The 143875-nt window shown below is 38.9% G+C and overlaps 8 protein-coding genes across 26 annotated transcripts; 4 read left to right on the forward strand and 4 right to left on the reverse strand.

Moving 5' to 3' along the window:
* Positions 1-394: 394 nt before the first annotated feature.
* On the forward strand, positions 395-7595 carry LOC104591825 (Glycosyltransferase family 29 (sialyltransferase) family protein). Of its 2 annotated transcripts, none has more exons than XM_010250875.3 (12): positions 395-724; positions 864-937; positions 1831-1920; positions 2220-2297; positions 2968-3068; positions 3695-3887; positions 3985-4075; positions 4149-4213; positions 4853-5007; positions 5128-5209; positions 5653-5762; positions 6779-7595. In XM_010250875.3, the coding sequence occupies exons 1-12, from the start codon at positions 637-639 to the stop codon at positions 6972-6974; spliced, it is 1323 nt and encodes a 440-aa protein (XP_010249177.1). In that variant the 5' UTR covers positions 395-636; the 3' UTR covers positions 6975-7595. The 2 variants fall into 2 exon arrangements, with proteins under 2 accessions (XP_010249177.1, XP_010249178.1); XM_010250876.2 differs by lacking the exon at positions 6779-7595 and adding an exon at positions 5927-6244.
* Positions 7596-9382: 1787 nt separating this feature from the next.
* On the reverse strand, positions 9383-17086 carry LOC104591824 (B3 domain-containing transcription factor FUS3-like). Of its 8 annotated transcripts, none has more exons than XM_010250871.3 (6): positions 16016-17086; positions 10990-11046; positions 10571-10695; positions 10112-10158; positions 9928-10004; positions 9383-9812 (listed from the first exon to the last, which is right to left on the reverse strand). In XM_010250871.3, the coding sequence occupies exons 1-6, from the start codon at positions 16298-16300 to the stop codon at positions 9510-9512; spliced, it is 894 nt and encodes a 297-aa protein (XP_010249173.1). In that variant the 5' UTR covers positions 16301-17086; the 3' UTR covers positions 9383-9509. The 8 variants fall into 8 exon arrangements, with proteins under 8 accessions (XP_010249173.1, XP_010249171.1, XP_010249174.1 ...); XM_010250869.3 differs by having other exon boundaries at positions 10957-11046; positions 16016-17085; XM_010250872.3 differs by having other exon boundaries at positions 10571-10671; positions 16016-17084.
* Positions 11794-15023, forward strand: LOC148791966 (Putative membrane lipoprotein). The gene is made up of 2 exons (XM_088902511.1): positions 11794-13719; positions 13751-15023. The coding sequence occupies exons 1-2, from the start codon at positions 13198-13200 to the stop codon at positions 13823-13825; spliced, it is 597 nt and encodes a 198-aa protein (XP_088758637.1). The 5' UTR covers positions 11794-13197; the 3' UTR covers positions 13826-15023.
* A 12766-nt stretch (positions 17087-29852) lies between the features above and the next one.
* On the forward strand, positions 29853-67637 carry LOC104591822 (Sterile alpha motif (SAM) domain-containing protein). 2 transcript variants are annotated; one of them, XR_734322.3, is made up of 2 exons: positions 29853-31329; positions 67208-67637. XR_734322.3 is itself a non-coding variant. In XM_010250868.3 (2 exons), the coding sequence occupies exon 1, from the start codon at positions 30221-30223 to the stop codon at positions 31238-31240; it is 1020 nt and encodes a 339-aa protein (XP_010249170.1). In that variant the 5' UTR covers positions 29855-30220; the 3' UTR covers positions 31241-31273; positions 67208-67637. The 2 variants fall into 2 exon arrangements, 1 of the variants encoding a protein (XP_010249170.1); XM_010250868.3 differs by having other exon boundaries at positions 29855-31273.
* Positions 56268-57730, forward strand: LOC148791967 (uncharacterized). Its single transcript, XM_088903035.1, has 2 exons — positions 56268-56962; positions 57016-57730. The coding sequence occupies exons 1-2, from the start codon at positions 56268-56270 to the stop codon at positions 57728-57730; spliced, it is 1410 nt and encodes a 469-aa protein (XP_088759161.1).
* Positions 67638-73255: 5618 nt separating the features above from the next.
* LOC104591821 (uncharacterized) lies at positions 73256-80465 on the reverse strand. 4 transcript variants are annotated; one of them, XM_088902872.1, is made up of 5 exons: positions 79260-80465; positions 79077-79127; positions 78825-78897; positions 74120-74264; positions 73256-73438 (listed from the first exon to the last, which is right to left on the reverse strand). In XM_088902872.1, the coding sequence occupies exons 1-5, from the start codon at positions 80039-80041 to the stop codon at positions 73320-73322; spliced, it is 1170 nt and encodes a 389-aa protein (XP_088758998.1). In that variant the 5' UTR covers positions 80042-80465; the 3' UTR covers positions 73256-73319. The 4 variants fall into 4 exon arrangements, with proteins under 4 accessions (XP_088758998.1, XP_088758999.1, XP_010249167.1 ...); XM_088902873.1 differs by having other exon boundaries at positions 73263-73438; positions 74120-74261; positions 79260-80460; XM_010250865.3 differs by lacking the exon at positions 73256-73438 and adding an exon at positions 73464-73721 and having other exon boundaries at positions 79260-80462.
* An 18187-nt stretch (positions 80466-98652) lies between these two features.
* LOC104591819 (Tetratricopeptide repeat (TPR)-like superfamily protein) lies at positions 98653-102554 on the reverse strand. 7 transcript variants are annotated; one of them, XM_088902567.1, is made up of 4 exons: positions 102503-102520; positions 102272-102374; positions 102083-102189; positions 98653-101989 (listed from the first exon to the last, which is right to left on the reverse strand). In XM_088902567.1, the coding sequence occupies exon 4, from the start codon at positions 101836-101838 to the stop codon at positions 99565-99567; it is 2274 nt and encodes a 757-aa protein (XP_088758693.1). In that variant the 5' UTR covers positions 101839-101989; positions 102083-102189; positions 102272-102374; positions 102503-102520; the 3' UTR covers positions 98653-99564. The 7 variants fall into 7 exon arrangements, with proteins under 7 accessions (XP_088758693.1, XP_088758692.1, XP_088758691.1 ...); XM_088902566.1 differs by having other exon boundaries at positions 98653-101992; XM_088902565.1 differs by having other exon boundaries at positions 98653-102189.
* Positions 102555-104987: 2433 nt separating this feature from the next.
* LOC104591818 (long chain base biosynthesis protein 2a) lies at positions 104988-121120 on the reverse strand. Its single transcript, XM_010250859.3, has 12 exons — positions 120514-121120; positions 120357-120422; positions 119067-119155; positions 115763-115908; positions 115570-115694; positions 115365-115458; positions 115052-115215; positions 112057-112218; positions 107706-107832; positions 107428-107594; positions 107015-107122; positions 104988-105411 (listed from the first exon to the last, which is right to left on the reverse strand). Exons 1-12 carry the CDS (start codon positions 120637-120639, stop codon positions 105316-105318), a joined length of 1470 nt encoding a protein of 489 aa, XP_010249161.1. The 5' UTR covers positions 120640-121120; the 3' UTR covers positions 104988-105315.
* Positions 121121-143875: the final 22755 nt, after the last annotated feature.

Below are 143875 nucleotides of genomic sequence, written 5' to 3' on the forward strand. Positions count from 1 at the left end.
TCACATCTGCGCCTCACAACGTTTTACAGCAGATCCCTACCATGTATTAAGAGCATCTTTCAATGATAGTATCAGAAGTGATGATATCATCAGGAGATAGTTTTTAATACACGGCGGAGATGTGCTGTGAGACGTTTGAGGCGCCCCTTACTCTACAGATCCTACTTGGGGGCCTGGGACGCAAACGCAAGCCTTTTGCGGCGGCCATTTGACGACTGCTTAATTGATTGAACTGAATTCCTTATTGGCATGTCTTTAAATGAAATATACATTATTCATTGCAAGAAAAAGAAAAAGAAAAAGAAAACTAATAAGCGGTTCAGTTCAATAAATTCAGCTGTTTCCGAGCCGCACCTCTTCATTACCTGTTTAACTGTTATTACTCGGGAGCTTTACGGAATGAAAGGCAAACAAATCTCGTCACTGTCCGGTGCGAAAGCCCAAGGTGGAATAACAGAGTGGAACTACATTTTTTGTTTCTTTTTGTGGCTGGACATCGCTTCATTTTTCATCTGCTCCGTCGTCTCTCTTCAAATCCTCGAGAGTAATTAGGGTTTGTCTCTGAAAGCCTCTCTATCGAGCGACTCCAGTGCCGGAAGCTGTTACCATCGTTCAGAAATTTTCAAAATTTCTTTGATGAGGCTCTTGCAGCTGTGTCTAGCAATTTCTTTGACATCAGGCTTCGCAGCGATCTTTATCTACATTACTGGAGTCTCGACCCTCTGTAAGCTATCGTCTTTTATGTGCACAGCTATACTGTGTTAAATTTCCGTACTTGTTTCGAAGTACACGTTTACGATCTGATTTTCTTTCTTTATTTTGTCATTCCGTTTATTCTGTTTGACTTTCTATTTGATCTATAGATGACAAATATAGTCTTACTGATGAAGATCTAAGTGCATTGCTTTCCCTGCAGAGCAATTTCAAGAAGTGCGTGGTAAGTTTTTATTTTGTTTAAAGCATTATCTATTGATAATGCTGTTCATTTTTATCAGTCTGTATGTTTCCTAGGTCGAATTTGAGTGCTCATCGAGATTTTTAGATTATTAATAATATTATGTTGTTTTATGTATTTCTTTCTTTTAACCTCTGATTCGTGTTAACCCAGTGCCTATGATGCTAATTATAATTAATGGGCTTTCTAGTAAACGTGTATTCCCAAATAGTAATATAACCAGCCATTTCAAGTGCTCACATGAGAAACATGTACATTAAGCATTTATGTAAGACACATTTTGATACAAATCTAGCATTAGGTGCGAGATGTAGGAAAATTGGAACTTAGCTTGCGAGCCTTTTGATTCACTATAAATTTTCTTGTTTCTGGCTACTTTAATGGTGCTTGCATGTTTTACTACTCAAACTCTCAACGAATCTGAACAAAAATGGAAAAATGAAAGTAGCATTTAGACTCTGATACCAAGTAATCAATAAATCAACAAAACCTTCCTAGTGACAAATTACATTCTATCATCTCACTCCCTTCTGGGAGATATAGACACCTCAAGATGAACTTGAAACAATGTTTCATAATTTATACATGTCTGTGGCTACAATAAAAGATTTTGTTCGCTGCTTGTCCAGCAAAAACTCCTTTGTGTGGTTTTCTCAGGAGAAGTGCTGTTTTGCATTATAACTTAATTTGTATGACACTATTAGACAGTTAACCTGCTATCCCTAATTCTGTAGTTTAACATGATAGTACATTCCAGAGCAACTCATTTTTATCTTGCACATAAACTTGTGATCGTTGAAGATTCTTACTGTGGTGAAACATGGTCTCTCCTCTATTGATGCCTGGATGATTTACTGCTTTATATAATGATGCAGAGTGCAAATGGGTTAGGTTTACATGCTGTGAGTGGCAGAGACTATTGCCAAGTCGCAATACAGTTTCCTAGTGACACTGTCCCCAAATGGGTGGGTATTTTTTTTTATTTGTTTAGATACCTTATTGCACTTTTCTACTTTCCCTTATACATGTATTTTCATCCGTGCAATTTGGATAGTAAATATGTAGCACTGTGTTAAACAAGCAACAGGGTGCCAAAACTGATGAGTTCAGAACTACACCCAACTAACACAATTTCACTACTATTCATCAATTTTTAGGGAATAAATCATTCTTCTTGCAACGGATTCTTTCACTTTTATCATTGGAAAGAGCCCATCTTATTTCTAATGCCTTTGTTTTGATTGAAATGCAATTATTTTCACAGAGGGATCCCAAAACAGGAGAACTTGAAGGCTTGTCATTTGATTTTAATCTCTGTGAGGCTATTTCTATATGGGAACGGGTGAGTTTGTTGTTTTCATTTTTCTGCAACTTATTAATATAATAGTTAATGACCACACTGTACTAGGAAGAAACTATACCTGTGTTTTTTGTTCGAGACCCACCCGTTATCCACCTGGTAAAATTGGTCAGTTTTTTTATTTGATTTAGGAGTTTAATTTAGGTTTAATTCATAATTAACAACCGACTTTATCTAAAAGAATGGTACCTACACCAATTTAATGTATTGAATGCCTTTGTGTTGAGTCTTTTATTTGAGTTACGAATTAGATTTGACTTCTTACAGATAGATATGAGGTAACTTTTTAATGTAAAAATTATTTACTCTGTTTTTCTGAGTAGGAGGCTGGCTACATGTTTAGAGGATAAGCCCTCATCTGAGGGATTTTATTAAATACTACCAAAATCATTAAGTGCATATAAGTTCATGCTATCCAATTGACTTTATGCTAATATGATAAGATTCACCAGTGACTTGAATGACACCATTCTTGCATACTGTTAAACTCAAATGAGCAAAACTTTTCTTTCTTTTGTTCTTTGCTTGACTGCTCTCATGTTAATTAATGATCCACTAAGAGTAGCAAAGCCTGCTGGTCTTGAGTTTTTTTTTTTCTTTTTTTTATGTTGTTTGTTTGAGTTTTGTTATTTGTCTGATCTAAATTGTTTAGGTGCGGAATAGTACCACAATACTGACCAGGGAATTCATTGATGCTCTACCAAATGGATGGGAGGAATATGCATGGCGCAGGATCAATAAGGGAATACTTCTGTAAGTACGACTATTAAGCTGCATTTAGCTTGATAGTGTGAAATTCCTTAAGAATTTCCTCGACTCTCTGTTTCTCTCTTATTTTCTATCATACTAAAAACAGCTTTAGTACCATGATGAAGAAAATAACCCATGGATATAGGTAATCTACCACAAAATGGATATAGATGATAAGTATTCAAAATGAAAGGTGGGGAGGGGGAGATACTGTACTATGCTTTCGTGTCTATTGTCTACTATGTGTGCTAAACAAAAGTAGCGCTTCTGATTTTTCTTTGACCCCCAGTTTTCCCTGCTTATTTGCTTAGTGGAAAAGAACCTCAGAAAAAGTTTGATGCCTATACCTGAAAGGGATGAACTTGTAAAAGAATACTAATTACAAAAAAAAAAATCTAAGGACTATCTGAGGTGGCAACTAGATATTTTTTCGTCAAGAAAATACTAGGGGTGCAACTTGGGTGGGATCAGGTTGGACTTTTCTCAAAATTTGAATGGGCCCAGCCTGAAGGGCAAAGCCCAAAGCACTGTAAAATGCTAACATGGGCCAACCCGAGTTTTACCCCTAGAAAATACCAAAAGAATTGACAGCCCTATCTCGCCTGACATTATTTTTTATGATACTGCAGTAACCACTGTGAGAATAAGACACTTTGCATGGAGAAACTTGCATTAGTACTGCCTGAGACTCCTCCATTCATTCCTCGGCAATTTGATCGGTGTGCTGTTATTGGAAACTCGGGAGATCTTCTCAAGACAAGATTTGGGCATGAGATAGATCATTATGATGCTGTTGTCAGAGAAAATGGTGCACCAATCCAGGTTCCCTAGCCCATTGTCTTGGACATTTTGTTCCATATTACCTTCTCTCTGATAACCATACATAGTCCTTACCCTCCTTTCTTTTGTTATATTTCAGAACTACACAGAGTATGTAGGTAGGAAAAGTACATTTCGCCTTTTAAATAGAGGATCCGCCAAGGCACTTGATAAAGTTGCTGAGCTGGATGGTATGACACTGCTCCACTTCTTTTATTGTCCTCTAACACTAGTAGAAGCACACTAAAAATATGCATTCTGCAGAAACTGAGAAGGAGGTCTTGATTATTAAGACAACAATTCATGACACCATGAGCAAAATGATCCGGGTTTGTACTTTTTCTTATAGCATCTCAATATACAGTTAATATTTTCTACAGGAGAGGGCTTATGTCAAACTACATGTGTTAAATTGTGAAAATTATCTTCTTTCATCTATTTCAAAACTCTAATGTGCATCTAATTTCTAGTTCACAGAGCATGCTTCTATTACTCGGAATAATCTAATACATATTTTCGTCCACTATTAGCTAAATTTTATATTTTCCAACATCCTTTTAGTTTGCATCATGGTTTAAGTATTTGTTAAGGTCTTATTAGTCCCCCCCCCCCCCAAGTCACTGGACTTGGGGAGTGCTACTTACTACAAAGCAAGGGCTTTTTGAGTAAATCTATAATAGTTCAGGTAGTGCCTTACCACCCAGTTGTTATTGGTCTTGGTTCTTGCATTAGCAGATCTAAGCTAAATCTTAAAAATCTTGTTCATCTAGTTCTTCATTTTGCGTTATTACACACTTCTTTTATATTTTTGTAGTAGTTTTTTTTTTTTTTTGCTGAGAAATCACAATAATAATAAATCAATTGCATTGGAAGATTTTTAGTTGTCATAAATGTGTTTTTTCCATATTGCTTTTGACACCTACGTACTATCTTTCTAGTTTACATACTTAATTTCCTGTCTTCTGTAGGAAGTCCCAATACACAATCCAGTATATCTCATGTTAGGTGCATCTTTTGGTTCAGCTGCAAAAGGAACAGGGCTCAAGGCTCTTGAATTAGCTCTCTCTGTTTGTGATTCTGTAGATATGTATGGCTTCACTGTGGATCCAGGTTATAAAGAATGGTGAGGAATCATTTTGACCTTTACATCCTGTGCCGTAAATTCTCTTGTAATTTTAACTGCTTGTGTCATCATGTGCTTCATGATCACATGTGTTTCATGTGATCTTGTTTTTACTTTCAGGACCAGATATTTCTCAGAGTCAAGACAGGGTCATACCCCATTACATGGTAGAGCATATTATCAGATGATGGAGTGTTTGGGAGTAAGTGTTATTAAGTATTTCATTTTCTTTACTGATTAGAAAAACTACCCCATTTTCTTTATTAGTATATATCAAAACTTTCTTCCTTGTGTATGCTGTACACATGTTTCATATGCTGGGCAGGAGGCACCATTTATGGATCCTAGCAAGGAGATCTTTTATGAGAATTAAGTCCATATAGTTCAGTTATTAGCCCTTGACTTTTACACCAATTATTTGTTGTCCACTTTTTTTTTTTCAAATTTTCCAAGAAAAGACTACCAAATTTTCTAATCATTTCTAGTAATTAGCTGGTAGATTCCCTAGTTTTAACCCGCTAGACACTGCTCCCATCCCTTGGCATGTAGGCTTCAACCTATTCTTCCTGACTTGGATAGATTCCTCATTTTATTTATTAGTTTCTAATTTTTAACATATGATCTTTCATTTGTGGTTTTCTTAAGCTTATCAAAATCCATTCCCCAATGCGAGCTGATCCTAACCGCATGGTGAAGTGGGTTCCCAGTCGTGATTCACTGACAGCTGCAAGAATTGCATCAGAGAAATTATTGAGGTAACTGATGCTCATTTTTCAACCTCCCCCCTCCCCACTCCACCCTTCCATTATTCAAGCATTCAATTAAGCAAAAAGAAATATTTAAGATAGGCTAGAAGTTCAGTAGCCATGGATTAGTTCTTCTATCTCTTATCTAACATACATAGCCATCTATTTCACAGTTCAAGACCACTTACTGGTACATTGCACATGATGATGAGAAATCTAGGGCAACCATTAGGAGGATCAATGTTACAGTTTTACCTACATCTTATTGGTAATTGTGGCATTCATATAGGATGTTGCTTTCTCCATTTGATGGTCCCTGCAAGGAATCTCTTATTACCTAGGAGTAAGCCGACGTGAAAATATTAACCATCCATTTGACTACTTCTTGTAAGGTGACATGAAAGCAATAGGGGGAGGGAAAAGATAAGGTGAATGGTACTGATTAAAAAAAAGAAAAGAAAAGAAAGATAAGGTGAATGGTCTACAAGGAGAACAGAATAGTTGATATTGTAGTTTAGTCATTAAGACTAATCTGGCTTCTATTGCCAGATATCTGGGAGATGAAATCCTTTTCTCCCCTCTCACAAGTTGGACATTTTTACTGATAACAATTTGTACTGTCCTTACATTCTACTTAAACCTAATAAGGTACCTGGATTTACTCATTTCTTTGAATGCACGGAAGCTGTTTTTCATGTTGTAGCATGCTCACAGCCTCACAGTGAGTAGTATTTTGTAAACTAGCTACCCTGGTACCCCAAGAAAAAAGCTAAAAAGTAAATATGTTGATCCTCTGTATTTCACTAGCCAGACCGCCAGAGGTAACTTATGCTCCAAGCTTTCTCTGTGCCATGTTACTAAATCATCTTACCATTTGCCATTTTGTATCGTTAATGGTCTTTAATCATTTATGCTTCTTAATCAGCTGGCAAATGTGAATTGTTTAAAACTTTCTTATTTTACTTTTAGTTGACAAAACACCTATTGACCATATCATGATGCCTCCCCATTTTGATGTTGAGAAGGAGGGATGGAGCAGGGACAGGAGACCCACTGGGTGTGTGTTCCATTTCGAAGAAGCGGCGGGAACAAAAGAGTATGAAGCTTTCCATTGTCAGAAGGGCTGCTATAGAGCATCAGAATAATGTGAAAGGCACAACCATGTACCCTCTGGAGCATAGTCTTGGACATGGAATGCTTTGCATAGTGCCCAAATTCTGAATTTTGGAAACAACTATACGAGTCAGAATGCACCAAACATAAGGAGAGGCTAGATTTGACCAGTGAATTGCATCTGAATTCTTCCTAACACATCGTCTAAACCCATTCAAATTCTTCATTCTTTCCAATTATCCATATCTATGTGGCCATTACTCTGAACTTCATTAAAGTGGATATCTGGATGAGAGATGGAATATTTTCCATATTTAAGCATACACCAGGTGCTGCTTGAGCCAAAATGTCCAGAGCAGTGATGCACACCCAATTTATCGTAATTGTTCTTTGATTAGCCATCTCGATCCGTCAAAAAGTTCCATATCCAGTAGTAAAGTGTTGGAGGTATGATCACTGGCCACTTGGCCAGCATCTGACTTGGTTTTGCCTCATCGGATTGTCCTATAGCATCTGCGTCAATCTTTTATAGCCTGTTAGCAGTAATTTTATTTAGCAGATCAATTATTATTAGATGTAAGTTTTGTGCCTTGGCCTTCGGAGAGCAAATAATAGGTCCAAAAATTTTTACTAGCGCATTTGTGCCTGTGACATTTGTATTTTGGTCGTATTAATTTATTTATTTGAACTGCTATTTGAATTATTATGATGGCATTCACCGAGCGAAAATTGAGGATTGGAATTCACTGATTTATGCCAACTGAATACTGTAGAACTGTGTCTATTTGTTAGGCTTTGTTTAACGTGATTCTTGTTCAAATATTGTTGGATTCGCCTTTATTGTGTCCACATAATTGACTAAACCACCGGATCAGACAGCTGTTCTATGTAAACGCCTCCGTATCCGAAGCGGGATCTGCTCCTCAAAAATAGGCGCCTCACAGGCACATCCACCGTATATTGGGAGCATCTCCCATGAATAATAACGGGAGATGTTTCCAATGCATGGTAGGGTGCGCGTGAGGCAAGCCAGGTACGAGGAGCAGATCCGGTGACAAAAAATCGCATCATATGTAGACAGCTGTTATATGTTACTGTAACAGAATGGAAGTGCACCATAAATGCAGCAGATCCCGATTCATTTGGATGTCCTATTAGTTACGTGGTGTGATCTGTGATGTTTAGAATGCTTAAAAGCAGGGTGCTATTTACTAGCAGTAGGTGCCAGAAACAAGGCTCCTGCATGCTGCAGCTTGTATTGATTTGAAGAGTTCAGAATGCCTCGTATTCGTGCGGTTGGAAATTTGTCGGCAGATTAACAAACATTTTACAGTTTTACTCGAAACGTAAGGTCAATGAGACAAAACGATAGACACATGGGCTATGGGAAAGGCTTAGCAGCATGAACATGATAGAATTATATTCATGATTTCATTCAGGTATGGTTTTACGTGTAGGAGAATGATTTCGTGGGCATGGAGTTGAGCTTTTTTTTTTCTTGATGACTATCATGGAGCTTTTCACCATTCCGCCACATTCCACATTAGGCTCAATGCCTCAATCAACCTCAACCACTCTGCTCTTATGGTGCTAGTATGCTACTAAGAGGCAATGACAGATTAGTGAACAAACTCTGTTAAGGTCCAATCCTACCAATTTTTGGTCCATTTTTCCGGCTTGTGCTTGGCTTCAGTCTTCAATGTTGAGGCCTCCTGTCATTTTTGTCTAGGGCTTAGTATCTATTCTAGTTTAGATTAGGCACAATACTATACTTCTCTCCTCACAGCCACATCCCACTGTGTTGGAAACATCTCCCTATGAATAATAAATATAAATACAGGAGATGTTCACGATATGTGGCCAGGGCATGCAGTGAGGTCAGTGTGAGGAGCAGATCCAGACTCTAGTTTTCCAGCATCTTCCCCGTGGAGCCAGAATGCTACAATGCAAAATTTATCCACCAAACCAATGGTTAGAAGCTACTGACATTTTTCCTACTACCACCCATTCAGAAGATTTCCCAATATGTTCAAAATGGGAACATGGTTTAACCACTCGATCTTTGCTTTTCCTTTTTCCTATCGCTTAAGAAGAATGGGATCTTACAGGCTGCAGCCTGGAACTTTCACTTCACTTTGCGTGGCAATTCCTTCGGCCCAATCGTCTGATGTGGCATACCCCCAAATTCACTATTTTGTTTGGAAGGGAAATGATAGCAAGCAACTTGGCTTCCGTTCACCATTGGTTCATGGAAAACTCAAAGGATTGAGCACATAGCTGCGCTAGGGGTGATAATGGGCTGGGCCATGGCGAGGCTTAGCACCTATTCTAGGAAGTAAGAATCCAGGCCAGCGTCTGACATAGAAGCCCATGCCTGGGCCAATGCGGGCTTGGTTTTGGGCCTATGGTTTTAAATAAATTAAAAAATATATGAAAAACCAATTAGATATTTAGATTATACTTTTTTTAAACGTCCCCACTCAAAGTCAAAGATTAAAATATTTGAACAACCATCATGGCAACCATGAAAAGTCCGTTATTGCACATGTGCCAACAAAATGAAAATACACAGTTCCAGTTCCGCAAAAAAAGTTACATACAACATTGGGTTTCCTATTGTGCAGTTCCATGTAAGTGCTGAACCTACAAAAAGTCATCTAGAGATAAGTTCTCAACTGACCCAAAGTTAGCAATTGGTTCAAGCCCTGGAAAGTCGACCATTGATCCACCCGAAAGGGCTATTGGAAAGGCATCTGAGAAGTCATTGTCGCATGGGAATGGCAGGCCTATATCATCCACTGTAGGGAAATTTACATGGAGGTAACTAGGTTTATTTACCTCAACTTCAGGAACATAGCAATCCTTTATGGTGCTGATACCAAAGAAGCTGTTTCTTGTGGACTCAGAAAATATGTCTTGATCCGAAGCCTTCCTAGCCCGAATGACCTGTATACAGTAGCAGTATAAAGCATAATCTATAGTCAAGATAACTTAGCTAACCTGATGGACATGAAGATTTTGTGGAAAGGAAAACTGATGTATCTAAGATAGCAAAGATTACATATTTCTGATTTTGATCGTCTCTGTAAAGCATAATGAAGTCTCCGAGTTGTAAGCCATGCATCTTAACAAACTCCCCTGAGAAAATTTAGTGCAATATGGATCATTCCAATGTATCTGGTAGATATTACTCCATAAAAGACAATTGCAATTGCTTGCAAGTTAGGAAGGAATACTGATCTCACCAATATTCTCAAGAATATACATCCGGCTGTTGTTATTAGGCCAAAACCTGAGCATAAAATGAGAGAGACACAGATAAACCATGCATCTATGAGGGGGTAAAAACTTATTACGGATCTCCAAACTATGATTCCTCCAAACACAACAAAAGCATCTTTTCACCTCTCAAAAGAAAACCTACACCTGTTGACTCAATTAAAATAAGTTGAGAGGAACGGGATTTTAAGGATATTTTGGCTGTGCATAGGATAACCAGAAATTTCTCCACGATGCAGTATCCATCACAGTAAGGAATAGGTCAGCATAGATATGGTCAAATATTTGGACATCTATGTCATATATTTCATCTATATAGTCAACAGTGTCGTTGGTGGCCCATTTGGTCACTTGAACACCAACTATCTTGGATTGGCGATGTCATTGCATACATGTGGCATAAATAGTAGAATATGAAAACAGACCTGTATTTGAAGTTCCACACTCGTAGACCATCCATGTCATCCATGTCGATAAACATTCCTTCTTTAGTGTCAAGGATGGGGAGGTGAGCTTCAGCTGCTCTCTGCAATCCAATTTCCCATGATACCTTTTGTAAAATTTCAACATGATGAAATCTAGTCATGGAACATGTGTATATAAGGTGCTGATATATTTCTAAGACAATGCATCAAGTGAGGTATGTTTGATAAATTACAACCAAAAAAAAAAGAAAAAGAAACTGCAAAGATGAGTCTGATGATGTCATGTAAAAACAGAAATACAGAGATTTTGTGGAATACCAATCATCACACCCTTGATGTTCATGGGTCAAATGATCACTTTCAAAGTAGAAAAGCTTAATGCAAACCTTTGGGAGTACCATTCTCCCGAGGGAGCTTACATCACTGTTCCTAAGTTCCTTCTGGAGAAGAAATCTCAACTTCCCAACTTCAATGTCCTACAACATGATATATACAAGTAACCATCAAAACAAAGACCTAAGAAAAGAACAAATGTAGAACTTCAAGTGATCCAAACAAATACATCTCACGTTGTTGGAACAAATGGGTAAATATCTATTGAACCCAAAATCCAACTTCAACATTATGAAACAAAATTCATAATGTATTTTAAAGAAGTAAATAATCGCAAGTCCATGCTGTTTAATTTCTTTAAAACTATTCTTTGTATCAAAAGATAATAGCTCTTTATTTGCCTTTATTATGTACCACATTCATTTAGTTACTTTTGTTATTGAAATCTAATGAATTGTTATACTAACTTCAGCAGCAACTAGTCTACCATGTATTTCCTTCACAAAGTAATAGAAAGAGAGCTCTGTCTCTGATTCATTATGATTTTAACCCAGGAGCAAATATCAAAATCTTTAGAAGGATTGCTAAGTAGGTATTTCTCCAGTAGGCAAACCCTAGTAAATTTATGATTAACAGTGGTTATTGGGCGCATGTCAATTTTGACAAAGAGGGCCCTAATTTATAGTCAAAAACAGCTGTTTAACAGATCACATTAAAGAAACAGATCATCAGATCCTTCAATTGTAGATTTGGTTCTTAACAGAATCCTCATCCATAAAGATAATTCTTGCCATTCATTGTGTCTCCACGTTGTTAGTTCCCCATTTTATCAGTTAATAAGGTCATTACCCAATGTTGGTTCCAGCTATCTGATCTCTTCAGAGGCATAGACTGGATACGGACCTAACCCTTTTTTTAAACACAAAGAGGTGATTGTCGGACTCAAATCTGCATTCTCATGCTTGTCAGCCCAAGATTTTACCACCTTTTTTTAAACACAAAGGTGGCCTCCCAAGATAATTCCACATTGTTTTGATCCTGAACCTTCCACAAGAAGTAGTGTATTACTTCTATATTATAAGCCAAAATTGGAACACACACACACACACATATATATATTCTATTCAGAAAAAAGCAACTTTCTTCTCAAAAAAGGTTATCAACAAAACCTCCTTCGAGATGGAATTATCAGCAACAATAAACCAGTCCAACCATCTACAATACCTCAAAAAAGAGTGAAAAGAAGGATAAGAAAAACATAATGATGAAAAGAGAAAAGAGAAAAAGGAAACATAATGATTATCATAGCCCCCACTAGCATATAAAGCAATCAACCAATTCCGGCAGAAATTAAGGGCCATATGACCAAATTTTAGTTTAAAACAAGATATCGTTTCTTCTTTGTTCTCAAAAGAATGCATCAATTGAACTTCCACTACCAATCTACCATACACATTTTCAACCCTCATCCACCCTATAAGTAATAAATAAAACAAAGTTCACCACTCATACACTATAACTGTTCTTTTTTTCAATACACTACAATTGTAAGATGATATAATCAAGTTCGATGTTGGATCAGTTTATCCACCAATTATGACTCTTTAACCTACATATGGTGGAAAGTAAACTCAAAAATGCCTGTAAATAGGTTTAAGTAAACCAATAACTCGTATTACAGTTAGAGTTTAAAAACAAAAGCCCCTTACCAAGTGCAAAACCAGGTCCCAGAAAAAATTGATTCATATGAATAGAGTAAATCATAAAAATATTTAAAGTTTGCTAAGCAAATTGCATTTTATCAATTGGAGGTGGAAGGCAATCTCATCTGGTCATTTCTTGGACACGATGCAGTACCCAAATCCCATGGATCTATAGACATACTTTTCAGGAAACTGAAAGTATAACAAGGGAACTAACGGTTACTTTTAAATAGGTGAGAAGAACAGAAAATGGGATGGTGGAAGGGGCTTTCAGACAACAAATGTTTTGGGCAAAGTTGTAATCCTTTGTTTGTGTGAGGTGGATAATAATCCCACCTTGATATAACCTTCAAGTTTGTCTTTAATAAAATCTATTCTTACTGATAAAAAATAACAAAGTCAACTGTAAGATGCAAATAATAGTTATAAATTTTTTTAGATGAGGATTCAACCATAAGATTTGAATTGAAACTTTAAGATTCACAATTTTAATCACCAATCATATTACAACCTGTAAATTTAAATGATTGATTGATTGACAGTCGTCTAGTACATCATCATCATTCACCAGAGAATACCCCATCCACCGAAATGGCTTCCTCCAAGCTTAGAAGTTCTTTCTCCTTTCCTAATCTCCTCCTGTCTTCCCTCAGTTTCATTCTATTCATCCTATCATCGGCCTCTTTTCCTCCCATTTTTCTGCTCAAGAATCCCCCTACTTCACTCGGTTGGGCACTCCTCGTGGTCTCCTGCCTCTCACTTCTTTCATCTCTTGTGGGCTTCTACTCTCAGCTCACTCGTTTCCGTTTCATAACCCATATTTCCCTTCTCCTCGCTTCATCTATCGGCCAAGTGCTCAGCATCCTGGCCTTGTTTACCCAAGAGAATTCAAGCCTCCAATTGCTAAGCTCTCCAAGCGATCCGAAAGAAGCTCAGTTTTTGGTCAGGGTGGAGTGTGGGACTCTAATGGCTATGCTCCTTACGGACCTGGGTGCTCTGGTCTTGGCTTGTGCGGTTCACAGCTGTTGGGTGAAGGAGTATGAGGGGTTGGAAGCTGAGAGGGAGGCGACAGCAAGGAAAATTAAGCAGGAGGATGGCTCGAGTGCAGGAGGAGTCGATGGCAAATGCAGCCAAGATTGCAGAGGTCCGTGCAAAGGAATTAGATGAGAAGATGAAGAACAAATACGGGCAGTGGGTGAAAACTGATTTTGAAGGCTAACAAAAATATATAACAAGCTGTGGTTATGTGATAAGGTATTCCTTCATTTGGGGGTCACTATGGGGTGGCCACGGGAGAAGGTTTCCAAGTTTAAGTACCTTTCGTACTTCATTTTTTTTGGTGATACTTGTATTAAGTATATGAAGGTAATGCTTTATGGCTTTCCATAGGCTAATGTAAAGCTTGAGTTGTGTGTGTGTGTGTGTGTTGATGTGTGATGAAATCTGTATCTTCGTTCTTTTTTCAACTTACTTTCGTGGGTCCCGTTATCTATAAAAAAATAAATAAATAAATAAATGATTGACAACAAAACAGATGTCTTAGTGTCAGGAAATTTTTCTTTGGCGACCTTTTAACCTCTTTAGAGGTTCATACTCACCAGAAGAGAAAAGGATAGTATTAGAAACTCAAAAACTCTAGCAATTAGATCAATAGAAGTGAATAGACGTATTAACTATACAGGGCCAACAATGTACAGAAATGGACATAACAAGGTTCAGAAAGCTTTACTAACATAAGCTGTCCTTTTGAACTACCTAATCAGTTACAATCAAGGAAAAGCTTCTTTCAGAGGTTGGCTAATAATAAGTCAATAACTACCAGTGGACTTTTCTTCAATTTTTTCAGGTAGTGGCCATATGCTCAATAAAGTTCAAATATAATTATTTGAGGCATAGGAATTTCCATCTTACAAATTTCCATATCTTAAACCTCCTATAATTGTATTATTTGTCAAGGCTATAAAGAAAGTTAAGAAAATGATAGTAGCATTGGATGGTTTCCACAGAATATGGTTTTATAATTAATTGTATGTACTACTACTGTTTACTAAATATGTATATTAAATAAATATTCCATTGGCAAAACTACTTCATTTCTGAAAGAAACTTGAAACATGTAATGGAGAGACTGCCTTGGTACATTAACAAGAAATAGGCTTGCAGGGGAACTCAGGTTGTATTCAGTTCAAGTTCAGCAAACTAAAGCATGGAAGATATTCCTTTTTCTTTTGGACAGATATTCATGGATAAGTCCATTCCTGAATACAAGTCTTTGATTCCTCCTTGTGAGAAGAACTAATATTTTTTAATGCTCAGACACATCCACAAGCAACTCATACAGGGAAAAAGACATCTCTTCTATAGCACCAAAATTGCAAAAACAGTCTAGGTAGGTAAGCTTAAGGAAGAGACAGAGCATATACCCAATTATAAGTAGAACATTCACCAAATATGCATTTCTTCATTGCAACTATATGGCATTTAACCAGAAAACTAGGCAGTGGTAAACTGCATAGCTGACATTCCACTGGAACAATTTGTTCAGAAGACGAGAACAATGATTTGGTAAATATAGTTATAGTTATGGGATTTTCAACCAACAGCATAGAGAGGTCCACCATGGGTCAACCAGTCCAACCTTTGATTATGATTGAAAGGCTTCTCCTCAGTTGACGCCTACTCTCGCATGCTTTAAAAATGACAAAAATAGGATGCAGTCTAGGTTTTTTATTCTATCTTACCTATGAAAAATTAAAAGGCCGTCTATATAATAAAATGTATGTCGCCCACGGCAATACTTTTTAAAGCAAGAAGGTCTAATCATCTTGAGAATGGCAGAAAAAAAACAATGACAGGAAACAGAGTTGAATAAGCATGAAATCTCAGTAACAGAAAATTTCAGATTATAATAATCAGACTCCATCCCCTCAATCTCTGGAATTTGCTACCACTTTCTTTGACTAGGTAAATATTGAAAAAAAAATGAAATTCAGGTTTAGTTTAATATAATATAAATTTCAGGTCACTACATTTAAAAATACATAGAAGGGTTTAGATATAATAAAATAGAATTACAGAAGAAGATGTTCACGTCATAAGGGCATTCCATTATTCCATGGGCAAGAAAAAAAAAGACGAAATCACATAAGCCCCAAAAATAAAATAAAATAAATACAGGCAAACATGTATTCTATTCTGCATCCCCAGTTGAGGCGATTAGAAAAGGATTTCGGAAAATATGAAACATGGGTTCATCATAATATAATATGTCAGAGATCGGCTCAACACAACAATCAGACTTGAGCAAAAGTTATCGTCATTAGGTCAGAGGAAGAAAGAAAGAGTAGTCATGGAGGAGCATAATTAAAAAGAAAAACGGAACCACGAAAGGGAAATAAGGAAGGCTTACACGTGCAGCGAGAGCAGAACTGCCATCGACGGGCAAAGTTTGCACGTGCGAGCTGGATGAGGCAAAAGGCAAAGGGTTGATGCTGACTCGCCTCTGCCGCGCCATACGTTTCTTCCTATTCGTTCGGAAACTTGTCTCAGCGACAAGGTCGCGAGTAGCTTCGTTCCGATCCAACTCATCGTCGGTCCTGTCTCCTCTCATCGTGACAGTGTTAGGTTTTCCGGGAGCACCTGACATTAAAACAAACGCCTCGGTTTCCTGAAACGACTGTTTTATTTCTAACATAGGGTTAGATAAGCTTTGTGTACGATTTTTCCCCTTTTTTTTTTTTTTTCTTCTTCTAAGTTTGTGTGAGTGTGCGTGTATGTGATGGAGCTGACTGACGATAGACGCTCGGCGAATACGAAATGAGAGTGAAAAAGAGAAGGGTTTTCGGATTTAGTGGAAGCTTTCTATTTTTAGAATGACTTTGGTGACCAAGGACTCCGATTTGGACGACATTTGTGCAATCTGTGTTCATTTTTTTTTTCTTTTCTGATTTGCTTTTTAGGTTATTCTACCCTTGTTTTTATTCAGAAGAAATTGTCTTTCGGTTCTGATAATGATCATAAATCACTCTGAGACCGCGATGAGGAAAATTAGGAAGGTTTAGGCTCTCGGTTTTTTTATGTATTTTTCTTGGGTTTGTAGATGGAAGATCAGGGAATAGGAGGTATTGCCAAGGAATGAGCGACGGATGGAAGAGAAGTATCTGAATTATTCTGCTTTGAAGCTCCAAGTGTAGAAAAAGTTCTGATTTCTGCAACGGAAATGAATGGCAGGGTTTCGGAGTCTTTCCGCAAATAGGACTCTCTCTTTCTCTTTCTCTTTCTCTTTCTCTGTGTGTAAAGGTTGGAGGTTGGAATAGTGTGCAGTGGTTTTTGAATTTGAAGTTTGAACCGAAAATCAGATTACTGCAGCAGGGATTCAGCAGGGATTCTCCCTCCAGCTCTCTACAGCTAGTTTGATTAGTTTGGACGACGGCTCTACTATACAATTATGCACCAGCCAGGCATTTTGTTTCGTTAGATCCGAATCTACGTAAAACCTGTTGCTAATTTGCTATGGAATTTGGTTATGTACTATTTAGCTTTGTCCGCTTATGGATGCAAGCATTTCCAAATGTTCGTAGCGCTACTGCTGGTTCAGACGTTCAGTGCATTTTTAACGGGACAATTTTGTCCTGAAAACATTTGGTGCAACACTGCAAGTCAGCAACGTATGGGGCCATTCAGCTTTGGTTTAAAATATACTGTTTCCTTGCCGAATGAGACATTTGACACCCACGCGAATCCAACTTTGCTTCGTAGCGTGTCCTTTCATTATAGTTTGTATTACCAGCAGATGCTCCGTGCTGCATACAGATAAACAATAAGCAAACTAAAATTTAGGTTACCTTTTTATCAATGTTTTGAAACACTTTTTTTTTGGGGTTTTTTTGGTGTGTGTGCGTGTGGAGGTTGGAAGGCATGTGATGATTTGGCAATTTTTTCCATTTCCCTATCGTGGGGATATGTCCTGAATGGGATGAAGATGGGAAGTTTTTCAGTTAGCGGGGACGGGGCAAGCACTCTCCACTTCGCGGGAATTCCGATCCTCGCCCCGTATGTATGTATAGTATGCTTTCTTTATGTTTTAATCTTTTCTAATAGGATTGTAAATTTTAATTATTTTAAATAAAACAAAAATAATAATAAAATGATTAACATTATAAAAAATCACGGGGAATAGGGATCCCGCGGGAACAGGAATGGGGATAACCTTGTCCCCGTTAGTGGGGGATGGGGACGGGGATGGGGAGAGGCTCCCCCTGCCCCGTTGCCATTCCTATCCACTAATTGGGCCAATTTGACCATCAAATTGAATGGGTCAACCCATCAATTGGATTGGGTCAACCAGGTCTGGGTTGAACCCAACCCATGTAGCCTTAATGGGTTAGTGGGTTAGATGGTTTAGGTTGAAGCTTAAACCAAACCCAATCCAACCCACCCAAACCTGGCAAATTGCCACCCTTAGTTCAACCCAGATAATATGAACCAAACGGTCCACACCACACTCTATGAGATGTTTCGTAATGTGGTAGTACCCTCAAACTAAAACAACGAATCAAGGCTCCACCTGGGGTTCTGCCTTAATATTTTTAAGTCCAAGAAAATGAACGTTATGTTTGGCTTAATAGAAAAATAATAGTGAAATAGAAAGTTTGGGAAGAGGTTTTAGGTTGTGTTCATTTTGAAGGGAAATAAGAGAGAAACAAAAGGTATGATTTTTGGCTCTAGCAACCCTTGAAAATTGCAAAAAAAAAAAAGCCACTTTAAACCCTAAAGAAATAGAATGGCCATTTTTTGCTTTCAAATTAATATTATTTATGATTAAATTATTACATAAACAATAACTTGTTAATTGGTTTAACTAATAGTAAATTATTAATTGATGTAATGCGATCTAGTAGCTCCCTATCAGAGGACAGTTTGGACTTGGGTTAATGATGTCGCCTGGTCAAGCTACAAAGTAAGACTGTCAGAATGTTTGAGGTGCTTTACTCGGTGTGGGCATTCCAATGCTTAAGTTAGTGATGTAGAGATTTGAGAGAGCTAATAGCTTAATTACAATAGAATTTGAGAGTTAAATCACGTGTACCTTGTGAGGCTAGAGGCAAGGCCTTTATATAGGCAAGTTGTTGTGGGCCTCACGATGCGTGTTCAATATCGTTGGCCCGTCGAGTCCGAAGTTAGTTTTGCACCCAAATATGGACTCCGTGTAAACTAATCAAGCTTATCTAGGTCCGTTTGAATCGGACGAGGGAAGATAAGATCTATTGATGTATGTTGTGATCCCGATGAGATCGGAGACAAGTGACTTGCTTCTAGAGGGAGGTTGCATGGCACCTCAGTAGGTCGGTGCATGTAGCTAAACTACTCGAGCCTCTATCTAGTTGGGTTACCCGAGGTGCCCAAGGTGATTGGAATCGCTGAGGTATTCGAGGTCGTTAAAGTGTCACCACATCATACCGTCACTCCACGTGTCATCACATCATTGGTCGGGCCAAATTATCCTTAATCCCTAATCACTTAATTTACTTTATTAACTAAGTTAACTTGATAACTCAATTTGCTTAAACTAATTTACAGAGATCCTTTAATTGCTTTATTTACATATCTTAATTTAATTAATTAACAAGTAACCTAATTTACCTTTTTACCTTAATTAGCTTTGATTATTTAATTGCTCTATTCACTTAGCTTAATTTACTTAATTGAATTAATCAATTATGTATTTCATTAGTGGACTCAGTTTATTTATATACTTTAATTAGCTTAATTTTTATTTTCTATATATACTTGACTTAATTTACTTATTTAGGTCGATTAACTTTGTTTATTTAATTAACTTAACTTCCTTAATTAGTTTAATTTACTTATTCAATTGCTTAATTTATATGGTTGACTTAATTTACTTAATTATCTTAGTTAATGTAGATCATTTAATTTAATTAATCTATCTAATTAGATTAATTTACTTAACCAAATAATTAATTCACTTAATTGACTTAATTTACTTATATAGTTTAATTTATTTAATTGCTCTATTTACTTAATTTAGTTTACTTAATCAATTAGTTAATTCATGGTTTTAAATCGTCATTGACATGGGTAGTGAAACTGTTCGACTTATAAACCAGTCAACTATTTTATTATAGTTTATACTTATCATTTTTCAAAAACCACGTTCACTTGGCCAGTAAATGAATAAAACTGCTAACACGGACAATTGAACTGCTAAATTGTTTCACCCGGTGAATGGTTTTGGGGTCAATTGTTATTTTTTACTTTTTAATTTTCAAAAATGCCGCCTAAGTGATCCATATGGACTTAGGTGATTGAACTGTTGACTTTGAAATCGGTGGCCAAATTTAGGTCGATTTTTAAAGTATTGCTTAACTGGCTTGATTTACTTATTTAGATCAATTAGCTCTATTCATTTAATTTGCTAAATTAATTTAGTTTTTCATTTATTGTCTAACAGATTTGTTTTAAAACGACTTTTTTATCATAGTTTGAGGGCAAAAATGACCATTTCAATTATTTAAGAAATAAAGTAGCAAAGTTGAATGGTTATTACAACCAAAAATCCAAATTTAAAAGGAAAATTGTCAAAAAATCACCATGACTTTTCAGCATTTCGTTTAAACTCATCACAACTTTTCAAAATGTATAAAACTCACCATGTCATTAACTTTACGTTAAAGATACTAACAGCTGTTAATATATTACCATTTTAACCTTCATAGAAAAATATAAAATATATACATATATTTTAATATTTAGACATGAAAAAAAAAGGAAAAAAGTTCAAAAAATATTTTTAAATATAAATTACATAAAAACACAAAAATTACAAAAAATATAAAAAATTATAGAAATTACACACAAAATAAAAAGTTATTTTCAAAGTATAGAAACTATAGAAAATGAAAAACAAAACCAGAAAATAAAATTTATAGAAAAAACAACAAAAGTTATAGAAAAACACAGAAATTGAAAATAAATAACAAAAAAATACAAGAATTTTTATAGATGGTAGAAAATATAAAAATGTAAAAAAAAACAGAATTTATAAAAAAATAGTAGAAATTATAACAAAACACTAAAAATGTAAAAAAAAAAAAGAAAATTGAAAAATGAAAAATGAAAAAGACCCTTTTTCCTCTAACTCGCCATTCAAGGGTGATTTGGTCATAAAAATTATTATTTACGCTGACATGGACACCTCTGTTAAGAAACATTAACGGTGCACTAACGGAAGGTGAGTTTTGATAAATAAAAATTTACTAACATGGTGAGTTTTAGATGTTTTGAAAAGTTATGGTGAGTTTAACAGAAATGGTAAAAACTCATGATCAGTTTTTGACAAATTCCCAATTTAAAATGTTTCAGTCCATAACTCAATATTAGTTCTATACTCCCATGCATAAACCATTTAAAATCATAAAATTTCATTGGAAAACTTGCCTATAAACCATAAATGAGTGGTTTATAGGCACATGGCAAGTACTTAGGCATTAACATTTCCCCTATAAACATAGGACAGCGAGCCAAACCTATGTGGCCATTTGGACTTCCGACTGAATTGCCACGTGAAAGATGATTCTTAGATCATTTAAGGAAGCTTACTAAAACTTGACCCACACCCATGCATGCCTCTCTCACATAGACTGATAAAAATATGCAACTATGCTAACAATATAACCCGAGTGACCTAAACGAAATTTGACCAAAACGATTAACCGATTAAGTTTAATTTTTTTTAACCGATTAACCAAAACGAAAATTGACCTGAACTAACCTGAGTGACCAACCCCCCCAACTTGACCAGGTCGATTTGGTTGTCCAAACAACCTACAACTAAATCAAACCAACCTAAGAAAAATAGTTTAATCCCCAATAGTTATTAAAATTTTATAGCAAAAATACACAATAAATTAAATTTACAAAGCTAAATAATAGTAGTTTAAATTCCAATAATCATTGAATATTTTCTATTAAATAACAAAAGAAAAATAGATTTATACATAATTATTGAAAATATATTTATCACAAAAAATAATGAATAATTACTAAAATACAATAAATGTTAATTTTATAATAGATAAACATATAATAAATAAAGATTAAGTTTTTAAAACTACTATTAATAAATAATATTTTTTTTAATTTCTTTTCTATAATTATTAATTGGTATAAATGAAAAGTAGTTATTTATAATATTATTTATTTATTGAAATAATATCATTATTTAGATTTTAAAATAATAATTACTTGTTGAATTTTAATAATCCATACAATTATAGTACTATTGATACATAATTTTGTTATTTTAACTATTTAAAATCTAGTTATATTAAATATTTTGTTATTTAAAATATTTAGTTATTTAACTAAATATTTAATATCTTAATCCATTTATTATAATTTAAAGTTGCTCAATAACTATTTAAAATATATTATTAATTGATTTAAAATATTAATTTTAATATTTTTTATTTAAGATATTTATTTATTGAAATATTTAAATAATATTTCATTTTTAATGTTAGATTTGTATCGTTTGAATAACATTTAGATTGAACAATCCATAAAATCATAATTTATGTTGTTTGTACATCATTTCATGATAAAATTCATAAAAATATATAATTATTAATAATATGAATATTACTAAATCAACTATAATTATTTTTGTCTTTTTTATACGTATTTTAAAGTTATTATATAATTTTATTAGAATATTTAAATAGTTCTTTAATTTTTTTAATTCAATTTTTTTTAAGATAGATGTAGATAAAAAGTGGAGGAGAAGATAAATAAGAATTAGAGATAATTTAGGAGAGAAACTCTCTACTCAATTAGAGATAACCTAAGAGAAAGTTGGGGATAGTGGAGGAGGTTGTTTAGGAGAAATTTTAGGATATTAGATTATCTAGTTTATTAGAATGTGTGGGAGAGAGAGAGAAAGAGATTTAGGAAGATTTTTTTGGGGAGAGTAGAGTTTCTAATTGGTAGTTTCGAAAATGATATGGATAAAAAAAATAAAAAATTAAAACAAAGAGAAATTTTGTAGACTTCATTGTTTTAATATATATAGTAGTGGAGACTGTGCAATGAACGAGATTTGTTAAGTTAAGGATAGACAATAGAAACATGTAAGAGTATACAATTGTTTTTATAATAATTAATAATCATTTATATTTTATATACTACTTTTAATAATTTTTTTACAAAACACAAATAACAATAATTATTTTAGATATGGTTGTTTATCAAACTTAGGGACGACAATTTTCCCCATTTCCCCGATCCCTGTAGGGATACGCCCCAAATGGGGTGGTGATGGGGATGATTTTCCCCCCGCAGGGACAGAAATGGGGAAATTTTCATCCCCATTGGCGAGGACGGTACAGGGACAGGGAGAGCATTCATTGCCCCATGGGGACCCCGATCTCCATCCCATGGGATCCTCGCTAATATATATGTATATATACGTATACATTTGTATATGTATACATGTACACATACAAATGTTAATATTTTAAAAAATATGGTTGAATACATTTGAATATTTTCTAATAAGATAGTAAAATTTAATTATTTTATTTTTATTTTTTATATAAAAAATAAAAATAATGGTTGACATTATAAAGAATCATGGGGGATGGGGATAACTTTATCCCCATTAGTGGGGACGGGGATGCGGAGAGGCTCATCGTCCTCGCCTCACCCCATTGCCATTCCTATCAAACTAATGAAATTGCCCAACCCAATTTCTAGTATTTCCACTCAGCTTTGGTTCAAGAAATTTCCAACCCGACTTGGTTGGATTAGTTTCACTTTGACCATTTGTAAACTGACTAAAATCAAATGTCCCAACCATAGATATATATTGATATTTTATATTTTTTAATACGGGATAGTGGAAAAATTCCAATATTTCTTAGGCTAAAATATTTTATATCATAAACTTATTTTATTAATAATGCCATTGTAATTTTTTTAAATTCAAACTTAATTTTTTAAGTTTAAATATTTTGAACTAACTGACCAAACCAAAAATTGATCTAAACTGATATAACCTAAGTGACCAAATCTCCACCCTAACTAGGTCGATTTGGTTAGCCAAACAATCTACAACTGAACCGAACCAACCCATGAACAATAGTTTAATCTCCAATAATTATTAAAAATTTATAGCAAAAATACACAATAAATTAAACTTTAAAAGCTAAATACATTAGTTTAAACTCCAATAGTTATTGAAAATTTTATATTAATAACAAAACAAAAATAGATTTATACATAATTATTGAAAATATATTTATCACAAAAACAACAAATAATTATTGAAATACAATAAATATTAATTTTAGTATATATAAGTATATAATAAATATAGATTAAGTTTTTAAAATCATTATTAATAAACATTATTTTTTTTGAAAGTTATTTTCTCTAATTATTAATTGGCATAAATGAAATTAGTTATTTATGGAAATAATATCATTATTTAAATTTTAGAATATTGATTACTTGTTGAATTTAATAATCCACAAAATTATAGTACTATTAATACATAATTTTGTTATTTTAACTATTTAAAATCTAGTTATGTTAAATATTTCATTGTTTAAAATATTTAGTTATTTAACTAAATATTTAAAATCTCAATATATTTATTATTATTGAAAATTATTTAGTGACTGTTTAAAATATATTATTAATTGATTTAGAATGTTAATTTTAATATTTTGTTATTTAAGATATTTAGTTATTAAAATATTGAAATATTATTTAATTATTTAATTTCATCTTTTATTTATTTGAAGAGCATTTAGATTAAATAATCCAAAAAAACATAATTTATATTGTTTGTATATAATTTCATGATGAACTTTGTAAAAATATATAATTATTAATAATATAAATATTATTAAAATGATTATAATTAGTTTTTGTATTTTTAACAAATATTGTAATGTTATTATATAATTTTGTTAGAATACTTAAATAAATATTAAAATTTTTAATTCATACTTTATTTAGATAGATGTAGATAAAAAGTGGGGGAGAAGATAAATAATAATTTTAGATGATTTAGGAGAGAAACTCTCTACTAAATTAGAGATAACTTAAGAGAAAGTTGGGGATAGTGGGGGAGGTTGTTTAGGATATATAGCCCTATAGATTGAGTCCGGATATGTTCCTCAAAACCGGATTGGATCAGAAAAATAGGGAATTGGTCACCTTACCGGTTTTAATTTACCCCAAAACCGTTTTTTGGCAAAAAAATATTGATTTGGTCAGTGAACCGTCGACCCAGAAAATGGTTTTGGGCCTTTTTTTATTTTTTTTATGTCAGAACAGGCCATCCGTTTGGACCAAACGGTCGGACCATTCAATACAGGAACCGGACTAGAAAGGTTCTTGGTCTGGTTTAAAAACCTTGCTTTCAAGCATGTTTCGTAACACACCCTGCCTCGTTCTATGATACAAGAATAGTAATAAACTAATAACAAGAACACTTACAAGTGGATGGGGGCCCATTTTGAGAGGGTTTGACTACTTGACACCCAACAACAAGGAAGATCAGTCAATTCATCTCAACATATCACTTTATAATAGCTTAGATTTGTTAATCTCAACGATTCAAACAAAGTTACTAACAATGTACTGAGATTTCAACTAATATTGGTCACTCAAGAGTCAAGATTTCGTGTTAGAAAATATGCAAAAGATCTTAATCATCAAAATGTCCTCTTGGGTTTAGACATCATCCAAATGATGTTACAAATCAACATATCCAAGTCATTAGAGTTGTCACCTAAGATCCATGAATCAAACGAAAACTTGGTACTTCATTTTTATTTGGTTTGGATTTTTATTTTTTATAAAATACTAGCAAACATGTACATGCATTTTCACGTGACAGCATGGTTCAAAGTAGCGATACGATACGCCCTATATCAAATGTATTGTATCGTATCTTTTGAAAATGATACAATCCGAAATGCCTGTTTCCAGGAGTTTCGGACCCCCAATTTTTTTTAATAATAAAAAACAAGTTATAAGCTTTCCAAAAAACAAGCTTTGATAAAAAAAAACTAAAAAAAAAGAGTTTTGACTGTTTCTAAGTGCTAATATGGTACGGCCAAAACTCATTTCGTATCGATACTTTGAACCTTGCATGACAGTATCTTTAAGACAAAACTACTTATAATTTATGGACCATTATAAGTGAACAGTTTGTGGACAGTTTCTAAAATGAGAGTAAATGACATATATGCCCTCTTTATGCCCATTGTATGTTTAGATAAGGAATATAGAAAACATATAGGCCCTATTTGCTTTTCGGTAAATTATTTACTCAGGTAAATGTAGTTACCCAGGTAAGTGTTTCCTAGAAAATACTTATCCAAGTAAGTGCATTTACCGATGTTCTTTTATTTCCCATATAAATAAGGCAATGACTATTTTAACCATAAAAATCCATTATTAAAATGAGCATTTTTGTCCCATTCAAGTGTTGCCAATTTTCTCCCCAGGTGGAAAAGTTATTTATCCACCTAAGAGATGGGTGATACCTAGGAAAATAAACTTTCCCTGGTCCCCACATAAATATAAAAAAAGAACATGGGATTTTTGGTCAATGGGAATCAAAATCCCATTTACCAACCTTCCCCCCTCTCAAAATCCATAAAAAGAATGCCCCTCTAATGAAAATTCCAAAAAGAAAGGACATTCGCTCTTTTTATAGATAATATAGATGTGATCGATGCTTTAGTAAAATGGCTGATATTAAGGCCCCATTCGCTTTTCGGTAAGTTACTTACCCGGATTAATGTACTTACCCGGATAAGTGTTTCACAGGAAAGACTTACCTAGGTAAGTGCATTTACCCATGTTCTTTTATTTCCCATGTAAAAAAGGCAATGACCATTTTAGCCATAAAAACCTATTATTAAAGGGGCATTTTTGTCCCATTCAAGTGTTAGCAATTTCCTCCAAAGTGGAAAAGTTATTTACCCACCTAGGAAATGGGTATCACTTAAGAAAATAAACTTTTCCTTGTTCCCACATAAATCTCAAAAAAAATAACATGGGATTCTTGGTCAATGGGAATCAAAATCCCATTGACCAACTTTCCCCCTCTCAAAATCCAAAAAAAAAGAACGCCCCCTAATTGAAATTATAGTGTGGTGCTCAGACATTTAATGTCAACGTTTTGCTCTTAGGAGACCATCTTTATAGCTTAGATTGATGTGTGAAATTGGTACAATTTTTAGATGGTAGTATATATTAATTGAATCTAGCATTTCGTTTGGGTGGTTGAGATTAATGCTGCCCGTATATTTGGGTTAATTTATGCACCATTTACTATACCACTGTCATGGCTTAGATTACTTGAAACCATTATACATTACTTTGAATTTTTAAGATTGGTTAACGGATCTTAAGGCATGAGTTCAATGGTCTAGATATTTAGTTACAAAGTCATTATTGAAAACTTTTGTTCTGGTGACGTTATATGGATAGAGAGCAAGTTTGTCTTATAAAGTGAGACAGTAAAATTTTAGGGTTCTAGAAATATCAGACTATGCACATGATGACATGGACATGGGTAGAGACTAGCTAGAGAGCAAGTTTGACATGGACTAAGGTAAAAAGAGGTTAAGTGCCACACACACAAAAATGGGGAGGGGGAGGGTTTAAGTGTCACACCTCTTTTGTATGGAGCCCATTTGCATAGCTAGAGCCTCTGTGTGAAAGCTATACCAAGCAGGCATATAATTTTGATGCTTGATGACGAATTAGGATCTACTCCTCACACAGAGTGCCTCACAACAACTTCACAGGTGTATCCCACTGTGTATTGGGAATATCTCTCGTACTTATGTGTTATTATTTACAGGAGATATTCCCAAGGCACGGTGGGATGTGCTTGTGAGATTGGTCTGAAGTGCCATATGTGAGTAGATCCGGTCCCGTTAGGGAATGGGATATGCTCCTCACACATGGGTGCCTCACATGCACATCTACCTGCATTGAGGGACATCTCTCGTGAATAATAACTTATAAGTACGGGACATGTTCCCAATGCATGATAGGATGTGCGTGTGAGGTCGATGTGAAGCGCCCTGTGTGAGGAGCAGATCCGGTCTCGGGAGTTAGTCCCCGCATCAAAACCCCCAACCCTAGTACTGATCTAAAGTCTCCGCTACAACTAAACATAAAATTTGCCGAATCACCCATCAGTTGGTGGAATGTAATGCATTTGAATATCAATGTAACACATACTAGTTCAGTGACACGTGTAAATGTATGCATAGAATGAGAGAAAAGAAGAGAGATGAATTAGAGGTGTAAATTTGGTCGTGCCACGGCCCGACACGATTTGTATGCTGACGGCCTGCCCGTGGCACAACATATTATATATAAATATATATAATATATTATCTAAATTATAATTATGTAATAATATATAGTATATAATATATTAACAAAATAAACAATTTTTTCAATTTTATTATACTGTTTTATTTAATTATTGTATATATAAGCAATTGTATACATCAAAATTCATATGAAATCAAGATTTAAATAAATGATTTTGGCCCGATCCATGGCTCGGCCTAGCCCACGGACCAACTCGGTCTGTGGCCCGATGTAGGCCCACGTGGGCCATGCCAGGCCGACCCCAAAATATCCTAGGGGAGGGAGGCATGACCCGAGACAACCTCGTTTTACACCTCTAGGATGAATAAAATGTAAAGACTAATGAGTGGAGGTCACGGATTAGGAATGGCAACGGGGCAGGGATCATATTCCCCGTCCCCTAACCCCAATTTTGAAATTAATCCCCATCCCCGTCCCCGATCTCCGTCGGTGATAAAATTTGTCCTCCATCTCGATCCTTGACGGGGATGGGTTCTTCGCGGGGACCCGAATCCCCGAAATGTTTTCAAATAACAATATTGTTTTTAAATAAATTTACTTAAAATTAATAAAAAATTTAAATATATTTTGATATATATAATATAAATAATATAATAGTATATTTAATATAAATAACATTTAATATATATATAATCGGGGTCGGGGTGGAGCAGGGACCTCAAGCCCCATCCCCAACCCCAATCCTGATTGGGGATTCCTATTAATCCCTGCCCCCCATCCCCACCCTGCCAAAACAATCCCCATCCTTGGTCCCATCAGGTCAGGGAAGTTGGATCTGAGTCGGGGATGGGGAAAATTGTTATCCCTATGGAGGATATGAATGAAAAAAAAAAGAGAATGACGAGGAAAAAGAAGTACATGGATAAAAAAATTGGTCCGGACATGAATCCAAGGCAAGTATTTGCATAATAGGTTTCATAAAAAAAATCACAAAAGGCACGTGCATCTCATGGGACATTAATAATAAAAGAAAAATACAAAGAAGCCCATTTTATTTACAAGTCTTTTGTGTGTGTGCTTTTTATATAGGGTAAAATACAAAAACTTCCCCTGAAGTTTCTGACAATCATAAAAACCTTCACTATAGTTTTATTTTAATAAATACCTCTCTTGAATTTTATAAAATTTCGACAAAAGCCTATTTTCCGTCACTGTCCTAGATAGAAAACGTTAGACTGATGCACCCATTTTTTCTAAATACCTATAATACCCTTTTATAAATTATTTCACATACAAAATTACTGAAGCAATTATATTTTAACTCAACAAAAATACACGTTTCAGTAATTTTGTATGTAAAATTATTGAGATGATCGTTAAAGGAGGTTTTTGTTGAGTTAAAAATAAGGTTATTTTAATAATTTTGTATATAAAAGGGCAAAATAAGAATTAAAAAAAAACTAGCGCATCAATTTAACATTTTCCGTCTAGAAAGGTGATGAAAGGGAGGTTTTTATTAAGTTTTTCAAAGGTTCAAAGTACGTATTTATTAAAATAAAAGTATAAGAGAGATTTTTATGATTGCATACGGCCTACTAAAAATTTATTCCATTGATATTTCTCTTCCCTTCGTCGCTCACCTTTCACGTGCAACTAACTAACTTAAAATTTCCTTTTTTTACGTGCATACAAAAATTTGTCATAAAAAATATGTAATTATATAAATTCGAAATAAATATTTGTAGCCCAGTGTAGTCCAGCCCGGCCCGGCCCGGGCCGTCCCTACAAATGACCATCCATTCTCATTTGTCACTTCGTTTGTACTCTTATTGTTCTTCTTTCCCAAACTGGGTGGAGCTTTTTATTTGGGTATAGACGTATAGTAACTGGAGCTTGATGCAACCCCTTTTTTTGTAAATGATCAGATCAGATAATTAACTGGATTGATGGAAATTGAGGATAGCAAATGGGTAAAGGCCCAGTATTTTAGTTCAGAAGGGAAATAAAAAAGCCCAGTGTCTCAACGCACTATCAAGTATTATCATCCCGACAGGCCACAGAGAGTAATTGAAGAAGATAGAAAATCGGTTCGACGACGTTCTTCCACATTCGAACAGATTCCAAAGGCCAAAGTTACTTTCCATAGCCACTGTCATTTGCCCATTATCGTCACTCCACTGTCCTACTCGACCTTCACTTGCTACGACTCTCCACCGGGATGGCAGAGCTACAGCCGCCGGAAGGACCGATTAACGGTGGAACAGTCGGAGCTTCATCTGAGAATCTCGTCCCATGCTTGGGTTCGAAGCGACAACGTCGACCAAGCGTCAGATTAGGCGACATAGGAGATCAACCAGCCACGCTCTCTTACGATTCACATGTCAGGCGAAGCAAGCAATGGAAACTCCCCATCGACAACGACTCCAAGTATCGACATCCATCTCAAAAGGACACAGGCGCAGCTGGTAAAGCTTCAAAGACCCGACCTTTAATGAATTTGGGGAACGGCGGCGATTGTCATGAAACCCTAGAAACCGAGGATAAGAACCTATCCGGCGATGCCAATTTGGACACGATAGCAGTAGGTAACCGAAAGGGCAAGGATTCCAAGACGAAGAGAGGAGGGGGAGGTGGTGGAGGAGGAGGAGGAGGAGGGACAAAAAGGGTGAGATCGAATTGGGTTTCCAAAGTAGATGAAGGGGCGGAAGGAGATGAGAAGTTTAGTGGTGGAGAAGACGTGGATGAAGGGTACAGGGATTTCGATCCCGAGGGTTCAGAAAGCCCTTTGAGGGAACAGAGTCCCATTCATTCTCTTGAAAACACCGCTGTTGATTTGCGCCAGACCTCGGACAGGGGACATGGAAATGAGAGAGAGGGACTTTTTCCCGTGCAAAGAAGACCACTTAGGGCTAGGGTTTCGGACAGTAGAGATCATGATGCAGTCGAATTGGATGGGCCTTCGGACACTGATGCCAGGGATTGGAAATGCGGAACGAGTGCAGATAGGAATGGCATTAGTGAGAGGGGGAGGTGCCGGTCTCTTGAAGATGGGGTGCGGATGTGGCTTAATGGCTTAGGACTAGGTCGTTATGCACCGGTTTTCGAGATACATGAGGTGGATGACGAAGTGTTGCCGCTGCTGACTTTGGAAGATCTCAAGGACATGGGGATAAATGCCGTCGGTTCAAGGCGGAAAATGTATTGTGCAATCCAAAAGCTTGCCAAGGGCTTCTCGTGAGTTCGTGAGTTTCAGTATTGGAGTATGGCGGATGTAAGTGCAAACCTTCAGTCATCGCATAAGTGAAAATATATGCCATGTCCGATATGGTTCAAACTCTTTCTTTCTCTTCTAAATTTTACTTAGTAATTTGGAATCATATGCTCTCTCTCTCTCTCTCTCTACATTGCCCTCTGTACATTTTATTGGGTGCAATTATGTGTTAGAAATATGTCCATATTGTAGCATTGCTCAAATGTTTTTCATCTAGTATTTGATGATAGTCAGTTTACAATCAGCACCCGCAAAATAGATTTTGGATTGCACAACCTAGAGGTGGAAGGGTGAGATCCTGAGGCGTGCCTTTTTAAATCACTGGTTAGTCTACTGTAGGGATTAAGGCTTGTGAAACAACTGGGCTTCCACAACCTAGAGGTGGAAAGGGATTCCCAAGTAGTCATCTCATGGACCAGAAATAGCTCCCAGATTCCTTGCGTATTCAGGCATAAATTCAGGGAGGTTGTAAGCCTAACAAGGGAACTAAATGCTTCCTTTAAGTGGGTAAGAAGAATAGCAAACGGAATGGCAGATTCTCTGGCCAAACAAGGGGCTGTGAGAAGGCAAATGTTTTGGGAAAATCTGTAATCTTTGTCGATTTTGGGTGGAAATCACACCCAGACCTTGTAACTCCTAATCTTTCATTAATAAAATTCCTTTTCTGCTGATAAAAAAAGAGTACCCAATCTGCAAACCATTTGGCTGATTTTGTAGTAAGAGGGGGGGGGGGGGTGGTTTGAGAATAGAGTTAATGATGGATATGACACTGAACAGAACAGAATGGTGAAATGGGATTCATGTAGCCGACCCCATAGAATTGAGACAAGATGATGATGATGACACTGTCCATAGCCAATAACCACAAGAAAGCTTCCACCCTAGGTGGGATAGGATTACCCCAAGTGCATTTGATATCGGATCTTGCCACCTGATTACTAATAAGTACATTGTAAAAAGGGTCCATTGCAAATTGTCCATTTACATACTCCTACCATCTTGCATCTACTTCTCTTGGAGATATAACCCCTTTCTCAAGCTTATTAAGCAAAGCCAAATACTCCTTAGCTTCATTGTCCAATAAAGATCTTCTAAATTTTAGATTTGGTGCCAACAGCTGTTTTTTTTTGAAACATTTGGAATGGGGGAACTCAAAGAGTTTTCAATAAAAAACTTGCAAATGTACGAGATAACGAGGGTGCTGGAATCGCACTCATGGTTAAGAGTGCACAAGGACTTCAAAAGCACTGTTTTTGGGGATATCTTGAATGTGCATTCTATGTGAGCTTGTATTGGGGCCCAATAGAATGCCTTTTGTTTTCTTTTTTTGCTTCTCTTTTCGGTTTCTGGTTGGACAGTCCCTCACTGTAAAGCTTTGGTGATGTATACTTTGGGGTTATATCCCCCCTTATAGTGAAAGTTTATACTTCACCTCTTCTCAAAAAACCACTTTGCAAAGTTGGCTCTCTCCCCACAAAATATTTGGGGTTGCCTTTCGGTGTCAAATGTACATCCAAAGCCATCTAGAATCCAATTTTAGAAAGGATGGATCAAAAGCTGGCCACTTGGAAAGCAAGATATCTCTCTAAAGGTGGGAAGGTAACACTAATAAAGAGTGTGTTAGCCAGCCTTCCGACCTACTTCATGGCCCTCTTTCCGATCCTATCAGAGGTGGCAGAGAAATTGGAAAAGAAGATGAGGGTCTTTTTGTGGATGGGTTGGAAAGATTCTCACAAATATCACCTTGTGAATTGGAACCAGGTTTGTAAACCCCATTCCCAAGGTGGTTTGGGGATAAGACATAAAAAGACCTTCAATTTAGCATTACTGGGTAGCTGGCTTTGGAGGTTTTCTACTGAGCAGGATAACCTATGGAGAAAGATAATAGCACAAAAATATGGGCTGAATAGGAATGGGTGGGATACTGGCTCACCACATTCGACATATGGCTGTGGTTTATGGAAAGGAATATGTAAAGCTGCTACACTTTTCAGAAGATGTATCAGATATAAAATTGGAGATGGCAGAAGGATTGGATTCTGGTTAGACCCCTGGATTGGTGAAAGCACACTTAAAGAGCTGTTTCCTGATCTGTTCAATATGGCTACTGATAAGGAGGCACTGGTAGCTGACTCTTATGTGAGCGAGGAAAAACAACATTTGCTGGATTCCATCCTTTAGAATGGATTTCAATGACTGGGAGATCCAGATGGCTGAAAATCTGCTCACTACTCTCCAAAACCAGGCTTTAAACCTTCAAACTCAAGATTCAAGAGTATGGACGTGGAATAAGGCAGGAGAGTTCTCAGTCAAATCTTTTTACAACTTTCTGGTGGGAGAAGGTGAAGTTTTTCCGAGTCAGGCTATTTGGGGGACAGTGGCACCCTCAAAACTCAAGTTTTTTCTTTGGGTAACAGCTTTAGAAAAGTGCCTCTCCAAAGAAATGTTGCTGAAGAAAGGTTTCATCTGCAATGACTTGAGATGCTGTTGTTGTAATGTGGAACAGGAATCAGATAGACACTTGTTTCTGCATTGCAAGTTTGCTTCAGAAATTTGGAGCTATTTTCTGGAGGAATGGCACATATCCGGGTTGACTAAGAAAGGGAAAGTCTGCTGGTCTTCCATCTCTTTGGAAATTCTGTGGGTGGTATGGAAAGAATTAACAGAACATTTGAACACAAAGCTTCTTCTGAAGCCGAGGTCATCAATATGGCTATAGGGTTTATTAGGAGTTGGTTGTCTATTCATACTGTGCATAGTTTTCAAGGCACCAAGGCGAGGCTGGGCATTAGGGGGGCGCCTTGTTGCCTAGGCGATGGATTTTTTTATATAGAAAACATAGATCCTAGGGTAGTTCCCTAGGTACCATAGCCATATTTCCTTAATAATTTTATTCATAATTTTCATAAGAAAAGTATAGAGTTCATGTTAAAGTATAGAAAATGTATTGATTAGACAATTTTACGTTCTTCCTTACTTATTGGTTCAGGTTTTAAAGTCTTTGAGGGTTCAATACAGCATTTAGCAATGTTTGTATTGATTAAATCCTAACAAATAAGAAAATAATAAAAATAAATTAGTATATAAACACAAAAAATGAATATTTTATTTTAATAGTGCCTATTTTATAATTATAATGTCAAAAGATAAAGAATAAAAAAGTATTTAACAATACATAGTACAAAACTGCTTGGCGATTAGGCGAGCCGAGCCTCAAAGGGCGCCTTGTTGCCTAGGTGTCACCTAGGCATCGCCTTGACAACTATGATACTGTGTTTAAATATGACATGTCAGATGGTATTTTGTTGAGGATGGTCTTTTTTTGAGGTCCAACTTGTCAGCTATTTGTTCAGATTCTCATTGTACAAAGGACCTTTCACTTTGATACAATCATACTTTATCGTTTCTCAAAAAAAAAAAAAACCACTCTCTTTTCTGATTTGAATACATTAATTTATTGTATTGTCTTTCTCAGCCTGTATAATCCAGGACACAACTTGTACTGTCTTCTAACTCCACTCTAGTCATCTTCCCAAGAGCGGATTTTGAATCCCTCTCCTAAGTCCTACCTTAAACTTTGTTAAATTTAGAAATACTTTCTCAATGCACAATATGGTATTCCAAACACACACACACGCACTCCATATGTGGAAGTTACCTTTCTAGTATCCCAATCAAATCTGGCAATCTGTAACTGCATGCTATAACCCTTCTCCATGATGCTTCCTTTTAAATATCAAACCTCCATAGCAATTCCCCAAACTATGTTTTATTCATTTCTCTAATTTCTCTAAGCCCCATTCCTCCAAACTTCTTAGGCCTGCATCGTGATTTTCTCTTCCAGCCTATCATTCCATAAGAAGTCCTTTAGGAGTTTTTCAATGATTTCTGTTACATTTAACAGGAATCTTCATCAGAGAGAAATAATATATGGGCGGATTTGCTAATATAGTGCACTCTTAATAAAAGTAATTTGGCCTCCTAGATATGGATTCTTACCCTTCCAACCTGCCAGTCAATTCAATTCTTTCACCGGTTGCCATGTAGATGCTGCTGATGCTTTTGCCCTAATTCGCAAGTATGTGAAATGGAACTGGCCAATCTTGCAATCTATTGCTACTGCACATTCTTCTAACAACTCTTGTCAAATGACCCCAACCACAATCATTACACTTTTGGACAAATTTACTTTCATCCCTGGATAACATAGCAAAGTTTTTCCATATGGATCTTAATTGAAGCACCCATTCCACTGTGACTTTCAAAAAGATCAGTGTGCCATCTACATTTTGTAAATGTGTGATTATTGGCTCCTCACCTTTCCGGTTGGAAACTGTTATGATCCATTTGTCCCATGTTGGTAGTATGGGATGCTGTTGTGGGGTATATATGTGTTTGGGTTCCCTCCCTCTAATAGCTAGCTTTCAGGGGTGAGTTCTCCTAAAACACATAACAAATGGTATCAGAGCCTATACTATGCCTCCCAGTTGCAATTGTGCGGCGCAGGTGGTGACGTCAGTATTGCAGTGTTTGGCCAGGACTATGTGGACTAGTGCAAAGCCAGCCTGCGTGAGCGCCGGGACTGTAGAGCGTGGTGGAATGTTACGATCCATTTGTCCCATGTTGGTAGTATGGGATGCTGTTGTGGGGTATATATGTGTTTGGGTTCCCTCCCTCTAACAGGTAGCTTTTAGGGGTGAGTTCTCCTAAAACACATGCACAGGTCTTGGTTTGCCACAACTCTTATCAATACCCCTCTGGTTAAGCTGGACCTTGCCCTCAAGGTCAATATGGGGGAACTGTTGTTGCAGTTGTAGATAGGGTTCCCATGTTGCATCCTCTTCCGACAGCTGTGACCACACGACTAAAGCTTCTGGAACAATGTGGGAGCCTTTCTTGACCCATCTGAAATTAGTGATACGCACCGGCTCTGTTTCTAGGTTCATATCACTTGAGAATTTTGGAAGATGTGGTTGAGTTATAGCCTCTAGTTTCAAGCATGCTTTAAGAACTGAGACATGGAAGATTGGGTGCACTCTTGAATCTGGTCGGAGATCCAATCTGTATGCAAGAGGTCCAATTTTCTCCAAGATGTTGAAGGGTCCAAAGTAGCGAGGTGCCAGTTTGTTCCATTTCTGTTTTTGTACAGAAAGCAACTTGTAGGGGAGCAATTTCAAGTAAACCATATCACCAACTTGATAGTGTACTTCCCTATGATGTTTATCATATGATCGTTTCATCCATTGTTGGGCCCGGAGTAGGTTCTGTTTAAGTTCCTGTAGAATGTTGTCTCGATCTAGCAGGTGTTCTAGTGAAGCTACTGCTGTCGAACCCTTTTCATAGGGAATCAGTGTGGGTGGATCACGACCATATAATGCCCTAAAAGGGGTCATTCTTACCGATATTTGATAGGTAGTGTTGTACCACCATTCAGCCCAATGCAGCCAGCTGAACCATTGTCTCGACTTTGTTCCGGTGAAACATCGAAAATATGTTTCTAAGCAGCGATTGACCACCTCTGTTTGCCTCTGACTGTGGATGGTAGCTTGTGGATTTGCTGAGCTGTACACCTTGGAGGCAAAAAAGTTCTTTCCAAAAGAGGATGATGAAGATTGGATCTTTGTTAGAAACAATAGATTTTGGGAACCCGTGAAGCCGAGCTATTTCCCGCACAAAAGTGTCAGCTACTGTAGTTGCAGTAAATGGATGTGACAGTGCTAAGAAGTGGCTGTATTTTGTAAGGCGATCAACCACCACTAATATGACTGGTTTACCAGCAGAGGTCGGTAGGTCTGTTATAAAATCCATAGAAATATCTTCCCAAACTTGGGTGGGTATGGGTAATGGTTTTAGTAGGCCAGCTGGGGATTGGGCCTCATACTTGCATTGTTGACATACCTGACATGTAGATATGTATTTCCTTATGGATTTTAGCATACCCTTCCAATAAAATTGGGACAACACTCTCTTATATGTGCGTAGGACTCCTGAGTGTCCACCCATCGGTGTCGCATGGAAGTAATTTATTGTTGGTCCAAAAGTGCTGAGTCTGCTGGTAACACCATTCTACTTTTATAGTACAACATTGACCCTTGGATAGAATACCCTGGTTTGTCCCCTGTTTGCTGCAACAACTGTGCCTTTATTGCTTGGAGTTCCTTATTACTGTCGGCTTCCTCCCTTAATTAGAGGTGTAAAGTGGGGGCCGGCACGGCATGGCCCGTGGGCGGCCCGCACCGTGTCGTGCTGGCCTGCAGGTCATCACGGGTCATGCCGCCCTCCCTGGTGAAAAATTTGGGGGTCGGCCTGGCACGGCCCACAGCCCGGGCCCATGTGGGCCCATGCCATGCCGTGCCGTGCCATGGGCCAGGCTGGCCCGTGGGCTGAGCCATGCATCGGGCTAAAGCTATTTATTTAAAAAATTGACAAAAAAACTTAAAATTTTAATTTTATATGAAATTTGTGTATAAAATTGCTTATATATGCAATAATTAAATAAGTTAGTATAATAAAATTTAAAAAATATTTATTTTATTAATATATTATATATTATATAATTATAATATATAAATATATATAAAATATATATGGGCCGTGCTGGGCTGGTCTACGGGCGACGCGGCCCGCTCGGTCGTGTCGTGCCGTGCCGGCTCGTGGATCTAAAATCCCAGGCCTAGCACGACCCGCATGGTCGTGCCGGGCCTAGCACGGCCCGCAGACCGTCGTGCCGGGCCGTGGGCAGCATGGCCCGATTTACTCCTCTACCCTTAATTGGTCCCATAGTGCTGTCGTGGGTTGTTGGAACACATGCAATTGGAGTATGCTCTCCACTACATGTTTGGATTGGTGTGACAGTGCATCATCGACCCTATTTGTTGCTCTCGGTTTGTATTCAATAGTATAATCAAAGCCCATTAACTTTGAGACCCACCACTGCTGATCTGGAGAAAGGACCCGTTGTTCCAATAAGAATTTGAGACTTTGGTGATCAGTCTTAATTACAAACTTATGGCCTAGCAGGTAGGAGCGCCAATGCTGAACTGCCAATACATCTGCCATCAATTCCTGGTTGTAGACTGAGGAGTGGTTTTCTGTGGTGGATGATGCCTTACTGAAGAAGGCAAGGGGCTGACCATCTTGCATCAGCACTGCTCCCACGCCCAGTCCTGATGCATCGCACTCAACCACAAACGGTTTGTTGAAATCTGGTAAGACCAGAGCTGGTGGGGATGACACCGCTGCTCTTAAGGCTTCAAATGCTACTTGGGCTTTATTGTTCCAGCTGAAAGAGTCCTTCTTTAGAAGGGCTGTCAGTGGTGCTGCAATTATCCCATAGCTTTTAATGAAGTGTCGGTAGTACCCTGTGAGTCCTAGAAATGCCCGGAGTTCCTTGGTGTTACGTGGCGTTGGCCATTGTTGGATGGCAGCTATCTTGTCCGGATCTGCTGAGACCCTTCCGTCTTCCACCACATGGCCCAAATAGTGTACACGGGCCTGCCCAAAGGTGCACTTCGGTTCTTTGGCATACAATTGATTTTGTAAGAGAATGTCTAGAGTAATATGCAAATCCACTAAATGTTGGGCTCATGTAGGGCTGTACACCAAAATGTCATAAAAAAAGACTAATATGAAACGACGTAAATGTGGCCTAAACAAGTCGTTCATTAAGGCTTGGAAGGTTGCTGGGGCATTGGTGAGACCAAATGGCATAACCCAGAACTCATAGTGGCCATCATGAGTCCGGAAGGCCGTTTTTGGAATGTCACCTTCATGGATTCTAATCTGATGGTATCCAGCCTGTAAATCCAACTTTGAAAAAAATCTTGCAGTCTTGAGTTCATCTAGTAGCTCATCTATTAACCGGAATTGGGAAGCGGTCCTTAACCATAATATTATTAAGTGCCCTATAATCCACACAAAATCGCCATGTCCCGTCTTTCTTTTTGACAAGAAGAACGGGTGAAGAAAATGGGCTGTGGCTGGGTTGAATAAAATTTTTATCCAATAGTTCTTGAACCTGCCTTTCAATTTCTTGTTTTTGAAAATAGGGGTAACGGTAGGGCCTTACATTGGTAGGAGACGCATCTGGCAATAGTGGGATTCTGTGGTCATGATTCCTTGTTGGAGGTTGGTTCGTTGGCTCCTTGAAAACTGCAGCATATTGTTGGAGGGTGTTGCGGAGCTGTTGTTTGTATTCGGCTTGAGTTGCTGTATCCTAGGCCTGAGATAACGTTGGGCCTGTATGATTTGATCCTCAGATGATGAGCTGATTTGGGTCTCGTGCTTCTTTCAACATGGATGCCAAGCTTACTGGGCTGGCTCGGCTAGCTGAGTGGCCTTGCAAATGTACTCTTGTTCCTTCTATCATGAAATCCATAGACAAACGGGCCCAGTCGCATAGAACAGGCCCAAGTTGCTGCAACCATTGAATTCCCAATACAATGTCGGCCCCACTTAGCTCCAGTGGGTAAAGATCAACTAGAAATTGTTGATCTTGGATGCGTAACCCAATGTCCATGCAAATTTCATCGCATTGGAGTGAGGTCCCATTTGCCACGTGGACCTTAAATGAGGCTGTGGGCTGAAGTGCTGAACTGGCAATCCCAATTGTGTGACTAGCACAGTGGTTACAAAGTTTAGAGTGCTACCACTGTCGATCAGGATAGACACCTGGCGACCCCGAACTAGACCCGTCACCCTCATGGTTTGGGGCGATGAAAATCCTTCTAAGACCTGTAGCGATATTTCTGGTTGTATGGTCTCAACCCAGTGTTTATTAGTTGACGATCTTTCTTCTGGTTGCTGATCCTCTTCTTCCTCAGTCTGTAATAGAAAGGCTTGTTGAGTTTTGCATCTATGACCGGGGACAAACTTTTCTTCACAGTTGTAGCAGAGGCCTTTGTTTTGGCGATTTTGCATTTCTGCCCACATTAATTTCTTGAATGGAATAACGGGACTCGGACCCAAGTTACCTGGTGGTTTGCCTAATATGATGCTGTCTTTACTGGACCCCGTCCCTTCCGGTCTTGGTGCAGTAAACGATTTGTTCGTCTGCTGCCACGGCCTGTTTAGACATCGGGCTCGAGCTATCTTTTCTTCTTGGGTTCTGGCTGGGGCTGCTGCGGCCATTACATTTGCTGGGTGCATTGCCTTGACCTCCAACCAAATTTCTTCCTTGAGTTCTACCACAAAAGCTCCGACCAGAGCCTTCTCCGGCCACCCTTGGACTCTTAACGATAGACGTTCAAACTTCAATTGGTAGTCACAAACACTTCCTACTTGTTTTATCTTCACAAGACTCTTGTCAAAATCTTCATAACCGGAAGCCCCAAATCGGACATGCATTGCTGCCAATGCAACCCTGTCTGGTCTGGACGTTTCGTTGTATTTCAAAAAATCTTTTCGCCCTGTATATCCATGGGATGGGGTCTCCACCTGAGAAAACTGGGAAGCTTAGTTTGGTGTTTCTTTCCAGGGTGGAGCTACTTCTTTGGTTGCTTCCTTGGCTAACTTGATCCTGGTCGACTTCTCTATCTTCAGCCGGCGGGCTCTGCTCCAATCTTTGCAGGATTTCCGTTAAGGTATCCTTGATACCTCACATCTTGCCTGAAACTCTATGGAGCTCGATTTCCACCTGATCAACTCGTGCCTCCATGGCTGTAGATCGCGTATTGGTTATGCTCTGTTACCAATCTGTTAGGTGCTGCCTAACTCAGGGTTTGTAAGTGAACTGGGTTCTTGAGGAGAGAGGAAAACTGAAGGGAAACAGAGAGAGAGAGAGAGAGAGAGAGAGAAAAGGATTCAGAGAGAGAGAGAGAGAGGGAGTTGTTCAAATGGAATTCCTGCCTCTTCATTTCTTCTTCTGGTTTTTATAGACAGGTAAGCTATTTACAGTTGCAGTTTGTTACAAGATGGTTACAGCTTGTTGTAGGACTGTTATTCTGTTCTACAGTCAGCCACTTGGACTACTTCTTGCTGATGTGGCTTCTTCCTTTTCTTGTAAACTTGGTATGCAGGCTGGCTATTCCCATGCACAGGTCTTGGTTTGCCGCAGCCCTTATCAGAAACCCTCTATCAGCCTTGCTTTTTTTGATGGATATCTGAAAAAGAATAAATATGTATAGATGATGGGGGGGGTCAAGATAATAGATTTTAGGGATGATGTATCATCGGTCCTGATTAACCCCTTGCCATTTAGCAGAAAAGGAGAAGAAAATTTGGTCAAGTGGCTGCCAGCCAGCCACTCCTAAGTAGAACTTTGATGGTGCCAAAGAAGTCCAACCCAAAAAGTTGTGAACTATCATTCACTTTCAAGAAGGTTTGATGAAAAATCCAGTTCTCAAAAGACTAAATCAGTTATAAGACGCAATCTTTTTTCATGGGCTTCAAGTGAAAGTCTTGAGAGGAAGAAAAGACATGATCTTTAAAAAGTAACACTTGAGAAGTGGTGCGACTATGAGAGCAAGGAAGAATGATAAATGGGAATAGGTGGTTACTAGATTCATGCAAGATGATGTGGCGAAGTCATTGGCTGGTGGTTTGTGTCAGAAGGAGGATGAAATGAGGGTATTGGTGAACACTAGAGGTAGTGAGATTGATGTGCTGGGGGTTGGAATTGTTTGGGAGCAAGTCCTAGGGTGGCCTGCGTCAAAGAACCCCACAGTGAGGGAGGCTGACCTCAACATAACAATTGGAGTACAGCAACTCTGACCTGTTGAACAGGGGGCAGTTTTGATTTCCATGGTTCAGTTAAGTGGTATCATAGATGAGGTAGGGGAAGGTAGTTCTTTTGAAAATTCTCAAGTGGCTTGAAAATGGTGGTGCTGAGAGTACTTCTATTTAGAAGGAGGTTATCTGTGTTTCTGTTTTGGAGAATGGATGTAGTGCGCTGTTTGGGGAAAGAGAAGGATTTGAGAGCTTCAAGAAATCTGAAAATTCATGTAATGATGCTGAGATGTTGGATCCCGTTATCTGTTACCCAAGTGTTTTTTGGAAAGTTGGGGTTGGATTTAGGGAGGAAAAGGGATTCAAATTTATTTGAACTAGAAAAGATGATATTGCTTTGGTAACTTAAAATAAAACCCAAAGGTTCAAATAATGGTCAATAAGTCAATTAGTTTACGTTGCCAAAGTTTTCCATCGGTTGAAGGGAGGTCTTTTTGGGGTTGGTCCTTGTAGTAAGTTCAAGAGGGAAGGGGGTGAAGGCCAAAATTAGAAATCCTATGCTAGAGGCAGTAGTAATCAGGAGTCTAGACCTGTCAAAGAAAGAAGTGCAGAAGAAGTTGGGCCCAATTTCTGATGCTCAAAAAGAAGATGTAATGTTAAGAGAGGAGTTGTGGGGGGGTTGGGGATGAAATAGAAGAAAAGAATGCAAAAGGGGAAGATGAGGTGATTGATCAAAGTCAGAAAATTAGAAAAAAAATGTGGATTTGGAAAAGATGGACACTGAAGTTCAAGTAAGCAAATTGTTAGGATTGTCTTTTATAGGAGGGGGGATTTTTCAAGAAAAACTTTTTGGGAGTTGGAAAAGAAGTATGTTTTAAGCGTGGGAAGTTCTAACGTGGAGATCTGAGTTGAAGGTGTAGGGGGAGAGCCTTGGGTTCCTTGAGGGTTTTGGGTCTTGGCAGAGAGGTTGTTTGATGGTTTAAGGCCTTAAGGGATGGGAAGGGGAAAAAAGATTGTTTTTAAGTGGTCTAGAGGGGTTTGGTGCTTGGGTTTTGAGTTTTTTCCCCTTTTGTGGGTGATATCTGATGTAGGGTGATTTGGCCCGACCTAATAATAGAGGGACACGTGGACATGACCTAGCTGATAGAACGACCGCTCATCTCAACGTACCCAAGTCTGCGACAGACCGAGCTCGGATAACCGAACCACCTCGGGGCAGGTTCACCTCGGAAGCAAATCCACCTCGGGACAAGTCCGCTTCGGGGCACGATCGCATCAAGGTCACCTCGGCGTTCGTAACAGGCCGGACACGGGGGGCATTAGTTCGGGTAATATTGACTGACCTCCACTGGCTGACCCCGAAGGTCTTGTCACCGGATTCCACGTTTCACGGGATCACGCTTCGTAACGGCTAGCCTTATCTCCTCCACCGATTCGGACGACAACGATATGCCTTATTGGCCGGCGACGTCATCTCCTATTAATCCGGTAACAGGCCACATCACGGCGTGAATCCCGGAACCACTCCAAAAAACCCGCGAGGACTCCAGTATATAAAGACCCCAACCCTTTGGGGGCAAAGGTACGCGCAATTACTGCTTACTAGCTCTCTTGCTTTCTGATCACTTTCAGCTCGCACATACTGACTTAAGCATCGGAGCGACCTCGCCGGGTAAGCACCCCCGGGTTCTCTGATTCTCTCTGTGCAGATCCGTCTAGTTCGTCGTCTGCTGGAAGCCGAGTCATCTCCAGCCAGGAGCAGCTAGATTGCGCAACATCAATATCTATCACCTTTTTTTATACTCATAAAAAATATCTCACCTTTTTTTGTAAATTTTTTAAATAAAATTTTCTTTTTTATTTATTACCATAAAATATGCACACAAAATGCGGCACCTCCATTTCTCATGAAAATCCATTAACATAAGCACCTCCTCCAGAATTCCGTACTCCACATCATCATCTCAAGGTTAACTTTACAAATTAATTCAGCTTCCCCACTTTTAATTCTGGAGTATACACACTCACAACTAGCATGCCTTCCAAAATCTGCATTTCCTCAATAAACACTATTTGAGTAGGTCCCATACGATGAAACACCATTTTGAATTTCCTAGACATTACCTTCATCATAATCTTGCAAGTATTGGGAATAAGATTGATAGGCCTGAAATCCTTCACTTCTATTGCACCCTCAACCTTATGAATCAATGAGATAAATGTTGCTTTTGCACTTTTCTCCACTATATGATGAGTTGATAATTCACCACTAACCAACATGTTCTATACAAAACCATGATAAAACCATTTGGCTTAGATGCTTTATATCCATCCATTGGCCTCATTGCTTCCCAATTCTCTTCTATGAAGTCCCTTTCCAACCAAGATACCCTGCTGTCTGCGTACTTGCTTAATTCTAATTCTCCAACAATGCACTTTTTATTTGACATAGCCGAATATGATCTAGCAAAATGTTTGCTTAATATATCTTTGATCTCCCTTGGATACTCAACTATCTTTTCACCCTTTAGCGTCACAATACAATTCCTTCTCTTTCTGGACTAGGTATATGCATGAAAGACTGATTTATTTTTATGACCAGCCTTCAACCATAAAGGTCTGGATTTCTGTCTTCTGCGTATCTCTTCAGTATAAATAATTCTTTAGAATTCATTTCTCACCCATTCTTTCTCGGTTTCTCCATGGTCAGACATGCCTTCTAGATGGTTCTTCCTCCTCCTCCTCCTCCATCCTGTCTTGCAACATCACCTTCTCCGATACTTCCTTTTTGCATCACTCCACATTCCTAAACACATTAGCATTCCAATATTCCGGTCCTTTTAGATTTTGTAGTTTTTTCATCAAATCAATTCAGCTCTTCCTTGCACCTGGAAGCTTATCTATTGCTGCTCAACAAATTCCATGAAATTCAGATGCTCAAATTATAGATTTTCAAATCTATATGTTTTACCTTAGGCCCTTTCAAGTTGGAAAACTCTCGCAACAAGATTGATTTATCATTGGATAAAACATTTAGTAAAGCTTTTTGAATCAGATCTGGCAGATCTATTTCCCAATCTCCATTGAATAAGAATCTCTCCAGTGTCCCAAGGATAGGTGGAGAATCTGGAGATTGGCCAGGTGAAGCGCCCGCCCACCAAAGGAGGATCTAAAATCCACTCTCAAGCACCATGGAACATTCCAAAGGTGATGCACCTCTAATTCCATTGGAAATTCCTTTGTTTCACCCTCCTCATTAGGCCCATACTTTTGTCATTTTGGAGAGAGAACTCAGATTTCAAATTGTCACATGTCCCCTGTCAGACTTCTGCTTGAACTTCCACGGTTCCACCTACTCCCCAAAACCTCCTCCCCAAATAACCTTTTTTATTCTCCAATCAAGCTCCCATAATCTTGTTTCTTTTAGTACAAAATCTTCAACCTGTTTCTTTGCACCACATTCCCAATCTTCTCCCACACTTTGCCCACCAATACTTATCAACTACCTTATCCATGTAATTCCTTTTATTAATCAGGCCTATAGATTCCTTTCCCCTAATTCAGATGAACTCGATGCTTCTTGTTTTCCACCATCCTTGTGCAGTTGGGATTTCCAAATGAGAATCTCCTTAGTAATCCTTGCTTACTCTCATAAATATTCTTTATCATTATTCCTCCAAATGCTATCACTCTCTCTAGTAACTCTTTTAAAATATTATTTCATTGGTTGCTACCTAGTTAGTTTGGTAGGTCATTTGGGGGTTGGGGGGGGGTGGAGGATATGGAACTAAACTGAATGGGATGTAAAGCAGGACTTCATATGGTTGGGACAAGGCATAGATGATGATGATGATTTTTTTTTTTTTGTTGGGGGGGGGATCAGGTGGAGATAGTTTTTTTTTTTTTTGTTTTTTTTTGTAGTGAACTCTGTTTTTCTTGAATCATTTTTTTTGATAGATAATCCAGAATTTTATTAATAATAACAAGAGTAAGTAGACAAATTCATACAAAACTGATATATATCAGGAGGCGCTAGTTGCTGCCTCAAAAACAAAGTAAAATTACAAATGAGCCCAGAATAATTGATCCCTGTTCACCCCTTCCTTAGCTAGTAGGTCAGCCATCCTGTTTGCTGACCTCCTCTCCCACTGAACTCTAACTGTGAGATTAGAGGTAAGCCATTTGAATCTTTTCAATTCTCCCCTAAAAGACCATGCTACTGTCTCTGGTTCTTTCAGCCACCCAGTTACCACTCTAGAGTCACCTTCAATGATCAACCTCCTAAAGTTCAGTTCTTTAGCAATCTGTGCTCCCTGTAGAGCAGCTTGTACCTCTGCACTAATTGCATCCCCCACACCAATTGGGCCCGAGAATAAGGCCACAACCTGTCTCCTCTTCATTCCTAAAGACACCCCCAATGCCAGAGGGTCCAGGATTGCCAATGCTGCTGCCATCAAAATTCAACTTTATGAAACCTTTCTTCTGGTGGCTTCCAATCTACAACAGGTTTATCCTTAACCGAAGAAGAATGTGCAACAGATACCCAGTTTCTCTGTATGTCATCAAGGGAGTAAAGTGAGAATAAATCTAAAGATTTGGCCCAGCTTATAGCCCTCACTAGCAGACATTCCCAAACAGTCTCTACATCCCTTTATTTATCATTAAAAATTCTGTTATTTCTTTCCTCCCAAACTGTCCATACTAGAGCAGCCGTAACACATCTCCATAGAATTCTACATCTTCTCTTAGGCCACCTAAAAGTTGTAGGGTCGAAAAGGCCCCCAGTTTGTAGAGGCCTCACCCACCTACCCCCAAAAAGATCAAAAACTTTTTCCCAAAGGTTTACAACAAATGGGCAAGAAATTAAAAGATGGTAACAACTCTCTCCATTTGCTTTGCAAAGGAAACACCAGCTTGGGGAGATGCAGAGGTTAGGTCTTTTCTTTTGCAATGTATCCAGTGTGTTTAATTTACCAAGGGAGGCTTCCCAACATAGGGCTAGAAGGGTCCAAGCATAACATTGTCTAGGGTCTTGATCAACGAAGCAGCTTGGTCAATTTCAGAATCTCTTAGTTCTCTTCTGAAACCCAAATTCCAACTGAATCTAGAGGATTGGGAGAAAGAAACAAATCTAAGAATGGGTTGACTTTTAAAAAGGGAGAGGGAAAACAAAGATGGATAGAGATCCTTAAGGGTGGAATTACCAATCCAGGTGTCTTCCCAAAAGAGAATCTTGTCACCAGTACACACATCATACCTGATAAGACTGAGGAATTGGGGAAGAATACTGTGAATAGCCTTCCACAGAGAGTTTAGAGTAGCCCGCCGAGACACTCCAACATCCCAACCATTTTTTGCATAACCATGAATACTTCCCAGCACCTTATGCCAACGCCTCTCTCTAATGGCCATCTCCAAAGCCATTTGCCAATAAAGCTTCATTCTTCTTCCCTATATTGCCTAACCCTAAGCCCCCTTGCTCTTTACTTCTACCAGGCTCCCACAAGAAGTCCCTCATGATCTTCTCAACTTTCATTACCTCTCCTTGTGGCATTTTGAATACTTAGAGAAAGAGCACTGGAAGGTTAGTTAAAGGAGATTTAATCAGAGTGATATGACCCCTTAGAGACACATGATTCCTCTTCCAAGCTAACAATTTCTTAGTGCATCTTTCAAGAATTGGACTCCAAAAGCTTCCTTCCCGAGGGTTGTCTCCTAATGGCATACCTAGATATTTCAAAGGCTTCTGCTACCCCAGTCTTCACCTCCTCTACCAAGTTTAGTCGCACTACGCAATTCTTTTCAAAGTTAATCTTCAAATTAGAGACAAATTCAAACAGTTTGATCACCTGCTTCAAATTACTTGCCCTTTGAGGATCAGCACTTTCACAAAATATAATTGTATCATCAGCAAATTGCAAGTGTGTGACAACTATGCTCTCTCTTCCAACCCTCCTGCCTTTAACCAGTCCCAAGTAATCAGCTCTTACAATAAGACTACTGAACACCTCAGCTACCAAGGTAAATAGGAAAGGAGAAAGGGGATCCCCTTGCCTCAAACCTCTTGTTGTTGGGAAAAAGTCTCTAACCACTCCATTAACAAGGACTGAATAGTGACAAGTCCTCAAGCAACCCTTGATTCAACCATACCATCTCTCCCCAAACCCAAATTTTTTCAAGGTGTCCAAGAGGAAAGACCAGTCAACCATATCATAAGCTTCCTCCAAGTCCAATTTACACACAAAACCTTTCTTTTCCCTTTTCTTAAAATACTCTACGCATTCATTATCTATCAAAACTTGATCTGTGATCTGTCTACCTTGAATGAACGTGCCTTGGGAGTGGCTTATCAAACCAGGAAGGACTTGCTTTAATCTTAAGGACAACACTTTGGCCAAGATTTTATTGATGCTTGTTACCGGGCTGATTGGTCTGAAATCTCTCGGCTGATTGGCCCCTCCCTTAGGAATCAAGGCTAAGAAAGTTGAATTTTTCCCGGACTAATAAAGTGTTCCCTAGCGAACTCCTCAAAGATAGCCAAAAGGTCCACTTTAATTATCTCCCAACAGTCCTGATAAACGGCCATAGTGAAACCATCCGGTCCCAGAGCTTTAGATCTGTTCATTGAAAACACAGCTCCCCTTATCTCCTCCAAGTCAAAATCCCTTTCCAACACTCTTGCCAAATCCAGACTCAATCTTGGCCAATCCAGTCCCTTCCAGAGTAGCACTCACACCTTTGTCTTTTACAAACTGATTTGAAATGAGCCACAGAACAATTAGCAATTTCTTCTTGATCAACCAAAGTTTCTCTGTTTACTTCTAATTTCTCTACAATTTTTTTCTTTCTTTTTCCATTAGCAAGTGCATGGAAAAATTTTGTATTCCCATCCCTCTCTTTGATCCAAAGGTGCCTAGATTTCTGCCTCCAGATTTCTTCCCTCAACAAAATTTCTTCCAAATATTTTTTAAACGACCATCTGACACTCTTATCTTCTTCATTTATTGATCCTTGGCTTTCTTTAGCATCCAAAAGCTCAATTTGAGAAGTTACCAATAATTTCCTCTTCTCTACTCTTCCAAAATGGTCTCTGTTCCACTCTTTGATTTCACATTTAAGCCTTTGTAGCTTCCTATGAAAAAGTGCACCTTTCCACCTAGCTATCTGGGGTCTTAGGAGGGGTGGACTGGATACAGACCTAACCTTTGGCATTGTTTAGCACAAAGTGGCCGTTCACAGACTTGAACCTATATTTCTGAACTCTTAAATCCTCAATTCTATGATGAATCACAGGTATAGTTGTGCAGAGCTGGGGACCAAGTGTAGTACGCCCTTTTTCGTTTTCTCTTATTTTTCATCAGTTTGGCCACTTGGTGGACAATCCTGCATCAGTTTGATCTCTTAAGGTGGGCATTACTGTTAACACATCCAATTGAAGGCAATGAAGAAAATATAGATAGGTCTTTTGGAGGAGCAGTCATGTGGAGATTGTCCATCTCCACCATTTCTTGGATATCTTTGGTTTTCTGAGTTCGAGCAAATATGATCTTGGTTATTTGGTATACAGAATTAAGAGAGGTAAAGTCCTTGGCTTATAGAGGCCCTAGGATGGGAAGGAGTGAAAAAGGGAGTCTTTTTTAGGAGGTCAGAGGTCCTGGCTGATTGTACTGGTTCTATCCATTTTATATGCTTCCTCTTTTTCTTTGTTTTGGTCATTGTTTTTTGCATCGTTCCTCTCTCATTACTCAAATAGAAAGCAGTCCATTTACTTCATATCATAAATAAAATTCCTTTGATATGTTGCTGATAAAACATGTTGGTTATTTTGTTCTATTGCTAAGCTGTTTGGTTCATTGGAAGCATGGTTTGAAATATTGATACGATACACCCGATATGGGGTGTATTGTATTGTTATCAGAAGGCACTGATATGGGATATGCTACAGCTAGAGGATAATCAGTCGTATGTATCAGTCCGATACACCACCACATCGATGTGCATCGTATAGTATTGGCCAATGCGGTGTGATATGCATCGATATGGAGGCGTATCGAACAAGAAGCATTTTTGACTCCCTATCTGAGAAAAGAGGCACTGGCGTGATTTGAACCCAAGTTACCCAATGCTCAACACTATTCGTCCTTAACCACTAAGGCACCTTTCATAATGAATGAAATAAATTAACTTTTATTAAGTTTAATGTCCACATGTAATCCAAATAAATGACATTTTATTCAACAACTCCAACTTCATATACTAATAGAATAAATAATCTTTCAAATCCACATAATCAAAAAATGATTTTTAATCTCAAGAAATTTATACAAAAAAATGTTAATAATTATTTTACTAAAAATTTTATAAATTTGCACATGATATGTACTTTAAAAGTTTTATAAATTATTTATTAATATTTTAATTTGCATTAATTAACAATGCTTATTATTTACAAAATATTTGAGAATATAATATAAATTGAATCTATCAAATCTACTAATCTACATTTATTATATCAAAAAATTGATTTTATATTTTAGAGAATTAAAGAAATAAAGATATATTAATAATGGAATAATTATTTTAGTAATTAAAAATTATGAATTTTCATATGGTATGTATCTTTGAAGTTTTGATAGATTTGATATATTTTAAGTTAAGATTATATATTTTTTGTAAATTATTAATTGATACAAAAAAAAAATATTGTTTACCAAACATTTGAGAACTAAATTTTTAGTTGACCTTTTTGTTGATGTTAAAAATAAAAAATAGCGAAACATAAAATAATTGATATAATAATTCAAATATAATAGTTGTATGTGTTTTGTGCCTAGGACTTTAGTAGAAAATAAAATAACGGCTTTGTGCATGCATTAATTTGTAAAAATCTATATAATGTGTTTTGGACTCTTGATTGATTATCATCAATAAAATTGTATGATATCTATGCATCACACTATATTAATTGTAACATATTTCTTCATATATATCGTTAAAGTATACATTTCCTACGTGTTTATACATTATTTGTGGCTATTTTGACATTAAATTTAGTGTTATTAATATATTTATGGAATTTGTATGCATTTTCCTAGCGTATCCAAGCATTTCCATTTTTTTTGTTTGTATCCATGTGTTTTCAAAGTGCATCCGTTTTCGTATCCAAGTTGTTTGATATGATACCCGATACTGATACTTTGATCTTTGGTTGGAAGACAACCATTTTGGAAGTGGGATAAGTGCTTCTGAGTTCATGATTTCCTTTTGCCCACAAATCTCTGGGTTTCTTGCAAGATCTTTTTATCATTGTGTTTTCTTGTAGGATTTTGGTGTTTCTATCTCAATTTGTTGGTTCTATGCAATATATCTTGGATTTATTCCTGTTCTTGTGGATTCTGTCCTCTCTGAATTTTTCATTTAATTTATTAATTGTTTCTTCCCAGATATGCACAGAATTCCAAAAATAAGAAATTTATTTTATTTAACTTGTTTTCCTGGTGACATTCTGCCCTTCTTTTCATGACATGTTCCTATAACTTCTTACTTGATCTTTATGTTTCTATTCATGACATTTTTTTCTCCCTTCTTGTTCAAATAATGTAACTGAAGGTATTTACTGTATTGAATAACTGAAACCATTTGGATTGAGGTAAGGACCCAATAAGATTATAAGAATTGCTGAATAAATTATTTTGTTCTGCAGTGCAAGTAATGGTATTTTTCTAACGAAGTTATAGGTTTAGCCCTGGAGTCTAGAACCTAAAAATGCAGGAATAAGGATTGAATTACCATAATGGATGGATTGGTCTTTAAGTCTACATGACTGCATCATTGAAATGTGACCGGTATTGTAGCAATTACAAATGTGATGCCTTTTGAACTGGCCAACTGGGGGTCATGAAATGGAGCAGGTTGTTATGAGATCCAGACCTGCTTGATACCTGCCCTGAACCGCACCAGTGAATCCGTTAAAATTTATGCTGGGTATGAATTCCATCTTGTATCCATTATATGTAGGATCCATTCTGAATGCATTATGGATCCATTATACTTAAACCAATATTAAGATACAGCTTGAAGGTGCGCCAACAGGCTCAGTTGGTAAGTTCTGTGGCTAGTTTAACGGAGACTTTGGGGTTGAATCCTGTGTTCACTAGGGTTGGATGGTTCTGGGTATGACTATATGGGTGACTGGATACCCCCGTCATATAGCCTAATGAAGTAAAAAAAAAAAAGAGAATAATCCTGCTGAGAGCAGATCCATATTCATTTCTGTTTCTCATGTTGACATGAATAATATGATTTTATGGTTGACTCCATCCTAGATTGGACTCGTTTCATGCCATAATCTGTATGTACTTGAAAGGATCTCATAGCACAACTATACGTGGCCTATCTAGTGTTTACTATGTGCTATTGACTTGGATATGGATTGTCAGATCATTCAATTGATCACTTAGAGAACACAAATTGGCCTATCAAACTGTCAAATTGCAAATTCATTCGAATTGTTCACTTGGTCAATTGGTCAAGGCTTGATTAACCATTGTTTTTATTATTAAAATTTGAAATCATAAAAGACTTATAGGTATGTATTGCAATGCCCTAATGGCCCACCAACTACAGACCAAATTTCATTGGAAGTCTCTGGTTTAATAGATGTGCAGGAAAAGAAATGGAATTGGCAGGCTTCAGAGGTAATTTTTTATATTCTGTAATTTAAAAGATATCAATTAAATCATATTTTTAAAGGAAAAGTGATGGACCCTCAGGTATTTGAACAATTTATAAAGAACAGAAGGGAAGAAATTTCTATTACTCGAAGAAGGAAGAGTGGGAGAACAAATTTGGTCAAGGCTTGATTAACCATTGTTTTTATTATTAAAATTTGAAATCATAAAAGACTTATAGGTATGTATTGCAATGCCCTAATGGCCCACCAACTACAGACCAAATTTCATTGGAAGTCTCTGGTTTAATAGATGTGCAGGAAAAGAAATGGAATTGGCAGGCTTCAGAGGTAATTTTTTATATTCTGTAATTTAAAAGATATCAATCAAATCATATTTTTAAAGGAAAAGTGATGGACCCTCAGGTATTTGAACAATTTATAAAGAACAGAAGGGAAGAAATTTCTATTACTCGAAGAAGGAAGAGTGGGAGAACAAATTTATAGTAGAGGCAGGGACGAAGAATGTTGAATGGAGGAGAGTTGCAGATTATTTAATATTGAACCTGAAACTGAAGCATGAGTTTATTGTGACTCCCTTTGATAAATGTAAAGCTGTAGTTGGTTTTGGGGAGAACAGAGTAGACCTCTCGGCTGTCAATTTCCAGACTGATCTAGGGACTGCCACAGCATTCAAATGGAATCCCCTCTCTAATGCCAAGAACTTCTCGATTGAAGATGGGGTTCTGATAAGGATAATAGGGCTGCCATTCCATCTGTGGAGGCAAAAAGTTGCAGAGGCCATTGCAGTGATGTGTGAAGGGAGATTGGATGGTGCTTACTGGGGGGACCTCCACTCTGCGGCTATTCTTCTCAGTGGAGTGAGGCCTGAAGATATACCAAGAAAGGTGGAGATTAAGGAATCCTGGGCCTTCTGGGACTGGGGGAGTTTTCGGAAATGAGGCTGGGATTATTTTTGCTATGTTCTTTGGCCCTATTGGTGAGGGTGACTCTCTTAGGGCAGAGATTTTAGCAGCTTTGGAAGGAATCAAAAGAGCAAGAGAATTAAACATTCGGTGCTTGATCATTGAAGGGGACTCAGAGGTGGTAATTAGGTGGTTGAAGGAAGACAACGATGGTTTGTGGAGCTACAGAAATGAAAAGAAAAAAATTAAATGGCTGAGTAGGGATATTGAGGCGAAGTATAGTTGGATGAAGAGAAGTGCTAATTCCATGGCTGATGGGTTAGCCAAGCAAGGGGTGCTTAAGGATTCTTTGTTTTGGGCCACTTTTTAGCTTTCCTTCTTGTTCCTTGTTGTGGGGGAGTTGAGATATTTTACCTCCCCTCTCTTGTACTCAAAGTTTCACAATTTTTATAATCTAATAAAACATTCTGTTATTGATAAAAAAAAAGATTAGAGTGGAGGGAGTTTTCGTGTCAGTCTGGTTGGCTTCCTCCATTGAAGCAAGCTTGTGGAAGGAAGCAAGAATGGAGGGAGGAGAACAGGTGGAGGAAGCAGTTGTACGTGGAGGAAGCAGATTGGAAGTCTCAAAAAAATCTGAGTCTTACACTAAAATGGGCCAACAACTTTTGGGGAGTCATAAAAACAAGGGTTTTTTGGAAAGTCAGAGGCTTAAAACACAAGTAACCCCTCTGACATGCAGCATGTCTTTTTCACAGGTGGTTGGGAACAATGCCATGAAAAGTTTTAAGGTTGGGGAGGGGAGTAAAGAAGAGGCGAGTTTTAAGAAGCCAGCTTTTGGGCCAACAAAGAAACTGGGTGAACTGGGGGTGAGTCAAAATGGTGGGCCTAATATTCAGGTGGGGTCAGACAAGAATGTTGAGCCTGTGGACCCTCTTATTTCTCCTGGGCCAAGGGAGAGAAAATCTTATTCAGTTGGGCCCAATTTTGAGGCCATTTCTAAGAAGCCAAGGTCACATGATCACTTAAGTCCACACGTGACCATAGGGAGGTCACATGGTCACCTAAGTCCACACGTGACCACAGGCAGGTCACATGGTTACTTAAGTCCACATGTGACATGGAGGTCACATGATCACTTAATGCAACACATGAACAGTGGGAGGGAACCTCTGATAGACGATGTTAGCCGTCTATCATCTTCATCATCGAGTTCTTCTGCTCGTTCTCGAAAGGGAGGGTAGAGTCAACACTCAAGCTGCTCCCTGCAGTGGATTCTAGTGAAGAACTTGAATCAGCTATCGCCTGAGAGGCGGAATCCAAGAAGCATTAAGCGGTCTGTGTTAGAAAGGCTAGAATCTGGCGTTTGGCCTGGAGAAGAAAGTAGTAGTGATGAGGACTTTGAGTCAGATGGAGCCTCGAGTCTAGGTAGTCTCGATCCATGCACAAGACAGAACTTGATAGAAATAGGAAGCTTGAATACAAAGGTTTTTTTCTTAGAAGAAGAGGGGGCTGTTGCAGACTATTCCAAGGAAGAAAGAAGTACAGGAGGCGCTGCAAATGCTAGACAACTCCGTCTATCTCAAGCTAAGGAAGTCAACGTAATCTCTCAGGGCTCTTGGGATTTAAATGGAAAAACTCAACCCTCTCTATTGAACTTGGATAAGGATGAACCAGAAAGGGGAGTATTGGAGTCGGGTCTTCAAGGGAGTAAGTTAGATGTTGCTGTTAACTTTACCATGAACACTTTACAAAAGTTCCCTTGTAAGGAAATGACGCCAGACTCGGTCGTCTTTGGCAAACAGTCCAGTCCTAGCTTCTCGAATGCTCTCCCTAACCAATCAGGTATGATTGTCAGTTTATTTGTGGATACTAACCAGTGCGATATGCCTGAAACAGATGTACCAGCATCCCATCCAGAATGTACGACAAAAGTATGCTTAGAGATGGAAGAAGGGAGAGTTGGGGAAGGCAATCTTGAAGAAAAGAGTAAAGAATTAGATGAAGCTTGGAAACTGATTCGCACAGAGTTTGAGTTAAACAAAATGAAGAATATATGGATGGGTTCAATGAAGTGGTCATGGGTAGGGGAAAGGAAGGGGATGACCCTGTTAGAGGAGAACTTCAGACCTCATTAGTGGAGGTTTTTGGTGAGGGAGATCAGGCTGATGCAAGGGCTGAAAGGAGTGAACAGGTGGAAACATTCAATAAGAGGAGGGAGGAAAAAGAGAAAAAAGAAAAGAAAAAAAGGTCAGAGGTGGAAAGATTAATTTGTGACATAGAAGGGAACTTAGAGTTTAGTGGTAGAGGAGATAGGAGAAAGGGATTGAAATAAGGAGTTGTGGTTTAAGGTTGAGGGTGTTCTATTGGTTTGTGCCTATGAGGATAGTTAGCTGGAATGTTAGGGGTTTAGGGAGTGCAAGGAAAAGGAGGGTGATTAAGGACTTACTTAAAGGGAAAGGCCTGACATTGTTATGTTGCAAGAAACAAAGTTGTCAGGGCTGGATAGAAGATGGGTGAGGAGTGTGTGGAGGTCTAGAGGAGTAGGATGGATTTCAGCCCCATCTTGGGGAGCCTCAGGGGGGGATTGTCACACTTTGGAAAGATGATGATGTAGAGGTAGTGGAGGAAAATAGGGAGATTCTCAGTTTCCATCAAATTTAAGAATGTAGAGGATGACTTCACTTGGGTGTTAACTAATGTCTACGGTCCCAATAATTATAGAGAAAGGAATGACATGTGGGAGGAACTGTATGCAATTCAAGGTTTATGGGAAGGTCCATGGTGTTTGGGAGGGGATTTTAATGTGATAAGATTTTCTGAAGAAACTAATAACTCCCAACAAACTATCACAACTAGCATGAGAAAGTTTAATAGCTTTATTGCTGATTGTGAGTTAAAGGAGATCCCACTAGTGCAAGCTCGATTTACTTGGTCTAACTTACAGGAAGTGCCCTTGTGGTCGAAGTTGGATAGATTTATCTTTAATGTTGACTGGGAGAACTATTGGGGAAACTTGGTGTCTAGAGCTTTGCCTAGGGTGACCCTGGATGATTGTCCTATAAGAATAGGTGTGGAAGATTTTATCAGTGGACCTAGACCCTTTAGGTTTGAAAACATGTGGCTAACCCACCCGGATTTTGTGAATAAAGTAAAATTTTGGTGGAATGAGGAATTGAGGGGGACAAAATGGAAAGGGGTAAGATTTCACAAGAAACTACAGAGGATAAGAGCCAAAATAAAGGTTTGGAATAAGGAACATTTTGGAAGACTTGAGGAGCAAAAAGTGAATCTAATCTCTAGGATAGAAGAGTTGGATGAAAGAGAGGCTCAATCTAGAATGGAGGAGGGGGAGAGAGTTCCGAGGGGACAGTTGAAGGACCTAGAAGAGGTCCTACTGAGGGAAGAAATAAGTTGGAGGCAGAAATCGAGGCATAGATGGATTAAGGAAGGTGATGGGAATACTAAGTTTTTTCATGATGTAGCAAATGGGAGGAGGAGAAAAAAATTGTGTCTAAGTTAAGAGGTAGGGGGGAGGAATTCACTAACCGGGATGATATTGCTAGGAAGTTTGTGGAACATTTCAAATCGATTTATAGAAGACCCTTGGAAGGGAGGAGGGAAATTGAAGGGATTGATTGGTCAAGGTTGGAGGAAGATCAGGTTAGGTGGTTGGAAAGAAACTTTGAGGAAGAAGAGATTAGGAAGGCGGTGTTTTTGATGGACAGGTCCAAAGCTCTAGGACCAGATGGTTTTACAATGGCTTTTTACCAGGATTGTTGGGAGGTGATAAAAGATGATCTTTGTGGGGTTTTTAATGAGTTTGCAGAGAAGCATATAGTCAATCGAGGCATTAGTTCCACATTCTTGGCCCTAGTTCCAAAGAAAGCTGATGCTCTCCATCCTAAAGATTTTAGGCCAATTATTTTGGTGACTAGTATTTATAAAATTCTGTTCAAGGTCTTGTCTTTAAGGATTAAAGAAATCCTCCCCTCCATTATTAGTCAGGCTCAAGGGACTTTTATCCAAGGGCGTCAAATAATTGATCAGATTTTGATTGCCAATGAATGTGTGGAAGAGATGAAGAGGTCCAAGCAGAGAGGCTTTGTTTGTAAGCTTGATATGGAGAAAGCCTATGATTTGGTGGACTGGCAGTTCCTACTAGAGGTTTTGAGGAAGTGTGGGTTTGGGGAAAGATAGTGTAGTTGGATGACTGGTTGTGTTAGCTCTTGTCACTATTCCATCCTAGTAAACGGGGTGGTGAGGGATTTTTTTCCAGCTAGTAGGGGAATCAGACAAGGGGACCCACTTTCACCCTTCCTCTGTACCTTGGTAGCTGATGTGTTTAGTCGAATTATCACTAGGGCTGATAGGGAAAATGTGATAAGGGGTTGGAGAGTAGGCACAAACCGAATTCTAGTCACTCACCTTCAGTTTGCAGATGACTTGATGATCTTCTGTGAGGGAGGTTTCAGTGAGAAGGTGGAAAATTTGAAAGAATTGATTACAGTTTTTGAAGGAGGTTGAGGCGATTGCGGGCTGTCTTGAGTGCTCCATTCCTTCCTGGCCTTTGTCTTAGGGCTTCCGTTGGGAGCAAACCCTAGGGAGAATAGGTTTTGGACCCCGGTCTTGGAGAAGATAGAAAAGAGACTAGCCGTTTGGAAGAAAAATTATCTCTTTGGGTGGGGGGATCACTTTGATAAAAGCTACCCTCATGAATCTACCTACCTATTATCTCTCTATCTTTAGGATACCGTCTAGGGAAGCGAAGAAGTTGGAAAAATTGATGAGAGATTTTCTGTGGGAACTGAGAGAAGGTAAAAAAGACCATTTAATTAAGTGGGGGGTTGTGGGTAGAAGCAAAGAGGAGGGAGGATTAGGGCTCGGGAATGAACTCAGCTCTGTTAGGGAAGTGGTTGTGGAGATGGCCTTTGGAGCAGGATTGACTCTGGCACGAAGTAGTGAAGAGTATTCATGGATGTTCAGAGAGTGGTTGGGATGCTGGTGCATCAAGGAGGGCTAACCTAGCCACACCTTGGAAAGCAATTCACAAAGTTCTTCCACAGTTCCAAAGGGTCTTTTTCTTGTGGTTCCTTTTTCTAAGTTCCTCTGCCAATCTCCCTCTCATCAGAGTTTCCCTTTCAAAGAAGTCTGGTGTAGGCTGGTCCCCCCCAAGGTTATGGCTTTGTGTTGGGAAGTGTGGCATGGTAAAGTAAACATGATGGACAACCTACAAAAGAAAGTACCCGTCCTTTGTATTTCACCAAACTGGTGCATTCTTTGCAGATCTCATGGTGAGGATTGTAATCATCTATTTTTATCTTGTAGTGTCACTACAGAGCTCTGGGCTTGGCTTCTATCTTTGTTTGGGTCTAGTTGGGATATGCTAGTAGAAGTAAGCACAATCTTTAACCCTTCTTTCTTCTCTTGGCCCCATAAAAGAGGAAGGAAAATGTGGAGATGCTCACGAGCAGCATTGTTATGGACAGTATGGGAAGAAAGGAATGCCAGAATCTTCCAAGAAAAAGGAAGTAGTCAAACCTTAAAGGACTGCATTTTGTCCAGGTCTTTACATTGGTTAAAGACTCTAGAATTATTTAACCATTTTACTTTTACTGATTGTTGGAAGGATTGGAAGTTGGTAGCAAGCTGTTCCTCCTACAAGGGAAGGGCAGTGACTAGCTGGGTCCCCCCTCCTCTTGGTTCTTTGAAGCTGAATTTTGATGGGAGTAGCTAGGGTAACCCGGGTCCCTCTGGGATGGGAGGTGATGGAGGATGATTTGACCCGACCTCTTGAGACAATGACACGTGGACCTGACTCGGCACGAGCAAACGACTCAGCACTGTAGCCTGACTGCGACTAAGTAACGAGCTTGCAGGATAGCTCGCTACGTCATAGCTCGCTAAAGGGGCAACTCGCTACATCATAGCTCGCTAAAGGGGCAACTCGCTACATCATAGCTCGCTATAAGGGGAGCTCGCTACAACGCGAGCTCGAGGTCCCCCGAGCTACTGAAAGGGAATACTCAAAGACAAGTCTATCCCAGCTAGCGAGCTAGAATAACCAGCTCGCTCCAACACTTAGACGGGAAAACTGCCCCAAAGACAACCTTGAGAAGGGTCACCTCGAAGTACTCCTAGGAGCTTGTGACAGGATAGCTCGCTACGCGACAGGATATCTCGCGGCTAAGCGACGCAGTGCTTTCAAGAAGCTTCTATCTGACAAGACCGTACCTGTCAGACTACGCCACGTCTCCTGATCGACGGCGCAGTCCCTGCCAGTTCAACAGACTGCACCCACGTCTCTCGACAGATGGTGGCGTGCCTGTCCTCCCGTGATGTGTCACTCACCCGATTGGGTAGTACCCTGCAACGGTCACCTGCACAGCCCTGGCAGGTAACGGCTGCGACAGAAGCCCAGTGGCGGTTACGCCCGATTTGACAAGAACGCCTATATAAGAGTTCCCTAGTTAAAGGGAATCTCTCTCTCGAACATCAGAGATCCTATCTGAAAACTTACTTGCTCTCGAGCTAATCTTGAGAACTTAGTGATCCAGCGTGACCTACGCTCTTAGCCTCTTTACACTCTTTGCTTTCTCCCCCAGCGTTCTAACTTAAGCTTCGGAGTATTCCCGCCGGGCAAATCCCGGGAATCCTTCATCTTCTTCCTCTCAGGTGCCATCCGTTGCCAGGTAGGAGCCAGTCAGCAGCCAGCTAGGAGTGCCCGGATCGTGCCGCATCATTTGGCGCCGTCTGTGGGAAACGCTTCAAAAAGCCTTCCTCTAAGCTTTTACAGTTTCCTTTTCTGAAAACTCAGCATTCATGGCTTCCTCTAGCAACGCCGGACGTGGTGCCAGCCAGAACGCTTCTGGGGAGCAGCCCCAACTTCCTACTGTCTGTATTGGGCAATTCACCGTCCCCCTCTCCGTGGACGGAGTCCCTAGTTTGAACGTGCCCCTCACTGTGGCACCCGCGGTTGCTCCACTCCCTTCCACAGTTGGAGCAACCTTTGCTGAACCCTCGGTTGTGCCGCCAGCGGCCAACCCGAACCAGTTGGAGGACTTAATGCAGTGCATGCGAGCCATGCAAGCTCAAATGCAACAATTTCAACAATTCCGACTCTATCAACAAGTGCTGCACCAGGTTTCCCAATACCAGTATCAGTAGCAGTTTCTTTCTTTGCCTCAGGCCCAACCGTCGCTTCCCCCTCTGCATCCGGCCACGAAGCAGACCAAGCCCTCCCGTCGGAGCGAACGACCTCACCGGGGAGAGGCCTCCCAGGCCCAGGATCCCGCCAAGAGTCAAGCCTCTTCCCATAGCCAGAAGGAGAGGCCAGCCACCCCCGCCTCACAGTCTGAGGGCAGGTCGGGGGCCTCCCAGCCAACCAAGCCCGTATCGCCCCGGCCTTCGCGGTTCGAGCTCCCACTCTCAGAGAATCTGTTCGAGGTTCTGGCCGCAGATTGTAGGCAGGGGCCCTTCAGTTTAGAGCCGCCACCAGCAGTCTAAGCCCGTCGAGCTTGGCAACACTGAAGCATCAATTACCAACGCCGAGCCAGCGAAGCAGCAGCGAAGACGCCGGCGAGCTCGCCGAACATCTACCCGAGTCTCTCCCAAGCTCAAAGGAAAAGAGGAGGTATGCTCAGGTGAAGTGAAAGCTACCCCTCTCCTCAGTTTCTTTCTCATTGTCTCCAGAACTCCTTGCTGTCCCCATGCCAAGGGACTTCAAGCTCCCTCCACTAGACAAGTATGACGGATCCTTCGATCTAAATGATTACGTGGATGCCTTCCAGTCCCAGATGCACCTGGCAAGAGCCAGTGAATCCTGCATGTGCGTGGCCTTTTCCACCACCTTTAAAGGGGTAGCCCGCACATGGTACCGTAACCTCGCGCCTGGTTCGATAAGAAGCTGGGCGCAGTTCGTGCAAGTTTTCACTTCCCACTTCGTCACCAGCAAAAGGTGCCCGAGAACTCAGGAAAGCCTCCTCGACATGGTTCAAAAGGAAGGGGAGTCCATTTGGAGTTACATCAAGCGGTTCAACGACGCTTGTTTACAGATACCCGACCTGGATCCCGCAGTTCACCTCACCGCAGCCAAGTGAGGTATCACCCACAAAGAGTTCAAGTGGCATGTAGTTGTCAATCAACCCAAGACCGTGACCGAGTTCCTTAAGCTCGCAGATCGGTTCATAGGGACGGAGGAGGAAATCTACCAGAAGGGCGAGCAAGCCCTTGAGAAAAGGAAGAGGGAACCAAAGCCCCCATCTCAGGGAGACAGCAGGAAGAAGGACCAAGCTCGGGGGCCAAAGCCAAATCAGCCTTTCCGAGCTCCAGCAGTAGAAAGGGACTATACACCCCTCAACGCGAAGCGGGCCGAGATCCTCATGGCGATCAAGGATGCTCCGTACGTGAAGTGACCACCTCGACTGAAGGCGGACCCTAATGTTAGAAATAAAAATATGTACTATAGCTTTCATAAAGATCACGGTCATAGCACCGAAAGTTGTAAAAATCTCCGCGATGAGATAGAAGCTCATCCGTCGCGGATATTTGCGAAATTTTGTACAAAGTAATAATAATAAAATAATAAAGTAGGTCGGTAAGGAGAGTAGAGTAGAGATGCTCCCGAGTCCAGCAGACAAGCGGAACAGCCGCAAAAGTAGCCTCCGAAGAGAGACCAGTTCGGGGGACCATCCACGTCATAGTTGGAGGCTCGATTGTGGCGGGCTGTACCTCAGCTGGAGCTCGCGCATCAGCTCGCGAAGCCGCCAGGGAAGAGCAGAACCTCCCAAAGCGGCCAAGGTTGGAAGACCCTTTCTTAACATAAGATGACGCGCGCGGGGTCCACTACCCCCATGATGACGCGCTCGTCATAAAGGTGAAGATCAACGACTTCAAAGTCAGACGCGTCCTTGTCGACTCAGGCAGCTCGACGGACATCCTCTTCAAAGCAGCCTTCGACCAACTGCATCTCCAGGAGAGCGACCTAAAGCCCGTGAGCACTCTCCTGGTAGGAGCCAGTCAGGGCTTCGCGGTATACCATAGAGATGCCTTAAACGCTAAGGGATAGCCCGGGATAACGATTACCGAAAAATCCTACTTCAGGTATGCAGCTCTAATAGCTCGAGTGATGAGATCGCTTTGGCAAAAAATAAAAGAGCACACCATACTTAGAAGAAAAAGAGAAATTTCATTGCCATTCCAAAAAAAAAAAACCGAGCTAAACAGCTCGAGAAAGTTCAACAAGGGATAAAAAAGGGCACAACCGCCCAAGAAGATCTTTGAAGACCGGGTTCTGGCACTTGGGAACCACCAGTGATAAGTCAAAAGAACAGAAAAACAGAGCCGCCAGCCTTAGGGGTCCACCTCGTCCTCATCCTCCGGGGAGTCAGGCTCTTCCTCCTCCGCCTGGTCTGCCGTCTCGGGAGCCAGGCCTTTCATGGTGATGCCGTCAAGGTTGAGCCTAGAGAACTTCTTTCGGACCAACCAGCGACAAAGCTTGAATCCGGAGCGGTACGAGCTCGAGCCATACTCCACTTGGAGGTCGTGATACTCCTGGGAGTCCTTGAAGTCCCAAACTGCCTTCCCCCGCTCGGCCTCCACCATGGTGTCGAAGTTTCGAGTTCGGTCCAGAAGTGTAGACTCCAAGTCTCGAACTTGTTGGCGAAGGAGCTCCCTCTCCGCTGCCACCCTCGACGACTCCTCCCTGTAGTGCGCGCTCTCCTCGGAAAGCCTGGCGATCGGCTCTTCCGCCCAGCCACGATGTAGTCATTGACCCCCTCCCAGTTCCCTTCCGGGAACTGCGAGTAGGGGAATGAGCGGGAAGGACCAGGAGGAATTACCCCCTTGCCTTGGGAGCTCGCCCTCCTCGAGGCCACCCTCTCCGGCGCCTCCTTCAGATGGGGCCGATGGAACTTCAGGCAGTGGAGAAACAAGGTCTGGCTCAGTAGACTCGAACTCAGTGCCCCCAGAAGTGGGAGTTTGGTCGGGACGCGACCTCTTCTTCTTACGCTTCTAGTTGCTGGAGAGAAGGCGGCGCACGTCAACACTAGACATGATGGCTGCCAAAAAACCACAAGGTATTAGTCCAGTAAAAAAGGAAATATATGTATACACATGATATATTTACAGGGCACTACGCGACCTAAAAGGCAACCTACCCGGACTCAGGCCAGCTTGCGCGAGCTTCTCCTCGGTAAAGTAATCTGAACAGAGAAGGCCTACAGCTGCCTAGGACAGCAGCGTTTTCCGAGTTTCAGAGTCCAACTCAGCCCCGGGGTCCTGGATGGTGCCCCTCCAAGAAGTTGGGAAGGGCCACCCACCCCTCGGGGTTACGGACCACAAAATAGTCCCACTTCCAGGCGGGAACCCTGTTCGGCAGGCCGTGCAAAAGCTTAAAGCCGCGGCGGGGAGAAAAGTAATAAGAACGCCTTTCCGGAGGTGCTCTGGGAGTGGCATTCTTAATACAGAGAATGGAAGAAAAAAATATCAAGGTCAAGGGGGAGGCAATACTCATAGCACAAGGAAATGGTCCCAACCACATTCCGGATGGCGTTGGGATGGAGCTGGTCAATGGTGACGTTAAAATAATTCAACACCTCCACTATTAGGGGGTGTGGGGGAAAACGCAGGCCAACCTCGAGTTATTCTTGGAAAATCACTATATCATTGGGACCATGCTCCCAAGGAAAGTTACCAGAGGGGAGACCGTTGATAAGGTCCCCGGGAAGGTGAAAATGGCAGGCTAGAGATCTGAGCCTCCCCATCGTCATAGAGGAGGGACCGAAGGTGTCGGGCTCTCTGCCCCGAGAGGTAGAAGCCACATCGCCGGAGGTCTCCCCAGCCTCCAGAGCCTGCTCCCAAGCTCCCCTCGAGCTCGAGGGGGTGTCGTCGTCCTGGTCACCGTCCCGGGGATAAACGTGGTACGAATACCTAGACATGATTGACAGAATGAATGACTCACAGGAAAGATGAAACGGTGTGAATAGAAGAGCTCAGGCAGACTAGATGGATGTGCGACCTTAGAATCCGAAGACAACAAGTTAGCGTGAAAGAAAATGAGGCCTGGGGGCCCTCCTATTTATAGCCACTGTGCCCCTAGACCAACGGCCCAGATTGAGGCAAATCTAACGGTTCGTAGTCAAGTTGAGCGCACGTCTTCTGAAACCGAAATGTGACTAGCTGCACGTCTCCCATGATTGAGGTAATGACGGCTGCACGACATCCAGAGTTAAGAGCCGCTTCGGCACATTTCTCGGCATTCGAAGTGTCAGAATCTCTTGACTTTTGCGCACGCATTTAATGCGAATAGTCAATCAAATTTGAACTTCGGTCAAATCCACCTGTCCCACTTCATGAACTCCTCACGCTAAGGTAGCACTCTTAGCCCGAGGAGTGGGGGGCAATTGATGGAGGATGATTTGGCCCGACCCCTTGAGACAATGACACGTGGACCTGACTCGGCACGAGCAAACAACTCAGCACCGTAGCCTGACTACGACTAAGTAACGAGCCTGCAGGACAGCTCGCTACGTCATAGCTCGCTGTAGGGGCAGCTCGCTACACCATAGCTCGCTATAAGGGGAGCTCGCTACAACGCGAGCTCGAGGTCCCCCGAGCTACTGAAAGGGAACACTCCAAGACAAGTCTATCCTAGCTCGCGAGCTAGGATAACCAGCTCGCTCCAACACTTGGGCAAGAAAACTGCCCCAAAGACAACCTTGAGAAGGGTCACCTCGAAGTACTCCTAGGAGCTCGCTACAAAGTAGATCGTGACAGGATAGCTCGCTACGCGACAGGATAGCTCACGGCTAAGCGACGCGATGCTTTCAGGAAGCTTCTATCTGACAAGACCGTACCTGTCAGACTGCGCCACGTCTCCTGATCGACGGCGCAGTCCCTGCCAGTTCAACAGACTGCACCCACGTCTCTCGACAGATGGTGGCATGCCTGTCCTCCCGGGATGTGTCACTCACCCGATTGGGTAGTACCCTGCAGCAGTCACCTACACAGCTCTGGCAGGTAACGACTGCGACAGAAGTCCAGTGGCGTTTACGCCCGATTTGACAAGAATGCCTATATAAGAGCTCCCTAGTTAAAGGGAAACTCTCTCTCGAACATCAGAGATCCTATCTGAAAACTTACTTGTTCTCGAGCTAATCTTGAGAACTTAGTGATCCAGCGCGACCTACGCTCTTAGCCTCTTCACACTCTTTGCTTTCTCCCCCAGCATTCTAACTTAAGCTTCGGAGTATTCCCGCCAGGCAAATCCCCCGGGAATCCTTCATCTTCTTCCTCTCAGGTGTCGTCCGTTGCCAGCTAGGAGCCAGTCAGCAGCTAGCTAGGAGTGCCCGGATCGTGCCGCATCAGGAGGTGTACTGAGGAATGAGGCTGGAGAGGTTGTCTTAATCTACTCTTGCCCTTCAGGAGTTGGGAACTCTATCTGGGTAGAACTGCTAGCTGCAATACAAGGAATACTTCTTGCAAAAGAAGTGGGCGTGGAGGAGCTTCTGATTGAAGGAGACTCTAAGACAGTGGTGGACTGGTTAAATAATCCGGAGGATGTCACTTGGGGCTACAAAATAGAGTTAAAAAGAAATTCAAATGGCTGACAAGAAATATGTCTATAACAGTACAATGGGTTGGGAGATCAGCTAATGCTTTTGCTGGTGTCTTGGCAAAGCAAGGGATAAATAGGGAAACATTGTTCTGGGCACAATTGTAACTTTTGTTTTAATTTCAACATTCATGTTTTCTCTGTTGTAGTTTGTGTATTTGCTGTTTGGAGAGGCTGCTCCTCGCGCCTCTAAGGGGATCTTCTTGTATCTATTCATTATTTTAATGGATTTGCTTGGTTAGGGAGTCCTAATGGGAAATTTTCTCTGAAGTGTTTTATTTTTAATCAATGGTGATGTAGAAGGGCTTCAATACATTGTATTATCAAGGGTTAGAGATTGAAAATACCTCCTTTTCTCTGATAGGTTTTATTTTTAATCAATGGTGATGTAGAAGGGCTTCAATACATTGTATTATCAAGGGTTAGAGATTGAAAATACCTCCTTTTCTCTGATAGGTTTTATTTTTAATCAATGGTGATGTAGAAGGGCTTCAATACATTGTATTATCAAGGGATGTGCTTAATGGTGTGGACATCAGGGTAGATAGGATCTGTGTCAAGAAGCAAGGGAAACTTTTGGATCATATTTTATTTGACTGTCATTTTATTAGAGCCGTCCTGTTTGCTTTCCCTTGGGGAATTAGAGTTCACCAATGTTTTATTTGGTAACTGATTTTGTTAAGATTAGTCTAGATTTGCTAGCCAATGGATTGGATAAAGAGGAGCTTCTTGCATGGTTAGCTTGTCTTATAATACATTTGGGAAGCTCGCAATGTTATTATTTTTCAGGGTACTAAAAGAAATCCAGACTGGATTCTTCGTCGTCACACTCTGAGTGTTTTTAAGGGCTTCTCAGGAGTTAGGAAGACTAAATGTTACAGTTAATGAGAATATTAGCAAGTCTTCTATTCCTCAAAAATATTTTTGTTTGCTTAGTTAGAATGTGACAATAGTAAGGAATATATAAAATATTATTCAATATAATGCAGGTATATGTAATCATACTTCAGGATCACATGGTTTTATTTGGTTTACTAATTCTGGTGTCTTCACTGTGGCTGCAGGGGAATTTGTTTCGTATTTCTCAAGGTATAATTCAGTTGGAGCTGTTGGCTATGGTTAATGCCTTGTCTTTTTCAAAGGAGCAGGAATGGGAAAGGCTTGAGATTCAATCAGACTCCCTGTTACCTATTAAAGCAATTGCTGGAGAAACTGGTTGCATTCCATGGGGATGTTTAGATATTGTTGATGGTATCAAGTTTTTTTAGCACAATTTTTGGATATAGTTAGTTTTGTGCATATATCCAGATTGTCTAACTAAGTAGTTCATTTTGTTGCTCAGAAGGCAAAATCTTTTACTGTTAAACAGTTGTGGCAAGGTAATCAATCCTTCACCCTGGTTAATGGACAAATTATGTAATATTTCTTTGACTGGTAACCTAGTTAATATGAAGTTCTATCTATCTATAAAAAATATATATAGGTGTTTATGCACACATGCCTATATATATAAACCTGAAAGCTATGTATGTATGCACACATTAATAAAACTGAAATCTATACTACCCACTTTTTTTTCATAAGTGTGAATAAGGTGGTGGAAGTCGCGTTCCCAATTTGAAGAATTTTACACCCTCTTAGAGTTTGAAGTTTCTCACAGATGCTCAACCTGAACGGCTGAACCCGCCCAAATTGCAGCCCTAACCGCTAATTAATTTTTTATTTTCTTAATTAAAGATTTATTTTTTATGGGCTACGAGATCTGTAGCACACAAATTGCGCACATAACAGGTCAAGCTACCCGATCACAAGTATACATGGCAACAGAATTCTGTTGCAACCAAGGTTCAAAATATCGATACGCCCAATATGCCAGCGGGGATGTATTGGGCGATATCGATAATTTTTTTTTTAATTTTTTTTTCAAAGCTGGTTCAGAGGGGCCGGTTTAAGGCTCTTTCACCCCCTGAACCGGTCAGAATCCTGATACACCCTTTGTAGGATTGTGTCAGAGAGCTCCCGGAATGATACGTATCATCCGATACGGGCTGATAAGTGTCGATACTTTGAACCTTGGTTGCAACTCTCTGTACGCTACAAATATGATGTATCAGACTCAGACTAGGCGTGATCCTATTCAATTTCAGACTGGGTTTGGCCTGGCCCATCATCACCTCTACATCAGAAATCCTACTTCAACCATTACCAAAAGAATAAAAAAAAGACATGCAAAGTTACTGCTGGTGATGCCAATCAATTGACCCTAAAGCTCAGTTTGGAAGGAGTACAAGTACAAATATGCAGAATGAGAAACACTGTATTTTCTATTATTTTGCATGTATTTGTACTCTTTCCAAACTGAGACTAAAGAAAAGAAAAAGACATGCAAGGTCGCTGTTGGTGATGCCAATCTTTTGGTGAAGTGTTCGTCAAAGTAGGTTCAAAGGATAAAAAATGTAATTTTAAGAAATGTATCAGGGTAAGCTTTGGATATGCATGGATAGTGAGAAAAAAAAGGATATGATACATGGATATAATGAGAAAACTTTTTTAAAGTCCCAAAAGTTGCATCGATGACATGGAATTTAGGTTTTAGATAACTATGAATGAGGTATATGAATTTATAACAGAATGTATATACTTAAATAATTTTTGTTAGTATGAATTACCAAGAAATAATTGGGAAATGTTGAATCATGATAGAAACCAAGATATGCATGTAAACCTGATTGAGTTGATCCTTTGAAAATTAATATAAATATTATTAACATTTCTAATTATATAAATTTTAATAATTAATTGTTTCTTAAAATTTGTTTATAGGCATGCATTAAGAAGAAAAATATTTTAAATTAAAATCTCGAACTAATATTGTTCCAGTCTTTATGGTAGTAGTGAAGTGTGCATGGTGCTAAATTTGTTGTTTCTCAACTTATATATATCAAAGTTCAAATCTCCCTTTTGCTTAGATTATTGGATATAATATAAGAATTGAATAAGGAATTTAAGTACCCATTTGGGAGGGTTTTCATGCAGTGGCTTTTGGCATTGCAAGGTGGGCCTCATAGAGAGCCTAGAAATTATGTTTGGTGAAAAACCTTGAAAACTCCAATATGCTTTGGTTTAGGGGTGTCAACTATATCCGAAAATCCAATTTCGAATTCAAGATTTGATATAATCGAATTGAATTCGGATAATCCGAATATGTAACCGGTCGAATAACCTGATTTGATTCGATAAATATTCAAATTCGACCTATTATTTAATTCTTATATATAACATATGAAATATTTTAATGTTTTATATAATTTATATATGTAATAATTAAATTACACAACTAATTTATATATTTATATAAATAAAATATTTATTTTATATATTTATTAATTACTTAAAATAATTAATTGGTTCAAATTAAATCAGATCAAATATTTGAATATTAATTTTTAATATCCATCAGATGTTAAATCGAATTTGGGTATTAGAATTTTCTAATCGGATTCGAATTCGAATATTATCTGGTTTGATTTGAACTTGATCTGTTTACACTCCTACTTTGGTTTAGTCATCAAATGGACTTCCTGGTGAAGCTAGTGGCTTTAGTAGCTTCTTCAATTCAAATCTAGTTTGAGAAACCCGGTGAAAGTAGCTCAATCTAAGCTGAACCCCTCCCAAATGAACTGTAAGAGTAGTTGAGAAGAGAGATAATGAGAAAGGAGGTAATAGGAAAGAGTTGGGGTTAATGAGAGAATATGAGTGAATTAGGTAAACAAATTTGAATTTAATAGTCCTAAAAATGGGGACGTATCGGCTGATAGCTTAAAAAACCGATACATATCGGTTGATACCTTAAACCTCAGTTTAATCATAGAAAAGAATGATAATATTGATTTCCACTTCTGTGTGACAGTCAATTGGAGACAGCAGCCGGTCTTGTGTAGATACCGGATCAAGTTGGTACAACTTTTGTTTTTTTTTTTTTTATCAGTGAAGTTGGTACAACTTTTTGTTGTGAGCAGATCCGAGTCATTGAATAAGCACGCAACGCAGGGGATGTTTGGATCATCTCGAACACATTGGCAGCATGTGCTGATGTTTGGTAATTGGCACAAGAGAGGATCCAAACCCCAAGTAAGCATATAATCATTTTTCGCTGACAAGTGACACCTGTGACCCGTCCAACAGATTTGCAGGCAGGCAGGCCCAGGCATTTGGAAATCTTGACCAGCTACTGCATTAGATTTAGATTGCAGATTTGCAGACTACCCCTTTCCAGTATTAAAATTTAAAAATACAAAGTTAAAGTTGTTTGTACAGCAACTACAAAGAGCACTCGATCTGTTAAAATTCAATTTACCCAATATGTCTGAAACATGGATAGAATTTATGATTAGGATTATGAGCGCTCCAGCACTCCGCGCGCGTGGTTTTCCCAGAAATGTTCTTTCACTTTGGACCCTTGTTACCATTTCCACCTTGTCGCCGCCTGTGTCTAACACTAATTTCTTTAAAAATTTGGTGTTCATAAGCGCATTTTAACAGAAATGTCAAATGCAGCTTCGTACTAATTGAGGTATAATAGGCTCGAATCGAGCTGATCGAGTTCGAAAAACTCTCGAGTATAATTAAGTCAAATTGAAATTCGAGCTAGCTCTGTGTTTTTGACTTGGCTCCACTTTATGATCTCTTCCTAAGTCCTCCTATCTATGATCTCTTCCTAAGTCCTAACAAAACAACCACAGGCCATTTAATTACATGATTTCAGATCCAACTCACACGTGCCAATCATTTCCATGAATACCTTCCCACCTTTGTTAAATTGTTAGCTCTCTCTCTCTCAAGTATTCTGGCATCTTTCAACCACTCATGCTTGTAGTTGCATAGGCATTATCAATTCTCCATTTAAATAATGCACGATATTTTTTACGACTTAATTAGTAACATTCCTGCGCCCATATACTGTTAGAATTAAAGAAAGAAAGAAACGCTCAGAACGTTTCTTTTTGTTTTAATGGCCTTGCAAAGGACTGTTTAGTAACGGCTAGCTCCATTCATTGATCATTCAAAGCCATCTTGATGGGAAGGTAACTGTTCTTCAAGATGACTATAAAATGGAGGGTTCTTAAAACCACTAGACAAAATTTGTTTCACAGCTGATTTCACTTTGAAAAACAATAAATACACTGCACAAGCAAGTCTTACATGGTTTTGTTTTAATAATCAGTTTTTTTTTTTTTTAATTTTTTAAAGATGAGGTTTGGGGTTCTATTTCATAAAATTAGTTATGAAAAACAATATTCAACTTTTATTTGTTATACTAATAAGATAAATAAGATGGGATTCTATTTAGTTGGAATGATAAAATTAGAATACTCTTGAATTGAATAGGAGAAACTGTCCTTGAGAAACCAGGAGGTCCAGGACACAACTAATTAGGGTCCAGATGTAGTAGGCACGTTAGGAAAGCACATTAAGTAAGCACCTAATAGTTGTGTGACACATGTTCCAGCTATTAGGTGCCTTACGTCCAAACGTTTTTGTTCCGTTAGGTGTTTATCTATTATTTTATTATTTGTATAAAAATAAAATAAAAAAGAAAACCTATCCCAGTTAATGCATATTTCTCTCCATCTCCAACCTTGCTGAGAGAAAGGCGCATTAACTGAAATAGGTTTTTTTATTTTTTTATTTTTTTATTTTTTTACATAAATAATGCTTACTTAATGTTCTTTCCTAACGCGCCTACTACATCCAGACCCAACTAATTATCCCATGCTTGGTTTTTAATTAAGATTATTATAAAATAGGCAGTTAAACTTAAGGGGGGTGTTCTTTTTTCGGATTCTGAGAGGGGGGAAAGTTGGTCAATGGGATTTTGGTTTCTATGACCAAGAATCCCATGTTCTTTTTTCAGATATGTAGGGATCAGGAAAAGTTTATTTTCTTGGTATTACTTACCCGGGTAAGTGATACCCATCTTCTAGGTGGGTAAATAACTTTCCCACCTAGGGGGAAAGTTTTCAACACTTGAATGGGACAAAAATGCCCAATGGTTTTTTTATGGCTAAAATGGTCATTGCCTTATTTACATGAGAAATAAAAGAACATGGATAAATGCACTTACCCGGGTAAATGTTTCCCAGATAAGTAACTTACCGAAAAATGAACGGGGCCTAAGGGTGAAAACGGGTTCAGACTTGAGAATTCCATAGATATTAATTCCGAAAAAAGAGCTTGTTGCTAATTGTTAGTTGCTTATTTTTCATAACCCTTTTCTTGATTTAATTCATTGGGCTAATTTTTCCAATGAGCATCTGAAGATTGTCAAAGTAGGATGATGTGGTAAAAATTCGAAATGCTTTCAATTAATACTAAAAATAAAATTATTGTAATAATCAATGTTAGGCCACCATTCTACAGTACTGCACACCATGAATGATAGTGTGTAGGAGCCACCTGAGTGATACAATGTTGCATAAAGGGTGCATTTGTAATGCAAACAAGAGAACAATTTGCTTAGAATTGCTTTAGGATTTCTGTGATTCCCATGAAAAGTATAAAGAAATGGGGATTGATCTTCAGATGAGCAGTTAAGTGTAGGTCATCAGGAAACGAAGCAGGGTGGGATTGGGTTTTGCATGATCCATCCCTGACCCCGAACTTAAATACCCCATCTCATTCTTGTCTCGAATTTCACTGGGGCTACAAATCCCAACCCCATCCTTTTTCCTGCAAGGAAATGCGATTTCTGAATTTCACCTACTCTACCTTGATCATTCATTCCTACTTGCAAATTACGAATGGCAATGGGGTGGGGTAGGGCCGGATTTTTCCTGTCCCGTACCCGACCCAAATTAAAATTTGTCACCTCGACTCTGCCCAGAACCCCGGTGGGGCTAAAAATCTTAACCCCATCCCCGTCTCCGCAGGAAATGGGGATCCTCAACTTTGCCTTGCCCCACCCTGTCATACATACATACATACTCCCGCCTTGTCCCTGGTCAAATTGCCATTTAGGTCAAATAGCACTGATTTTCTATTTAATTTGGTGGTATATATTGATACCTGATGAGCACAACTGCAAGCATTTCATCATTTTAACTCATTGAGACAATCTAGTCTACAGTTAAAAGGCACTAGGATCCCATATGGTTATTATCTATATTCTGCCATGAATCATATCGCATATAATATAAAAAAATTACCTGGTCCAAAATCCAAATCCAAATCCAAATCCCAATCCACAAGTGTGCCCGTTACTGTGGATGAAAATGTCCATTGATCATCCTCTAAACCTGCAATCTACGGCATGTATAAACTGACCCAAATCGAGCCTTTAAAGTAATTAATGAAAGCAAAAGTCCTTTTAAATACAACACAGAAAATTATGAAATAGCAAAGGCAAAAATTGTGGATTCTAACTCTATTGATACGAGTTATCGCTGAGAACTCAGAACACTACTTTTACATGATATATTTTCATTTCATCAATTTCTTTATACAGATCATCGTGTTTCCTTCCTTATTTTTTGGCATATTTCTATTTAATAGCAGATCCTGTTTTCACGATAAATAACACTGAAAAAGAGAGAACAGAATACGTAGTATGAGCACAGTAACCGAAATTGGAATTAGTAGATAAAAAAATAAACGAAATATCAAGCCGTGATGACTTGGAAATACATTTTGAGGTGGTTTTGTCTTATAAATTAATTTACGTCTAGCTAAGAGGCTCCCTGATATATAATCTTGGTGTATTTCCAAGCAAATTCCTCCTCAATAAATTAGAGAAGCCAATGAAAAAAAAAAATAAGAAAATACAAACGAAAACACCAAAAAAAAGAAAGAAAAAAAGGAAGAAAATAAATAGAGAAGAAGAGGGCTCTACAATATTTTTTTTTAATACAACATGTGTTGGGGAGCAGTTGGGATAAAAAAGAAATAAAATATAGGAATTTAAGCACTGCTAGTCCTACCGTAGTGTAGGATCATGACATGATCTGTAGTTGAGGAATCTGAAAGCAAAGTGAAGGCATCCCTGGAACTCCATATGTTATCTCGTACATGTTGCAATGTCAAGGAAGGTAGAAGCTGTTGCCCTCTACATGTTATCTCTACCTGCTTCAGTTCATATTTCAGAATTATCAAATAAATAAATAAATAAGGCCACATAAAGAATTAACTTAAAGCAACATACAATTATGATGTATCAAGAAAGAAAGGGAAATTTAATTAATAGCCATTTTCATCATAAATAAATCGGACGGTAGTGAAAGCCTAAGTGATCAAACAACGATTTGAGAGCTTTAGATACAGAAGACATACATCACGGAGAAGATGGAGGTGTAGGAATAAAGTCAGCAGCGTGGAGTGTCAGGGTCGTCGAAATAATTAAACACAAATTTCGCCTTAACCTAAAAATATTAATGAGGTCATGGGTTGTGACAATCTTACGTAGTCCAGTTTGGTACGTGGCGTGTGCTTTACCCCGTTATCAAAATGGAAATGGACAAATGGGGACTCATCTCTCTCTCTCCAACTTTTTATATCTGTGTTTACTCCAATCCAATCCAATCCAATCCAAGGAGATTCTTTCCCCAGTCGTAATCTTTTGGTCAGGCGGTCAGCGATGGATGGAAACCGACCATTCGAGGCCTGCCCGTTCCACGATCTCAAACTGCCCGGGTGTAATCATTATAGGACCCACCCAGACTTTGCTCGTAAGCCAGAATTATGATTTATGAACAACGCCCCCCTCCCCTACACTTTTCTTTTTTAATATTATATAATAATAATAATGCCATACCTTCTTTTCTTCTTTTTTATTGTGCTTAATCTAACGATTCTAAAATTAAAATAAAAATAAATAAATGACGGATCCAAAAAGCACGGCGGGGAATCGGCACGGTTTATCTTGTTGTGATGTGTTTTCATTTCATACACCTCTCTCATGCACGTCTCCTTCACGTTGCTCTCTCAGAGAGAGAGAGACGCGTCTGGTGTATTCTTTTTTTTTTTTTTTCTAATTTGTTAACGAAGATAGAAAGGAGGTCAATAATCCTGCTTGAATCAACCTGTCTTTTCTTATATTTTCAACTATAAAAACACCCCCCAGAAGAAAGATAGAAGCTTGGGAAAACAACTTTGCTTTATTGGTCACTAAAGAACAAACACCATATATCTCCTCCATCTCCAGTCATCTTCCTTACCAACTTGGAATGATTCTGATGTGTTGTATCCTTCATTCATGCATTGCTTTCTTCCAACGTAAAATTTTCACTTGTTTTATATATATGTACATATTTAATTTCCTCTTTAATTAATTATTCTTGGGCGAGGGTGTTGAGTTGTGAGTGGTGGGGATGAGATGATGGTCGTCTTTAATTAATATTCGAACAAAGTGCAGCACTTAGGGTTTGGATGGGGCCTTGTATTTTAAGAAGCACAATATCTTCTTGGTCTTTGGGAGGGTTGGTAGTAGCTAGGGACAACGTTGGCTGTCCCGAAAGGTAGCTAAAGTTGAATTGGGCGCAAGCGTGACGGAAGGAAGGTGCTGTAAGTATTAAGGCAAGCAGATGGTATGTTAACAAGAATACAAGCTCCACGTGTGACATTCTTGTCCGTAGGATAATCACATTTCCGTAAAAACAAAACAAAAAAAAAAAAACCAAACTTTTGCTTTCTTCTATATGAACGTTAATGTGTTGTCAACTCACAACTGGGCCACCCTAATCAAAGGCACTGCGTGTCTGTGTTTTCTAGAGCCCAAAGTCAATGCATTCCATGTATATATATATGCATGTGAAAATAAAATACCAATAAATAAATTATAAAAATAAAGAATGATTTCATAGTCGGGAAAACTAATTCACAACCAAATTAATGTATTGAACACTAATCCCTATGTTTATTTTGGGTTAATTAGTATTGATTTATTTTCATATGTAGTGCTCTTAATATCCATAGAAGATTGTTTTTTGGGAGACTAATGACAGCTACTATGAATTATCAAATTTCATTTACTAAACCATGAAGCTGTAAAACTAGAATGACAGAAATTAGCCACAAAGATTGTCCCAACTACAACTAGAAGAGATCATAGAAAGAGAGAGGGGGCGATTGACAAGCAAATTAGGAGACTAAAATTGGTTGGTTTCATGGATGGATGTCATGTTTGAAATGCACTTATAAATCTAATGATTGGGCACTTAGTTGCATGCCAGATGTGAAAGGTACAAACTTATTTATTTTTTAGCGGCCCTACAAACATGGCAACATATACAACCTACTATGTTCAAAATTCATGTCCCCATGCATTCATGAGTCATGATTCATGTCGAGAGAAGGAGAGGGAGAGGGAGAGGGAGAGAGAAGAGATCACCAAATTCATTGCTTAAGGAAGAGTTGACCTTAATAACAAATTGTACCAAATTCATGCTTTAAGATGATATTATATGTAATAAAATAAACAGAAAGACAAAACTGGAATGTTGAGTGTATGTGCACAACATTACATCCTAACCTGCAGTTAAACCACTTTTATTCTCATCAACTATTGAAAAATTGCAACCCTATCACTCGTAAATAAAATATACATTTATAATAATTTAGGTGTGAGAGGAATGCTTCCTGAATATGCCCATTTTCATTCTATTCTTTAATTTCCCTTGCTTATTCCTAGGTATATTAATGTAACTTAATTCTCTTTAACAACTCCATCGTAGAAATTATTATTATAGGATTCTTCTCTCTTGACAAACTTATGGGGTTGGATATGTAGCTCTGAGAGAGAGAGAGAGAGAGAGAGATGTTTATCTATCTGTTTCACAAGGAAAGTTCCTTGTGTTGAGGAAAAGGAAGTTAACGTGAGTCCTGGCTCACGTGTTTGTGATGGAAACAATACCTAACAGCAAGAAGATTCCTAAAGGGGCAATCAAACTCTTTCTAACTCATTTCAATTCCCTTCAATATGTAACTACTTGTACACGGATGGATGCTACCTTCTATTCAAATTTCTCCTTGTAAGGGGTGGTTTGGTGAAGCCAGAAATAAAAAATAAAGAAATTCTACACAAGATTGTAACTAATCATCTAAACCTTGTTTACATGTTTTAGGTTTTACTGCTTGATTACTATTGTTTAAATACTCTACTCTAAATACGTTTGTATATCAAAAAAAAAAAAAACTCTAGATACATTTGAATGAATGGAGATTTCACATCATATATGCATTCTTAGATTCGGCTTTTAACTTCTTCTCAATTTTTTTTTTCTTCTCTTCTAATTTCCTTATCCGAACATGCATCAATCTTCACTTAAATGTTGCATTTATGCAGTTTCCACTGAGCGTGAACTGCTGAAGAGTACTCATAAACCAACAAATAATACAGGATTTGCTAAGGTTGATCTTTTCCCATCTGGACTGTTAGAGAAATGATACCAATAGTAGGAAAATAAAAGAAGAGGGGTAGGCTAAGCTAAGGACATAGAAATGTAGTAGAATTTCTACTAAATAGTAAGAAGGAAAAGTTAAGCTCCTTAATGTGGTCGCAGTGTAGAGCTAGAACATGTAGTACGTACCTGGCTGTGATGAACTACACAAACTAATTGATTCACAGTGTCCATATACCCCTAAAACTGTAAAGTTGCCACTAGGTAAAAGAAACCCCAATCCTATATATCACAGCACAGTTGAGTTAAATCTTCTTATCTTTCAACCGACAGCCATCTTGATATGAGGCTTCTCATGTAATACAGGTTTTGTAATTTCCAAGAATTCACAGGTAAACGATTTTTTTTTTTTAATATTCTCATGAATTTTAAACTTCTATTTATGAGGTTGGTGTTGGTCTGGGGGTTACTAATTAGCCGTAAATATGGCTATGGCCTGCCAATGTACGTATGTGCCATGATTTAACTGGATTTCTTAGGAGCTCTACTGCTAGATACCCAATGCTTAATTAATTGTGTTCTTTGTTTTCCCTACTTTTTGCTTTATCTACTTTCTTTGTGTATTCAATTTCCAAATATATTGTGGAAGTGTTCTTTGATGTATTCTGTCTACTAATCAACGAAACATTGTTGATAAAAATAATTCTGTAGTATTAATTCCTCCTTAGTCCTCGCTCTTCTTCCAGTTAATAAGAAAAAAATTACTTTCCTGTATATAATGGACTGATGAAAACAGTAAAAGCTCACACTACTTCTCCCACTGAACCCCTTATACCTAAACAATATCGGTATATCGAAGGAAAATCAGTTTTCTTCATTACTCAATCATCACCTACTTCAAGGCCGAATAAAACAGACTGAAGCTCACTTAGAAATTTACATGCCACCTAAAATTGATGTTTTCGGAACAAATAATCAGTAATATTGTCACCGGAGAAAACCTCCTTTTAGTTTTGAAGTTTCTTTCATGTCCGGCCACCATGTTAGATTAATTCAATATGCAAGGAACATGTAACTATTAGTTGAAGTGATGGTTTGTTTTGTCACTACTTTTGTGCTCTCCTCTCCTGTAAGGGTAACTAATGTTTTGTCAATTTTGCATTCGTGAGTTGTGATTTTAATATGCAAATAGCTAAAAGTAAATAAAAAAATATGGCGACATGGTACCAAACCAACCATTAATTCTATAAGCATTTAGAAGTAAAACAGATGCAAAGATGGTTTTAAGTACCTCTGATTCGTTTTCTAGTTTGAGCTTGTTAACCAGATATTTCATCAACAACCGAACTGTCATTCTCCCATCTCTGTAGAAGACAAGATTTAGGGGGGGGGGGGGGGGGGGGGGGGGGGAAGGATAAATGCTGTTGATTAGACGAGGAGTTGTTTTAACCAATAACCACGGTTTTCCTTTCAGGAAATTAACATAAAGCACAGACATACAGATAAGGAGGGAAAAGAAAGAAAGAAAAAGTAACAGACTTACTTGATTCTTAGGTAGCTCTTGGGTATCTGAGGCAAGAAGGGTTCTCTTGCTCTGCATTGAGTAGCAAGGTGCAATAGATTAATTAGAAACGACACTAAATAAAAAAACGAATGAGAGAATAGGGTCTTGGGTTTCTTCCATTATTTCTTCATGATCTGATTCTTCCATCTACTTAGTACTTACTGATTTTGTGATGCTTGGAGAATAAACCAAACACCGGATTGCGTTCTCGGAGGAGCCTCGACGACTCTAACATCTGAGCTCGGACCGGCAACGTCTAAAGCCGGTTGTTGAAACTGTCGGGCGTAATAAGTTGCAGGCAACAGCATCGGAGAACAAGAAGAGGATGAAGCTGTTGGATTCCATCGGTTAGGCCTATATCCCCATGGGACCTCAGGTTGAGGAAAACTCAAACTGGTCCTCGGGTGCGGCAAGAACAAAGGCGTACCGATGATACTGGTACCACCACTAGAACTGCTTGGACGATGACCTCTAAACTCGTTCATATGGAAGAAAGGATTTAATAATGGTTTAACTTGTTGTGTGCTGCTGCTAATACTACTGCCGCCGCCGCTGCCGCTGGGTGGTAATAGATCGAGCTCCACCAATCTGACTGTTGGAGTGGTTGGTTCCATCTGATTATGCTTAAACTCGGTTCGTCCCGTCACGTAATCACCGATTCCCAGCTGAAGCCAACCTTCGTCTCTCTGATCTTGTTGGAAATCCTTGGAGCTGGAGCCGGCTTCGTTGAGGCTACTGGTTCTGGAGTCGTCTTCGGCCATTTGACCGACCACCAGATCGGATTCGGATCCTAAGCACGCTTGGTTACAAGGGTCATACCCTGATATTCGGCTCATAAGACCAACGCAACTCCCCGTATAACAATTTTCTCTGCAACCACCCCCACCACCATAACCGTCGTAGTGTTGATGATTAAAAAGGGTTTGAGAAGGAATCATGGTCATTTCGGAGTACCGAGCAAACAAAATAGCCGGCGTCGATTTCTCTCTTGTGTTTTGTCTTCAATCCCATCGATGGGAACTTTCAGGAAGGATTTTTCAGACGAGGAAAGGGGATTTCTCGTTGCCATGGTGATTATCACGTCGCGAATAATTTGAACCGGGAACAAGGGCTACAGAGAAGTAGGTATCCATGAACGAAACATGCATCGGGCATCGTTATTTCATCTCTCATTTATCTGATGAAGATAACAGACGAGAAGAAGAAAAAACCGTGCAATTCTCAGCTTTCAATTAATTCTGTTTGTATGGAAACTCTGTAGGAGAGATGAAATAGTTCTATTCAGTATTCACAGAGAGAGAGAGAGAGAGAGTGGTCATCGGCTATGTTCATTTTAATACAAGTAATTATTAATATTACTAAGGGTGTTCTGTTCAATAGTACTCCTACTGCCTGCTATTTTGTTCCTTTTTATTTAATTAATAAAATAGAAAATAGGAATATACAAAAGAAAATACACTTGTAGTAAAAGAAAATACACTTGTTGTTAAAGAAAACGAGGCATATATATAACCAGGTCCAGGTGTCAAGGACAAAATTACTGTAAAAGCTCTTACTTTTAAGAATTTCACCAAAAGGTCCTTTTAAAAGTTGAAAAGGGCTGAAGCTGGACGAACAACTTATATAAACCCGGAAAGACAGAATAAAGCTCGATTATGTAAAGGCAGAAAAACGAAGCAAACGCTTAGAAGTTAGAGCAGCAGCACGTCTGAGCTCTCTCTCTCTGTGCGTGTCTGTCTGGTTTTGGCCTCTGGGGGAGAGTAGGGATCCCATTTTCTTTTAATTTTGAAATTTCAACGTAACTGGCTAGGCGTGGTAATGACCATAAGGTCCCATCAATTAATAAAGATGGAAGAAAGTCAAAGTCTGCCGTTTTGTAGACAGTAGGAAGTAGGAACTATTTGTGTTTGATCAGAATCAATCAAATACCGCATATATTTGGAGTGCTTGTTTTCTGCTTTTCTCAGATATACAAAGCTAGAATTCGGTGCACAACGCAACACAGGTTGGCTTCATTCATGGCTTGGCTATAACTAACTACAAAGCATCTTTGCTCCGTCCTCCACTCCTCCTACCGTGCTAATACTCTATTGTTGGGTACAAATCAGACTTCAACTCTTGAATGAATTGAATTCAGTCGTATTGGAATCTTCTAAAAATACGTAGGATATCATATAATAAATTTAAAACTTAAAAGAGGAAGCGAGCGAAATAGTAATAATATATAGGGATAAATAGACTGCACTCCATCAGAATTTTGAATTCAATTGTAGACCTACAACAATTCAAAATTTTAAACAACTAACACAGATACCCGCCTTTGGTAGTTATAAACAAATAAAGCCCAGACCGGGGAATCGAAACACACCGACGTGGCCGTGTTTTGTAAGGCATGTGCTCTCTCCCACCCATTCCTGAAAAACTGTACGGCTTCGGAATTGTCAAAACTCTCTCGCTCTGTTTCTCTGTTGAGTTTTCGAGCAGTCGTGCCGTGACTGAGCTTTTTAATTAATTTTATAAAAAATTGTTATTGTAAACAAGAAAGGGACTGTTGTATAACAGTGTTCAAAGGAATCATATTTAATGGCGAAGCGCTGCATCTTCTCCCTGAAAAGCTGATTGCCTTCTTTCCAGCCCATCAAACGTGCTTGCTAGTTGCTCTCTCTCTCTCTCTCTCTCTCTCTCTGCAATGCGTAGTTTTTCAAGAAACGAGGGGTCTTTATCCATTTATTAATTCGTCTATCGTCGATCATGCTTTAACTGGAAACTTTGCAATGAATGAAAATGATAGTTTAATTAAAAAAATTCATCCTTCCTCGTCCCCCTCTTCCTTTTCAGTTGAGTGTCGAAGAGAGAAAAATAATTAAAAAGGAAGGAGCACAGAGCCACAGACATTGGCGGTGCAGACTGCAGAGCGTCGTGGAGAGGTCTCTGCATGGGCATGGGAGGAAGGAAGAAGCGAGGTTTGACGGAGATATGTTTGCTGCCCGCCCCCTCCCGGCCGAAGAAATAAACAAATAAAGGAAATCAAAAAGGCCGCCGGTTTAAAACGAAAGAAAAAGTCACCCCGAACCCCGAAGGAAGGATATATCAAGCTCAAGATTGTAGTTGTAGATATCTCTTCCCTCCCTCTTAAGTCCTTAACTCTGTAATTGTAATTGTTAATGTAAGCATTCCAACAAACCCCAACTGGCATCTCAGCTGGGTATATAATAAGGAGAGTGGTCGCGCAAGGCGGGATGTTGTTTCGTGGTTGTATTGTACCAGCTGCGGTGCGGAATTTAGCTTTTTGGCTGAAAAAAAAATTGTATCGGACGTACGCCTATTGATCTGCGCATTCATTCAAATCTTCAGAAAGCAGAGAAAACGCTGGAGGGCAATAAAAAACTTGTAGGGTAACTAGCTAGGACACAACTTCACTAACTAAAAATGGACCCATCATCCATGTTATATGCATGTGTCCTGTTTGCACACAAGGAGAGGGACTAGTTCATTTAATTCTTCAACAGTTTCCCCTTTTTTAATTTTCACTTTTGTTATTTAATTTACACATTAATAACTATAGGCAAATTAATTTATATGAAACAATCAACATCTAAATTGATGAGTCCAGACCCAGTACGTGTGATCTGACTGGAAGTAACCCATTTAAATTGAGATGGATGGGCCTTTTATGTATGTAGACTATGCATGCTAGCAGCTAGGTGAGGTCTACTGCATTTGCGAGTATATCGTTTAATTCTGTCCACAGTCGATCGCACACTCCACAGATAGCCGAGGGCGGGCGGGGTGCCTTGGATTTGCTGAAATAACTACTCTTCAATCCTGTATCCGCCCAGATGACAATACCCTTTGATTTTGCCATTTTGGAGTAGAAAAAGGGGAAGCAGCTAATTAAGCCTAGCCGATCGGTGATAATTATTTAAAGGTAATACTACTTATTGGGAGGTCACTTGTCAATGGCACTGGCAATAGCGAGTAAAAGCCAACAACCAGTCCCCCTGGAAAAAAGGAAGGAAGAAGATGGGAGCATGTACACACGTAATGCATGGCATGGGTCAAATAAGGGAGTGAGAGAGAGAGAGAGAGAGAAGGGGGGGGGGGGCATTGATTGGATGTATCACAGTCCACGCAATATAAATAGGACCGTACAGATTAAAGGGGACCCATTTATATATATGTGTCTGTGCTTTAAATTTCTAATGTCATGTCCCCACCCACCATATATGGTTACACACAAAAATGGTTTTGGTTTTAGTGTGGTGTTGGCCTCTCCCTCTCCCAGTCCCCACCCACCATATATATGCTATTACATCGAAAGCAACAACTAAGTAGAGGATATAAAGAAGTTGTCCTCTCAAACTGGGTCGTCATCATCCCATCATCAATTACATCATCATCACCCTCCATAAATAACACTGTTGTGTGATTAAACATTTAACTCCATTCGTCCCTCTCCTCACTCCTCTTCCTCCTCCTGGTGTGGAGTGTAGAGTCTGTAGACTACTAGAAAGAGAGAGACAGAGAGACGTAGTAGTGGAGGGGGGTACTGGCTATACCGTAGTGTATTTGCATGAGCATGTGATCTAATGAGTGGATGTGTCAGTCCATGCATGTGAGTGTGGGGTTTTTGTGTTGAATGCATGCATGGTGCGTGTGAAGGAATGTGTCAGGTTTATATGCACGCTACTTGAGTTTTGAATGCATTTTTGTACTTCCCCTTCCCCTTCCACTTCCACCCTTTCAATCTCTCTCTCTCTACTCTGTTAATATTTATTTGAGTATACAAATACAATACAAACACGGATTCCATAAATACTACTTTAAACCAAATCTGAATCTTTTAGTTCCAGGAGGCAACACACACTTCTTTTGGTGTCCTAATGCTCACTCCACCTTTCATCAAAACAAATGTTTCCTAAATTTCAGTCTCAACAACTTTTCCCTCAGTAACACCCCTCCTCCTTTGTGACTTCTCTTTTCCTATCTATATTAAAATTCTGAAGGTCAGAACGACTATTATGATCACAGAAAGAAAAAAAAAAAAAAAAAAACTAATGCGAAGGGGGAGGGGTATTAACAGTGAACATGTAGCCAATCCAGAGAGGGTCTTCTACAAGAACAATTTGGATTGATTTAGGGATTAAACGGCTGAAGTGTTCCTGCTGAGTTGATTTATAATTTTATATGTTAGAAGAAAAGCCCTTAATTAGGTAGGCTAGGCTAAATTCATTCAACTTCAAAGATCAGATTACAAATGCGAATGCGAGACATGAAGATCATCGTCCACACTCCATACTTTGATGAATATATGCAAAAAGTGGAAGCACATTTAAATTATTAAGGTTCAGTTTGGAAAGAGTACAAATATACAAATATTAACAATATAAATATATATAAAATAATACAAAATATAAGGTTGTACATTTTACATATGTGTATTTAAGACTCAGTTTAGAAGGAATATAAATACAAATTTATAAAGTGCAAAACCTTTATTTTGTATGTTGTACAGTATATATTTGTATTTGTACTCTTTCCCTAAATATAATGTATTTGTATATATTCATCAATGTATTTGTGGAGTGCAAAACCTTATATTACACAACAGATCAAATCCAGATATATACTGTGCAAAACCTTATATTTGTATTTGATCTGTAGAGTCGGCCACTAATACTATAATATGCTTAATTTAATAATTTAACTTGCAATTCCATGCATGCATGGACCCTTCCTTCAACGATTCTTACCACTGTGAGTGAGTCTCCTTGACTTCAAAAAGCAGCCAGTTGCGAGTGAGACAGTCTCCACTGACTATTCTTTTTTTTTTTCTATTGATGAATTTATTAATTGTTTCTTTTGTGATTCTAAGCTAATGCAGTTTTCTATTTGATTTATCAAAATTCAATAAAATTTGTGGCTGCAGATTATCCTGCGACTGGGAAGGGTTGAGGTACACAAAGGTTGGTGGTATAGGGTTGGGAATCCCAATCACCAACAGTTCTACTTGTCTTAATATATGTTGATGAGACGTGATCAGTCATATCTGATGGACGTACTATCTTCTCTAAGGATGTAACCATCCCCCCCCCCCCCCCCCCCCCCCCCCCCCCCCCCCTTTTTTTATTCATAGTTATCAAATAAGCTAATTTGGAGTAAATGAACGATACAAGTAATTAGTAAATAAAAGGAAAAGAGAAGAAAAGAAAAAGCTGATAGGCATGATGGTGATGGTTCTGATATTTGTGCTATTGGCACCTGGATGCATGCATGTATGCCCATCTATGATCTATCCTACAACCTAATACAGGTTGATTGCGCAGCACATTCCTCAACACTCACCTGCATTAGGTCCGTTTGCTAGGTTTGGATTTAGGTGCAGCAAAGTACAACATAGCTGAGTCCGTTTGCTACGCTACATTTTGGTTTTGCTTTAAATTAAACCGATTCATGTTTTGGAAAAATAATCAAAACGATGGTTTTTTAAACAAAAAAAAAAAAAACAAATGGTGGAATAAATTAAGATTTTAAACAAGAAAAACATGTTTTTCAAATTAGAAATTCAAGAAAGCCAAAGGATTGTGTGTCTATTATATTTATGGTTTCAGTTTTTGAAAAAAAAAAAACAGAATTACAATTAAGAACATGTTTCCCATCTTTTTGTTTAAGTAACAAGTTGTTTTCAAACGGGATGGCTTTAGTTTGTTTTTGGAACTCATAAAAACAAGGAAAGCAATTTACATTAACACCCCCTAAATGGGTAAGGCATAGGATAGCACAGGAAAATAGAAACATCAGCTTGTGTCTGTCTGTGTGTGTTGTTGTTGATTTAATTTATATACCATGTTTCCGCTTTCGTTTTCGTTGTTGTAGTTATTTAATTATTCCATACACAAGTCCATTTCTTCCAGTTAAACAAAGACCATATATATTCGAGTAATGGTCGAACGAATGATTCAAAGGGATCAGAACAGGTAGTTATATGGTTGTAAAGATATTAACTTAAATGGAAATCTACTCTATGACTAGCATATATAGTATCTAGCTAGACAAGGAGCTAGCCCTCATCAGTACTCTCTATTTTTGAATAACACAAAGCAGCGAAACGATCGGGTGAAGCTCAGGGAAACTGAATTCATTCAAAGATTAATACTCAGTACTCTCACTTTCTCATCCCTTAATTTTTTTTTCCGATCCTTTGAATTGATTTCCTTGATTGGTTGTATCTTTGATACTGAGAACCTCAGAAAGTAGTAACCTACCAAAAATAGATTTTGGATATGGGAGAAGAAAGCAATCCAACTGCAACTCAAAAGCCGTATATGAAGGCCACCCCAAAGAAGGAAAAAAAAAGAAGGGGAAAAGCTTGGCTAAGATCCAGTGAAGAATTGACTCTCCTGCTTGTATCTTGTCCTATCAGTCCAGTCCATGCATGTAACTAGCTTGAGAAAGCGAAAAGCAAAAAAGCCCAAACCCTAATATAAGCAAAAAAGTTAACTGCCTTTCCTTTGTCGTTATTAACTTAGTTGCTTTGAGCAATTAATCATGTTCATACACTTTTTTAAGCAGGCAAAATCTTTTCAATGCTCCTTGGCATGGATGAAAACAACTGTGAACTCACTGTGTTCTTCCTCATCAAATCAGTCCTGATGCTCATGCAGTGAAGATAATACAACCTGCTGGTCGGTGTCAGTTCAATTCCCATCCTACACACAAGGGGGAGAGGGTGTTTCCATTCAATTTCCAGCCTAAGCTGCCTACCTATATAGGAGTGCATAAACCGTAAATTGTTAATTTAAGGGTACAAAATGGAAAAGCTAAAGGGAAGAACATGTGTTAGAAATATGATCAGTAAGGAGTACTCAGGACTTTGGGCTTCACCACTTAAAGATAAAATAATATAGTTGATTTGTCCTTTTAAGAGTAGCAGCCCAGGCCCCAGAGATATATTAAGAGTTATTGGGTCAATAGAGTATTCCTAATTAAACTTTAAGATTGGACTTAGAGAAGATAATTTATGGAGCATATTTAAAAATATTATGAGTACTCTTAATTCCTTGAAAAGTACTATTACTATATATATATATATGTATATGTATATAAGAATAACATATTATTATTGTAATCACACATGGTCCATTAGTTTCTCTTTTCCCTCTTAGCTAGCTTTGATCTTTGTAAGCAAAAACTGGTTCAGATTTGATTTTGCTCATCTGAAAATACTACCCAATAAATCAAAGGCCACAATTAGCTAATTAAGTAATGAATGGATGGGAAAATTAAAACAAACATAGTGATCGAGGGTAAGCTTTGATTAATTGCTTCAAATAGTCGTTGGTTGTGATTTAGAACCATTAATCTTGCAGGTAATTAGCATGCATGATAGTTCAACATTCAATAGTTTTATTTAGATGATCATGTGGAGTAGTTTCAACTTTCAATCATTGATCTTGCTTTATAAGTGAAGTACGAAGTAAGAGCTACTCTCGGAATATCTCTGGTAGAGTTTGAAAATTAATTAATGATTGATCTTGCTTTGCAGGTAATTAGCATGCATGTTGTTGTTGTTGTTATTTACTTACCTCTTCTCTCTATTCTTCTTTCTCCTTCTTCTATCTTCTTCTCCTTTTCATATTCCATACTTTTCTCTCTAGTTTGATTGATGGTATTGGAAGGATAGAAGCGAAAATTTAAGGACAAGATACAACTAGCTAAGAAATACTTTTCAAAGAAATTCAAGAGTCGTGACCTCAGGATTACGACATAACGCATCAGCCCTTCATTTTACCCATTCAATCTTGCTAACGTAGGCTTTAATACGATAAGGCAAAAATGTGGAATGGCTTTAAATTTTCAATCTTCTCTCTGCCTGTCTGTCTCACACACGTTCACACATTTGAAATATATATACACAAACAGAACATGGTGTTTGCTTTGAAATCTTTTTGATAGAGACTAGTCTTTGAGAGAAAGGTAGGTTCCCTCAACTTTAATGTAAGAGGATAGTGGATAATTAAAAGTAGGAAGAGATTCGTTTTGTAGGTTTGTTGTATAGTTTTGGAATGGCTTTGGGCTTAGTGGGGTGTGGGGTGTGGGGATGTTGTGATCATTCCAAAGTGAAAAGGGATCCTACTTTTCCATTACGCCCCATCTCTCCCTTTCGGCTTTGCATTGCATGTTCCGTGATTCACAAAAGGGCTCTCTAGCTACTTTGATGATGATATCACCTCCATTACGCCCCATCTCTCTCTCTCCTCCTACATGCGAAGAGAACACAGAGGAGGAGGAACCATACAGAAACATTAACCTCTCCTCTCTTACAGTATCATGTCTTTCCTCCTACTAACAAATAATGTTATAATTCAGAAGAATTTAAACCAACTTCTTGTGTCGACTTCTGTAATGAGAATTGAGAATAATCGGTTTCTGACTGGTGGAGGAAGACTAATGAACAAGAAAAGTGTCAATTTTCCACTCGGCTGATGAGCAGTGTAAAACCAGACCAAACTGTTGTTAAATTGGATCTCTCCCTCTATGATACACAACCATTGCAACAAAAGTTCGGGTGGGCAGACTTGAAATTTCAGTAGTCGTACAACTCTCCATATAAACTAGCATATATCAAGGTGTGCCTAACGACTCACAAAACTTTCTCTGCTAACCAATGGCGCCCAAAGTATAACCACTATACCACTTTGAAAGGAGATAATGATGAGAACAACCAGTTTCTGATCTGTGGAGGAAGACAAATGAACAGCACATATGTCAATGTATCAAATAGGCTGAGGAGTCATGCTGAGATATATATGAGGTGATGACATGGCCCCTGCCTTGGGCCATGTCATGCTGCACCTTGACTTGGTACGGGTGTGTGTGAAAAGAGACCCCAAATCCAGCCTTGATGTATATATACCTAAAACCTTTATGACTTTATCTTTTTATCAAACCCCTAACCTCCTTAGTCCTTATGTAGTTCAACCCCACAAAGAGAAAAGGGTTAAAAAGTTGGAAACAAAAAGCAGTTTTGGAGGGAAAGGCGAAATTTCAAATTAAGACAAACATTCCAAAAGTAAGTCAAGGTAAAAGTGTAGATTAGCTGCCAGGTAATGAGGTAAAGCTAAAAGGATAAAAGGTTAAAACTTAAAACATTGAATATCATATTAAAATAAATAAATAAAGACAACAAAAACAATATAAAGGGAAAATGAATTTAGAAACAATAATCACATGCCTTAAACTAATGTCCTTGCCCCTAATAAGTATCTGTGTTCCATTCTCCTCTTTTATTCTTTTTGGAACTGTCCTCTAGCTACCTCCCCAACCCCATCAACCCAACTTGCTCATTTCTAACTTTACATTTAATTTTGTTTTTTACTAGGATTTTCTTTTTGGCTGTCTCGTTGGCTTCTAAGAAATGCTTCTTTTGTACACCATCTTCCTTTGCTTTTCTCCCCGTATCATCATTCACATTTTAATTATTTGATTTTTAATCTCAAGTATACTTGCAATTACACTCAAATTGCACTTACCATCTTGTTTGGTTTTATGGGCGTCTATAGATGAAAAATGCTACTTTAAATGTTTATTGTTTTTTGTTGTTTGGTTGGACGTTTCAAGTAACACCCTATAAAGCTATCTTCCACTTAAGCTTACAATGCTCCAAGTAAACATTTCATTTCAATAAACCATTTTCAAGATTGTCGAATAAATAAGTTATTCTGAATACCACGACACTCAACCATCTCCTCCACTTCTCTGAAGCGCAAAACCCTCCCAAACGGGTTCTTAAGGTGATAAATGATAACTTGAGCTGTAGTTGTAGTGTAAAGACCATATGCATGTAGGGTACGAGGAGTCGCCCAATATCATAATTGTAGATGATAACATAGGTGGTGTGGCTATGTTTTCCACCGTTGGATGGTCCTAGTAAAGCTAATCTACGAGATGCTCTAATATAAGAAGGTGTCGGATTTGCTACCAACGAAACGCTCTCAACACATACTGGTTGGGACGTTTATGGGACTGAGTGTTGGTAGCTGATCTGAACTCGGATAAAACTCCAACCATTGATCATGTGGTATTCCCTTGGTGTTGATTACCAGTTAAACAGGCTGTAGGGCCCCATTAAATGAGAGGCATGCATGTATGATGATGATTTAGATGGAATACATTGGGATTATAGTACAATTAACCTTGGGGATTTCATGATAAAACCATGATGGTTTAGAATTAATTATACTTTTGGATTAATCATTCACGTCCTTTTATGATTTTCAGAGCCCCCCGAGAGAATACAGACGTACTTTGTTGTAATATAAATGCTAAAAATTACTTGATCTGATCTGGGACTGAGAATGTTGTGTTATGTTTACTTGATTCCAAACTAAAATGAATTACACTTTTTCCTAGGACCCAAAAGCGCTCCAAATTGGGGGAGAGAGAGTCCGGACAGTGGAGGAGGAGGAGGATAATTTTGAGTGGAAACAGCAACAGGCAGCGCTCCCCACGCGTAGGATAGAAAACAGGAAGGGGGGGGGGGGGGGGGGGGGGGGTCCGTTCACGATAACGGCGTACGCCCGTAAAATTTCCGACAAACCTGACCATGAAATTCCACGCTTGCATGGGCATTCGTGGAATTTTTTGGTGGGGCCCACCTCCCTGACTGCGCGTGCAAAGCCGGGGTTCATGGGGGGTTTTCTATGGTGGACCCTACCTCCCCCACCCCTCCCTCCTTTCTCTTCACTTCACACGTAATTTCCACTGTTTTCTGTTGCCACCATCATTATTCTCCTCCACCCCCCTCCCATCCTTTCTTTTTAGTTTCTTTCTTATTCTATAATAATATAAATAAATACTATATATTTAACATTTTTTCCTTTTTCTTTTGTTTTAATTTTTAAACATGAATAGTTTTTTTTTTTTTTTACCGAAAACACAAACATGAGTAGAAATCTAATAATTTTGGTAGCAGAAAAAAGATATGCGTTCTCATTTCTCATTTCTCAACAATAAGAAATATGACCCTCTCCCAGTCTCAGTCTCCCTACTTCTGTAACCGACTCGAATAATATCGTTTTAGTTTCTATTCTGTTGATCTGGTTCTCCCTTAGGCACAGTTTTCTCTTCTGTTGTTCTTTTTTTTCTTCTTTGCTTTTCTAATATAACTATTCTCTATATTTTGATTTAGTTTGTTGGGTGCTTGTTCATCATCAAAACATCAGGCTTTTAACGTATCGTTGAGTCACATCGATCTTCTTGGCCATCTTTTGCTTAATTAGGTCCCTCCTCCGAACCAGTTGAGTAATTAAGCTCCTCCATTCGTTGGTGGGTCACGCATATCTATGTAATGTCAATTTTTTTAACCTTTGATAAAACGCACATGAAAGACTTTTTTTTTCTTAACTTTGTTGGGGATTAGAGTTGGAGAACAACACCTAAGGCTGTGTTTGGTTGCTATATAAATATATTTTTACACCGATGGATTAGAGTAAGGATAGTTTATTGAGAGTGTACATTGCAGATCAATATAAAAACTTTTTTGAATGGAAACACCCTACCAAACAAATGCAGCCTAAATAAGTGGTTATCATATTGATAGATATCTTGGTTCACATTGTCATCACAACATTACTAACACTAGTCTCCATATCATCCCAAAAGTAACAAGGAAGGGATCTTTAGTTCTTAGAACTAGTTTCAGTCAATTAAGTACACTCGGTTGGGGTTGATCCCACTCCCAATCCATAACTCCACCAACCCTGGAGACAACGGGATTTGATTTCAAGTCTCCAGTATAACCGGGGCCTCAGCCAATTGGCACCATCCACTTATATTATATGGAAAAATCTATGATACCAGAAAGACATGGTACCCAAAGAATTTTGACCAATCAAAGTACCCCATGAATTTTTATGAGTATCACCTGATTGGCATCTGTTTTATGATACCAGTTAATTGACTGTAAATTTTCCGGTATCATAATCAAACTCATAAATTATATTACATGCATTTAATATTTGCAAATTGCAACCCCTTGACCCATTTCCTGGAAACAATGATGTGTCCTGTCCATTTACCCCAAACCCAGTAAATATGAAAAACCAGTTGCAGTTGACTCGGTCAAGAAATCATTGACCCAGATGTTAAACGGTTTAACGATTCATAGGTCAGTTTGAACCGACCAAGTCTTTCTTTTTCGAAAATGATAATGTACTATTATTTTTATAAGGAAAAGCAAAAAGAATACAAACGGTCTAGTTCCAGTTCCAGTTGCAGAGGAAGAAACCAGGCCTATTTAGCAAAGAGACCAAATGCCATGCTGGGCCGACAAAGACACCGACCCATCACAACATGACCAAAACAAAATGCCCACCAACAGATCACCCTAAAATGGTTTGGACCAGAGGATAAATCCAAGCCCGGGCCCAGAAAAAAAAAAAAAAAAAAAAAAAAAAAAAAAAAACATAAATACAGCAGCCCTCAAGACTGGACTATTTGTTCAAGTACAGATATGCCTTGTCTTTGATGGCGAGGAATTTGAATCTAAGTCCCTAACACATGGTTCCAATAGCCATTGCAGCTATACATTGGAAACATCTCCCAAGACATTGGAACATCTTGCAAATCTTGCAATGAATGACAAGGAAGATGTTTCCGAAGTACATCTGCAATGACTATCGGATCATGTGTTGGGACCAGATCAGGACTAGGCCTCTCAACGATACCGAAAATCCATGGCCCAACCTGGCATCCCATTCGATTACCTTAGATTTGGATGATGTGTTTATATAATCAGAACGGATTTGAATTTGACCCATCCGATTTGATTAAAATCCAAATCTGATTATATTAAAATATTTATTGCTTTTATATTAAACTTATAAAAAATATATTATATATAATAAATTCAGTATGTTATAAAAAATTAAAAAGTAATTAACTTTTTAAATTCTTTTGTATTCTAAAAATAGAGCTTAGTCGGATTAACTCCAAATCCAATCCGAGTCCAAATATTCAAATTCGAATCAAGTCTTCAAATTTGATTGGATTCGGATTTTGCTGAATCCGATCCGATTACGGCCCTAATCCAGACTCTGTTTCCCCTTCTGCCCCTTTCCCTACAACGAGTGCTAGACCTACTATATGACTGGAGGCTTCAGAATCACATCATCATATAGCTCTAACAACTTCTTGGTTCTACATCATGGTAGACTATCCAACCAACCAAGTCTTTCGGAAGTAAATTATATTATGTATACAAATATATTAACCAATAAAAAGATAGTGAATGAGAAACAGAGAAAGAGATGAGAAAAGAGAAGCTAAGAGAAGGGATGAGAGAGAGAGAGAGAGAGAGAGAGAGATGGGGGTGCACTTACCAGCGACAATGACTGCTGGGGCTCTCTGTTCCTTATCCCCTCCTCTTCTTCATCATAACATATATTAAATGAGAAGATGCCCTAATATTCAGATCCAAGGGCTATGATCTCTTGATGGTCTGACCCTGGGTGGTCGTATAAGTAACCCATCACCAGAAAAAAGAAAGTTGGATTGGTCACCGCTTTGGTTTTTAAAACACCACCACATATCACGATTTAAGAGAGTAACCAAGTCTAGATCATTAGTTCCTTATGATTGTCCTAGAAAGAGGGAGATATGGTAACTCCTTGTGTTACGAGACTAATAAGAACCAGAACCATGATCAACTGGTACAGATATCCCTGACATAACTATTTGAAAAGATGTTTTACAATGATCACATCTAGAAGTTAAAAGGAGTGCAGTATCAAAATTATTTTTAATAATAATAATAATAATAAAGAACTTTCAAAGATTAAACTGTGTATCTGTACATATAGCAGTTGTGTTACTGTAGCCAAGATGACACAGATCTTGTTCTTGGACTATCAAATCTCATTGAGCCCGTGAATCAAGGGTTAGGCTATTGCTGGGCATATCACTGTTGTAGCTCTAGCTGAGCAAACACAAAAGGTTTTATCTATCACAAAGGCCAAACTTTGGCCTGGTCATTGAAACCAAAGGTGGACACGGGTAGGATTAATCCAAATGATATAGATTGATGAAGTAACAATGGAAATTCATAGTTAGCCTGTCAATTTCTTTCTTGGGATTGACTGTGACAATTAACCAAAGCTATTTGTTCTGTAAGATAAGCTATTATTTTCTTAAGATCAAAGTTCCCAAAGGTTATAATTATAACTTTTCCAAAGGTTTCTGTATGTAATACTACTTTATCAAATTATTACCGATCAATATCCTCTGTGCTGTTGCAAAATATGACTGAACATCACAGGAATCTTATATACCTCCATATTCGTAAGTCGTAACTTAACATGTCATGTAGAAGGATGTGTCTTACATGCTTGTTCTTGCGGCACCAATTTTAGGATGAGTAGACGTCTTTTGGTTAAATGAATATTACCTACCAAAAGCGAATAAAAGATAAGAAGTCAGCAAAAATATTTAGAGGTAGCAGTATTTATCGGTCTACAAGGCACCTCAGAAATAACATTTTGAATTCATTCAAGGAAGAAAGTGGGGTTGTAAAGTGGAATTGAGTAACCTGGGGGTTCAGTGGTTGTAAAGCAATGATTATGCCCTGTCACCCTCCCTTGAAATCTCTATGCTTAAGAGTAAAAACTGGTGAACTGGTTCAGAACCATGCTGATATATGTTTTACAGTAGCATCAGAGTTTTATACATGCAGCCAAATAAATATTTACTGGGCATTCATTTCCACAACGTAATAAACTTAGCAGTTGTCAATCTAAATAAATAAAATTTAATGGTCAAGGAATGAGACTTCAAAAACCTTCCTACATCCCTCCACTGTAAAGAAAGTAAGGAGTTTGTCTTACCTCACTTCTCTTTTCTCTAAGGTCTAATCATTTGCAAATATATTTTGGACTTTTCTGATCATGTATATAACTCATACCTATATTATGTAACATCCAAGATAGTTGATGGCAAGATAAATGCGAATAGTTTTCTATCACGCGGTTCTAATTGCTAACAAGTTTTCATTCCAACATCTTATTGTGATTGACAACAAAACTTGGCAGGTTACAGATAAAGCTTTACTTTCTTTAAATGCAGAAAATAGGAATCAGTAGCATAGAAATCACCAATTTAGCAGAAAGATGAAGATGGTTATATGATTTTCAACTTTCAAGTCTTCCCCAAACAACATGAATTAATGCAATCATTCTCAACCAAAGCTTATCTGTCAAGAAAAAGGGAAACAACTGAAAATATTAAAATATTCCACTTTTTAGCCATCTCAAATACCTTTTTCAGTAAATCAGCATCATCATCATCTAAGCCTTGTCCCGATTATACAGGGTTGGCTGATGAATCTTGTTCTGCCATTCCATTCTTGTTCAGTGTCATATCCATTATTAAATTATGAGCCCTTAAATCATCTCTTGCTACTTCAACCCATGTCCTTTTTGGTCTGTCCGTAGCTCTTTTTATCCCCTTCAACTTGTAACAGATCACTCGTTCTTACTAGTACTGTAGATGGCTTCTCTGTGTAACCAAACCATCTTAGTCTATTTTTTGTCATTGTATCACCTATTGGAGTCAATCCTAGGTTCCTTTGAGTAAGTTCATTTCTAGTCCTACCCTTTCTAGTTTTTCCACTCGTTCATCTTGACATTTATATTTCTGCCACACTATTTTTTTTTTGGATATTTCGTTTTTTAACTGTCCAACACTCAATTTTTTCTTTTAGCTTAAGTGGTATTCTCCTATTACGTAAGACTCCAGATACACCCCCTCCATTTTGCCCATCCTGTTCTAATTTTATGTGTGGCATCCTACTCGATCTCTCCCTTGTTATGGATCATTGAACGAAGGTAATGGAAGAGATATCACTTTGAGCTATCTCTGGGTCTCCAATCCAAAGTGTACCCTGATTTCTATTCTTATTATCATCAAATTTGCATTGCATACATTCTGTTTAATCACTTTAAAACCTCTTGTTTCTAATCAGTACATGTACTTCATGAGAAGTCCTCGTGTGTCTGCAACCTCCTTTCTTTCCCTGAAGGAATTCTGTATAATCTCAAATACATGAGAAGAAAGTGAAAAGTGAAATACAGCTACTACAGAGCTCATAAAATAGCGTTGGAAACGACCAAACATAACCACTTATTACTATGCATTATAAGGCATTGAACATGTGCATCCAAAGGCACAACACTTAAATTCCGGATTGAAGTTTCTAAATCTAGTTCAGAAATGAAGTTTGAAAATCTCGTCTTCAGAGGGTGCTTCCTGATCTACGAGGTGTTGTAAGATGATATGAATGTCAAGGAAGGAATCATCCATATTATTATACTTCTATACCATGTCAAGTTATTTTGGTTTTTTTCTTAATTACAGTTCCAGGAAAATACTTTAATAAACCACAATAGTATTCTTGGAAAGGTTTATCCACTCCCCATTCTTCTAACTGAAAAGTGTCCTTGGATGTAGTTCTGTGTCTTGCTCTGTCCTTATTCATTACATATTGGAAGTTGTATACATTCAAGAAATAAGAAAACTTGAGTTTCATGTGGCAAGGTCATGTAACAGGACATTCAAAGGCAATAATGCATATGATGACTCGATTACTTTTTGATAGCTAAATTAAGGAAGCTAATAAATAAGACGGCATACTATAGGAATACAGAATATCATAAGGCAAATGAAATCAGCATTACAACAAAATAAATTAAGAAAACACTTATTCTTTTTTCTTTTGGTGGACAGAAAATACATTCAGTATTACATAATAACACTGCGAATTGTGTAACACCAATTTGCATATACATTATGGTATATTATAAGTATAGAAGAGAAGCTGTCTAGGAAGCAAAGTGTTCAGTGCTCCATACTGTCCTTTTGGCACATGAAGGAAAGGTCTATCCAAAATGTTAGGTTGAGAAAATACTTTTTTCAGCCTGCATGTACATTAAACATTAATTCCTGTGCTCTCTGTTTATGGCAGTGCTAAAAATCATTATTCTAACAACATAACTGAGATATCATCAAGTCAGAGGTTCTAATTTGAAATATGATTTCACATTTTCGATGATTTGCTCTCAAATCATTTACTCTTTTTTTTTTCTTTTTAATTTTTTCCTGGTTTATAAGCAACAGTATACGAAATAATGCAAACCAGCTACCCTTTAATACAATTTATTCAGGATCAAACTGGTATACATGGTATGCATGCAAGACAAAAATAATACACACATACAATTGATCCAACTAGGAGACCATGCCAAATTCTGAAGCAAGGAAATTGCCATATGTAGTGTGCATGCAGATGAAAATAAGATTCACATACAGTTTGTCCAACTCGGATGCTTATACAAAATTCTAAAGCAGGTGAGGGAAAATTATTTGCCAACACCATTAGCTATGTGAAGCCAGAACACTGAGGTTGGTAGGTGATTCCCTACCATACAGTTTTAAAGGGAGGAAAGCTTAGATTTAGGTTAGAACTTGTAAACTATAGAAAATGACCTGCTTTTATAGAAGATTAATTGAGTCTTATTGGTATCTCCATGTTAAATATTTAGGAAATGGCATCTCTTCAATTTGTTTTTCTCTTACATACAGAATTACAGGCGTTTATTAAGCCTAGGCTTGTGGCAACTCTATTTTGGGAACCCACATGCTTGGTCAGAGCAATTTCCCAGTTGTGCATAAGAGATCCATCTGTTAATATTACTCCAATCGTCCAAGCAAATTGAAGTAGAAGGGGACTCCAGGTTGGTGGTAGGGTGGATGAAAACAAATAGTTTGTGAATTTCTCATAGACAGGTCATGAGGGAGGTCTCATGTCTAGCAAGGGAGATTGGTGTCGTCTTTAAATGGGTTAGAAGATCAGTTAATGGTTTGGATGACACTTTAGCCAAACAAGGAACAAGTAGGGAACAATTAATATGGGCTGCTTTGTAAGAGTAACTTCCAATTGGGGCTAAAACCCTTAATTTGGGTGCTGTGATTGTTGTACTTAATATTTTTAAGTTACTGAATGCATGCTACTGTTTCCAATCAAAAAAGTATATATTACTCCAATTGTAAATCAGCTTCATCATCACCTTCAGAAATTCAATGGGGGATCCCTCTATTTCAGGCTACCACACAGAGTAATTCCACAATTTCAACGCTATTCTGAATAATCTTTCCCTTTGAGAAGAGCAAAATAATTTGTAAAATTGATTGTGCAGAAGATGGAAACTGGATGTGAAACAATTCACTTAGAGCCGGTCTCCCAATCTGGCTAAATAAATTACAAGGACTATGCTTGAGTCTCACCAAGCCGAAGAATATTTTATTTGCACAAGGACCAAGCACTGCAATTGTGTTGGATGCCACAACCGAAGTTTGACATCTAAAATTGAAAGAAAAATTAACAAGTGATAGCCATAACTTGAAACTGAAAGCTAAGAGTACAAAGTTCTAGAAGAAGCAAATTGTTAAGTTACAATGAAGTTCAGAATGAAGCCCGAATAATAATCATCTTAAGACCATGAGGTGTCTATGAATCTGCCAAGTTTATTATACAAATTTTAAAATAACATAAGAAAAAAGAAGGAAAACCTCAATTTTAGATGGTTTGGTCAAGTGGATTAAAGACCAATGACTTAATTACCAAGATTGTAAGAACAGATGTGGTGTCTGATAGCTTACTTGTTGAAAAGAAAATATAGCCTAGATGGAGTGGCTTTAGAGGGAAAGAATTCATGTACCATTTCAAAACCAACAAAACTTTTTCTTGGTAAAAAAAGGTACTCCACCAACGCACAGAACACAAGTTGATCAAATAGGAAATAAAAAACAAACTTTATGTTTTTCTCTCTCTTACTTTTGACACGATTTTAACCTGAGGAAACATGTGATGTTTTTTCTAAAGTATTAGACTAAAATTATCTATCATCCATATGGGGGATTTTATAGGTTATCAATATACCAGCAGAGTAGACATCTTTCACCAAAAGTTGATTTGACTCAACTGTAAATATGATGCGATTTACTCCACTCCATTCTTTTTCTTTTTCTTTTTAATGTATATGATCTGTGCAACTCTTTTGGACAGACTGAAACAAAGCAAGGCAGAAGGGGGTACAGGGTGGATATTAGAATTATCCAACCAGGATAGAGCAGGAAATTGTAGCAAATCTCATCAAATGTGAGATTGGGATGCACAGACTATCAACCTGCATGTGAATGATCTATACGGTTTTGGTAGTTTGGTACAATATCCTTATGGTCAAAGAGACTTCTGACTTATCACTGTAGATGGTTATGCATTATCACTGTATGATGGCTGTGCATGAAAGTGCATGAATCTTGACTTTTGACTTATGACAGAGAACCAAGCAACCCTGCCTGCTATTAACTAAAATCTGGTAACACAATCATTCACAGGACTCCTGGTTCACAACCATCACCAATAATCACCACATGAGCAAATACCATTGTTGAAATGATGAAAGCGGTTCATATCTCTCACAATTATTTCACGCTGGACTACCTTGGACACAAACTTGATTGCAGCATGGCAATCGATACATATGCGGAGATTCTTGATGATACGAATTGGACTTCCGGGTGGTGTGCTAACAAGCCCAAAAGCCAAGGCTAATCTCTCACTGTGAACCCACAAGAGGCGTTCTTTTTCGTCCTCTTCCACATCAAGCAAAACAACATTACAGTTGGGTACATAACCAGCGTTTTTAATTTTCATCTTCAACCATTCCAGCATCCCATTGATTGCCCGTATGTCAGGGTGTGATCTATCACCTACAGTGAAATAATGAACGCCACTTTGATTTTCAATCCAGCTAAGACCAGGTTCTTTCTTTACTCCTTTCCTTTTCATGTATTTTCTGATGGAAGCTACATTATCCCATCTTCTGGCGGTGGCATACATATTGGAGAGTAACACATGGGCGGCCTCATCATGGGGTTCCATATCAAGCACATGTTGTGCGGAAACTCTTCCAAGCTCAATATCATTGTGAATTACAGAGGCACCAAGTAAAGCACGCCACACCATAACACTTGGCTCAAAAGGAATTTCCTCAATGAATTTCACAGCTTCATTAAGACGACCAGCACGCCCTAAAAGCCATACCATGCATGTATAGTGCTCTATGCATGGTTCAATGCCATATTCCTGAACCATAGAATTGAAATAAGATTGACCTTGATACACCAAACCAGTGTTGCTACATGCTGATAATACACCAACAAAGGTTATCTTGTTTGGTTTGATATCTTCTTCTCTCATCCGTTCAAAAATTCTTAAAGCATCATCACTCAAGCCATGAAGAGAATACCCAGATATCATAGAATTATATGAAACTTCATCTCGGTCATGCATTGTATCAAAGACAAGACGGGCATCTTTAATACTTCCACACTTGGCATACATGTCAATCAGAGCATTGTCAACTACCATATCTTTGTCAAAAAATGTTCTGACAATTAAAGAATGAATCTGAACTCCTGGCTCTAATGCTGTTAAATTTGCACAAGCACGAAGAACACTGGAATATGTAACCTGAGTTGACTGTATTTGGTCATTGTGCATCTCAGAGAAGAGTCTCAGTGCTTCCTCACCATACCCTAATTGCACGTACCCAACAATCACTGTATTCCAGGTGACATCATTTCTAAGATGCGACTTACCAAACAGTTCCATTGCATCCTCCATCCTTCCACATTTAGCATAGACATCCATAAGGGCGTTTTTGACAAAAATATCTGAGTCAAGTCCTACCTTCCTAACATGGCCATGTATTTGCTTACCGAGTTCGAGATCCTCCATGGTAGCACAGGCCTGTAAAACACTGGCAAATGTATACTGATTGGGTACCACAAAGGCTTGCTTCATCTGACAAAATAGCTTCATAGCCTCTTCACTTCGATTGCTCTGACTATAACGCGCAATCATGAAACTCCAAAGAATCACATCCTTGTGCGGCATCTCTTCAAAAACCATCTGAGCATCATCAACGTCTCCACATTTTGTATACAACTCTAGCAAAGAAACACCCACGTAAGGATCCAGCTCATATCGAGTTTTTAACGCACACCCATGAAGGCTCTTACCCAAGTCAAGAGATGCCAGGCCAGCGCAGGCTTTAAGTGAACTAGCAAAAGTAAAGTTATTTGGCTTCAAGCCAACTTTCCTCATTTGATGGAAGACTTCTAGAGCCTCCTCGAAGTAATCATTTTCAGCATAGCATGCTATCATTCCAGACCAAGAAATCATGTCCTTCTCGACGATGTTATCGAATACCTCCCTAGCACCATGGACAAGCCCGCAAACAGAATAGGCATCAATCAGAGCCGTCGCAACAAATGCATTGGAGTCATGACCAAGCTTTAAAATGGAGGCGTGGACCTGCCAACCAAGCTCTGCAAGTTCCATACTCACAAGCAGTTTTAGTATAGTTGTGAAGACAAATGGGTTAAGTTCGTTACCTTCTCTATGAAGTCTGCGAAATAACTCCATTGCCTCAGTGAACTGGTGGGATTGCGCATAACCATGAATTAAGGTAACAAACGAAACCGTATTTCTCTCCCTCAATTCATCAAACAATCTGCGTGCCTCCAGCAAGAGATCTGATTTGACATACATATTAAGAAGAATGTTCCAAGCAAACAGATCCAAACAGCCACCCCTCTTCAGGATGTCACAGTGAACACCCATCCCTCTTCTTGATGCCTCACCGTTGCAATCACAGTCCTGAAGCAGGCGGGCATACGCATGAGAGTTGAACTCTGGACCTGCTGGGAGCACATCATTCTCACGTTCGTAGGCCACTTGAGCGCACTGAACTGAGAAGCTACATTGTTGGAATCTGCTGCAAGAAACGGGTGTACGATAAGCTACAAAATTCATCCATAGCCGTCGTACTTTATAACGAGATAGTCTAACCATTTGCCCTTTATACCAGAAATCATAAGACAAGGATTTTCAAAATTCATCCATATTGGTTTCTTTCATTCTTTTCTTCTTGTGAATAATCTTCCTGGTAGAAGGTAGACGCAGAATTAAACACTAAAAATAAAAAGAAGTCGTTAGTCACAGGAAGTCAGCAGCTGCCGGTCTCCCCCCACCAAGTAAGTTGTAAGATGCCTACTTGACTAAAAAATTGACCCAGTAAGCTTCCTGGATTCTGATCGGTCGAAGTCCGACAACACAGATACCAGAACTCATGGCATGCACCAGCCACCAAACGAGAACTGAAAAAAAAAAAAAAAAAGCTACTCAGAAGATTGAAAAGGGAAGAGATATAATTTGGGAGTGCGACCAACATGGCAAGGTGGATCTTATATTTTATTTGTGGGAAAAATAGGTTGTTACAACTTACAATGGCAGCACGATGGTTGATGTATCGATTGTTGGTGGAGTGTCAATTTTGTGGCTAAGTAATTCGTCATTTGGTCTGCTTTCAAATAGTCGATAAGTCAGACCGAAGTGGAGAACTTTGGCTGCCGAGCTGAGTCGAGCTGGGTAGGGTAGGTGGCGAGCTGACTATAGTGTCGAGCTGCCTATGAGGTATCGGGCTGACTAGGTGTCGAGCTGCCTGTGACGTGCCGGGCTGACCAGGTGCCGAGTTGCCTGGCGGCGAGCTGGATTGATGAGCTCCGTTGCTCTTTTAGAGACCTACAAGGAACCAAATGTCAGAGGACCCGGGGTGGCTAACTCGGCGAGGTCACTCCGATGCTTAAGTCAGTACTCTCATAATAGACTGCGAGTTAAAAATCACAAAGTATGAGAGCTAGAATTTGCTTACTTGCTTACTTGCCCATGGGGTTGGTGCCTTTATATAGGCATTGTTTGGCGTGGGCTTCACGCACCATATCCGAGATTTCTGCGAGGTCGTCTAAGTGGTTCGAGATTTCTGGAGGTAACCGCCATGCACGTTGACTACCCTCCGAATCGTTCGGCACGTGGGCCAACTTCCAAGGATCGTGGGAGTGTTAAAATATGCATGTCGAATTTGTTGGTGAGCACGTCACACAGGTTGCCAGGTCGTGCCTGTGCCAAGCTACCAGCTCGCGCCAAGGCCAGGCCACCAAGTTGTGCCAGTGCCAGGCTGCCAGGTCGCGCCAAGGCCAGGTCGCGCCTGTGCCAGGCCGCCAGGTGGGACACCATCAACTTGGCTAAGGCAAGTTGTTGCCAAAGTGGTTCTGGGTGTCACCTAGTTGTTCTAAGGTGCCATGTGTCACAATATCATTGGAGGGCCAAATACACCCTCATCAATGGTAATACAAATACAAGAGCATGGCAGCAGAACAGCTAGCTCAACTGCTAAAATCAGTGGTTATTCCCGTCTAGGCGTTGTTGACCTGGAATGGAAATCATGGTTTTTAAAACCGAACCGATTAGTGCACCGCTTTCCAGTTTTGCAGTTCAACTGTTCGGGTCGAACAATTCAACTCGTGATGTTATAAATAAATAAAAAAACAAAAAAAATACTTATATATAATAAAAAATACTATAGAAATTTAAATAAAATACAGAAAAAATTTCCAAAAAATATAGAAAATTTTCCAAAAATTATAGAAAAAAATATGTAAGCAAGAATATGTAATGAGCACCTGTTTTTTTAGAAGAAAAAAAAAAGCATATTAGTTCAAAAAAAAATTATCTGAACATATCTTCATAAGAAAGCATAAATTTCATATCAAAACATATTTTGAGAAGGAAAAAAAAAAGAAAGAAAATTCTGAAAAATATAGGATGAGACCCTGTTTTTTTCATAGGAAACGAAGAATAAAAATGATAGAAGAAGAAGAATGTGTTGATTTGATAAAATTTAAGATATTCCTTGCTTATCCTAACTAACGAGAGTTTTATCCTAACAAATGAGCCAAAAGAATTCAAAAAATCAATTAAATCACAAAAAAACCAGAAAAAAATTATACCTTTAGGGATTCACCGCCGTGGGCTCAGGTAGTCTGTCGTTGCAAGTGCTTGGGTGACTCTTTTTGCCGTTGCAAGTTCGCCAGGTGGTAGGGTGTGAGGGTTGAGACTTGAGAGGATTGAGAAGTGAAGAGGGAACTCGGGAACCTTAAAGGCTAAACCGAATAAGGGACTAGGATTAGGATTCGAAAATCAAACTGATTGGGATACAATTGGCATTTTATTTTTTATTTAAAACATTAAAAATAAAATAAATATTAACCTGCAAACTGCTGTTTGGGTCAAAACGTTTAGCGGTCCAACCACCCAAGTCAGCGGTTTTCTTTTCAAATTTCTGGTTTTTAGTAAAGCCGGACCTGGATGGCTGACCGATTACCGGTTTTTCCAGTCCGACCGTCCGGTCCGATCCAGTTTCGAAAACCATGATGGAAATGGACCAGGCTCCAAGTTGAGCCTGTGCAAATGGACTAAAATTAGAGAGCATTGTACGATACGTATCGATTTTTGGCATGGCCGAAACGTCTAATACTTTTTTATGGGAATTAAAGTTGGCTTTAATTTTTTTTTTTTGGTAATAGGAATATCATTACTAAAAAGATTAATATCATTTGAGTATCAATTTTTGGAACAGACTGCAACGTATAAGAAAAAATAATTGCCGATGCTTTGAATCGTTCAATATGTGAAAAATCAGTATTGAGAGCATCAATACTCTGATCCTTGCTTGAAACAGACCAGTCACAATTTGCATTTAGTTGCATTGAAGTTCCAACAAGCAAAAAAAAAAAAAAACTTCTAAACTGCCAGTAGGTAAAATTGAATGTGCAAATGGTCTAGCAATTTGTTTACTTTCTGCACACCTTGGAGTTCTTTCATAATTTAAAAAAAAAAAAAAAACTGCAATAAATGAGGCTACTAGTAATATACATATACAAGGAATTCCCTATCAAAGCAGAATCCAACTTGGAAACCAAAGCATGTAGCAATTACACATGGCATAAACAGGAAAAAAAGAAAAACACTAGAGGGAGATTATATAAATACTAGTTCGAACCAGTAATAAGTTTTGTCTGGTTGGTGTATGTATGGACGAGGATCCGTCTCTTACAGAAACTACACAAGATGCTTGCCTGATTTTCAGAACAGTACAAAAGAACAAGGTTGTTGGTAGGTATTAGCAAAGTCGTGACAAAAGCTAACAAATCTAAATCACATCCTGGTCCTCAAGAATATTTAACAACCCAAGCACATCTCTTAGTCCAACTTCAGCCTGCCATCCTCCTCTTGCTGCTTCTTGGGTTCGGCAGGGAAATATTTTATGCCCACAAGATCACCAACTTGGCTGATAACCTGGCAAATAGCATCCCCAACAAGAAAGTTGTTATGGATGGGCTGTCACAAAAGTTAAGGACAAGATCATACTTTCAAAATTACAAGATTTTGTATGGTAGACATGGTTAACCAGATCATATACCAAATGCAGCCAATTGTGAGTACACATCAAGGAAATCCTAGAAAAAAAAATCAGTAAGCAAAAGCCAACAAACGGATAGTTAGGGTGACAGATGAATAAAATCCTTTTTAGAGTGCATCTTAAATGAGGTCCCAGGAGGCAATCAAGTCTAGACTAATATTTCCATGGTTTTTAAAACCGACCCGGTGACTGAACTGGTCAGGGGTCCGGTTACCGGGTTGAACGGTCCAACTGTTCAAACCGAACGCTCGGCCCGTTCTGACAAAAAATAAAAAATTCAAAAAAATAAAAACCGGTCAAAACCGTTCGAACGGTTAACCGTCCGGTTCAGCGGTTCGCTGACCAAAATCAACGGTTTTGGGGGAAATCCGGTTTTGGGGGGAAATGGAGGTTCCCTTTTCTGGTCCGACCGTCCGGTCCAGTCCAGTTTTGAAAACCATGAATAATATTTCCACAATATACAGTGGATACTCAATGGTACTACTGCATCTGAAGATTCTAAACATCATTAAGGTGGAGGGTTGTGGCATCCTTAGGCAGAAAGCAATGGCCTTTGAAGGGTGAAATGGCTAAATTTTAGGGGTTAACCAAACCGTGGGCTCTTTTTTGAAATCGAACCGGTACCACCAGTTGACTGGTTTTGATTTTATATTTATAATATATCATAAATAAATAATATAAATATATTATATATTATATTATAAAAAACAAATAACATATTTATAATATATTATATATAATAAGCAGATAACTGTAAATGTATATATACATAATGCATATATATTAATATAATAGATACTATTATATTATTAAGATATATAATATAATATACATATATATATACCAGTCAGTTTGGATAAATGCTGGTTTTTTCTAGGTTAACTGAAAACCGAACCAGTCCTTCGGTTTTTCAAGAAATACTGAACCGATCAGTTTGGTTTGGTTTTTCGGTTTTTTTATGAGCACCCCTACTAAATTGGGACCTTCAAATTAGGAATTGATAGCATGGCATACAATGCTTTCATGTCAAGGATTACAGGAACATTTGTGAACACTATTTGTATTGAAAACCTTTATTTCATTTTATAAGGGCTACAATCCAGGTGGTGGAACCTTAAAATGTCCCCTGTCAATTCTAGAACGCCAATAGAAGTAATCTCAACCAGATGGTTTTAGCTTAAGGACAGCCTTGGTTATCCATCTAAAGGAAACACCACAACAACCCTATTAGAAACCATCACTCCCTTCTCCTTAGATGGTCATAATACATGATGATTATCAAGGAAGTGGTGAGAATCTAACTCAGGCTAAAATAAATGACATTCAAAAATGTTACCAAATCAAGTGGTAAGGACGGCCATACCTAATCATAGTTTTACTAAACTATAACCAGTTTGAGGAAAAACACAGATCTTCGATCAACTACTTGTGATGAGGACAAATGCAGGGAGAATGTATATTTCTTTACAGGAAAATTACCTCCAAGGCTTTAATGAGATCTTCCTTGGTATGAGCAGCAGATATACATATACGTGCCCGGGCCAACAGTAGTGGGGTTGCTGGGAATGCAACTGTCACAATAGCCACCTGTAACAACAAAGCTTTGATGTTGAGCCACATAAAATGTGATTTTATGCTGCCACTAAACAAGTACTAAATAATATTGGAAATTTAAGGTCTGAGTCTATAGACAAGAATTTATGGTCCATGGCTCCATGCACCACTTAAAAGGAAGCAAGCAAAGAAAGGACCCAACATTCGATGGTTCTCTTGAGGAAACATCCGACAGGATATATTCCAAAATAAAAGCTTCCTCATTGGATAACTGTTTCAGCTCAGATCTATTGCATGTAAGACCGCTAATCTGGAAATGCAAGTGAAGACCCACTCACATTTTGCTTAAGGCACTCCCGAGAAAAGGCAGGGATTTTAGCTGGATTGTAAAGCATTATAGGCATTATTGGAGAGTCATTATCGCCAAGAACCTCAAATCCCATTTTCTGAAGTTCTGACCTGAAAAAGTTGCTGTTCTCACGTATTCGTGCTAGCTTCTGAGCCCCTACAAAAAAAAAAAGGTTGCTCAAGAAATCATCAAATAAAACACATTAAGGAGTCAGCATTGCAAACCACATCATAGTCAAATAAATAGAAATCCGATAAGTTCTTTAACCTCTACTGGAACCATCCTCCCCAAGAATAACTTTTATGGCAGATATGATCTGTTGGGCGGCAGGTGGTGAGATTGATGTTGCATATAGATGAGCAGGACAAGTGTACTTTAGGTATTGAATAAGCTCCTGAAAATGAGAAGAAAGGCTTAACCACAGAAAGTGCAGATCCAAGTTCAGGGATTGCTTTATCCATCCAAATGCTAATGCTATACAACTAAAGTAATGCCAATGACAAGCCTCAACAGCAAGCTACAGGCATGTTATCAACATCATCCAAGCCTTTTCCAATCATATGGGGTCAACTAAACCATAGGCATGGTATGCAGAACATTATTCCACCATTTAAAATGCACCTATAAAGGGAAATACCATTACCTGGCATTTCTTTAGGAACAATTAAGTGCAGCAAATCAAAAGCCCAAAATCCAATCTGATTATCTATTTACATAATTGGATTTGGGTTTTATAACCTACATCCAATTAATAATCATATTGGATGTGGATTTAATCCCTTCCCATCTAAACCGAATAATCAGTTCGTGCAAGGCTTGGATGATCATGATGATAATATAGATAAAATTTATAGTAATAAATATAAGCTAAAAAGTAATTAACCTTTTTTTTAGTTTTTCTTTACTTTAAATAAATATAAAGACTGTTCAGATCAAGTCAAAATCCAATCCAAGACCCCTTAGATCAGATCGGATTTCAGATCATGCTTGCATTTCAATTTACAGTAATCAGATTGGTTTCTGATGTTGTTGGATCCAACCCAATTACAACCCTACATACCTATCGACTAATCCATTCAATCCATCATTTATCAGGTAAATGATTTGAATTAAACAAGTCCCCACTGGATGTAGCAGACAACTGTTGCAGTAATAAACTACAAAAGCTGTCAATAGTACATATTTCTCATTGATTATTTTTTTGATAGGCAAGGAAAATTTTATTAAGAATTAACTAAAATGTGTACAGACAGGCATCCCAAAAGGAGGTGTGAGATGCAGCCTCAGGTACAGATCAGCTTACAAGTAAGCCCCAAAGATAGATTCCCTAAAAACCCCTTGCTTAGCTAAAGAATCTGCTAAGCCTTTAGCCGACCTTCTTTGCCACTAAATTCTTACAACCATATTAGAGGTTAACCATTTGAATTTCTTTGCAGCTTCCTTGTAGGTCCAAATAACAGAGTCTGGAACTATTAGCCACCCAACTACCAGTTTGGTATCCCCCTCAATTATCAATCTGTCCATATTTAGCTGTTTTGCAAGCTGGCTGCACCCCCTGCAGAACTACTTGGACCCCCTATACCAACCGGGTCTGAAAACAATGCAATTATATTCCCACCTTCATCCATTGTAACACCCTCTATACCTGATGGCCTGGATTACCAAGACAGGCACGACTGCTGCCATCAAAGTTAAGTTTTAGGTACCCTTCTTCCAGTGGAACCCATTCTGGATCAGGCTTGTCTTTAGTGTCTGAGGAGAGTACCACTGCTTTCCCAATTCCTCCATATATCACCAAAGGAGAATGGAGAGAACAGCTTTAAGGTTTTAACCCAGTCTATAGCCCTTGTTTTTTATCAGCTAGTTTATAGCCCTTGTTTTTTTATCAGCCAGTGTATAGCCCTTGTTTTGATGCACCCCCCTAGATCCCTCCAGGTGTCTTTCTTTGTCATTGAAAACTCTAGCATTTCTTTCTTCCCAAATGGTCCAAATCAACACAAACCTTGTACACCTCCGCAATATTCTACCCCTCCGCTTAGACCAGCTCAAGGAAGAAGGTCAAATAGGCCACAAACATCTGGGTGTTGACCACCTACACCCAAAAAGTACAAGTAACTTTTCCTAGACTTTCAACCACCGGGCAAGAGACAAACAAATAATAGCAGCTCTCTCCACTAGCTTTACAAAGAAAACACCAGTTAGGGGACAAGCAAAGGTTAGGTCTTCTAATTTGCAAGGCATCCAAAGTGTCTAACTTTACATGGTAGACTTCCCAACAAAGAGCACTAACCTTAGGTGGCATAGGTTTGGCTTAGACTTCTTTGGAGAGAAAAGAGGGGATTGAAGAGTCTGAACACAAGGAGGAAAAGAAAGAGGCACAACTGAAAACACCTTTAGTGTGGGGTCCAAATTCTAGAATCCAGCAAAGAAGGGTCCAAGTAAATAGTTCAAGTATTTTCAAAAGCAAAGCAACCTGGTCAAACTCATGGTCAGTAATTTAAAAGGCATGCCTGAGGCGCATTCCAGACTAGGCACCTCGCATGAGTCAAGGCGGCCAGACTTTAGAAAGGTGCTCTCCTCTGTACCTAAGGCATGCGCCTCGGACCAGGCGCCAGGAAGCCCAGGCAAGCACTTTTTAGGTTGCCCATTGATTTTTTATTTGTTTTTAAATTTAAGTTTATACATGATTATTGATGAAGGGTGATTTGGCCCGACCTAGCAAGAAGGGGACACGTGGACACGACCTGACTAAGGGATGACAGCTCAGCCTGGCAAGCCTAGTTCGCAACGTTTGAGCTCGGGTATTCAGCCACCTCGGCCCAAAACTCACCTCGGCGTCGGGGCACCTCAGCATCCAATCCAGTTCGGAACTAAAGAATCGAAGTATCAGCTCGGGGCTAACAACCCGAATCGCCACGTAACCAACTCCAGAGGTCTCTCCAACGGATCCCAAGTTATTCAAGATCACGATGAGCTAACAGATCCCGAATTTCTTGAGATCACGATGAGCTAACAAATCCTGACTTTTCCGAGATCACGATGAGGACTCATCCTACTTCCGTCAAAGTCGGAAGTGAAACGATAAGCCTTATCTACGTACTACTCCTTCGGAAGCAGAACAAGCCCTATCTCCACACCCCGAAGATCCCGGAGCTCTTTCGTGAAACCCACGACTACTCCAGTATATAAAGACGGGAACCTCAAGGCAAAGGTATGCGTGATTACTCTACTCTCTAGCTCTCTAGCTCTCAAGCTCTCAAACTCTCAAGCATTCAGCTCGCATTATAGCGTACTAACTTAAGCATCGGAGCAACCTCGCCGGGTTAGCCACCCCGGGTTCTCCGATCCACTGTCTTGCAGATAGATCCAGCTCGCTACTCGATTGGAAGCCAGATCGCCCTCCAACTGGGAGTAGTTAGATCGCGCAACAACAATTATAATTGTATATAAATTGTTTATTTCCTTTATGGCAAATTTAAAAGAGAGAATACACGACCCATATCGAGAGAGCCAAAAACTTGCTATACAAGGCTTTCACCCAAATTGTCTCAGACTCTCAAACTCTCCCAGTCTCAGTCAAAGTGTTGAACGGCAAGTTCAGAGCTCCTCAGCCCCCAGATTCCTTCGAAGTTTGATCATCAGGAAGCCATCTCTCAGTCTCAGTCGTCTCTTAGTTGAATGGCAGCTGCAGCGTCTCGAAGTTTGATCATCAAGCGCATTTAGAATTTGTCGCTTTTTGTGCGCCTTTCGCTTTTAAAACACTGCTCATGGTCCCTTACGTGTCTTCTAAAACCCAAGTCCCAACTAATACTAGAGGAGGGAGACAAAAGAAGCAAACCTTTGAATAGGTTCATTTTTAAACAGTGACAAGGAATACAAAGGAGAAAGGTCCTTATGGGTAGAATTACCAATCCAGAAGTCTTCCCAAAATAAAACTTTATCTCCAGTGTAGACATTATACCTAGTAAGGCTTAAAAACGGAGGAAGAATGCCATGAATGGCTTTCCATGGTGAAGATAAAGTTGTTCTCTGAAATAGACCAGCATCCCATCCATTGCCTGCTCACCCATGTACGCTTTCCACCACTTCATGCCAAAGCCTCTCTCTCTCCATCGGCCATCTCCACAACCATTTACCCAACAGTGTCAAATTCTTCTTCCCTGTACTACCTAATCCCAAGCCTCCTTGCTCTTTACCTTTACGCACAGTTTTCCAATTTATCAAATGATCCCTCCTACCTTCCCCCCACTCCCACAAAAAAAAAGTAAAATAAAATAAATCCCTAATAGCCTTCTCTAATTTCAACACCTCCCTTTGCGGTATCCTAAAGACTGAAGGGTATTTTTCTCATTGATATTTAAATTATAGGCTCCAAACCATCACCATGGTTCAAACTTTCTAAACTTTAGTTAAGGTTAGTGATCATGAAAAGGTTACATGTTGCAGAGTTATGATGGCTTGCAAACAGTACAATAGGTAGGATTTGTTGAGGACAGTAAACTTCAGTAGTGTCATGTGACTTCTGGATGATATGGTAAATCCATGTCAAAAGATGCATCATGCTCTAATTCCTTGAATTCAAACAGAGTACTAAGATGATGTGCAAAAGAAATAAAACCTTAGATCCTGCAATATAGCCACCACATGATCCGAATGACTTGGTAAAAGTTCCCATCATGATATCCACGTCAGCAGTATCCACACCTAAGAGCTCACAAACACCTCTTCCTGTTTTCCCAACTGCTCCAATGCTGTGGGCCTCATCCAAATATGTGTATGCCTACAACAAGATTAAAAAGAACATAAACAAATAAAATAAATAAAAATTGTAAACCTGGAACAAGATTGAAGTAAAAACAAGAATGGCATGCTAATGTGCATGGATGCGCAAATGCATGTGCATGCCTGCATCTGTGTCACTGTGTGTGTGTGTGAGAGAGAGAGAGAGAGTCGAATGCCTTCTACGTTATTTTATGGAGAACAGTTGAATTTTATTAATTACGGGAAAAGAATAATATTTACAACAAGTGATAAGCACCCAAAAGTATAGGCCAGCAAGGCCGACTAAACCACATCTTTTAATTTCATCTTTGCCCTGTCTAGGTTATGTTACAGACGCCATCTGTTCCCCAAAAAAGCTGCTGTCTATTCACTCCTTACTTTGCCACACCTGCCAACTGCCATTGTGTTAGCAGTTTTTGGTGCCACTGAAAGCTTATGATAGTATTATTTCCCAAGCCTCTTAACTCCATCACAATAAATTGGAACTGCAATATGACAAGGCTGCCATTCATTAGCCAAATGCAAGTTTCTTGAAAAACCTATCAAGGATCAGGTTCCAGAAGTTAATAGCTCTAGGGTTGCCTCCTAAAGGTAATCAATCCTAAGTCAACTCTTTCCAAATTCCCTATCAAGTTTGAGATATTTTCAAGTTTCAAAAAGGTTTATTAAAGTCTGTAGGTTTTTTAATCCTTCCACCCTCCGTCCTTAGAGAATAATAATAGCATCTGCAAATTGCAAGCAAGAAATAAAGGCAAGAAATCAAAACCTCATCCCTCCCCACTCTCATTCCTTTTATTAAGTGAAAATTATCCATTCTAGAGATGATCTTATTAAAAAATCTATAATTAAGGTAAATAGGAAAGGAGATAAAGAGTTCCCTTGACTAAATCTTCTTTCTGCATAGAAAATCTTTTTTTAGCCATTAACTAAAATGGAGTAATGACATGATTGTAAAAAACCTTTTATCCATATCCTGTCTTCCCCAAACCCACACTTTTCCATCACCAGATTCAAGAAAGACCAATCCTCATCCCCCTAGATCATAACCATTTTCTTGATCTAACTAATACACCCAGCTGCAAAAGATTCAGACATTGATCCAATTAGATTCAAGCCTAATCCATTTGAGTCAAATCTGGAAATATGATTTGTTTATCAATAAGATCAAATTTAGATAAACTCCGATTCAATCTGATATGGCCAGACAAGTACATCACATAAAACATTTTAATATTATATATACCCCCTCTTATATGCTTAAACATGTTTAGAGTTTTAAAGGGATTTGAAAAAGTCAAACCTATTTTCATCTTTTAAAAAACACTTCTCCTAAGGCAAGGAAAATCCTCTTCGCCTCATTTCTTTCTAGTATTCACTTTCATGAGAAGAGGGTTTGATAGACACCACTGCTTACTGGTTAAGTTGAGAACTGGAGAGTTGAGAAGAAGAAAACATGCCTGAATAAGGCTAGGCATCATCTATTCTTGACTTTATTCACCTTCTTTTGTTGAAAAGAGGCTGACAACTTTGAACATACTGCCACCTGCACCTGCCAATTGAGAAGCTGAGAAAAGTTTGGAAGTTTCTGGAGTTGGAAGTCAGAACAGCCACCACCCAATTGTCCACTGTGGAGCTTGGAAGATTTTCTCTCAACATGTTGATGTTTTAGTTGAAATGTTGGATTTCCTAGAAGCAAAGGACTTCTCAGCAGAGTAGAATACTGGTTTTGTAGCGATCTATAATCCTTCAATCTTAGAAGTTTTCTCTAAGCATGTCATTGGTTTCATCACTGAATAAGTGTAGTTCAAACTTCTAACTTCTTTGGGTCAGGGGAGATCTGAGATGGGTTTAGGGTTTTGACTGAAAAAGTGAAAATTCACGACTTTTTGTTGTGGAATTGTAGTAGCTGAGGATTATATATGGCTTCTTTTATGGTCTTCAGTTCACTGTAGGAAATCTGAGAATGTTATCCTTGACCTGGAATACCTTTACTTACATCAAAACATCCCTTAGCTAATTTCTATTTTGTCTCATGATTTTTAAGGATTTTTTTAGGTTTGTTTGCTCTTGAATCTTTTGAAGTATGTATCAATAACTAACCGCATCAGATTAATTCAGAAATCCAATTACTATTAATCTATTATCAAATCGAATTCAAATTCTTGTTTTGATAGATATCAAATTGAATCTGGATATGAAGTATTCCTTGTATAGATATACCTGAATTTGACTCAATCCATTTGCAGCTCTTGAACACACTCCCTTTAGTAGCTACCACGATTTGATCTGTTATCTGTCTCCCACTCTCCCTTTAATGAAAGCTCTTAGAAACTAAGAGGTGATAGTGGTAAACATCTTTTGAGAACCTTGGCAATAAACTGTACACCAAACTGACCATTACATCTTAAGCTTATTTTTATCAGTATATCATCATTTTTATATCTTTATCATTTATGGGAAGACCTCATTGTGTTATTATTCCCATTTTTCCACTTCAAGCAGTCCAAAACTGTAATTGAAAACCTTAATGTGGTTAAGTGTGGAAAAATGAAGTCATTATCTAGATTTCCTCTTTGTAGGTGTCCCACTCAGTTGTACTTACACGCATTTCCCTTTGACTTCCTTCACCACCATTTGCTCATGTTTAGCACATGTGATTATGTATGTTCTGCTGGCAATCATTAACACCATTTCACAGAACAATTATGTCTACTTTTCATAAGCGTCATAATGTTTATATGTCATGAACTCAGAATCCGCACATAGTCAATGCGAAAAAGTACCAACTCAAAAAGGAAAATAGAAAAGTTACCATCTTATAGAAGCACAACCTTATATTTCTTGCAGACTGCTATGATCTCAGGAAGTTTGCAGAGCTCCCCTTCCATGCTATATATTCCCTCTACAACAACAATGATCTTTTTCCAAGGTCTATGTGTCCGCGGCTGTCCCTCAGCAATTTGTTCTCTCAGAACTTCCTCCAGGTGAGATGGTGCTAAAAAGCAACAAAGTAATATGACAGGTAAATATTTCTGTTTTCATCAGTAAGGCAGGTAAAGAAGTGACATGAACAAAAATACTATTAGGGTTACATTTTTGCAGCGCTGAGGTTGGAGGCAACAATGTATCATGCTAAAAACTTACTATTATGTAAGAAAACACGAATAGTGGCTCCTGATCCTCGAGCACCATTGACAATTGAATTGTGATTCAAAGAATCACTAATTATCAACCCTCCCTGTAGATGATCAGCATGAGTAAAGGCGTAATTTCTAACTACCAGAGCATAATGCCCAGGGGATAATGAACCTAAAGTACAACTTTATATAAAGTAAGCAATTCTGCAAACCTTTCCAATCAGAACTGGGAGGATGGCGGAGTTTGTGACGTAGCCCATACCAAATACTACAGCAGCTGGCTTTCCAACAAATTTTGCAACACACTCTTCCAGCTCATTGTGCAATACAGTAGTGCCTGATGGAATACTTGCATTAGCTAGAATACAGAAACACAAAGAACAGGATCCTGTAATATATACATACCACCATCTACACAAGTACTACAGGTACTTGCTGAAAACGTCTCCAGTGACCGGAATACACGGGGAGTGCAATATTCATCTGATGCAGCAAACCCAAGGTAATTGTATGATCCCAAGTTTAGACATCTATTTATATTCGTTGTCCGTCTGTAATAAAAGCAATTATTAGAATATATCCTAAACACATTTCAGATTTTATTTACATGTAAGGAACTTTCTACATATGAATATTAAGATCTTTAATGAGAAGTGGTTCAATGCTCTTTCAGTGTTTTAAAAGCGCAAGGCGCAGGGGTCAATTTGCGCTTGAGGCGCAAGGCGCAAGGCAAGGCGTGCACCTTTGTAAAGCAAGGGAAAAATTATAAAAAATGCTAAAAATAAAAAAAAATGTCAGAAATTTCAAAAAAATGCCAAAATTTAAAAAAAAATATTAAACATAATATTAATAAAAAATATAAACTTAAATTTTAAAATAATGTTTTAAAAACCTATTATCTAAAATTAAAATACATAAACATAAGTTGTAAAGCGTATTCAAATGAGAATTTAAAAATAAAATCACACATATAAAACATTTTCAAGCATTTAAAACCTCTAATCTCTTTTTTCACTCAATTGCATTACTTCACGTAGCTAATGTAATGTAAAATATATTACATTCCTAATTCTATGTGCCGCCTTTGTGCCATGCCCCTCGAGGCAAGCCCAAACAAGTCCACGTTTTTTTATCAATAACAGTAATTTTATTAGAAGAGATATAGAAATTACAACTAGAAGAGAGGGGTAAAAAGTCTTAACCCTCCCTAACAAAACTGAAAACACATGTTACAATATAGCCCAAAAGAGATTTGTTCTTCCCACTCCCTGTTTAGCCAAGGTATCATCCATGGAGTTAGTACACCTCTTGGCCCATTGAACCTTACAATCATACTCTGAGTTAACTGAATAATTTTCTTTCTTTCATTAGAGAACTTCCACAAGCTGGACACTTCTGCAACCATCTAATAGTCAACTGAGAGTCACCTTCCACCAACAACTTACTAATATTCAGCTGCTTAGCTCTCTTAAATCCTTCTAGAGCTGCCAAGATTTCAACTCTCAGTGAGTCCCCCCAACCTATAGGTCCTGAGAACATAGCAATGATTCAACCTTCCTCATCCCTGAAGATACCACCTATACCTGAATGGCCTGGATTTCCTTCACTGCTACCATCGAAGTTCAATTTGATGAAACCCGAATCTGGTGGAGTCCAAACAGGTCCAAGAGCAGTGGACATGGGAGCTGACTGAGCCACTTCTTCCCACTTTCTAATGATGTCTCCTACTGAATAATCTTCAAAGAGCTTTAAAGGCTTCCCAATGAGCCACCCTAACATATATAAGTTCTATGATGGATTCCTTACTTTTTTCTTTTTCATGAAATACTCTTCGATTTCTTTCTTCCCATACCGTCCAACAAACAGCAGCTCTAGCACAACTCCACAATATTTTCCCTTTCTTTTTTAAACCCCTCACTGATGTGGAGCTAAACAAGCTTTGCACACTAGAAGGGGAGGTCCACCTGCAACCAAATAGAGAAATAAACCAACACCAAATATCTGAAACAAAAGGGCAAGAAACAAACAAGTGATAACAATTTTCACCATTCTTCTTGCATAAGATGCACTAGTGCGGGGATAAACACCAATTAGGCCTTTTCTTTTGAAGCAGGTCACAAGTGTTACACTTTTCTAGGAATGCTTCCCAGCAAAATGCGCCTTCCCTAGGAGGGATTGGATTACCCCAAATTTCTTGGACTGGAAAAGAAGACCCCAGAACCGGACTAGGCTGTGTCAGTGCTTTGGAAAAGGAGGAGCAAGAAAAGATACCCAAAGGGACAAGAGACCAGACCCTAGAGTCCCCAATGGAAGGTTCAAGGACTACCTCATCCAAGATCATAAGCAAATTCGAAATGGGTTCCAATTCGGGATCTCTAAGCGCCCTTCTAAAACCCAAGTTTCAATCAATAGCAGAATTAGACAAGGTAGCAAAGGTAGCTACAGGTTCATTTTTAAACCTAGCCAAAGCAAACAAAGAGGGAAACTGCTCTTTCAAGGGGGAATCCCCCACCCAAATGTGTTCCCAAAAATTTACTAACAAGCCAGAGCCAAGATTATACCTGATGAAGGGAAAAAAAAGATTAAAGGATGGCGTGGATCAACTTCCACGGAGAAGCTCTTGAAGCCCTAGATGAGAGTCCTGGATCCCAACCAGTTGCCTCTTGCCCATGAATACTTAGGATTATTTTGGCCCACAAGTTCTTCCTTTCTTTAGACCACCTCCATAACCATTTCCCTAAAAGAGCTTCATTCTTCTTCTGCAGGTTTCCCAACCCCAGACCCCCTTCACTTTTAGATCTTGTAACTAGATCCCACCTAACTCTATGGTCCCTTTTCTCTTCCCGGGTTCCCATAAGAAATCCCTCATCAGTTTTTCCAACACCCTATAGACTCCTTTAGGCATTTTGAACACAGACATGAAATAGACTAGAAGGTTTGCCAATCTTGACTTAATCAGTGTAATTCTACCCCCCAGAGACAAATAGTTCTTCATCCAGGAACCTAGCCTTTTAGTGAATCTGTCAATCATCGGATTCCAAAAGCTCCTTTTCCTAGGATTATCCTCTAAAGGAAGCCCTAGATATTTCAGTGGCCAATGAGCTATCTCACAACCTAACACTCGAGCCCTTTCCTCCACCTCTCCCTCGCTCATATTAATACCAATCACACAACTCTTACCAAGGTTAACTTTGAGGTTGGTCATTAGTTCAAACACCTTAATCACCTTCTTCAACAAGTTACTCACCCAACTAATCTCCTCTCCATCACAAAACAGAATAGTGTCATCTACAAATTGTAGGTGAGTGACCGGAACCCTATTCCTGCCCACTCTCCATCCACTAATCAAGCTTCTTGGATCTGCCCTCTCAATCAACCTCCCTAACACTTCAGCAATTAGGGTAAAGAGGAAGGGGGAGAGAGGGTCCCCTTGCCTAATACCCCAAACAGCTGGAAAGTGATCCACCACTTTCCAGTTGTCAACAGAATCATTAAATGATTTTATAGTTTTCACACAAAAAATAATGATTTTATAGTTTACAGTAACAAGCATTACAAGTTGTCAACAGAATCATTAATAAATGTATCTGTGCAACAGAAGTCGATAAAAATTACCAAAAGAAAACAAACAGAAGTGTACATACAGGAAAAGCTAAAATACTATTGAAAGGGGGGAAAGTCCAAAATAAAATAGGAATCAAAAACTCACTTTAATGTCTTGTTGTTGTCATTGGAATAACGCTCAACCACATCAATCCAAGCATCAGGAGCACTTGCTATTGGCCGTCCAAAACAGTCCTGACCACAGGAGTAAAAGAGAGAGAATTTCATTTCCTATTTTACAAATAGAACTTGAGAGATTGCTATGTAGTAACATATAATAATCTTCTACATATTTTTGATTGGTTACTGACAATTTTATTAGAATAACAAAACTAATGTTATTTACAACCTGCCATGCATCCCACAACATAGGCTAGGGACTCACTTAACCCTTCTAGCAATGCTTCATGGATTGCAGCATGTGAGAGAACTGAATATTACAAATTTAATCATTGAAGGTGATTCTAAAGACTAAACTTCTCGCATTCTTATTCACACCTATAAGTTGTCTTTCTTTCATGCCTAGATGCTACATGCAGATGGACTGCTATGAGGTTTAGTTGGGTGGTATGCAGTCCTGAGTCCTGACATTAAAACATCAAACTTCTCACATGCTTGTTCACAACTATAAGTTGTATTTCTTTCATGTTTAGATGCTAGATGCAGATGGACTGCTATGAGGTTTAGCCAAGTGGTATGCAATCCCGAGTCTTGACATTAAAACACCAAACTTCTCCCATTCTTGTTCACAACTATAAGTTGTCCTTCTTTCATGTTTAGATGCTAGATGCAGATAGACTGCTATGAGGTTTAGCAGAGTGGTATGCAATCCTGAGTCCTGACATTAAAACACCAAACTTCTCCCATTCTTGTTCACAACTATAAGTTGTCTTTCTTTCATGCTTAAATGCTACATGCTGCGAGGTTTAGCTGGGTGGTATGCAATCCTGAGTCCTGACATTTGAAACACTATCAGATCATTCCTAAAGAATGAAATAGAGAAGAAACTTATTTTATCAGGCGTTCAAATGATGACCTGCCAAATCCATTTACAGTTCAATTATAGTTAATCAATAACATCAAGGACTATCTATTTTTCTTCACACATTGACATAATCGTGTTTCTGTTTTTGAGGTTTTTAAACTTGGTCTTATGCCAAGAATTATCAAGTCAAGTAAATAGGCATGTGAAATATGCCTACTAAAATATGTCAGAACAAAATAATCTGCAATATCGAGACAAAATCCAATAAAAAGTAACTACGATGAAAGAACAAAGTTAACTCTGTCAGGACGAATTACCATGAACTGAAAAAAAGTGATTATCTTTTTTTTTCTGAGAAAAATGATTATCAATAGATGGCACAAAACGCAACGAACAAAATAAAGTATATACCTGAATACGAAGATACAAACGCCGGATATAGAAATCCTCCAGCCCTAAGCAGATCGGCGCATAACCCTGTTCCATAGAGAGACGCCGTTACCGAACATAAAAACATTCAATGAGAATGACACCTCCAACAGAACCTTAGAGTGATAGACAGACAGACCTGAAGGTTGTCGGCACTCCACCAATCGAGAATTTTTCTGAAAAGATCTCTGATTTGCCCGAATGCGAATAGCAACCCATAGCTGAAGTACGTGGTTAGGGCAGTCAAGTAGGGAATGGTAATCATTTCGATCTGTAACCGAAACCTAGAAAATTTGCTATGAAATTGAACCTGCGATCATTCGAGCATGGAAGACCAGATCTGCAAACTAGAATAATACGAGTCAGTTCTGATTTTAAGGTGAATCTTTGCAGGTCAGTGTTCGTCGGTCGGGAGAGGTCGAGTGTCGAAGATCCGAGATGCTCAAACTGCCATTCAAGACTTCTTCTTCCACGATAGGAGAGAGAGAGAGAGAGGAATGGTGGAATAACCAGACTAGCAACTCGTTATCTTGATGGATTCGCGGAAATTGCCGAGGAGAGATTTTCAAACGAAAAATCTTGATGGATGGGCCCAACCAAAACCAAGGAAGCGACCTATTCTGAGCTGGGCTGATTTGTACTACTTCTCCCTTCTTTTTTCCGTTGCTACTACAAGTGAATAGTGTCAATTGTTCAGTCCTGTTGGCTTCCGACTGCACACAGGCTGTTACCATCAGTGGCTCGCTGTAAGTTCTCCCTGATAGATAACGTAGCATAAAAATAAAAATAAAAAACTATGCGGCAATGGTACACTCAATCTGCCAATCCGGTCGGATACAGGGGTGCAATTCGGGCCGGTTGGGCCGCGTTGAAGTCAATCCAAACCCAACCTGATGAAAAGATTGGATACTTGGATTCTTTAACCCTGACCCCTCGACCTGATGAGCCAAAGCCTACCTTGGCCCTAAAATGACTTTTTCTGGATGTCGTTAAAAACTAAAATTACTAAAAGATATTTACAGGGGGTATAATAATAGTTCATACATGTTAATGTTATATTGACATAAAAGAAATATAAGGAATCAGATTAAAAAGTTGGCAAAGACTCAACCTTTGACCTTGTCCTAACTCCTAACCAAATCGAAATCGGGTTGGGTTGAAACTGATTTTTGGCCAACCTGAGTTCTGAAAAGTGAAAACCTCAACTCAATTGGAACCCAAACCGATTTAAGCCAACTAGGTTTTAGGTTGATTTGTGCGCTGCGAAGTTGTACTCCTAGTCGCTTCAACGAAACAAAAACATACCCACGGTCGACCTGGACGGACATGCGTATGTTCGTTCAACTTTGACCATGGAATTAATTTTGTTCAAAGTCATAGATAGGGAGTAGCTCTACTCATGCAGCCTGTCACGCTTCGAGCGTGGCTGCTAGCTGGATGTTTCAAACAATTATTGAAGGTGATGTGAAGACCATCGTTGATCTTCTGTTTAAGGGTGGCTGTAGCCGGGTCAGGCTCGATTTGGATTGGAATGACTTCTGGGTCATGTTGAGGGTTGAACCAATCCTATGCCCTCTCTGGAGTTCTGACCCGGTGTCATTCTTGGTTATGCATCATCCTGTCTGGTCTCCGATGTTGGACAGGGCCAGATTGAGAAAGACTTAAAGAGGGTATATTACGGACTGACGACCGACTGAGTACTACGTGATTGCGGGCTTTGACGGCTCTTAGAAATCAGAATCCCTATGCCTATGTTTGATTTGAAGGAAAAAGAAGGGAAATGCGAGTAACCTATATAAGATTTGTAAAGGTTTCACTTCTTTTCTTTTTTTTTTCTTTACTCTTTCCTTCAAACCAAACATAGCTTATATGATGAGTCTTATTAAAACTAATTATTGAACCGGGACAATAGGGGCCCAATAATACTTGAGATCTATAATTACATATCATTAATAATAATTAAAAAAATATTTTTGATAATATTAATAAAATAGTAATTATTTATATGTTGATAAAACAATATTTTTAACCAAAATTGTCTTATATTATATACTATATATAAACTTTACCCTTTTGTACATAAAATCAGTCTCTCCATGTCAGCATGTTTCTCCTTTGAGAGAAGCTATTTATCTATTTTCTCCATTTTTGTATTTTTTTCTTATTTTCTTTTGTTTTAAAAATATAAAACAGTAATCATTACTTATCTTGATTAGATTAATAAAACTGCACACTATTAAAGAAAAAGACCTTTAGGTTTTACAAGGCCTCGCATGCTATTATTACATTTAAAAAAGACATTTAAGAGAGAGAGAGACAGAGAGAATAGTAATAATATAAATCAAATAATATAAATAGGTTAAGGTTAAACAATCAAAAATTATTAATTCAAAAATCCACTAAACATAAATATTAAAAATGTGTTTCAATTCCACTTAAAAATCAAATTTAATAAACACTAATAAAAATAATAAATTTAAATATAAAAATATTAATGGATAGTTTTAAACTTTTAATAATATTATTAGATAACTTATGAGTTGAGACCTTTATTGTGCATAATGAACTCATTAAAAATGATAAAAATTAATGAAAATTGAAAATGTAGAACCCATTTTATTAATAATGAAAAAATACCAACAATTAATTAAAAAATAAATTTAAATATAAAAATATTAATTGATAGTTTTAATAATATTATTATTGTATTAATGCATTTTTAATTAATTAATAATTTTTATGAGTTGAGACCTTTATTGTGCATAATGAAAATTTAAAATGTAGAACATGTTTTATTTTAAAATTTACTCATAAGCAATAATTTAGTATGTGTTTGGTTCCGTTTATGTTTATTGGGTGGGCGTTTATCTGATAAATGCCCACTTTAAACATTTTTCCATTTCACGCTATTTGGTGGCGCGCTTCAAGAAATAGTCATATGGATGTTTCAATGTGACATTTTCATTGTGGTGTATAGGATACATTAGTTAATCCAACAATCCAAATTACATGTGCTTGAATTTGAAGACCGATTTTCAATGTGTTTTTCCATTTCGATCTTGAAAAGAACTACCATGAATTCAAAGCATAGCACAAGCATAATAACGGACAAAAATAGAAAATAACCCTAGATCTCAGAGATTAAAATATACCCTCTATTTTCGCCTTTGATTGAGATACGAGAAACTCTCTCCCTATGATCATAGAAAATAGAGAGAAAAATCAAAGACCTTACCGAAAGTTGGGGAAAAACAAATGTTAAGAGAAAACAAAAACCTTGCTGGCGGCAACTACTCCTCCCTCCAACGAAGACTCTTCTCTCCAATCATTGCTTGGGTGTTCTCCTCTACGGGTAGCGAAGAATCCTCTCTTTGGTGCGTGCTTTAGGACTTAAGTCATCGATGAGAGAAACATAACATATTGGGATGGTAGATATGGGTTGCACCAAATCACCACCATTAGGTGCCACGTTAGCTGACACGTAGGATCCATGTCAACACAACATTTCATGAAATGCACAGGCGTTGGAGGACCCAATGGCTACTTTCACGAAAATCTATAAAAATAAATGCACAAGTGTTTTTTAATAAACGCGCATACCAAATAGTGGTTTTGAAGCCAATAAATGTTTCTTGTGCCAAATGCTGATATGGCATTGAGGTGGCACCGTTTTTTCAATAAACGCAAACGAAACCAAACATCCCCTTAAGCTATAAATAGTATAAATTATTAAAAATACTCATATGCAATAATTTTTAGTAATCATTGCTTATCTTGCATGGTGTTTGGAAGTGTTGGCGCTTTTTGGGACCGATTCTCAAGAAAAAATGCCCATGCTTCCAAGACCCATTTTTCACAAAAAAAATGCTTCTGCCACATAGGCAGTGAGCACCGTTTTTCATCACCGTTTGGTAAGGTGATTTTCATTGCCACGTAAACAGTAATCATTGACACGTAGGCAATGAGCACAAGATAAATGCCTATGCTGTTTGGTAAGGTGATTTTCATCACCGTTTTTCATGTATGTGCTGACAGGTAAACACCACATAGGATACACATCAGTTAATCGTTGGGGGAAACGGTTCACCGATGCATAAAATGCCAAATTTAGCGTTTCATGCATCGATGGGGTCCCGATTTTCAAGGCATGCCCAATTTTTTAATAATCGGCTGAACCAAACAATGAGATACATGAGCGTTTATTGAAACGCCTATGTGGATCCGACATGTCACCGATTATTTATTTATTTATTTATTTTGAAAAATGGCTACAATTCCAAACATCCCCTTGATTAGTCACTCATGCAATAATTTAACAATAATTATTTTTAAACTGTAATTAACAATAATTATAATTTAAGCTATAAATAGTAGAAAATTACATTTTATTAGTTTTATCCAAGAAATTAGCAATATTTTTTGAAAATATGATAATTTCCATAAATTATTGTATTTTAAATAAATATAGTAATTTAAGAATTACAATATTTTAATAGCTAACAATATTTAACAAATCGTTTATAACTTAAGTAACTATTAGATCTATAAATTTGCAGGCTAAAGCAACAATTTTCTTTTGAGTTAGGTCTAGCTGAGATATGCACCATTCCCACACATTATCAGGGATAATCATATTTGAAGTCTAATTGGGTATCAAACTTTTGAAGTCCAATGATGGATTTAGCGCATAGGGCCCAAGCTAAATAACCCTGAATAAGCTCAACTTGGAAGTTATATCCATATATGGTAAATATTATTATATAATATTTAAATAACAAATTTTATATTAATATATATATATAAATGTTATGTATTTTTTTATACTATACTATTCTATACTATAATTAAATAAAAATTTTAACTTGTAAAAAATCATAGTTTTATAATCAATTGTATACATAAAAAATCATATGAAATAAAAAAATTAAACATCTTTTTCAATTTTTTTTAAAAATGGACCTCTCATAGGTTGGTCTAGTCCATAGCCTGGCCTGGCCCAAGGCTCAACCCATGGACCATCTCGGCCCATGGTATGGCATGGCCCCATGCGTGCTCGGGCCTAGAGGTGTAAATCGGGATGGACCGTCCACGGGCCGGCACGACACAACACGATGAAGTGGGCTGTGTCGCCTGCAGCCCACGACACGACCCATATATACTATTATATATATTTTATATGTTTATATATACAATATATTATATAAATTATAATTATATAATAATATATAATATATTAATAAAGTTAACATTTTTTTTCAATTTTATTATACTAATTTATTTAATTATTGTATATATAAGCAGTTGTATACTTCAAAATTCATATAAAATTAAAATTTTAAGTTTTTTTCAAATTTTTTAAATAAATAGGCAAAAATAGCTTTGGTCCGGTTCATTGCTCGACTTGGGCCAAGGCTTGGCCCATGGGCCAGCCCGGCCCGCGGCACGGCACAAGCCCACGCGGGCCTGGGTCGTGGGCTGTGCCAGGTCGACTCCCAAAATTTTCAGCAGGTAGGGCGACGCGATTTGCACTTTGTGCGGGCCGCATGCGGGCCATGCCGTGCCAGCCCGACACGGTCCACTTTACACCTCTACTCAGGCCATGGGTTGTGCTGAAGTGACCCCCAAATTATCCCAGGGGAGGGAGGCATGGCCCAGGACGCCCCGTGGGCCAGCACGACACGGCCCACACTTTGTGCAGGCCACATGTTGGTCGTGCCATGTCGGCCCAACACGACCCGAGTTACACCTCTACTTGAACCTGCCCAATATGGGGGACGGGACGGGGAAATTCGAGAATTCCCCATCCTTAATGAGGAGTTTGGTGCATTGCCCTTAAACTCACCCAACATTGGGGAGTCGTTGCCTTGCCCTGAACCGGCCTAACATATGGGGATGGGGCGGAGATGGAGTGGAGTGTCTTGACTATGGGGCAGGGACAATGATGGGGTGCCCCACCCTGAACCCACTCCGTTGTCATTCCTATATAATTGTTAATTATTAGTGAAATTAATAAAAAATGTTATTTTAATTATTTAAAGTTAATCAAAATTTTATTTAAAAATAATAACAATTATTAAAATTACTACAAATTATTAATAAAATTAAATTTATTAAAAATATTTATTCATATTAAATTAACAATAATTATTTTATGTAAATCAACATTAAATGAAAAATACAATTATTAAAATTTTAAATATTAACAATAACTTTGAAAACTTTTAGTTAATTAACAACAAATTTTGATTATTAATTTAATATTAATTAATAGTAAAAAAATTATTAAATCTTTCAATTTTACCGTGCATCGCACGGGTCCCCGCTAGTATAAAAAAATTACAAAGAAAATAGGCATTTATATATTGTTAACCACAGAATCAGTTTGGATCTAAATTGGTTCAGAACAACAACAACAACAACAACCAACTCTGATCCAATTATTAACCGGGACAAACCCATATAACCAGAATTGACTTAATCAATTCTGCCGATTTGATTCTATCCCATAGACCCTGATTCACTGGCAATCCTAATCTAGGCAGTGAGCAACACTATGCTGTTTGGTAAGATGATTTTCATCACCGTTTTTCATGTATGTAATGACAGCTAGTAAGCACCACATAGGATACACATTAGTCAATTATGGGCGTTTCATGTATCGGTGAGGTCCCGATTTTCGAGGCATGCCCGATTTTTTAATAATCGGCTGAACCAAACAATGAGATACATGGACATTTGTTGAAACACCTATGTGATCCGACGTGACACCATTTTTTTTTGAAAAACGGCCACGGTTTCAAATATGCCCCTATATATTACATACGCTATTTATTTGGTCTGGTATTAGCCAATCCATTAAAGATTGAGATAGGTTTTAAAAAATTAAAGACTAAGATTGACTTATTGAAGTGGTATATATATATTATATATATCCATTTATTTCTTAAATATTTTTTGTAATCGTATATTGCAAGTGAATGTGGACGGTATGTTTGGATTTTTTTTTCTTCCTTTTTTTTTTTTATCTCGGGTGAGAAACATCAAAAGATTCAGTAGGGGTAACCACATCAGACCAATTACTTGGTCTTACAAGATAAAGTCAAATGCGCTATGCGCAGTCCTCCTAACCAGAGTATCAAGATATAGCTTTTGCAATCAGTAATTATAGAGCTGATTTGCCACGGTGGTTGTATTGTGTCCTCCAACAAAAGCTGAACTATAACTAAAGCATCACCTTCTATAACCACTTGATGAAGATTCAATTCCAGTGCAAACTCTAGTTCATAGAGAAAAGCAAGAGTTTCCGCTTTAGGTGATGTGCAAGGAAAAAGAGGATTGCTCATGAAAATAAATGGGAACCATTATGATCACGGAGCATAATACCAACACCAGCAGCCTCCGTGCTAGTAACTCCATCAGCATTAATTTTTATACAGTTTTAGGGAGGCTTAATCCATCGACTTGAAACATGTCCAGGCAACTCCTGTTCAACCAGTGGAAAAGAAATATTTTTGGCTTGACTGAAACACAAAGTTGATATAGGCTTGTGCTCTTAAAAGAACTGAGAAGGGAATAAAAAGGTTGATGTTCAAAATACCTTCTTGTTCCAATGCCACCAGATGAACCACATCAATCAGCACCACTCAAGAGGGCATGTCTTTCCTTCCACCATTCAATTAGCCACTCTCCTACACTTTTACTTGAAAACATAGTCTATATGCAAACATGGAGTGGAAACAAACCAGATTGGCTTAACCACAGGACAGTAGAACAAAACATGTTCCGATGAGGGGTGATAGTCTATATGCAAACAAGGAATAATAAGAGTATGTTTCCAGTACAGGTCTCCATCAATCACACCCATTCTTGAGGTTTCTAGACTATCAGCTTCTAGCTACTTTAAGCATGAGGAAGTTTGCAAAATCTCTATGAGGGGTGACAGTCTAAACTTAGGGTATCATGAGCTACACAACGACTGGTTTACAGAGCCAAATTCCAACAATACTCCTAACCGAAGGTTTTTTAAAACTGACCCGGAGACTGAATCGGTCAGGGGTCCATTCCCCGGGTGGAAGGTTCGACCGTCCAAATTAAACAGTCGGCCCATTCTGACAAAAAAAATAAAAACAGTCAAAACTGTTGAACGATTCAAATGCCTCAATCAACAATTTGTTGATCAAATCAACGATTTTTTTACAAAAATCCAATTTTAGAAAAAAACAGAATCAGTCACCTGACTGGTTCCCAGTTTTTCCGGTGCAACCATCCGGTCTGGTTTTAAAAACCATGCTCCTAACCATTTCATCATAAAAAATTGACTAACTCTTCTCTTTACCATACCATTGAGGAATGATGGAATAGATTTGCCACTGGACCAAGTCCAAGTCTCAAATCCATGCTCATAAGACCACTAGACAAAGAAACGTGTCAAACAATGATACATATTTTCATATTAAAAATTGATATAATAGGGGCTTGAAATACATTACACGTGAGAGGATACCGAACCTAGCTCAAGGCATTCACCGAAAAAAAAAAAAAAAAATCAGAGGCGAGGCTGTTCAAAAGGGCTCGACTCTGATACTGGAAAGACAAAATGACATGATATTCCAAACATTTGTGATCAATCAACAGTTATCATAAACATGTTAATTAGTCAGTGGAATTTATCAAAAGTTTCTGGATGGGTCTTGACTGGTCAAAAATCTTCTGATGCCTTTCCAACACCATAAATTTCGCCATTCAAAATTTCAAACATTAATTAGTTTGTATGTGAGAAAAAATTGTACCCTGAGACTGAATTAGGATTTGTTCCTCATTGAGGGCATCTCACACTGGCTTTACAACCCCATCCCACCATGTATTAGAAACATCTTCGATGAATAATAATACAAAGTATGGGAGATGTTTTCAATATGCGGTTGGGGTTGGGACACATTGTGAGATTGGTGTGAGGAGCAGATCCCAACTCCTTAAGACCAGCCAAATGGTAAGGTATGGGAATTTGGATTTGGTCCTTATAAGATCATCCTCACTTCATATTCACAACCCCTTGTAGCTATTAGACCTGTTCATGGGTCGGGTCGGGCCGGGCCGGGCTCGGGCTAGGCTTTTAATCTTCATTAACGGAAAAATGATAGGCCCGAGCCCGGCCCTGACAAAAAGCCGGAAGCCCGAGCCCGAGCCCGAAGCCCGACGTTTCTGAGTCTCCTAACGTTTCTGCTTCAAGCACTAACAAGTTCTCAGTTCTCACCCCATACCTCTTTTATGGCTTACAAGTTACAACATTTTTCTTATTTTGTTGTTTAATATTATTTGATTATTTCTGTATATTAATTGTTCCTAGACAGAGAGAAGAAACAAGCCACTTCTGCGGTTCTGCCTTGTTCTTTTCAGCAGGACCAATAGTTATAAAAACAGTAAACACTAAAGATTGTTATAGAATAAAATGGTAAAGAGGACTCATCGCCGCCACCGGTGATTGTATTAGCTGGAGAGTTCGCGGTGAATCGGTGACTGTGGTCTGTTAGCTGCGAGCTTGACCTGCGATTTTGACAATGATCACTTGATTAGTTCGCATCTGAGAGAGAGAGAGAGAGCTCACCGCCGCTGCCAGAGTTGTTGTGCCGGTGAACGCTCGCCGCCTCGCCGGTTGTGGCTGCCTGAGAGTGTGAGGATGAGAACTATGCAGTGTGGAGGATGTGGAGAACTGGAGATTGGAGATGAAGGGTCGGCTGAAAAAAAGAATGGGAAGAGACATAGATGTCTCGACTAGGGATTTTATTTAGGTTTAAGTATAGGTCGGGCCGGGCTATTTTGGAAATCCCGAGCCCGGCTCGAATTTATTGCGGGCCAGGCTTTTTGGCTCGAGGTTAAGCCCACGGGCCCATATACTTGTTCAAGCCCGTCCGGGGGCCGGGCCGAGCGGCCCACCCGGCCCATGAATAGGTCTAGTAGCTATGCTTTGGAAATATCTCCCCCAATCAAAATATAAATAGGAAAATATTCCCAATCCAAAACTGAAAAAAAGCTGTGGCAACAATTTCGTGAGGACGAAATCTGCCCTCGAGAAACGGGCTTGGTAAGCGTCAGGTCATCCATGTATAAAAAATTCAGCTGTCAAAGTGTCAACTTTACACAGCATAGGGCTGTCAATAAGACCTAGCAGCCCTACTGTACACTATAAAGCCTTGTGGCCTTATCAAAATAAATTGCCTACTGTGCCCAAAGCATTTTTTTTTTGTATCAAAAGTGTAGATACGCAGATACGACAGTGTTGCATGGTAACAAGATGGAATTTGTGGGAGCAATTAATGAAGTATAAACATGCTACCTGTGTTTTTAATGATTTTCCATATTTTAAAATCTAATATACTTTAAAAAAGGCGGCATTGATTGATTGACTGTCCAGTCGATAGAAACTGAGATAGAGTTTAAAGAAGTTACGAATGATCATGGGTAGGGATGGTAATTTTCTCCGTCCCCGACGGGTATCCGGGCTCTCCGACCCGATAGGGTCGGGGATGGAGATGGGAAATGCAATTCCCGCCCCAATTCGTTTTCGATTAATATATATAATTATATATTATATATATAATATAATATAATATTATATTATAATAATTATTATTCATTTTTTAAAATATTAAAACTTGAAAAACACTTAGATAGTAAAAGGCTTACCAATTCATCTTCGTCTTCGTCTTCGATAGAACCCTAGGTTTCTCTTCCTTCGTCAGTTCGTCTTCATCGCCGATTGTCGACCGTCGTCGTTGACTATCGCCACTTGCCCATCGCTTCAGACATTAGACAAAGGACAGAGATACTTGAGTCTTAACAAAGGACAGAGAAGAGATACTCAAAAAAGAGTTTCAGTTCTTTAATCTTCCTTCAACCTTCATCGTCGTCGCCAACCACTGTCACCATCGCCTCGCCCTTCAGATTCTCTCTCATCGCCGACCTCAGCTCTTAAAACGGTCCTCTCTCTCTCTCTCTCTCTCATTCTCAGTATCTCAGAGACTCAAACTCAGTCTCCAATTCATCGGAGATTCGAATCTCCGACGGGGATGAATTCCCTGTCGGAGTCGAGAATGGATGGGGAATTCCTTTCCCTGCCGAGGATCGAAGACAGGGATGGAAGGTGATTTGGGGGTTGGGGTCGGGGACGGGGAATATAGTCCCCGCCCCGAACCCACCCCGTTCCTAATCATGGGTTGCGCTTTCACAAAAAAAAAAAAAAAAAAAAAAGATAATGGGTTGCGCCGGGCCAGGCCCAAGCCAGGTTTTGGCCTTGTTGTTTATGTGGACCCATCCCATCCCGAGCCTGATAATATATGTCTGGGCCCGGGCTGGCATACAGCTGGCTTGCATGAATTAATAGTATTTATATATGTTACAAAATTATATTTAATTTTATAATAAAAATACAGAAATATATATATCTAAAAATTTACTCGATGTCATGCATACTATTATACCAAACATAAGATCATACTATGGTTAGGCCTAGGGCTTGCTTGGGACCAATCTGCATTATGCACAGGTTTGATGTAAGTCTGAGCTGGGTTAGCCTAGAAAGAAAAAGGCTTGTTCAAGCTTGAAAATATATGGGCCAGGCCAGGTTGGGTAATAAATGGTCATCTCTACAAGAGCTTGCAGATATGTGAGTTTGATCCTATACTTTCAATTTAAATGGGAAGCAATAAATCGATTTAGCTATTGGGACACTGAACAACCTAACAAATTCTCTTTCAATCAAACAATCTAAATTATTTGAATAGATAAAAAATTATTGATATAGAAGATAGAAAGAGAGAACAGCCAAATTTACTGGTTAAATCGAACAAATAGAAAAAAAAAATGTAAAGAGCAAGAATTAGAATTGTAATTAAGGTTCAGTTTGGAAGGAGTACAAATATAAATATGTAAAGTGCAAAATTTTATATTTTATATGTATTTACATTGTATTGTACTCTTTCCAAACTGAGCCTAAGTTTATATTTACATTTGTAATTAAAGACTCAGTTTCAGAAACATAGAAAATTAAAAATACAAATATAAATATGTACAATGCAGATATATACAAGTTAATGCAAAATACAAGATTTTACACTATATATTTGTATTTGTGCTCGTGCACTATGCGTATCTGCAAATACATATTTGTATTTATAGGCTCGGTTTGGAAAGATAATAAATATATGTATAGTATATATAGTTTCTCGTACTATACATATTTATATTTATACTCTTTCCCAACTGACCCTACAAATACAAATATATAAAGTGCAGAGCCTTGTATTTTGTATATATTTGCACTATACATATTTGTATTTGTACTCTTTTTCAACTGACTCTAACTAATTAACTAGTACATATTACATAATACAAACCAAAAATTAGCGGCCCAATAATCCACTAACCACTGGATACATAACGTGACGTTCAAGATACATGTAAATACATTTTAGCCCATATGCTTAGGGCTGTCAATGGACCGGATATTTGTTCAGCCCAATCTGTCCAATATAAGTTCATTATAGATGGGTAAGATGCAATCCAATCTGATAAATGTTTTGGCTTGGATTGGTTCAATTCAATGTATTTTTGGATGTTTAACTTGCTCAAATTAGTTTTAATTCAGATTGTGTCCAACCTCAATCTGATCCATTGACACTTTATCCTTTGTCAATGGACCTGGATATTGGTTCAACCTAACTCAACCCAGCATCCATTACAGATAAATCAGGTCCAATTCAATCCAATAAATACTTTAATTGGATCATTAAGACTGAACTGGTCCAATTCAATGTATTATTAGATTATCCAATCCGTTCTAATTGGTTTTGAATCAAATGGATCCGATCCAAATCCGGTCCATTGACTATCTTAAAGAGCATGTAAATATAGACAAGATAAATGCTTTGGATGAAAATGTATTTATAAAGTTAATGAATAATTTTTTTTTTAAAAAAGAAGCGTTCAAGTTATATGGTTCGAAAAAGTTGCATCTGACGAGTGACGAGAACATTTTGGAGTGGAGGGAGTAAATTTATGGGGTTGGGCCTGGCTGAGAATATGACTTGGCGGGTTTACGTGGATACAAGGCCCATACATGTTTATGGGACCACCATACCTAATTGCCTTATCACGTGTTGCATGGTTCAAGGATCGGACCCACCCACCATTAGATAAAAATTAGCTTGGTCCACTCTAGCTATAAGAAATCAGCATCATCAAATGGTTCCTTTTGACTGTCTGCTTTGGCTTTTTTCTTTTGTTTTTTTTTTTTCGGTTGTACCAGTCCTGCTTATTCCTTGTAAACAAATTTCTTCTTCCAGGCCGAAGTCCAATAAACGATAAAACATATATTGTTACATCAAACCAGAATCCGAATTCTTTTCTTGTTTGTTTTGTTTTTTTATTCTCTTCCTTTAATATAATCAAGTTATCCATCTATTTCAATATGATTGAAGTCAACGTGAAGTCTCTTTCTTTGTATTCCTTGATTCATCATAATATATTTTCATGTATGCAGTATCATTGTGTAAGTCTAAGATCTGATGTTGCACGTTATCATACTTACTTGCGTTGATTGTGGTTGAAAGTTCAAAGGAGGCGAATCAGCTGACAATTCCAATTTCCCACCCCAGTTTTCTAGTTGGTCACGACAACATACTACAATAATATCCGTTTGAAAATTGAAAGAAGGCATGATCAGTTATTATGACAAACTATTGATAAAGAAGAGCTGGGATCTGGACACACGAGAGTTTGCCTTCCCACCAATTATTTTCTTTCCCAAATTTAGCCAATCTGCTCTTTACTAACTTTAATTGCGTATTAAAATTCTTAAATAGGGTTCTTTGTATGGCGTTGCCTCATATTTCAATTTTCATTTTCAAGGATGGTAATCTTTCAGTTCATATGTTAAAGGCAATTTTGATATGTTAAATGATTGTTGATGAAGGATGATTTGACACGATCTAGCAAGAAGGGGACATGTAGGCACGATCTGATCGAGGGGTGACAATTCAGTTAAGCGAACTCAATTTGCAACATTCGGAGCTTGGGTATTCAGCTATCTCGGCCCAAAAAACCATTTCGGTGTAGATGTACTTCGACACCCAATCCAGTTCGGGACTAAAGAATCGAAGTGGCAGTTCGGGGCTAGAGAGCCAAAACGCCACATGATCGGCTCCAAAGGCCTCCCTAACAGGCCCCGAATTTCTTGGGATCACGATAAGTCTCGTCCTAACTCCGCTTGAATCGGAGGTAAAACGATGAACCTTATCAACATACTACTCTCTTTTAAAAACAGAAAAAACCTTATCTGCACAGCCTGGAGATCTCAGAGATCTTTTGTAAGGCCCACGACTATTCCAGTATATAAAGACATGAAACCTCAAGGCAAAGGTATGCGTGATTATTCTACTCACTAGCACTCAAGTTCTCAAGCATTCAACTCGCATTCACAGCATAAGTACTGACTTAAGCATTGGAGCGACCTTCTCGAGTTAACTACCCTGGGTTATCGGATCCACTGTTTTGCATAATGGTCTAGCTCGCCGCCCAATTGAAGTTTGGATCGCCTTCCAGCTAGGAGTAGCCAGATCGCACACCATCAATTGGCGTCGTCTGTGGGAAACGATCGAAAGTTCATCCCTATCTCTTTACAGTTTCAAACTCAATCGCAACTTTAATGGCATCTTCCAGCCACACTGGAAAAAGTATCGAGATGAACGTCACCGGGGGGCAAGCCCAGCAATCAACCTTCCTCCAAGGTCCTACTGTATGCATCGGTCAGTTTACTATTCCACTCACAGTGTCCAGAGTCCCATCACTGTCCGCACCCCAGAGCACCACACAAGTGAGCGTCCCACTTCCCCCAGTGGTAGGCGCGACTCTCTCTGAGCCATCTGTGGTTCCCCCCCAGAATCGGGCATTCCCAGTTCCATGACCTCGTTCAGTGCGTCCGGGCAATTCAAATCCAGATGCAGCAGGTCCAACAGTTCCATTAGTACCAGCAGTACTATCTTTACATATTATGGTTTCAAAATGTTTACAAAATGAGTGAATTCCCGGGATCCATGTGAGTACAGAGTGCAACACTATACCTTGCAGCCGAGGGAGAGGTCTTCTCTTGTTGGACAGTGTTTGATCATTATGTGCTGAGAGGTTAAGTGTAAGACCATTGAGGGTAATACCTGATGGGCTAATCTTGCATCTGCCCACAGTCCTTGGGTTTTTATAAGGTGGCTTGACCCAGGGACCATTTACTATAAATGTTCGAACCATTAAGAGCCTATGGTGATGGACTCAGGGATTCACTATCTCCTATAGCGAATTCGGCCAGTCCTTGTAACAGAGACTGGGCTGAACCCATGTGGCTGATGTGTAGATCAATGTTTGGGTCCCACGCCATACAAGGATAACCATCTGGGCAGCAGATAGAAAGCTAAGTGAGCAGATGGACTTAATGGACCTAAAGCCCAATTCAAACTGGCTTAATGAGATTAATTAAAAGATGGAGGTTGATCAGGAAACTCCTAATTAGATTAGGAGGGTTGATCTTTATCCGCAGATAAGATAAGGGATTATCCTTATCTCTTAAAGAGAGTCCAGATCCAAATACAAGATTTGGATTAGGAAACTCCTAATGGGATTAGGAGAACCTCTCTTTAAGGCAATGAATAGAAGAGCAGAGCGAACCTCCAGATCATCTAACTGACTGTTGATTTCCAGAGAGAGACAACACAGTTTGACTGCACTGTCTTCTTCTCTCCTGCTCTTGCCGCCATACCAGTTCGATCTCCACCTGCGGGAGCGATCAAGAAGGGTTGTTGATATTACCTTTTGGCAGAAAAGGCAAATTGAAGTTGTGTTCACTAGCCCTCCATCAGATTCTTGCTAAGGAATTTGGTTCTTGCTGAAGACCCATCCTGTTGATTCTGCTTCATCCTGCACCGTGTCGTATTCGGTGGAAGCAGTTTTTGGATTTTTCCTTGGGCGTGAACACCTTCATTGGAGGTTATTATTATTTTGTATCAGGTATATCCCTCCACTCCCTTTTGGTTTCTGATCTAGTCTGGTTTGGGTTAAAGATTGATTCTTGAAAAGGCAGTTTTCTAAAATAGGGAATGCGATTCCTACATGGGAGAGAGAAAAATTTTTGAAATTTCGCCCAACCTTCCTACAGGGTTCGGCCATCCATATGATGGATCTCTCATCCCTTCAGAAACAAACGATAACGAGCTCCGCACCAACCTAGACCTGGTAGAGGATGTACGAGACCTGGCTTACATTCGGATCGCAGTTAACCAACAAAGAGTAGCTCAGTACTATAACGCCCAGGTCAGAAAATGACACTTCCGTGTCGGCGACCTGGTTCTTCGGAAGGTTATGCTACCTGAGCCCAGCGTTGGTAAGCTTAGACCGAATAGGGAAGGTCCATACCGAGTAAAACAGGTATTCGGGGAAGGCACATATGAGCTCGAGACTTTGAAAGGGAAGCAGGTACCTCGAGCATGGAATATCGATAACCTAAGAAGGTACTACTTATGAACTTCTAACTCTAAGGCAAAATTTCTTCAAGTCTATGTGACCACCGAACTGGTCGAAAAAGACGACTAACTGGAGAGAGGACTATGAGTCACTCCTAGAAGCCTAAGGGCTATGGCGCCGTGCTAACAGAAGACCTCGGCACTACGACAAGTCCTACTCGCCTCTCTAGCATAGGCAGACAAGTCCTAGTCGCCTCTTTGGCATAGGCAAACAAGTCCTAGTCGCCTCTTTGGCATAGGCAAACAAGTCCTAGCTGCCTCTTCGGCATAGGCAGACAAGTCTTAGTCGCCTCTACGACATAGGCAAACAAGTCCAAGTCGCCTCTCCGGCATAGGCAGAGAAGTCCTAGTCGCCTCTTCGGCATAGGCAGAGAAGTCCTAGTCGCCTCTTCGGCATAGGCAAACAAGTCTAACACGCCTATGAGGCATAGACAACTCGGGTGCAAACCCTACGGTGTCTAATTCACCTCGGCATACAACAACGTAAGGTTAATCCCACCTGGAGTCAATCTCGTTAGCTCAACACTTAGGGATAACCAACACTTAGGCAAATGAGTAACCCAGGCATAGAAAGATCGGGTATTTACCTTACAGAGTCTATTCGCCCTGGCATACAATGGCAATTAGATAATTCCTACTAGTGTCAAGCTCACCAGCTCTGGAGTAACCTATACCTAGAAAAGTTCATTACAATTTAGTTTATTTTGCCAGTTCAGGAGTAATCTACACTTAGAAAAATTTGCACACAAAGATTGCAAAACACTTGTATTTCATTGATATAGGACTTCAAGTACAAAAAAAAAATGAGAGAAATATTACAATTGACCTAGCTCGGAGGCTTGGAACATTGAGAATTACAAAAAGAGGGGGGGTCCAAGAAAAGAGGCTTCAATCAGTTTGGGGCTCTTCATCCTTATTGGACACTTCGGTAGGAGGATCTGTCTCCATAAAGTCCTCACCAACACCGGTCTCCTCTTCCACGTCAAGTAGCTCGTCATCACTCTCTGCTTTGGAGTCCGGATCTTTGGTAGCTTTGATGGCCATCTCCTTGGTGATCTTCGATGTGGTTATGGCACTAAGGTCGAGGTGGGGAAATTCACGTCGGGTCAACCACCTGTTGAGTTTAAACCCCTTGCGGTAACCCGTTGTCCCTGCCTCGACCAGCCTTTCCTGAAGCTCCACTAAGGACTTGTACTCCTCAACACCAGACTCCTCGGCTTCGAGAGCCCGCTTCTGGTTCACCTCGGATTGATAAGCCAAGTCGTGGGTGGAGGAGTTCACCTGCCAAGAGAAGAAAACGATTATCAGTATACAAAAAATCTAAGTACAAGACAATTTGAAAGACAAGTCCAAGAGCGCACCACCATACATTGTGTGGCCGCTCGGGCCCCGAGCTGAGCAACTCCCAGGTCGGCCCAACGAGCAACCTCCTTAGTGAACACCGCATCCTTGCTCTTGAGAAGGCTGAACTTTGGAGTCAAAATGCTCCGAACTGGGGCATCGCTGCCTGAAGAAGTGGCGGTTGCTAGGACGGGCTCTGAAGATGTAACCTCCTTGGGCATGCGAGGTGGGGTGGCCTTGCCCGAGTCGTCCTTGACCAAATCGATTACGGGAGGCTTCTTGGCATTTGGTGGATGCTCGAGTTTAGGAATGGCAACCTCAGTTGCGGTTGCTTCACTCTCGATGCGAGACTTTTTGGAGGCTCTCTTCTTTTTCTTCTCATTCTTCATGCTCCCGAACAACTCATCGGTAGGGATATCGTCCATGGCAGCTGCAATATAAACGAGCTAAGTTAGATACAGTACCAAAGTAAAACGAATAGAAAAAGTACAGCAAATAGCGAGCTTCTCCTTGGTCACGAAGTTTTTGAACTTTGGGCCGAGCTCCGCCCAAGACCGGACCTCCTCCCTTGTCTAACGCCGGGGTCCTGGATGACTGCCCTCCAATGAGTCGGGAAGGGCCACCCCTCGGTGTTGCGGACCACGAAGTAACACCTCTTCAAGGTGGGACCTTATTAGGAAGCTCGTGCAACGGTTCGTATCCAGGACGAGGTGACAAGTAGTAAGTTTGCATGTGCTCGGGCAGAACACAGAACAAATTTTTCTTAATGGAAATGATCGAAGAGAAGACGTCGAGGTCAAGGGGACGATTGTAGTCGTGGAAAAGAGAAATGGTTCCTACGATATTACGGATAGAGTTTGGGTGTAGCTGGTCTATGGTAATGTTAAAGAATTTAACGATCTCGATTATAAGAGGGTGAAGTGGAAGATGCAGACCGGCTACGAGATGCTCCTCGAAGATCACGATCTCGTTGTGATCATGATCCCAAGGAAAGTTGCTTAAGGGGATGCTATGTACAAGGTCATTAGGGAGTCTGTACCGGGCTACTAAGGCTAGAAGCCTGTCCGCCGTCATTATCGATGGGTAGAAGTTGTTTTGCAGCTGACCTCGGTGTGAGGTGGAAGCCAAGTTACCAGAGGCCTCTCGCTCTCGCCGAGGTGAGTTAACCCCGAGCGGACTGAGGATCGCGTCCTGTCCCGAAGTGACCAACTCGGTAGGACGAGAATCTACGGTCTGAGCCGAGGTACCTACATCGGCCCCAGCGGGCTCGCTGCTCCCGTCTAAAAGACTAGCTAAGCTAAGGATAGACATATTAAAGGAAAGGACAATGGAATCAAAAGGAAAAAGCAAAGGAAGGTGGACTCACCAAAAGGAAGACCGAAGAAAAGAAGGCGACCTCGGACCCAGAAAAGGCTGATACCGAACTGGAAGATTTGAGCACGACCTCAAAAATTGCGGATTTGCGGACTTGTGGCGAGGAAAATGGGCTCTTTGGCCTCTATTTATAACCGGTATATCCGGGAATCAATGGTTAAGATCAACCCGATCCGACGACTCCTAAGGAAACCAGTTGCATGCCCCCCGATGTTGAATTCGATTTAGCGCGTGTTTTGACGTTCGCAGAGTTTATAAACAATGTGACGTCCGCGAGTGGCTGAGACGCGACCTGGGTCATTTCATGGTTGAGCTAGGTGGTTGAACAGGCCCGACCAATGGTTCGCCCTTCAAGTCATCTAGACTTCGTTTCAAATCCACCTGGACTTGCCATGAACTCCCCGCACCGGGTTGGGACCCCTGGCATGAGGAGTGGAGGGCAATTGATGAAGGGTGATTTGGCACAACCTAGCAAGAAGGGGACACGTAGGCGCGATCTGATCGAGGGGTGACAACTCAGCCAAGCGAACCTAGTTCGCAACATTCGGAGCTCGGGTATTCAGCCACCTCGGCCCAAAAAACCTCTTCGGTGTAGAGGCACCTCGACACCCAATCCAGTTCGGGACTAAAGAATCGAAGTGGCAGTTCGGGACTGGAGAGCCGAAACATCACATGATCGACTCCAAAGGCCTCCTCAACAGGCCCCGAATTTCTCGGGATCACGATAAGACTCGTCCTAGCTCTGCTTGAATCGAAGGTAATACGATGAACCTTATCAACATACTGTTCTCCTTAAAAAACAGAACAAACCTTATATGCACATCCCGGAGATCTCGGAGATCTTTCGTAAGGCCCACGACTACTCCAGTATATAAAGACATGAAACCTCAAGGCAAAGGTACGCGTGATTATTCTACTCACTAACACTCAAACTCTCAAGCATTCAGCTCGCATTCACATCATAAGTACTGATTTAAGCATCGAAATGACCTTACCGGGTTAGCTACCCCGGGTTCTCTGATCCATTGTTTTGCAGAATGGTCCAACTCACTGCCCAATTGGAGTTCGAATTGCCTTCCAGGTAGGAGTAGCCAAATCGTGCACCATCAAAAATATATATAAAGAAATGCTTTTTCTCTTTTTTTTTCTGCTAGGTTGTGTTTGGTTTGAAAAAAAAAGTGAAAGAATGGTAGGATCCATCTAATGGACGCCAAAAGGTTGCGGAATGGGTGGGCGAATTTCAAAAATTTTCTTACCTTCTCCCAACTGGGAATCATATTCCTTGAATTTAGAATACTATATTCAAGGATCTTACTTGAACCATGGTCGAACCAGATCTGAACAAAAAAACAAAAGGGAGGAATATACCTGATCCGGAGAAGCAGTATCTCCCAAACTTGGTGTTCACGCCCAAAGAAGAAACCAAGATCCGCTCCTGGTGAAGATGACACAGCTGTGGATGGAACAGAACCAGCAGGGTGCGTCCTACACACTGGATCCTTCGCAAGAATCCTCTGGAAACTCCGAACACTGAATCTTTCTTAGTCTTTTTTGCAAGACTAATGTCAAGAACTGATTTCTTGACTCCCTATTGCTGCAAAGATCAAATCTTGCAAGAGGGAATGGTGGCGGCTGGAGGAGAACTCCTGGGACGAAGATGGCTGAACTGCTTCTCTTCTCTCTGGAGTTTAGTATGAGACCTTATCTCAAATCGCAGGGAGTTTTCTTGACAAAAACCCTTGGTTCGAAATCTGATATATTTCTCTTGGGTTTCTCCTCCTTTCTTCTTGATTAAGAAACCTCCTAATTAGGAGTTATCCCAATCCAAATCTGTATTTGGATAGGGGATTATTTTAATCCTATCTGCAGATTAAGTTAGCTTACTCCCAATCTTATCAGGAGGTTACCAGATTCAAATCTGTTTTGAATTTGGTCACCCAGAGTGGATAAGGTTAAAGGCCCTATCATTTTACTAACATTAATCTCAGATTCGCCCCATAGATGGGTGATCATATCAGCCCTGCTCGAAATGGGCTTTTGGCCCATTAAGTGTCCAGTGTTTAACTAGTTTCTAATCTGCTACCCAGTTGGGCTTCTTTGTATGGCGTGGGACCCAAGCATTGATCTACACACCAGCCACATAGGTTTGGCCCAGCCTTTATTACAAGGCTCAGCCGAATTCACTGAAAAACTCAGTAAACCCCTGAGTCCATCACATGGACCCTATGGGCCTAACACTTACATTAAGTGGTCCCTGGGCCAAGCCATCTTATAAAAACCTAGGGACTGTGGGCAGGTGCAAGATTAGCCCCTCAGGTATTATCCTAAATGGTCTTACACTAAACCTCTAAGCCCTTAATGATCAAGCACTGCCCGACAAGAGAGAACCTCTCCCTCGGCTGCAAGGAACAGTGCCGCACTCTCCACTCACATGGATCCCGGGAATTAAAACTATTTGCAAATATTTCGTAACCGTACATATATATAAATATATTAATTTTGCAAAACAAAATTCCAATGATTGAAATCAACTACCGGCAGTTTGGTTTCCATCAGAGAGAGTGCATTCCCGATCATTACCTTTGTCTGACAAAGGGGCTGATCCTGTCACTATGATCACCCACTCAGATGAATTCTCAGACTGTCCCAACATACCCAGGTTTTGATCCCCATCTAAGGATTTCACTAAATGGCATATCAAAGACAGCCCGATCCGACACCTAGTGAAGTGTCATAATCGAGTCTACGGGTTAAGTGTAACTTTCCAGTTTTTCTCATCTATCTCCAAGGTCCAGGGCAATACTGGAAATCTGGTCCGGTTCAAGGATTCGAGTAATCCCATGCTGCATGTGCCTTGGGTCTTACCCTAGTGGCCGAGACGGGCCATCCCAACACTTGGTGGCACACCAGTATCAGCCTTGGCAAGATAAATCTCCCCAGACTTATCCAATGGCTGTGAACATTTAAAACTAACACGAGTCTCTATAAGTGTCCAGTTTTAAGGTCTTACACAGAATTAAACCAAACAACATGAATCAAACATGCACTTTATTTATTTCCACTAAATAACAAAAATACATCAAATCAGATTAAAACTAAGGGTATACAAAACTGTCTATCAAAAAGGTTGTTCCTTTCCCTACCTTTTCTTTAAAAGCAAGTACAGCCTTAGGGTAAAATTCTTAAATAGGTTTCTAAAATGGATTTAAATATGTTAACGAAGAAAACAGTTTTACCCTTCATTAGTGTCATCTTCTACCTTTAAAGCACCGCCCTAAAGAGATCTCAAGATCCCTGGTTTAAATGGCTACGTTATTCACCAATGAAAAAACTTGAACATTCCCCTCAAAGTAAAATTGGATTTATTGCCATACGTGATCATGGGACCACAATTGCATGATGGTCCAAGTCTCCAAGACTAATTCTAATGTACCGAAGTATGAATTCTTCTTCTTCTTGTTTTTTTCAATCCTCATCTTCCTTCACTCCACACATGAATATTTACACAAAGTTGAGTATTAGTACATATCGATATGAATAATGTTTACCTTTTCTGTATAATTTTATAGATATTAAGGAGTTGGGAAAGAGGCATTAGACTTCTTAAATATTAAAAAAGAAAAACTTTATTTCGATGTATCAATTTGAGTTTGGATGCACACCAATACAATGTATCAATACTTCAATCCTTTCTTCAAAGAGAAAAGTTGAGAAACGACTACATCAATGAAAGAAAAAAATAGCGTTTTAAAAATTTAAATGGGTCTTGTAAATGTTAAAGCTTAGTATTTTAGAATTTCTATTATTTGAATAATTGGGTTCGATTTTTTTCTTTTTTTTTTCTTTTTTCGGGTTCGATTATGATACTGAAATAATTTATAGTCAATCTTCCGATATAAAATAAAATAACAATTAATCAAGTGGTGTTTATTAGCGTAGCTTTATCCTTCTTACTGTATGAGTCCTATCTGGTGTATGAATCTTAGTTGTTATCTTAGTTGTTCTTTGTTTTGGCTTTCATTCTTTATGTAGGAGTTTGTATCCTAATCGCAAGAGGGAGCTAACTCTACCTCTATATATATCTTGTAATGTTCGGTTGAAAAATATATACAGAGAAAGAAGATCTTTCCCTTCAAACTCGAGTGTCTCAGTTTATCATGGTATCAGAGCCAGGTTCGTTCGACTTTCGCACCGCCTTCTGAACATGCTCGTTCGATCTTCTCT

This window comes from Nelumbo nucifera, chromosome 4, assembly GCF_055504915.1.
Source record: "Nelumbo nucifera cultivar China Antique chromosome 4, China Antique-T2T, whole genome shotgun sequence".
In the NCBI taxonomy this organism is placed as follows: Eukaryota; Viridiplantae; Streptophyta; class Magnoliopsida; order Proteales; family Nelumbonaceae; genus Nelumbo; species Nelumbo nucifera.

What these genes read in the sequence shown, in the direction of transcription:
- LOC104591824 (XM_010250869.3), bottom strand. Translation starts at nt 16,300, where the DNA reads ATGTTAGAAATAAAACAGTCGTTTCAGGAAACCGAGGCGTTTGTTTTA. An exon ending in GTATATTCTTGAGAATATTG is followed by an intron (nt 10,005 to 10,111) that starts GTGAGATCAGTA and finishes AAATTTTCTCAG; the next exon opens with GGGAGTTTGTTAAGATGCAT. An exon ending in ACGATCAAAATCAGAAATAT is followed by an intron (nt 9,813 to 9,927) that starts GTAATCTTTGCT and finishes TACTGTATACAG; the next exon opens with GTCATTCGGGCTAGGAAGGC.
- LOC104591822 (XM_010250868.3), top strand. Translation starts at nt 30,221, where the DNA reads ATGGCAGAGCTACAGCCGCCGGAAGGACCGATTAACGGTGGAACAGTC.
- LOC148791966 (XM_088902511.1), top strand. Translation starts at nt 13,198, where the DNA reads ATGGCTTCCTCCAAGCTTAGAAGTTCTTTCTCCTTTCCTAATCTCCTC. An exon ending in ATGGCTCGAGTGCAGGAGGA is followed by an intron (nt 13,720 to 13,750) that starts GTCGATGGCAAA and finishes AAGATTGCAGAG; the next exon opens with GTCCGTGCAAAGGAATTAGA.
- LOC104591818 (XM_010250859.3), bottom strand. Translation starts at nt 120,639, where the DNA reads ATGATTACCATTCCCTACTTGACTGCCCTAACCACGTACTTCAGCTAT. An exon ending in TCCCAGTTCTGATTGGAAAG is followed by an intron (nt 115,459 to 115,569) that starts GTTTGCAGAATT and finishes GATCATCTACAG; the next exon opens with GGAGGGTTGATAATTAGTGA. An exon ending in TCGTGTTTTCTTACATAATA is followed by an intron (nt 115,216 to 115,364) that starts GTAAGTTTTTAG and finishes GTTGCTTTTTAG; the next exon opens with CACCATCTCACCTGGAGGAA.
- LOC104591819 (XM_010250860.2), bottom strand. Translation starts at nt 102,069, where the DNA reads ATGGTTAGACTATCTCGTTATAAAGTACGACGGCTATGGATGAATTTT.
- LOC104591821 (XM_088902872.1), bottom strand. Translation starts at nt 80,041, where the DNA reads ATGACCATGATTCCTTCTCAAACCCTTTTTAATCATCAACACTACGAC. An exon ending in AACTAGAAAACGAATCAGAG is followed by an intron (nt 74,265 to 78,824) that starts GTACTTAAAACC and finishes TATGAACTGAAG; the next exon opens with CAGGTAGAGATAACATGTAG. An exon ending in TGTCATGATCCTACACTACG is followed by an intron (nt 73,439 to 74,119) that starts GTAGGACTAGCA and finishes CGTAGATTGCAG; the next exon opens with GTTTAGAGGATGATCAATGG.
- LOC148791967 (XM_088903035.1), top strand. Translation starts at nt 56,268, where the DNA reads ATGTGGGAGGAACTGTATGCAATTCAAGGTTTATGGGAAGGTCCATGG. An exon ending in AGTTGGAGGCAGAAATCGAG is followed by an intron (nt 56,963 to 57,015) that starts GCATAGATGGAT and finishes TTCATGATGTAG; the next exon opens with CAAATGGGAGGAGGAGAAAA.
- LOC104591825 (XM_010250875.3), top strand. Translation starts at nt 637, where the DNA reads ATGAGGCTCTTGCAGCTGTGTCTAGCAATTTCTTTGACATCAGGCTTC. An exon ending in GCAATTTCAAGAAGTGCGTG is followed by an intron (nt 938 to 1,830) that starts GTAAGTTTTTAT and finishes ATAATGATGCAG; the next exon opens with AGTGCAAATGGGTTAGGTTT. An exon ending in CCATGAGCAAAATGATCCGG is followed by an intron (nt 4,214 to 4,852) that starts GTTTGTACTTTT and finishes TGTCTTCTGTAG; the next exon opens with GAAGTCCCAATACACAATCC.